The sequence below is a fragment of the Notolepis coatsorum genome (genome assembly GCF_963971535.1).
Source record: "Notolepis coatsorum genome assembly, chromosome: 12".
Classification (NCBI taxonomy): Eukaryota; Metazoa; Chordata; class Actinopteri; order Aulopiformes; family Paralepididae; genus Notolepis; species Notolepis coatsorum.
In genome coordinates this window covers 47599460-47709435 of record NC_140176.1, presented here as the reverse complement: position 1 = coordinate 47709435, position 109976 = coordinate 47599460, and the positions used below count along the sequence as shown (strand labels likewise).

Here is a 109976-nt window from a genome sequence, read left to right as displayed (position 1 = left end):
CGATCGTTCCCGATCCGATCTTTCACATTAGTAATCAATTTTGACGCATTTCTGTCAGAAACTGGTGGAGCAAGACAAGTCCCTCTGTTGGCTATAGTCCCTGGAGGGGCGCGAGCGTGGCGGCTCTTGTTATTACATTCACCCTGAGAAATGTGCTTCATGAGAAATATTAAAAGTTTCAATATATGTTTGCACATTAGTATACATTCAGTGTTCGACTTACGGTCTGAAACGCCGACGATAATCCTTAGTCACAGCAAATAAATGACGTTATCCAGGTGAAAAGTTAGTCTGAAAAGTCCGCCTCCAGGCTCCAGTCTGCTGCATGAGTTGTTCCTCCACACGGAATGTCGTCCTTGCAAACATTGCAATTGCTGGACTGGCTTGACTTTCTATTTTAAAATGCTTAGTTCCAACTTCCAAACCTCTAGCTGCTTTTAGTCACAGCAAATAATTGACGTTATCCAGGTGAAAAGTTAGTCTGAAAAGTCTGCCTCCAGGCTCCAGCCTGCTGAGTTTTTCCTCCACACGGAATGTCGTCCTTGCAAACATTGCAATTGCTGGACTGGCTTCACTTTCTATTTTAAAATGCTTAGTTCCAACTTCCAAACCTCTAGCTGCTCAAGTGAGTGGATAACAGTGTTTCGGGAGCGACGTGTTGTACTGTTGTTGTGATGTGAGCGTGTAGCCAGAACACCGGTCTAAATTAAAGGGATGTGTTTGTTGCAACGGTGTAAATTAAAGGGAATGTGTTTGTTGTGGACAATTATTCTGCTCTGTGTGACAATAAATACATTAATGATATATTATATGTAATTTAAAACCAAAACTAAGGCCTCCGTATGAGTTTAAGACGTGAACATGGTCATGTTTGTTGAATTAAAAAAAAAAAAAAAATCTTTTATTGACTGCCGATTTTTATTTAATTTCTTTTCCCGATCCCGATCCTCTGAAAAGCACGTGATCGGCGCCGATCCCGATCACGTGATCGGATCGGGACATCCCTAATACTAACAGCTCCTTCCCAAGTCTTTCACCACCGAAGGCGAATACCACAGGGTCCTCAGTGAGTCCAGCGCAGAGCGCTCGCTATTACTCATATAACTATGGTTATAGGATAACCGTATGTTATATTACGTCATAGCTTACGCTCTGCACCTACTGGAACACAGGAGCTGAGCAGAGCGGAAGCTCGACAAATGTACCCGCTGAGGCACCCCACAACCATCAGAACCGGGGAGGACCCGAGCCCCCGGACCCCCCTAATGGAGGACGGGAGGGAATCGGATCCGACTGTGCGAAGAGGGTTTAGCAACTCAACGCACAGGGCGAGCAGACCGTGGAACTTACCTTCCCACAGAAGAACCCACGACAACACAAGCACGCAACCCACATGCCACTAGGGAACGAACGGGACGAAACAAAACTCCTGTTACAACCCCTAATATCACGGGGTCAAGGTCAAAAACCCAACCCCGTGGCAAGGCCGTAGCAGCGGAGCGCGAAGGAGGACCCAGCCCCAGGAAGGGACTGGACCCCCCGGAAAAAGGGGGCCTGGTGAGGCCAACGACGGCGTAGCATCGAGACCCCACCAGACGGTCACCAGTGACACCACGGTATAAGAACCACCTCGACAGCCCTCTCCCAGCCCCGCCAAGCAGGAGAAGAGAGGGGCGAAAAAAGAATGGAGAAGGACCAGGCTCCTTTAGCACAGCGCAAGGTACAACACAATAAGGACCAAGCAATAGTGAAGGATAACACGCAGTGACATAACCACGAACACCTCCATAACATCAAACCCTGCAACGCCCGGGCCAACCCGGCATTTTCCCCCCGAAAAAGCACAAGTCCTTCAGGGTACCAGAACAGCAGATCTGCGCCCCGGCGGACAACGGGTTAACTGACCTGGTCCGGTGCGACCAGAACCAGTCCTGTGTCCCAATCACGCCACCATCCCCAGTCCCGAGAGGGCGGTAGGTACGCGTGTCGATCCAAAACATCACAGAGGGCGCCACCAAGACGGACAGAACATAAAGCACCGCGCCCGGTGGCCCACCCCAAAGCGTGAGACCCCTCTGCCAATGCTTTGATCTATTCCGTTATCACCCCCCAGAGATGAACGAGAATTCATAGAGACAAACCTAGTACACTGGCGCTCGGAAGAGACAAACTCCATCCCAGTTGCCCCATTAAAAACGCTGTTTCAATGATGAGCAACCAAGGCGCGCAAGCCCATGCATGGTTCCACACAGAAGCACCCAGGGCCAGCACTATGTACACGTCGAGACCCAAAACATATCAATGGTAATTCTAACAAGAACCCAGATAACGTTCCCTCCAAGCCGCCTGGGAGAGCGGCAGGAAGCTGGCCAAGACACAGATATGGGTCCCATATGACGCGTCCGAGGGAAAACACCCTTGTCAACCCTGCCCTGTATAAAAGAGAGGAGACAGGGAACCCCCAGAGAGAATTCCCACGTGAGTAATAATTGAAAAGATATATGTAACATTGCTACGTGACCAAAAGCTCATGACATATGTAACAGAGCGCAGAGCAGAGAACTTTCGTTAAGTTCACATGCACCGCAAAACTCATCTTGACAACAACAGAGGTCCACCACATGGAGCCTGAAAAGAACTCACGGAAGTCTCACAACTAATAGAAACGCTCCCAGTGACGTAATCTATGGCGGGGGGAATTCCGTGACCCACCTGGCCAAAAAAGGCGTGGAACCAGGGAACTCCCTACCCCCACCCCCCCCCTCTCCCTACCCCGTGCCGCGCTGACCAATCAGTGCAACAGGAAGCCCGAAAGACAGAGGGTCCAACCCCCTGACCAATCAGAAAAGAGGGAAGGAGGGGTTTATCAGTTCACCCCCTCATGACCCCACACCCCGGATACGAAGAAAAACAACCATCAGCGATGATACCCGTGTAGCCAGCATGCTGTATAAAAAAAGCGCATATCCACAAGTATAAGCTAAACCAACGCACGCCAGCCACAGATGATAACACGACTGCGAACAGGGTTTATAAACACGGCCGTAGGCTTATGTGCGAACACGACACCCGTGTTTCATGTTTTAAGAAAAACACAGAAGTTTAAGAGAGGGTCAAGACCTCGGTACAAGCTACACATACGAGCACTTCTGTAGGCTAACACTCCAACAAAGTTGTGGACTCGATGCCATGTTTCCAATGAACAGAATACACACAACCCCCTCAGACAACGGTAAAATGTACCACTATAAAAAGAAACATATCTCTTCAGGATGAGGAAAGAAAAGTCTTTCGACCGAGTGCTAGCCACAGGCCTTGCCAAGCACACATATATATAGCGACCAGAACGATTTACAAGAAACTGTCCTGCTCTCTTAAACAACCCCACAGCTAGGCGAGGGTTCACACATCGTATCCCCAACATATATAGTGAATAAACACACAATTTGTAACAAAAAACAGCCCCTCACCAGGAGGGACCCTTTATTAGTTTTAACAGAAATCATATGGTTGGGGCGGGGAAGGGAACAGGGGAAGTCACTAGCGGCACCTGCCGCGTGCAGCACAGGGCTTGCCCTCACAGGGAGGAGGGACGGTTCTGGGGCGCCTGGTCACGTCGATCCCTACCGTCACCTCCGTGCGTGGGGCGGCTGGCTGCGGCAGACGAGGCACTCCCTCCACTCCTGGCCTTCTTGGACGAAGGCCCAGCAGCGGCGGCGGTGGTGGCGGAGGCAACGGTCGTGGTCCTCCGACGACGTTGTTTCCGTCGGCCATCACCTGTGGCATCGGGTGGGGGGAAATGGGGTTGGAGCACGGCGCGCTCCTCCTCCATCTCTCTGCAGGCAGCCGTCATCTGCTGCATAGCCGACCCGAAGAGCCCAGCATCGGAGAGGGGGGCCGTGAGCAGGGGAATCCTCTTCTGTTCAGGCACCCTCGCTTGCTCCAGCCAAAGGTGGCGCTGGGACAGAGTGGCCAGGGCGCGCCCCTTCCCGGCGGCTATCGCCTGCAGCTGAGTAAGGTGCAGGATGGCTCCAGCCGCCTGGGCGTGAAGGTATTGTTGACGGTCGTCCAACACCAACCCGCCCGCCATCATCCCCGACATGTAGCGTGCCAGCTGCGCGATGTTAGACGTCGCAGCCAGGCTCTGAGTCGCGGCGATGAACCCCTGGGGAACTGGCTTCCGCAACGGCTCCCACACCACTTCGGGACAGAGAATGTATGTCATCGGGCTATCAAGCCGAGGCACCCCATCCCTTAGTCCCTGGACCAAACCCGCCACCCGCGTGACTGGCACGTAGGCGGGGGTAAGGCCAGTGATGCGGGAGATTACCTGTCCCTGTCATACGTAGGCCTCCATTGAAGGGAAGAATGGGCAGACAACGCCCGTCTCCCTCACAGGACGACGTTACCAGGGATGACCTATCATATCATCAGGGACAGGTGCAGGCAGAGGCTGCGGCAGCCGCCATGAGCTCGGGGAACAAGGCATGCAACTCCCCTTGCGCACCTTCCTCCACGTCGCCTGCGTCCCTCACGTGCGGGAGGCTGCCATGTCTGGCGCCACCATCCGACGCGGCTGATAGCCGGGCATCTCGTCTCCGGGTCGGAGGTTCTAACCCAACACCGGAGAATAAGGGACCCCAAGGAGACGCAACACCCCCTGCCACACCCTGAGGGGGAGAGTGATACGACTCCATTGGGGCATCAAACAAGAGCGCTCCCGCTCCCTCCATATAATCCTCAGTTTCCATCGGAAACGGAGACCGAGCAAGAGCACCCTCGTTCGGCTCCAGCACCTCCCCACAGCCAGGCCGTTCGCCCCTGCAGCTCGCCGCCCTACGACGGGATCGAGCAGAGGCGAAGAGCCTGCGTCTCAAATCCTCAGCCACCAGAGGAGCCGTCGGCCTATAGGCCGACCGTCCACTAGCAGGGGAACCAGAGCTTGAACTAGGCCATCTCACGGGAGACGGCCTTGATTCAACAGCCCCTTGGAGAGGCAGACTCCCCACCGGACGCCGCTCGGGCGTGTCTGACTGCCACGACCGTGGAGTCAGAGCAGCCCCATGACGTACGGTGGACGCGGCAATAGAAAAGCGCTGGTGAAGGGTGACATCGTCCGAACCCTCCGATTTAGGTGCAGACATTATGACTTAGCTTTTTCTCGAAAATTCGTGAGAGAGAGAAAAAACAAGAAACAATGTCCATGCAGCTCCTCTCCAACAACTATTTTACACTAAGTGGTGTATACAGACACTCGCCGTGGTGAAAATAGGGAAGGAGCTGTTAGTATGGCCACACCCCTGCTTATGTAGAGGAACGGATGGGGGTGTGGCCAGGCGGATGGGTGTGTACAGGTACATGTGGAGAAATTTATTCAGTATATAGGCTGATATGGGATATGTTCCAGTAGGCGCAGAGCGTAAGCTATGACGTAATATAACCATGTTTCTGATTTGTGAAAACAGAGAAAAGTTTGATTCCGCAGTTTTTTCTCTGTACAGACCTCGTCAGACTAGGTCTATATAAAAAACTGCCATACTTAGACTCATAAAACCTACACTAGATTAACAATAAGAGCCTAAAGACTTTTCTGGGGATTTCCACTACCGTGACATCTTTGAAACTGCTCCTGTTTTGTTTCCACTGCCAACGGACCCTTGCGGAGCAGTGTCTAGTCTACCCGTGCTAATTTTAGTTACTGCTCTGGAGTAGGCACAATTATGTGATCTGTGCTCCAATTCAATACTGCAGACCATTGATTGATCGATGGGAATTGTCACAAAAACGTTATTGTCAATGTCATTTATTTCTTAGGTTTTACACTCTCAACACCTCAACGTACCTCCGGTCAAGCCATGGGTGATCTTCAGCTCCAGTGGCCAAGTGGGGTGTGCACACTGCAAATGCATGGCTGGCATAGTGGAGTCTTGCACACATCTTGGGGCCATCCTGTTTAAAATTGAAGTAGCAGCGTGGATACGGGGGACCAAGACAAGTCTCTGACGTTCCAGTCTACTGGTTGATGCCCGCTAGTGTGGACAAGGTCCAAGCGGAAGTGGCCTACAAGATCGACTTCTCCACCAGTGGAGGTAAGAAGGTGCTCAACAATTGCATCAGTGGAAAGAGAAGAAATGTCAGGGATACAGACCAGTGTTGGCAGAAGCGTGACCCCAAAACCCACTTTCGGATCTGGCACACCTACTTCAGCTTATGCACTGGAGGCCAGGAGCCGTTCCCTTCACTGCACGATATGCCAGGTTGAGGACCTTAAAGCCGATTTGTGGGGCATGTGGAGCCAGTGCAAAAGGTTGGAGATGAGGCGGTGCATCATGAGGCGGTGCATTCTGAATGAGTTGAAGTGGCTTGGTGGTGGTGGTCCGTAGACCAGCAAGCATTGCAGTAGTCAAGGCGAGATATGACTCTTGATTTCACGAGGAGTTGAGTGGCTTCTTTTGTTAGGAAGGGGCGGAACCTTTTGACATTACTCAAGAGGAATCTACAGGTTCTGGTTGTTGCGGCGATGTGAGCGGAGAAGTTCAGGCGGTCATCAAGGACTACAACTAGGTTGTTGGTCGGGGACGAAGCCACGGCTACATTCTCCACTGTGATGGAAAGGTCTGATTTGGCCGGCAGGTGAAGCAGCTCTGTTTTGCTTAGGTTCAGTTTGAGGTGGTTGGTCGTCATCCAGGCAGAGATGTCGGACAGGCAGGCCGAGATCCGCTCAGAAACATTGATATCTGAGGAAAGGAGAGGAAGAGTTGAGTATCATTGGCATAGCAGTGATACAAAAAGGCATGAGACGTGATAATGTTACCCAGAGATTTGGTGTAGATGGTAAAGAGGAGGGGTCCAAGGACCGAGCCCTGGGGGACGCCCGTCTGAAGGGGGCGGAGGGTCGACAGGGTCCCTCTCCATGATACTTGGTAGGAGTGGTCGTCGAGGTAGGATGACAGCCATGCGAGCGCAGAGCCTACATCTCCCATTCCTGCAAGGGATGCGAGGAGGATCTGATGGTTGATTGTGTCGAAGGCTGCCGACAGGTCCAGGAGAATCAGGACAGAGGAGAGGCCTTTCGCTCTTGCCGAGTGAAGAGCCTCTGTGACTGCTATGAGGATAGTCTCTGGAGTGACCAGTCCTGAAGCCTGACTGATTAGGGTCTAGGACAGGGGTCGGCAACCCGCTGTTCTAGAGCCGCATGCGGCGGCTCCATGTAGGTTTGAAAAATTATAATAATAATTAGGGCTCTGCGATATGGCCTCTAAATGATATCGCGATATGTTTTGGCCATATCACGATATATATCGCGATATTTTGACATTTCCTCTAAAGCACAAAATGCTTAATTTAACCCTTTGATGCATACAGTCACGCCAATATGATGACTATAATAAGTCCCTGCAACATATGTTTGCATTATTAAACCATGAAGATGCTTTAAAAAATAATTAAATTAAAATGTACTAAGAGTAGTCTACTGACACACTAATACAAAATTGTATTTACATCTAAGACCATTTATATAAAAGACTTTTGCACAGTACTGTGTTTTCTATCCACTTTAGCCAAACACGCACACACATATATATATATACACACTACTTTGAGAAAATAATAATCACACACAAAGGGATAATGGCTTATAGCAGACTTAATGATTTTAGAATATTTCAGATAATGAAATTAAATGTTTATATCATCAACTATCCAGTTAGTATTTATACTGTAATATTTGAAATCATTGAATGTAGAGAGAGAGCGAGAGAGAGAGAGAGAGAGAGCCCCCCCCCCCTCGGGTTTTGTTCTAGGTTCGCGTTTTGATCGTAGGTGATGTCAAACTCGAATGTAAACAGGAAGAGTTTAATACACGGAGATGGAAACTGGATGATATAAAGAAACGAATAACCAATAAATATGAAGTTATATTTAAACTTCTGTTGTCAAGCGTCAATATAACCCACCCCCTTTCCTCACGAATGGAACTAGTGTTGTGGAGTCCGCTTTGAGCGTTTTCCAGGGTTAGCATCTAACGCTAGTTAGCTTAGCCTAGTCACCATGGATAACTTGGTTAGCAGCTAACGTTAGCCCATTGCTTGCGTCAATTAAATTGCATGTCATTAAAGGTCCGTGCTGGTCTGTCTAATGAAATTACAATTGCATGTCATTTAAGGTCCGTGCTGGTCATGTGTATGTAGCTACTCATCCCGTGAGATAACGGCGCTGCCTGGCTGGTTGTTGGCTAACTAATGTAGCTACTCGTCCCGTGAGATAACGGCGCTGGTTGTTGGCTAACTAATGTAGCTACTCATCCCGTGAGATAACGGCGCTGCCTGGCTGGTTGTTGGCTAACTAATGTAGCTACTCGTCCCGTGAGATAACGGCGCTGCCTGGCTGGTTGTTGGCTGTGTATACTTGATATATCGCCCAGCCCTAATAATAATAATAATAGGGAAATAAATAACGGCTATTTTTATTTATTTTAAAAGATTGGAGACCGAGGTGATACTGTGAACTGAAATTTAAAATATTTCATCAACTAAAATATACGTCACACCCGCGCGTCTCCCTGCCATCTGCAGGTGGCTAATCTTGAGTTTCCGACCCCCCCAATAAGCTAACCATGGATAAATCCCAAAAAAATTTTAATAGAGGGTTTAATTCATGGACAGATTAATTAGCTTTCACTACTAACGATGCAGGCTTAGCTGTACCTGCTTGATATGTGGCGAGAAATTAGCGAACAACAAAAAAAATGACACTCACCACTAAAAAAAAATCAAAAGCATGTATTTAACAAACAAAGAAAATGCTAAGCACGGTTTTATATGAACTGAATAAATAAAAAAAAATACTTATGTCAATGAAAATGTCCAACTAAATAACAGATACGTGCAAAAACTCTGAAAACAACCAACTGTACCAATGAAGCAACAAGAGTATTTTCAATGAGGCTATTATTATTATTATTATTATTATTATTATTATTATTATTATTATTATTATTATTATTATTATTATTATTATTATTATTATTATTATTATTATTATTATTTATTATTTATTATTATTATTATTATTATTATTATTATTATTATTATTATTATTATTATTATTATTATTATTATTATTATTATTATTATTATTATTATTATTATTATTATTATTATTATTATTTTGCAACAAGATAGCCTACATAGAACATAAATAGCCTGGCTCAGCTTACTCACATTCTCCCGGGGTGTCAGACGGTCAGCACATGCAGCCTGGTCGCGTGTTGCTTAATGACAGCGGAAGAGTGCAAGGGCGCTTCCGCATTCTTCTGGTTGGTGGAGCTAGGTAGCCAGCAGGCTAAATGCTCCCGACGACATCAACAAGCTGCTGGAGCCAGCTAACGTTAGCTTGACTGGTTGCTGGCTAACTAATGAAGCTACTCTACGCAGCCTGCTGGCTACATAGCTCCACTTCAACCAGCATCGGGAGATCCAGCAGCTTGTCGATGTGCTAATAGCCTCAGCAACCTAACGTTAGCTGGCTCCAGCAGATCAACAAGCTGCTGGAGCCAGCTAACGTTAGCTTGACTGGTTGCTGGCTAACTAATGAAGCTACTCGTCCCGGGAGATAACGGCGCTGCCTGGCTGGTTGTTGGCTAACTAATGTAGCTACTCGTCCCGTGAGATAACGGCGCTGGTTGTTGGCTAACTAATGTAGCTACTCATCCCGTGAGATAACGGCGCTGCCTGGCTGGTTGTTGGCTAACTAATGTAGCTACTCGTCCCGTGAGATAACGGCGCTGGTTGTTGGCTAACTAATGTAGCTACTCATCCCGTGAGATAACGGCGCTGCCTGGCTGGTTGTTGGCTAACTAATGTAGCTACTCGTCCCGTGAGATAACGGCGCTGGTTGTTGGCTAACTAATGTAGCTACTCATCCCGTGAGATAACGGCGCTGCCTGGCTGGTTGTTGGCTAACTAATGTAGCTACTCGTCCCGTGAGATAACGGCGCTGCCTGGCTGGTTGTTGGCTAACTAATGCCGGTCTGTCTGTCGAATGCATCACAGTTAGACAGTAGCTACTGTTAGCTGCCCTTCCGGATTAGCTTTGAGCTAACTATCTTTCCCGACCCAAAGTATTGTTTATAGTGCATTTCTTGCCACCTTATAGCATTTGTACATTTGTATGACAGTAATGCTCCCGTTAGGTTTTTCCGGACGTTTTGGTAACTTTTCAGCCTCTCTCTCTGGTGGAGCTTAACGGAGTTTCGAGTTTGGGATTCACCGTGTTGAATGGGGCGTCTGAACTAAGCGAGGACCTCATGCGCATGCACGGCGAAGAATGCGGAAGCGCCCTTGCACTCTTCCGCTGTCATTAAGCAACACGCAGCCTGGTCACGATCAGTCCAAAAACACTCGCTCGGATGGTACCGATGTCGCAAACTTTGCGAGGACTGCCAGCCTGGGGAATCTCCCCTGCAAGTGACGGTAACATAGCTTTCGGTCGTCAGGGCAGTCCAGCTACCTGTTGTCAGGGCAACCTTGCGACCTAGCTCTTTCCACAAGTGACAGAGAAGATAATCTCCCGATTCAGATATAATTTAAAGGTCCCATGTTTTGCTATTCCTTTCACTATTTGGGCAATGTTACACAATTCCTGTGAGTCTATGGAACACATCTGTAATTTTTATATATTTTTTTAATTCATTGTTTTGTATTTCTAATCAAGTAAAATCAAATATTGTTAAATGATGGTGTATATTGTATTGTGTGAGATGATGACTGAATAAACTACTACTACATCTGTAATTTTTTTTAATTCATTGTTTTGTATTTCTAATCAAGTACTCTAAAGCAGCATTTTTCCACTTCAATATTTCAAGCTGTTTTGGGCTGGGCTCCACCCATAAGCGCTTTGAGTGACAGTCACCCACACAGCGTGATACATGTATACGAGAGAGAGAACGAGAGAGAGAGGATACATCGCTCCGTGCGTGTGGGCTGTGTGAGCAGCTCGACTGCGATTGTGTGTAAATTGCAGGTGGACCGTGGAGAGAGAGAGGGAGAGTCGGGGACAGGGAGACCGCTTCCGCATTATTCCCACTGCTCCATTGTTGAGCGAATTGTTGATTCTCTCTGTCGGTACCCGCGCACGTCAACCCGTTTGAGGAAGTGTCAGTATTTCCACTCGCTCTGTTGTTGAGCGAATTGTTGATTGTGGGTGGTGACTACAACCAGTGCCTTATTCATGTCAGCAAAACAGTCAAATCAGAATGGCTTAGTTCAGTGAGGGGGGATCTCGTGAACTCGAGACTGAACTGATGAGCCAAAATGAGAATTAGAGACACAGACCCCATTGATACAACCCCACGTTGCTAGAAAATAATGCTAAACACTGGAAAAGGCAATTTATAAGACATGGGACCTTTAACTCATTCTGCACCACGGGTCGGGGCGCCAGAGGGCGCTATTACGCCAGCGCTGCAAGTCAATGGGGCGCTTTGTTCACTTGCGAGTGCTTAAAATATATCTTATATTATATTTATGGGTCTAATACACCCGTCGACTGTCAGTGAGTTGCTTCCAGTCAACATCCACGAAACAGATTGTTTTTTCATTGGTACATTTCCGTTTTATACCGTTTTGAATATGAATATAGTTTGGGTGCTTCAGAGTAATTCCAGGAGAAGACCCGATAATAGCTAACCCGACTATACTCGTGACTGGCGTTGAATGAGTTAATACAAGCGGTTCCAAAGATATTTAATGTTTGTAGGCATATGTCCACATCACCAACAAAGTACTGGGTCCGTTGTCCCTTATTCTGAAGGGATTTGGTGCCAGCTGTAATTTCTGCCCGTCTCCTCTCCGACACTTGAGACCGAAAAATACAATATTATTACTTTCAATGATTTAGTAGGTACATACTAGAAATAAGATTTTGAATAAATTGAGGGCTGGAGAGGGTTGAAAGGGGGGGGGTGATAGACAAAGGATGGTGATTGATTGATCAGGGGAGACAAAGGTATTGAGCTAGGAGGGGGGAGGGTTTTAGGTGAATTAGGGAGGATAAAAGGGGGGGGGGGGGGACATATATTCTACAGAACCACCCCAGAGTTGAGGGAGGAGTTGATGGTTGCAGTTAGGAATGGGATGATGTCTGGTGCTCTGGAGGATTGGGGAGGGTATAGGGAGTTGTAGTGGGTACGTCATTGCTGTTTCCGGTCGGTCCACCATCTTGAAAACGCAATGTATTTCCCCATTGCCCATTTCTAAATCGTCTCGTTTAAAACAAATAAAGCATGGACATTTGCATGGTGTACCTTTCTGTGCATATTCATCCACAATCTATAGCTCAACATGAAAATATTCGCAATTAATCGTAAAAAAAAATCACTGGATTTTATTTCAACCAGAAATGCGTAAACAATAATGTTAGTGATAGAAGGGAACTCATTTTGTGCAAAAATGGAAAGCTTGCCAATGTTCATGAGGCAGAATTGTTACAATAGCCGATAATCCATTTTCCCAATGATAAATCCCTATATGGGTGGACCTCGCGGGCGGTCCAAAGTGACGTCAGACTAACACCTCCCTATTGGGACCAGCTGGCATGTAGTGGGACTGTTCGACGTTTACAGTCAACACTTAGGCGTATGTGATGGGAGAGAAATATGACAGATTAAAAGATGACTGAGGTTCTTGATTCAGCTTTTGGAATGGCTGGGGGTTGGGAGAAGCAGCTGCAGATGTTCTCCAGTTTTTTCTCAAAGAATATTGCAAAGTCTTCAGCAGAGAGAGAGGAGGGGCTGGAGGGGGAGTGAGGAGGGAGGACATGGTGGCATGCAGTTTGTGGAGGTTCTTAGCCGAGGCCTCGATCTTGTGGTGAAAGAAAGAAGCTTTGGTAGTAGTAATGTTTTTGGAGAAGGCTAACAAGAGGTTGTGATAGGTAGGTAGTGATGTCACCAGTGAGGCGTGTCTTACACACGTTAACTTCAGCATTGCACACATCAATATTCTGTTAGACAAATAAAGGGATTCAGAATTGGATACATTTTCCATAATTTATTATTGTGGTATGCAACATATGAATAACGTTAATGCAGTCTACATGACAACAGGGTTTATGTCATAAGTATACAGTTTAACTAGATGGTTTCATAAAAAAACCTGGGGCACGTATTAGTCTAGGCACAGCACACCGACACATATCATGTCCTCCCCTTCATATGGGAGCACCATGCTCACTCGTATGGTGTACGTGGTGCGTACACATCCAGTCACCCTCTCCATGTGGATCTTGAGGTGAGTCTTCTGTGTCCCCTCCACATGTTTTGCAGCCAGCCGGCGGCGTCCTCTTGTGAATGCAGGCCGGGGTTTCCCCTTCTGCACACATTAGTCTGACACCTGATGTCCCTGATGTCAAATCCGCAAACACCACATCTCCAGGCAATAGTTTATGAAGAAGGCCACTGTTTTCAAGTCACATGCATGTCACTGGCACAATGTCCCTACCCTTTGGAAAGGAATGAGATTGCTCCCTGTGGTGTAATAGTGATAGGTCTGCTTTTGTTTGCAGTTGGAATATGTCTGTGCTTTAGCTTGGCTCTGAACGTGAAGGACACAGTCTTTCAGGTTAGGCAGAAGAGGTGTGCAATGTGCCTAATTGGCAAATTAGTTAAGTTAAGAGGAGCATCTGAGAAGGAGAATGTTTACACCCCACCTGTGGTAGTCAGGGAAGAATCTGCTTCAGCACACTCATAAAAAAATAATCTGCACCAGCACACCCATCAAAAAAGCTAAACTTGGAAGCCCATTGTAGTATTTTACCTTCACATCATCATCTTTGGGAGAGCTCTTCCTTCAGTATCCTGATCTCCTCCAACTAGCAGTTAATTTCGGCATGCCTGCGGCTACAAAAACTGCATTCCTGCTGTCCTTTGGTGCAGCTTCATCTACCTGCGACCTCTGTGCTGCTACATCTGGTGGTGCAGCTTTATGATCTCCAGTACAGGGGTGATAGCATGCGGGTTAAGTGATCATTATATGATTTTCTGTACCCGCAAAAAGCTAAAACAGAAGGCCGGCTGTCACAAAACAGTCACATCTAGAGACCTCAAAACTTACTCTAGAGAGGCCTTCAACCTAGAACTGGGGAGCTTGGACTGGTCAGATGAGCTCAGTGGTACACAGGTTGAAGAAATATGGCTTGGATTCAAAACCAAATTCACAGCAATACTCAACAACATGGCACCGATAAGAACCACCAGGGTTAAAAATCGCGCTGAGGCATGGATGCACACTGAAATACTGGCCGCTATGAAAACCAGAGACAAAAAATGCTCTGAACTTCATAAAAGTCAGACAAAGCTTTCCAAAAGCTCAAACAGTGAACTCCAAGCCCACGTGGTTGAACTAAAAATCCAAAGAAACAGACTAAGAAATGACGTAAACACCATGATCAGAACCGCAAAAAAAAATTTCATCAACGACAAAACTGAGGAAAACAAAAACAAACCCCGCGAACTTTGGAAATTACTCAATAATCAACTAGGCTGCAGTAAAAAACTTAAAACCAGATTCTCAAACATAAACATAAAGACGGACAACACGCTCATCACAGACAAGCTGGATGTAGCCAATTACTTAAACATCTTCTTCACAAACATAGCCACAACACTGGTAAACAAACTACCCTCCCACTCAGGGCATTATGGGGTAGAACACATAGTAGCATACTACAAAAACCTAGGGGTCCACAAAGACGACTTCAAACTTGAAATGGTAACAACCGATGAGGTACTCAAAAAATTGAGCGCCCTCCAACCTAACAAGGCCACTGGCCATGACAACATCCCCTCCAAATTCCTCAGAGACGCAGCAGCCGCCATCACCCCAGTCATCACACACATAATAAACCTCTCTATAAGACAGGGGCACGTCCCCAAGGACTTCAAAATTGCGAGAGTGACCCCTCTACACAAAAAGGGCAGCAAATTAGACCCAGGCAACTACCGCCCTGTTTCTATTCTTACCTCCATCTCGAAAGTCATGGAGAAAATAGTCTACGAACAGGTCGAAAAGTACCTGGCGGAAAAAAACCTAATCTACGAATTCCAATCTGGCTTCAGAACGTCCCACTCCACTGACACATGCCTCCTCTATTTGAACGACCACATCAAACAAGAGGTGGACGCTGGCAAATACTGCGGCATGGTCATGCTGGACCTACAAAAGGCCTTCGACACTGTCAATCACTCTATTCTAATGGACAAGCTAAAAGCAATTGGTTTTGATAGCCTATCAGTGAGCTGGATGCAATCCTACCTGGAGGGGAGAGAACAGATGGTAGAGGTAAACGGTACTCTATCCCCCCCCCCTCACAGTGAGCTGTGGTGTTCCACAAGGAAGCATACTAGGACCGCTACTCTTCCTAATATATGCAAATGACATGTCGTCAGCCTGTGACTGCAACTTGTTCCTGTTTGCGGACGACTCAGCCCTGCTGGTCTCTGACAAGAACAAATTGCAGGTTGAAAAAACCCTCAGCACGGAACTAGGCAAAATCTGCATATGGCTCGCTGATAACAAACTATCATTACACATGGGCAAAACAGAGTCCATTCTCTTCGGTTCAAATAACAAACTCAGCAAGACCGACGGATTCTCAGTTACAGTGGGTGACAATATTGTCACAAGGAAAGACGAAATTACCTACCTGGGTTCCATCCTAGAGGCAAATCTTTCCTGTGACAAAATGGCATCCAATGTAATAAAAAAAAGTCAACCAACGAACTAGATTCTTGTACCGGATCTCCTCTCTGGTAAACAAGAATACCCTGAAGACTCTGGCAGGAGCACTCATTCAAGGGTACTATGACTATGCGTGCACCTCATGGTACCAAAGCACCTCAAAGGCGCTTAAAACAAAATTACAAACATCACAAAACAAACTGGTCAGACTACTACTTGACCTGAACCCCAGAACCCACCTCACCCCTGCCCACTTTGCCAACCTAGGATGGCTTAGAGTAGACAACAGAGTACAGCAACTTGCAATGGGCCTGGTCTACAAGATACACTATACGACCGGGGTGCCCATGTACATGTCAAAATACTTCCCAAAGGTCAGTGAATACCACAACCACTACACCAGAGGAAGCTCAACAAATCATGTTAAACCCAGATTCGGCTCAAACAAGGGACTAAACACGTTTCGCAATTATGCCACAACAATGTGGAACGCCCTACCCAAAGCTGTAAAGGAATGTGAATCCCTGCCCACATTCAAAACCGCCCTTAAAGAGCACCTACGGGAGGCTGCAATTCGAAACTGGCCACCGTAAATGCCCAAAACCCCCACCACCTCCTAATAGACAGTCTCCTCCCCACCGCATGTATATATTCCCTCCCCGCCGTATGTATATTTCCCTCCCACCCACCCACCCCCTCCTAATGTACAGTCCCCTCCCCATCATATGTATATACTCTGTCAGGATCTAGGGGTAACAGTACTGTATATTTGAATACCGCCTATGTCACAAATGTATCAGTACTAAATACCTATATGTCCCTATGCCATAAATGTCATGTATGTTGTGTATGTCATAAATGTCTATATGAATTGAAAATGGGGGACCCTGATGGAAACAAGACAAACGTCTTTCTCAGGTCTGCATCCCCTTAACAATTGTATGTATTGAGCCGTACTGTATTGTACCCATTCTGCAATCTGTTAAATAAAGTTTTCATTCATTCATTCATCAACCGCTGATCTCTGGCCAGCTAGATCCAGTGGTGTTGCTTTATCCATCTCTGATCTCTGGCCAGCTAGATCCAGTGGTGTTGCTTTATCCATCTCTGATCTCTGGCCAGCTAGATCCAGTGGTGTTGCTTTATCCATCTCTGATCTCTGGCCAACTAGATCCAGTGGTGTTGCTTTATCCATCTCTGATCTCTGGCCAACTAGATCCAGTGGTGTTTCAAGTTTCAAGTTTCTTTAATAGTTGTCATACAGAAGTACAGAATACTTTTATACAAAATGCGTCTTACTGTTGCGCTCCAGAGACTGTGCAAGACAAGATAAGTATGAAATAAAATAACATAGTAAAATTAGAAGTAAAAAAAATGAGGTCACAGTGTTCAGTTTAGACATATGTACAATGTTCGATGCAGAATAGACGTAGTTACCATACAATATACAATACTGTGCAGTGTACTAATATACAATACTATATAGTGCAAGGCAGAAATGGAGAAATGGGACGAGGTGCAATTTAGGTACAATTCACAGTAGGTGTACGAGTTGTAGTGCAAATCCTTTATCAATAAATATAAAGTGTAAGTGTGTTTGTGTGATCTAAAGTGTGGAGAGTGGGTGCTGCAGTGTGTTGTTTGTTTGAGTGAGTGTGTGCGTGTGGGTGTGTGTGCTGTGTGCATTTGATGGTTGTTGCATAGTGATTATTGTTCGTTTAGCAGCCTGATGGCCTGGGGATAGAAGCTTCTTCTGAGTCTTTCTGTGCTCGCCTTAAGACTCCGGTATCGCTTGCCTGACCGCAGCAGTTCAAAGAGGCAGTTGTTCGGGTGGCTCGAGTCCTTAATAATTCTCTTAGCCTTCCCCTTGCACCGCTTGTTGTAAATGTTCTGGAGGGTGGGAAGCCCCCCTCCAATTGTGCGTTCGGCTGAACGTGTCACTCTTTGTAGTCTGCTACGGTCTTGTGCAGTGCTATTCCCAAACCAGGAGGTGATGTTGCCGGTCAGGATGCTCTCTATTGTACATGAGTAGAAGTTCCTAAGGATCTTCTGACTGACTTGGAACTTCCTTAGGCGCCTGAGGAAGTAGAGGCGTTGTCGTGCCTTCTTCACAACACTGTCAATGTGTGTGGTCCATGTCAAGTCCTCGGATATGTGGGCTCCGAGGTACTTGAAACTGTTCACTCTCTCAACCGGTGCCCCGTCGATGCTGAGGGGGCTGTAGTCCTTGACCCCCGACCTCCTGAAGTCCACAATCATCTCTTTTGTTTTGCTGACGTTCAGGGAGAGGCAGTTCTCCTGACACCACTGTGACAGGTTCTCTACCTCTTCCAGGTAGGCCTTTTCGTCGTTGGCAGAGATCAGGCCCACCACTACTGTGTCATCAGCAAATTTGATGATGGTGTTGTTGTTCCGCTGTGCTACGCAGTCATGTGTGTACAGGGAGTAGAGGAGGGGGCTCAGAACACAGCCCTGGGGGGCCCCTATGTTGAGCGTGATGGATGAGGAGGTGCAGTTGCCGGCTCTTACCACCTGGGGTCTGCCCGTCAGGAAGTCCAAGACCCACTGGCAGAGGTCATAGTTCAAGCCCAGGTCCCTGAGCTTGGCTATGAGTTTGGAGGGGACTATGGTATTGAATGCTGAGCTGTAGTCGATGAACAGCATTCTCACATAGTTCCCCTGCCTCTTGTCCAGGTGTTGCTTTATCCATCTCTGATCTCTGGCCAACTAGATCCAGTGGTGTTGCTTCATCCATCTCTGATCTCTGGACAGCTAGGTCCAGTGGTGTTGCTTTATCCATCTCTGATCTCTGGCCAGCTAGATCCAGTGGTGTCAGCTCGAGGGACTCCAGCAAGCTGAACTAGCTGGTGAAGAAGGCTAGCTCAGTAGTGGGTGGTGAGCTGGCTAATCTAATGGTGGTGGCTGAGAGGAGGATGAGGAAAAAGCTAGAAGCCATCCTGGAGAACCCCTCCCACCCCCTCTATGAGGAGCTAGCCAGAATGAAGTGCATGTTCAGCCAAAGACATATCCCCCCCGACACACCACAAACCGCCTGGGCCGGTCCTTTACACCGGCAGCCATCAGGCTCTTCAACAAAGGGCTCGGACGACTGGCTCTGCTCCCAGGAGAACTAACGTTGTCAGAACTCGGGATGTGAGAACTCGAGACTCATATCCACATGCACTCATTGTACTATCTTGTATTTTTTTACTTTTTATATTGTATCTAATGTATATATCGGACTGTGAAGCTCTGCAGCTTTGCTACCCTACACACCATGCATGTGGAGCTAGTGGTAACCGCTGTCGTGGAATATTTTAAACGAGCCAAGACGATGAACTGTAGAAATTCATATAGTAGTTTATTTTCTGTGGCCACAGAAAGTATCCTCAGTTTACAATCAGAGACAAGTGTAACACAAGCGTCTGACCAGAAAGTGAGCAAGAGCTCTGGTCAGACATACAATAATAAATACACAGTTTGACATGACGACAAAAGATGACAAATTAATAACAGATATGACGGAAAACATAGATGATATTAGGGGTTTTGTCGTATCTGACACAAGATTGATATGAAGACAACAAGAAAAGAACAAGATGTGATTTTCTAGGACATATATAAGTCAAGCTGTCCTGACCGCGTGTATGCTTTCTACAACGCAGTTGGGCGATTTGCGATTCTGATTGGCCACTGACGTTTCTGGTCATGTGACATGTGCGCCCAATAGCGTGACGAGCTATGTCTTTGCCCATTTCCGCGTCGAACAGCCTGCAAAGCACCTGGCGTTCTATCGCCATGCTCTAAGACAAACTCTAACCTTAACCAACTTCGAAAGAACGCCTAAGCTTAACCAGTGTAGACACTTGCGGTCTCAGGATTGGGCGTACATGTCACATGACCAGAAATTACCTGGCCAATCAGAATCACAAATCGCCCAACTGCGTTGTAGAAAGCATACAAGCGTCCTGACCCTTAACTCATTGAGCGCCAAAACGAGATATCTCGTTTTCTTTTTCGTTTTTCGCAGACCTTTGTGAGTCTTCCTGGGACCTCTGAGTAACTTATAATTGAAATGACGATCGAATCCCGATAGGTGGCAGTATCGCCTACCTTTTGAACTGGGCTAGTTTAGTGTGTGTGTGTGGGGGGGGGGGGGGGGGGGGGTTGATCATTCACTGCTGGGCACAATAGTAGCCACTAGCCTGCAAACTGCAATGCAATGGCGAGCGAACTATTGGAGATTATGAAGAAGAAGACAAAACGATCACACTTATGGATGATAACATGCGTTTTCACCAGACTACATTGGACTCAGCACTTCTGGTAAATCATAAAATACTATAGTCAAACCGGCCGAGGAGGTAACCTATTCTGCTCCGTGGTATAGTCGGGCCTGAGCACTCCGAGGCACAATAGTAGCCTGTGAACTGCAATGCAATGGCGAGCGAACTATTGGAGATTATGAAGAAGAAAACAAAACGATCACACTTATGGATGATAAGGTGCGTTTTCACCAGACTGTGTTGGATTCTAGTATTTTCAAATGGGCTGTTTGGATGTAATGTCTACATTTACCTGGCTGTTATCTGGATTTAACGTTACCCTGGCGCTGCTAACGGGCCACCTAACGTTATATTTATTGATCCTGTTCTGATCCAAGACACTTGGAGCAAGAGTGGAGTACCTGCTGACAAAGGTTACATCTATTTTACTGAACCCCATCATAAAACATGCTTTTGTAATGATTGCAGCGTCGCAAAAACGACCCCCCCCCCCCCTGTAGTGGCCGACTGTCACTCCTCGAATGTGCTGACAGGCATCACGATGCACCCATAATTAATTAGTTCTCTACTCAGTAACACAGTTTGTGATGTAAATATAGAAGAATGTCCCAAGTTGCGGCTGGTACGGTTTACAGGATTTTATTGCCCAAAGGTGAATGATAGTGAATGAAATGGTTCAATTAGAGCAGTTGTCAGTTGCTCTATCAGTTCCAAACAGGTAGGAAAAACGAATCCCCATAACAGGTGCATGAATTACGAGAAGCATCCATCTGCAGACAGGCAGAGCACAGCGCTCTCAGGCCCGGGCTCTCAGGCCCCGCGCTCTCAGGCCCCGCGCTCTCCCAATGGCTGATTTGGGTCACGACTCACGAGACCGTCACGATCTTAGCGCCACCCACCCAATGGCTGATTTAGGTCACGAGACCGCCACCATCTTAGCACCACCCACCCAATGGCTGATTTGGGTCACGAGACCGCCGCCATCTTAGCGCCACCCACCCAATGGCTGATTTGGGTCACGCGACGTCATGAGACCGCCGCCATCTTAGGGAAACAATCTGATTGGTATTGCAGCAGCACGAGGCTGTGCACGGATGAGATAAAACTGCACTACATTATTGCACTACTGAGTTATTTGCTGCTATGTTTCAATATTATAAGAAGAATTGTAATAATACTTTTGAGTTTTATATTGTTTAAAACTTCAACAGCAGAAGCTTATATGCTAACCATCAAAACATTAAAGAATATTTGGAGCAATTCCATAAATATCCGAAACTTGGTTTAGCTCTGAGAAAAAAGTTGACATTGAGTTGAAATATGAACTCAATTATATTAACAGGATTGGGAAAAGAGGTGGGGGTGTAGCCCTATATATAAAAATAGCCTCAAATATAAGGTTGTAGAATGCATGTCAACTACCATTGACAACTTGATGGATTGTATCTCAGTAGAGATCTGAGAAACGTTATTGTCAGTTGTGTATACAGAGCTCCAGATTCCAGCATTGAAGCATTCAAAGACTGCATGGAGGTGTTATTTGCCAAGACTCAGAAGCTTACATTCATCTGCGGGGATAAATCACTGTACATTCTATATTGCTCGCTAGTATACCATATCTGAACTACTGTGTGGAGATTTGGGGTAACACTTATAAAAGTAAAACCATTTGCTATATGCTATACACTACAGTCTATGTGATGTGGTGGGTACTTATGATGGTAATTAAGGAATTATTATACATGACTATTATATGCAATTAGGCTATGTCTAAGCTATTTTACAATATTATACATGAACTGCTTGTTTTTTTTTTTATTTGTTTATTACTTGTTTTTTATTATTATTTATTTTCAATTTATGTTCGAAATAAATAAACTCATTCATTCAAGATATTGTGTGAGCAAAAGTATAGTTACTGGCTGTACAATACTGCTGTAGGCCTATAATACTTATGTAAATAAGTAAGGCAATTGAAATATAACAGAACTTGCGGCATCATATTGTTAATTTTGTTGTCAAAATCTGCAGTACAGCTCAATACACACAATTGTTAAGGGGATGCAGACCAGAGAAAGACTTCCGTCTTGTTTACATCAGGGTCCCCCATTTTCAATTCATCATAAATGTACAGTTCCCTCCCCCTTGTATATATTTACTGTTAGGATCTCTGTTTAACAGTACTGTATATTTGCATATCTTGTATGTCACAAATGTAACAGTACTGCATTGAGTATGCCATAAATGTCATTATGAATTGAAAATGGGGGACCCTGATGTAAACAAGACGAAAGTCTTTCTCTGGTCTGCATGTTATGGTTTGTAACCGACCCCAATCGCACAACACAAGACAGGTAAGAGAGTAAGCCAAGAACTGGGCATTTATTGTATACAACAGAAAACGGCACTGTCCCTTTAAGGGGGAACACAAAATACTGGAAAACAAGAAATGGGAAAATAGGCACAGTGCCTTTAAGAGGCGAGCTGGCTAAGGGGAAGGCTAAGGGAACGGGGCCAGGGCAAGGGACAAGGGCATGAACAGGGAGGACTAGGAGGACTGGACAGGGAGGACTAGGAGGACTGGACAAGGAGGACTAGGAGGACTAGAAGGACTGGACAGGGAGGACTAGAAGGACTGGACAGGGAGGACTAGGAGGACTAGAGTGGGGAAACAGGGACAGAGGCCCGCGGAGGCGGGCTGGGGACAGGGAGGACTAGGAGGAACTGGACAGGGACAGAGAGAAACAGAGTCAAGGCCTTGGACAGGGCGAGGGCTGGAGCTGCTTACAGGGAGGAGTAGGAGGGCGCAGGCTCGGAGAGCGCATCAGGCGCGGAGGTCTGAGTGGTGCGCGTCTGCTTGGAGTACGCGCCGGTACGGAGAGCGCATCTGGCGCGGAGGTCTGAGTGGTGCGCGTCTGCTGGGAGTACGCGCCGGTACGGAGAGCGCATCTGGCGCGGAGTCTGGATGCGCGTCTGGATGCGCGTCTAGGGTGAAGAGCGCGTCTCCGTACCGGCGAAAAACACGTTTCAGATTAGGTAAAATAGACATAGAATGTACCTTACCTTAGCCAGAAGGTATAAAAAAAGAATAATTCCAAGTGATCGCATCGCCATCGCGATTACCAGTGTATATGTCTATACACGTTTCGATGGTCAAATACGCTTATGCAACGGAATTCTGAGGCGAGCACTGTACATTTCTGTCCCAGCAGAAGGAGGGGCCACTCCTGAAAGTTAAAACGATGATTTTGTGATGATACATATATACAAGTCATATACCTTTGATATGGGAGTATTCAGGGGATCAGCCAGAACGGTTTGGGCTTATTGCACATAACGTGTTTTATCTCGCGATCTCTGAAAAAAGACTGTATTATCTTGGAAATATGCGATGTTTAGTGTGTAATAAACTACAAACTACAGCCTGTGGAAACAAACTATTATTCCCATGCTGGACTACAAGTAATGTTTGTCAAAATGAGCCACACCGTGTCTTTACAGCTACAATACAGAACACACACACAGCTTCGCAAACATAGTGCAACGACCACGGAAACGACTAGAAGGCTGGCATTCTAAGGGTAACTTTAACCAAACAGCGTGGCAGTCAAAGTGTTAACAAGACGGGTTAGACTGTGCCAGGTAACATATGTTGTCAATATGAAACCGTCCATCCCACCAACAGGACTAAAGGACTAACAGATATTCAAGGTTAAACAAATCTAAAACTGTATTTAACCTAAGCTACTTCACACTGAAAGAAGTTAAACTAAATCTTAAGTAGCGCTACTCTAACTTAATCTTAAAGGGGAACTCCAACATTTTGGGAAATTAGCTTATTTAACATCTTCCCTGGAGTTAGACAAGAAGATACATACCTTTTTTGTCTCTGTGCGTGCATTTTAGCTTTGGGAATAGATGCTCCGTTAGCATAGCTTAGCTTCATCACTGGAAGTGAGGCAGGACAGTAGCCTTACAGTGCCTTACAGTGTATTGCAAGGTCTGACATTGACCAAACTTGATATGCATGACCTTGGTGGGCTCTAGGTCAACTCCTGAAAAGGGGGTCAATGTCAGACTTTGCAATCAAAAGTTAGGGGGCTAATAACCCTTGCCATAATTTCAGTGCGCCCCCTAACTTTTGATTGCAAGGTCTGATATTGACCCCCTTTTCAGGAGTTGACCTAGAGCCCACCAAGGTCATACATATCAAATTTGGTCAATGTCAGACCTTGCAATACACTGTAAGGCACTGTAAGGCTACTGTCCTGCCTCACTTCCAGTGATGAAGCTAAGCTATGCTAACGGAGCATCTATTCCCAAAGCTAAAATGCACGCACAGAGACAAAAAAGGTATGTATCTTCTTGTCTAACTCCAGGGAAGATGTTAAATAAGCTAATTTCCCAAAATGTTGGAGTTCCCCTTTAATGTTTAATCTTAATTTTTTAAAGAAAATAATAATATTTTCTTTAGAAAGCACAGTAATTTGTCAAACTAATACTACTTGTTAGTGTTTTAATGACATCCAAACTACATTGTGGAAAAGTTGTATCACAATCTGAGTGTGAAATGCCATGTACATGGAGCAGAAACTGAACTGACACAGGGTAAAGTGTGGGTGTGTTTGTTTTAGTGGCCAGGGCAGGCCATCCTGACCTAGGCGCGCCAGAGGGTGTGTTTCAAAGGAGAGAACAGGGAGCCGTTGTTGAAATGGAATCCGTAAAGCTATATTTTTGGGAAACATTTATTTTGAAATTAACCACCTTAACTACATGACCACAAGTGGAAAAGCTACTAGGATTTGAATGTAGTTAAACTACCACCCCTTCTACTGCGTATTCACAGTCACATGAAGGTGTCAGAGGTCACTGTACCTTCATGTAAACACAATGCAGGGATCACTTTGTTCACTTGCCATCCATCTCCTGCTACAACTATCACCTTTCAGTAATGACTAATGTCAGTTTTTCTCAAGACCAGGGCCCCGTTCCATGTACGTGGTTCAACTAAGTCGATCAACATGTCCATTATCCAGCTTCAGTTAACCCGATGTTCAAAGCCGGGATTTTCCTGTTTCACAAAGCAGGATTCAGTCTCGTTAACTCAAGCCAGACTTGAGAGTCAGGCTCAAGTCAGGCTAGATGCGCGCTCCCGTTTTAGGTGGAAAGCCAGCACGTATCGATGGCAGAGACCCTGATTCTCAACGGCATTGATTGATTAATTGATTTAAGACTTTATTGACAGATTGCAATAGGCTCAATCGCCTCGCCGACAAGTTAAATGCGTTATCTATAGGCTAATTCTAAGTCCCTCATTACCTCAATCAATCAGATTATATTTCTTTAAACTTGCCTGCTGGATTGAATAATCAAATGAGATCTTGCTAGCGAAAATAACTAGTTAACTGTTATACAGAGACGGCTTTCTTGCCCATTGATTGATGTATAGTCAATGTTTAACTTATCTCCTATGTGGTCCAACGGGTTGTTCTTTTGACTTCCACACGGACGACCGGGGTTCAATACCCGCCTAGTCTTTTCCTTCTTTTTGCAATATAGGAATAATTCAATTTGGTGCACGTTGAGAGCTATATAAAGAATGACATCCTCAATGCATGTAGATTTATAACATTTTAACTTAAAACCAGGCTACTTTGGCGTATAATCATTAATATTATATTCAAAAAAATCATATTGGAAACACGGGGATTTGAACCCGGATCGCTAGGTTGGGAGACATGAGCGCTACCGCTGGGCCACTGTGCCAGATGGGATAGATTCATTGTTTATACATTAATGAACGAGAGACCCGTGTTTAGAATATCCCTTATTTTGAATGAAGTTTTATTTCTTTATCCTCATTAATTCATGTGACGTCAACGGCTCATTCAATTTCTCAAATCCGTCAAACAGCGCATCTCATCAGACATCTTAATCCCAGTTACAATTAAAATAACCACATCATGTGTACGTCGCACGAGCGAGCGCCACCGTCGCCACGGTATATATAACGTGCATTATTTAGGACAAAGTGAATTTAATATCAGCATTTTGGGTCTATTTTACATTTCAAAAGCCCCCTCTGGAAGAATGGAGCACAAAAACGTAATTCAGAATGGTATAATGCAGATCGTAGACTGTGGGAATAGTTTCAGGAAACGGGCTGTCACTTCTTTGCGGGGGCGTGGCGATAGTTCAGGCTAACTTGAACTTGAACTCTGCTTTCGAGCAGGCTCAAACTTTTGGATATGTTGTCATGGTGATTTGGGAAATCCAGGTACATGAAATCGGAAAGTCGGGATAACCGAGTTAGCCGGATAACTTTATCCGGCTAACTCGGTTATCCCGGTACATGGAACGGGGCCCAGGTTCAATTTAAAGTATCCCCTAAAGACAATGTTAAAAAAAGAAAGAAAAAAAAAGAAACACACATCAAGGGACAACATGTTCTTTGTGTTGTTGTCGCACTGTTGTCTCCATCTAGTGGCACTGAGAAGCTATGACAAGATGGAGCCAGGGCCAAAAGCGGGCGGTGGTGGGGGTCACCATTAGGCTCCTATTATAAATTCAGATCTAGCCTGGTGACTGCTGTGAATAAAGCAGCTGACAACTAGGGAAAGTCAGAGTGCCAGCCTGGAGAGACAGCTGACAGGAGGGAATAGAGCCCATCAGGGGGCTGGCATGGGTCAGCACCCCATTACTGCGGTAAACCGTTTTACGGTCAACTAGGGCGCGAGTATCTCGCGTTTTATACACATTACATAACGGCAAATGTATTCCTGGAGGTCTCAGTGGATGTCTGCGGTCCGCAGTCACATATAAACACAGGTTGAAAAAACCATGACAAAATATCTATAATATAAGGGAAATGGCAAAGACTAGTCTACAGTCTGAAATCTTTCCATTTATTTCATTGAATTTAATTTCAAACCTTTATTTCAACTCGTGAGACACTGAGGTTACCCTCGTTTACAGCGACAACAAGCGACAACGAGACAACAGGGCGGTTCATCAGCAAGTTCATACATATAGGCACAATAAACAATAGAAGATCATACTTTTAAATGCAAAGGAGGAAGAACCTTCAGCTTCAGAGTCAGTCGGAGGGCATTCCATTTTATAAATATTTACCCACAAAAAAAAGGAGAACTCGATTTTCCACAATGTTACCATAGCAACTCAAGTAGCAGCCAAAACCCACCTCTCCGCCTTCGTGCCTTTGAAATGTATGAACATTTGCGTTTAAAAATTCTATACAGATCTCTTCTCCGTTTTATTTTCCGAACCACATCGAGGCACATACTTGGCAGAGTAGAGGCCGCTGCCATGGAGTCAACGGAGTATGGCCGTCACGTACTGTGCAGCCAGAGGATCTTTGAGGGAAGATACGCCCCCCCCCCCCCCCCCCCCACCCCCTTATGGGAGTGGTGCCAACCAGTGCACAAGAGGGATCGCCCGCCATTCTCAAAAGGACCCCGACAACACAGTGACTCCGCTGCCCCGTCCTGCTTTCTCTGTATCACATGATTGAAAACGCACTCTCATCTCGCTCAAAAGACTGGCTTGTGCTTAACCCTTTCACTGCCGCACTACCAAACGGTTAACCCTTTTCACTGTGACAATACACAGAATGTTAACCCTTTCACTGCCACACGACAGCCGGTTAACCCTTTCACTGCCACACGACAGAAGGTTAACCCTTTACTATCACACAACCGACGGTCGTTAAGGTCCCTCGAGCATGTTCTGAGCTTCTGGAAGGTCTTCTGTTGACGCTCCTCATGGACTCATGGAACGTCCTTCAGCGCACATTAAAGAACGATACTCTTCCAACCTAATGCACAGTTCAAAGCCATGATCACGAACCAGTCTAAGTGTTTTAGCAGATTTTTCTTAGTTTGTTTGTTTTAACTTTAAATGTTGTCTCATTTATTTTAACGGTTTACTTGTCATCATTGGAAACGAAGGCACCCTCAATGATCTTAAGTATTTTAAATAACGGTTTGATGACGATGATGCACTGTGGCACCTAAACATTCAGCCTGTTCTGACAATAGTTTAAACGACAATGTCTTGTCTTGTCTGACAATACTTTGAGGTAGGTGCTATAAGGGATTTTCTTAAACTGTAAATCTGTTACAAAATCACTATTCAGAGGAATTCAAATGATGTAGGAAATTAAAAATTATTATCCATTAGTAGGCCTACAAACAATATAGTTGAATTTGAAAACATAACGGTTTGTTTGTGATATGTGCTGTACAGGTTGGGCATTGTTCTTATTTTTCAATGTGTACAATAAATCATTGTTTTTATTTTTCATCATGTACAATAAATCATAGTTTTTCATGTATATTTATTTCCTACAGCATATTGTTATTACACACTGGAAAAAGAAAATCTATTCAGCAAGTAGGGATGGATCATTGATTTTATTGTTTGCACTCATCCTGACATTCTGTCAAGCACAGTGAGAAAACATGGCGGGTGGTGATCTCCGTATCCATGGATACAGGCTAGAGATGGCTGAAAGGTTGGCGGGTGAAGGGGGGGTGGGGGGGTCGAGTTGGCAGGGGTCCTCCTTGCCGGTTCTCTCTCTCTTTAATAGAGGTTCTTCTGCACATAGGCAGCGATGTACTTGACGGCCAGCATGGTCTCCTCGCAAGTGGGCTTGATCTGAGACTCGGGCAGCAGGAAGCCATATTTGCCGGTGTCACGCAGCTCGAAGGTGTAGGAATACTTCACTCCCAGGTCGTAGGCCCAGTCATCCGAGCCTCCAGCAGCAGGGTCTGTGGTGAGAGAGAGAGAGAGAGAGAGAGAGAAGAGGAGGAGAGGGAACATCATTAAGACTGGTATGGTAATGACTGAGGGGAGTCAGGTTGGGGTTTAAAAGCAGGCTGGGGCAGGGTGGGCCAAGAATGAGGCTTTGTTCACTGTGTCATTACCGATGTGATTTGATGCAGGCACAGGATGAAGACGTGACTGTGAGGCATTAAAGCCACAATCCAGATCTTCTGTTGGGAACCGTCTGCATTTTGAGTAGGTTCACGTATTATATGCTTGAGGAGTTTGACTTGTGGGTAGAAATGAGGTTTTGTAGGACTTTCATGGGCCTTATACATTCACATTTACATTTTGTCATTTAGCTGACGCTTTTATCCAAAGCGACTTACAAGTTCTGTACAGCAGGACGGGTACATCGCGGGCAGCAGCCATATTTGCTTCATATAGCTCAAATTACAGGTCTGTTTTACCCCAATGGCTACAAGCGTTAGAACAGCCTCAACAGTCATGTAGAACTTGTGTTTAGTGGTCGCATGCTGTCAGTCCTTGTATCAAAGGCCTTTAATGTCTCAACAAATACAGCAGTGGGGAGACTGTTTAATTAAGATGCTGTAAGTGGTATTTTTATGTTAAAATAAGTGGTCTACATGTTAAAATAATAGCTCTACATTTTGACAGTCATCATAGAGTGTCTGGTCAGTAACATTGGATCTCCCAGTCCCTCCGCTCTGCACATTTTCTGGTATCCCGTTCCCACTTTATCCAATCAGGAGAGAGAACCCTAGATATTTTTTACTTATTTCAAGAGATCTTTTTTAAAAGAAGTTTGCTGGCAGATTATTTTATTTGTTTCAAGCACATAATAGTTTTTTTTTTTATTTCTTATAGACTATTTTTGCAGTGTGGAATTCTCTCTTCTGATAAAGTTGGAATGGGATACCAGAATTTTTTTTTCTTCTGTTTAGTGCAGTGCTTTACTGACCAAACACTCTATATAATGATGGCTGTCGTAATGTAGAGCTATTATCTTAACAATAGACAACCTATTTAACAACAAAGAAAATACCACAATAGCACTTTTAAAATATGGTTGGGAAGTCTTGTGTCTAGTGTGAAGCAGAACAATCTCAAGCATCATCAGAAAAAACCTCAAGCCTCCTTTTTCTCCCTTCCAATTTCCATTTTGTATATTTTGTATGTTTTAGCGATTTCTCGACATACAATAGAATATAAGTGATTCTTCAAACAGAGCAACCATCTAACTCAATAGGCTAGTACATTATAATGTGTTATGAACAGAAAAGGTGCCTCTAAAATCTGTCTATCCTCCAGAGAAAGACAAGTGGCTGCAGTGTGTCTTGTTGTCCTTACAGATGGTAGCAGCACCGGGTCCGCTGGTGTAACGGGTTCCATACAGGCTACGCAGAGCGGCGGAAGCTCCCTCAGCCACCTCCATCTAGAACAGAGAGAGGAAACGCAGTCAAATAAGGTACAGCATTGAATAAAAGCAGTTAAATTACTAAACGTAAATGTAAAATGTACAGCGGGGTTAAAAGTGTAAACAATCATTTAGATTAATGAACAATGGACCTATCTCAAACCCTGCCCTCTTTTCTTGAGAATCAACAGTTGTGATTGGAGGATCAAGAAAAGAGGGCGAGGTTTGAGACGGGCCAATTGAACCATTGAGAAGAAGAACCATATGAATCCGTTTTTAAATGTTTTTGTTGTTGGCAGTTGTCAAAATCAAAATCACTTGTGTGTGATTATTAGATTAGATTAAAATTTATTGTCATCATACAGCACAAGTACAGTACAACTAAAACAAGTTTGGCATCCAACCAGAGTGCAAATGTAACAGTAAAGTACAGTAGTATATAATGTACAGGTGATTAACCTGTGTGTAAAATATATAAATTAGTATTACTGAGTAATAGTGCTAATCAGATGTATGTACAGTGATACAGTTGTAAATACACTATGGTAGTAGTCATACTGGCCAGCACCGTAACTAGTAAGAGTAGGTAAGGGATATGTACACTACAGATATAGAATATAGTATCTACAGATATGTAAAACGGATTATATACAGGTATGTACAGACAGATGTGGATAGATATATATATATAGTAAGAATAAATATATGTATACGGTATATACAGCATTATTGTACATGCTATCATACAGTGTTATATGGGTTATGTGCAGGTGTATAGCTAGGTACTATATAGAAGGATTATATCGCTGCTGTCGGACAAAACCTCATAACTCCAAAAACCCAACTTTTCAGCAGATGAAAAAAACGAACACAGATTTGAGGGTGAATAGAGTTAGGAGGTTTAGACAGATGATCGGTTTAATGCTTTCCATTGTTTAAACTTTGTAAAACCCACACACACACATATGGAGGATGATCTACGGAGTTGATTTATAATAAAAAAAAAATTCAAAAAATGGAGTTATGAGGTTTTGTCCCGACAGCAGCGATATGTGGGTATATTCAGACAGATATGGATATATATATATATGCAGTTATATGGGTAGACTATAGTATGAGGTGGGTAGTTATGAATATTATGATTACAGTGAAAGCAGTAGGTAGGTATGAATTGAGTATAGGCAACAAAAGAGTTTCTACAGTATGGATAACATAGCCTAATGGTATAGGCATATATAGTTCAGAGTTATTATGATACCGTACATTACCCTAAAGTGCATCTACCGTCTTGCACTATACATGTACAGTAGGGCTGACCTGATTAGTCGACTAATCGATTGAAAAGAGCTGTAGTCGACTGCCAACCTCTTAGTCTAATGCAATTTTATATATATATATATTATATATATATATATATATATATATATATATATATATATATATATATATATATATATATATTTATTTTTTTATCATTCTTTCCAAAAGCAAAGAGGCAAAGCATGGCCAACGCTAATGGCGCGCATACCAGCGAGGCTAACTGCCTAAGAAAACAGGCACAGAGGCACTGAAAGAGGATTTCACCCATCTAATGAACACACTAGACTAGACAAATATCAAATCACCCAAATGGAATGATAATTTCTTTTTTTAAATATATATATATATTTATTTGCATTCAGGGGGTAGTCGACTATCGTAAAATTTCGGCCAATCAAAGTCAACTATCCAATCCTTAGTCGAGGACAGCCCTAATGTACAGAACAATCTAAAAGTCACAATCTTATCTTTAAACAATCGGGTCTGAAAACATTGTTCATCTGAAAAGCTAACATGGACTTGAATGTTCTGAGGGATTCAATGAAGCCCAGTAGCATCCAGCGTCCAGGACGCCGGTCAACAGAAGCACAGTATACTGTGTCTTTTCATCGATATTAAAACCAGTGCTGAAAAAAGAAAAGGAGTGGTGCCTCGCCGTCTACAGGAAATAAGAAGCCCCTCCGATACGAACAAGCAGGAAATGATATTTCCGGACCAAACAAACGGTTGAATGAAGGATTCCTGGAGCTCTTTTTTGTTCCACAAAGTGTTGTGTGAGTAAAAAAAGAGAATGATAGGAGGAGGTGGAGGGATGTGATGATCCACACAGCGGGTGTGAGACCTGGAGCAGGGGTGTGAGTGTTAACCACAGCGCTCGGACACCCCACTGTGATGTCGGTGCGAGAGGGAGGGAGGAGGGGAAGAGAAAAAAGAGGCCAGCTTCCTATGAGAACGGGGCCACGTAAGCTGCAGCCAGGCGCTGGATGACTGCAGCGGGTAAGTATAGACCAGTGATAAGGCTTGATAACGGGGGCCTGATTTGCCGGCGGCTTGGCGTAAGAGGCAGTTTTGCATGTGATGAAGACAATTGACAGTGTTGTCTTAACACACTTCTCTGGGTTGGCTTCCTCCGTGTGTGGGAATGTGCTCTATAAATAAACGTACCTTGCCTTTTTATCGCAGACCTATCCTGCACTCAGTGGCATAGGCTACATGAAAGATCCATCCAATGGAATACGATAAGCAATTCTAAAGCTCCACTATGGAAGAACAAGAGGAAAGCATTCAACAGTGATGCATGAAACTGTGAAATTGCCCATACAGGCTCTTTTGGGTCAAACAAGGTGCAGTAACATCTCATGGCCACATAGTGTCAATCTTCCATGTTGCAGCTTTAAGAATAAACGCACTTACTACCTTGAACAAAACTATTCAAATTGGTCCTCAAGTGATGGCTAACCTTACTGTAGTCTGACTTGGATGTTGACTCCGTATAATTAGCCTCCCATTGGCTATTCAGTACAAGCCTCCCATTGGTCGACTATTTCAGTTTGAATTCTCCTCCCTTCCACTTTAAAATCTTCGACCACAGGATCAACAAGTCTTGGAGCTAGCGAGCTATGCTCTCATGACGAAAGAAGACTTTGACAAAGAAGCATTTCTCCCCTGACGCTATTTTGCGAGATGCATCTTGGGCATAGCACCGGCCTAGATGATTGTGATTGCTTTGAGAAATACAAACAGCCCAGATGTTTTTTCAGTGATAATGGATTCTGCCAGATGTTCCCTCTGCGCCGGTACGGTGCTAAAACTCAGTGTGTGAGAGAGAGAGATGAGAAGAGAGAGAGAGAGAGACGAGGAGAGAGAGAGAGAGAGAGAGAGCGAGAGAGAGAGAGAGAGAGATGAGAGGAGAGAGAGAGACGAGAGAGAGAGAGAGAGAGATGAGACGAGAGAGAGAGAGAGAGAGAGAGAGAGAGAGAGAGAGAGAGATAGAGAGAGAGAGAGAGAGAGAGAGAGAGAGAGAGAGAGAGAGAGAGAGGAGAGAGAGAGATCTGGCAATACAAGACTAACCTTACTGTCACTCTCCTTTATATTAATGATTGTGTTCAAATCAAGACCCTTCTGGCCTTTTCATTTGAAAGTCATAGACATTTATAAAGTAATTTCATGGGCACTTTAATTGAACTAATTCACGGCAAACCACGACTATAGTCGGGTTATCTCGCCATGCGTTGAGCGCCAGAACCCGAGTATAGTCGGGTTTTCGATCGTTTTTTATTTTATTTTATTCGACAGTCTCATGGACCTCGGTGTATCATTGGGACTCATTCTGAGACGCCGAGATTGCAATGCCGACCGAATCCTGCTAGGTGGCAGTATCGCCCACCCTTTGAAACCTTATTTCACACTGTGTTTGTGAAATGGTACCCGGGCAAGTGAAAGGCTTCAGTCGAGCCCCTTGGAACGCGCCTAGGCCTAGCACACGTCATGCATAGTTTGTCCCATTTCATGTCGGGGACCCGATGGACATCAATACTGGAAATCGCGATCAGACAATTGGAATATTCTTTTTGCAATACCTCCTAGCAAAGGTAAGAACTATATGACATCAATCCTACTTTTATCCTACAATGATTTCACATAGATCGCAACGATCAACGTATGTAGTATTCAAAACGTATGTCGTTGCTGACGATCAGAGCATCACAAAACGACCCCCCCCCCCCTTTGATGCCTTCATGATGAAACATAATACCTATTATATATAGGGATGTCCGATATTATCGGCCGATATCGGCACTAAAATGTGATATCGGAAAATATCTATCGGTTTAAAAAAAATGTAATTCTTTATTTTCTTTTTACATTTCTAGAAACTTTATTTACCCAGGCAAGCAAGTAAGAACAAATTCAGATTTTATTTATTGTCAAAAGTATGCATAATGTTGTGTTAATTCCACAACAAGAGATATGTAAGGGATAATGTATAGCTACGAGGTCATTGTCGCAAAATAATTGACCGACACGTAGTTTAAAATACCGAGCCGCTTCGGCGAGGTGTTTTAAACGTCAGTGAAGGTCAATTATTTTGCGACAATGACCGAGTAAAGCTATACATTATCCCGCTTATTACATGGCTAACTTACTAACAATATACCTAATTCATTTGACAAATCGCAGTTGTTCTGTGGCTCTGTCAGCCCAAATAAAGTGATTATTATTATCGCGGGCAGCCTCTGTTCCGCTGTGTTCTGGCTCCGCTCGTCGCTCCGCCCCCTGTCATCGCCGGCAGCAGAACACCGCACTGAAACAGTGTGTGTCAGTGGGCTTGATTGCGAACAGCTGCGCACAGCGGTCATTATTGAAAAAACAGCGGTCATTATTGAAAAATAATGACCGCTGTCGGGGGGCTATTGACCAATCACAAGCAAGCATTTCGGCGAATGTGAAAACGCCATGTAATAAGTAATGTTAATTACCTGAAATTATTCCGTTTTTTGGGGGGGAAACCCTGCATATATCGGTATCGGTTGATATCGGTTGATATCGGTATCGGAAATTAAGAGTTGGACAATATCGGTATATCGGTATCGGTAAAAAAGCCAATATCGAGCATCCCTAATTATATACCTTTGATTTGGAAATAATATTGTGTCTAGACGAGCAACGCAAACGACTTTAGCAAAATGCACATAGCGCTCCATAACGCAGCTTCCAGGAATTAGCCCGGATCACTCTGAAACTATACAATATTCACCACGGGATAACACGTGAACATATACATGAAAAAATGTACTCTCTTTTACATGTTGGACGAGAGATAGTGACTGTCAAATGAGCCATAGTATTGTCTCCATAGCTATAATATAGAACAGCGGTTCCCAAACTTTTTTGGCCGTGCACCCCCTGTCACCTCCCGACCTAGCTCGCGCACCCCCCAATGGGTTTCTGTTAGAAAAAATTGTTGCTGGTCTCCGTGCACAGATTAAATTTTTAATTTTATCTCTTCCCACGGCGACTATGGATAGGGAATTTCTTTATTTAATTAAAATGTTCACGACAATACTCTGCCAGCATGTTTAATATCCATAATACTAAAGGTTTGACTAAGATTTGTATGACATTTTATTGTATAAAAGAAAGAAAAAAAAATAAAAAAATGTTACCACCATTAGCCTTTTCATGTCACGCACAACCTAGAGGGCGCTCGCGCACCACAAGGGGTGCGCGCACCACAGTTTGGGAACCACTGATATAGAATATAGATATAGCTCTGCAAACATTGTGACGCACAGTGAAAATGCCTATCTTTTAAAGCGTGGCCCATTGACTACAAGGATGGAGATAATGGCTGGCGCTGAATGAGTTAAAATGCACCAGCTTGGCACCGATGCTTCTACGTGTATAATAACTTATTTAGAAGAGATGGGAAGTGAATTACAATTTCTCTAGTGACTGTAATGGAGTAAATCTTAAGTAAACCAGCTCACTCAAGTAGGCTACTTTTAAAAGCTTGTACTTGTACTTGAAATTATTTTCAATAAAAAATAACTAAGAACTTGAGCGTGCAGCACTTTTACTCCGAGTCGAGTAATTCCCTAGACAAAGTACTCTCGCTCCTTAATTTCACTGAAGTAACGGCACTTCCACCTCAGTACTTAGGTCATTAGCTCAGGGTTACTGACCAGCTCGCTGTGGTCCGCGGCCAGGTCGAAGGTGTAGGAGTAAGGGAACAGGAGCAGCTGGGAGTAGGAGTGGACAGTAAGGTAGGCCTTGATGATGGACTTGTTCCTGCGGATGAAGTTGGCCACATTCTTGACCTCGATCTCTGACTCGGGCCTGGAGCCGCAGTAGGTGTCACTGCAGGGGTTGCTGGAGGCTCCGAGGGCTAAGATCACACAGAAAGGGAAAGAGGTTTTTAGGGAAACAATTCAAATAAGTACCGGTGATCACTGCACTGTACTGTGAGGTGGATGAATCTTCCAATGGGATGGGACTATTACATTCACTTGTTTCAGTACAACTGTGAATATTGAAATAAACTGTATTACATTTACATTTACATGTTGTCATGTTTATCCAAAGCGACTTACAAGTTATGTACGACAAGTCAGCAGGAAGGGTACAACTCTTTCAGCTGAGTAACAATGTTCGTCAAACAGTGTTGAAACATGGGTGCTACAGTCTTGAGTCCATAGTAGTAAAGACATATAGCATAGTAGGTAGTAATATAGGCAAGGAAGATTATTTAGTGGCAAAGTGCATGATAGTAAAAGACAGTATGAAGGTTAGTGTTTTTTTTTGTATTGTAAGTGATTATCTTATCCCATTGGTAGATTGTTTTCTTTTTTTCTTTCAAGAAATATACGATTTTAAGAATCAATACAAGATCAAATTAGTTGGTAAGATGGCGATTTCTTGTAGTGTTTTACTGGTTAAGACAAACATTTGATACATGTGAGATCAGCGTCTTACTTAAAAAAATAAGTTAAGGCTTGACTTGAAAGGGACAGTCCACACTATCAAAATGCTTATCTGATTTGTCACAAACTGAAAAAATCCTTTCAACCTACATCCATGACTCATGGGTACATGAGATTCATGGGCTCATCTGACCTGCAGCCGACTTCCACTAGCGCATGATGCTAGCAAATGCTAACATTTTCTGATTCCGATATCGCAAAACACTGTTGCTTTTTGGTTGGACTGAAAGGACGTCTTGATGAATGTGGACTGTCCCCTTAAAACATGAGCAACATTGTCCTTACAGCACCAGCCAGCGTTCCAGTTCCTGTTGGGGTCAGCGCCGATACAGTTGGTTCCAGACTGCCTGGAGCGAGTCTTCCTCCACATCCTGTTCTGAAGGCCCACATACACACAAAACACAACCTCAAAACGCACAGTCAACCGATCAACAAACAGCTAACAAGATTACCAACACAACATGATCCCTCCCACTAAAGTTACATGGTAGAGTTAGAAGGGTAACATACGCTCTTGTGGGTGAAGTCGTAGCCGTCGATGTTCAAGACGGGCAGGACGAAAACGTCCATCTGGTCCAGCAGACTGGTCATCGCGGCGTCGCTGCCGTAGGTGGACAGAGCCTGCGGGGAGCCAGGAAGAGGGTTCAACACTGTGCACAACAGAAAGCTCGCCTGGCGTGCGGAACACGCTTTGTTCATGAAGTGAGCAGCGGTGCGACAAAAGGTTTTTGTAATGTGTGTACCGCAATAATTCAGCGTGATTATCAAAAATGGCCGCCCACTGCCTTTATTTCACCTCTCGAGTCAAAACAAAGGACTTCCTCGTCCGAACGGCTTGTCAAATGATGCTTGCCGGATGTTTCGTCTTCCAACATAAACAGTGTGATTCCATCCAAAATGCAGTGAGTATCCAGTGCGTTAAGTGCTGTCTAATGGGGTGGAAGATAGAAATTAAGAGGTAATTGTTGAGATTCCTACATATGAAGAAATTACCTATGTCAAACCCGCTCTCTTTTCTTGATCCTCCAATCACAACTGTTGCTTTCCTCGAACAACAGTTGTGATTGGAGGATCAAGAAAAGAGGGCAGGTTTGAGATAAGTCAATTCATAGGGGTCTTCATATCCAATGTGTGTGCAATGGATGAACTTCACCGCTCCTTCACACCATTACATTCCAGACACGACACTGGGATCACAATTCAATATTGTCACAATATTTGGATCAAAACTTGAATGAAGAAAATTACTGACAAAAGATTTTATTTTATGCATTTTATATTGAATTGCATACAGTATTAAATATATAGAGAGGGATGTTCTTTCCATTATTCCGTCCCTCTGAGTTACTGTTATCCTGTTGTCATTATCATGTGCATAAGTCATAAGTTGTTGAAAATGTCCATCCAGTCATATTTATATCCTGCAGTCTTATTTATCAAACATCTTGCACTGTCGTGTGAGGTCCTACTGTCCGTATCCGTATACCAGACGTGTCAATATGTGCTGTGAAGTATCATACGTTCAGAAGTGTTATGTTGCTATTCTGTTGCTAGGGGAACAGCGTTGGCCCCTGTCAGGAACTGTATTAACAAACATTGCAACAGGAAATATACAGGGGCATATTTAGAATGATTAAGTTAGAAAATATCCTTAAATAAACCTGCCTCGTCTTTTGTCTCTCAGGGTCATAGGCTAAAAGGATTCCATCCAATTAAATACCATAAGCAATTTTAAAGCTGCAATATGGAACCTTTTCATGAAGAATATTGTTTCTCAGTTTCATGGATATGAAATGGTGTTGGGCCGAGTTAGGGCTGAACAAGAGAAAACCTGACAGCGATGCATGAAACAGTGAAATTGCCCATACAAGCTCTTATGATCAGGGCACGACCAGTGCTGTGAAATCCGTGGCTATGGTCCTATTTCTAGGGCATAACATGTGAACAACACAAAACAGTTTCCAAGATACCTTGCTTGAAGAAACATCTTTCTTGTCACATGTTTAAACAAGGTGCAGTTACCTCTCAGGGTGTCAATCTTCCATATTCCAGCTTTAACCCATTCCGTGCCAATCACGATGATAGTGGGGTTAACTCGCCATCGCTTGCGTGCCAATCACGAGTATAGTCGGGTTTGAATCGTTATTTATTTTATTAGCGATATCCATTCATTTTCATCCATCCAACCTGATGTTATCGTTGGGAATGGGTCTGAGCTCGCAAAATGGCAAATACCGCCGCCTATCGTCTACCGGATGGTATTGCACATCATTGGATTGGATTGGCTGAGTATGTGCATCAGAAAAAAAACTGGTCCGGGTTTCCCTTCTCGGGCATGCAGTATCGTGTTACCACATTGACTGGGGAGGCTGGGAGCAGCGTGGATTATGTGTTTTGGACTATAACGTTGGATCAATGGACGCGATCGATATTTGGAATGGCGATCAGGAATTGGAATAATCTTTTTGCAGAACATCTGATGTGAGGTAAGGACTCTATGTTACCAGTCTTGGGTTAATCAGATGTTCCTTTCACCGCCATTGGAGCGTGTGTGTGTGCCGTTGGCGCGGAGCAAGACACGGATACGCGATTTTTCAGCCCGCTTCTCTAGCCTGCATAAGGACACATATACTATCGATAATCTAGCGTTTATTTGAAAACGATTCATAAATCAGCCGGAAAATGACAACGTGTTTTGTGTATTCCACTAAAGGGCTATTATCGCGTCTTTCTCTGGAATTACTAGAAATCTCCAAAAATATACTCTTATTCAAAACGGTATAAAACGGAAATGTACAGATGAAAAAACAATCCGTTTCGTACATGTTGACCGCAAGCAAGTCATTGATAAGCGACTGGTGTATTAGACCCATAGCCATAATTTAAGATATAGTTTAAGCGTTCGCAAATATCCCCGTCCTCCCATTGATTAAAGCGCTGGCCTACAAGCCCTAATTTGGTCATATCCGGCCGGCTCTGAATGTGTTAAGATAGCCCATCATATGCAACTGTATTGTTGTGTCTCTATGTAGCCCTGCCTGAAGCCTAGTAAGCCTAATGTCTCCCTTAGCCGGGGTTCGGTAGAGGTTTGCTTCCCCATGCAGGAGACCCGGTTTACATCTGCACCACCATCACCAGGACAAAACTCCCGAATTACATGTTATCATCACGATTCTGATTAAAATATCAGTCACACCCACACTTGACATGTCTTCCTTACCTCCTTGACAAACCACTGGCAGAAGGCAGGGGCGATCCACTCTCTGGCGTGGATTCCACAGTCCATGAAGATAGCGGGCTTGGTGGAGCTGGACTTCTTACCGAGCTGAGGTTAAAGGAAGAGAGACATAAAGCCGCCAGCATCGATATCATCTTGATGAATGAATGAATGACCTTTATTTATATAGCACCATTCACAGCACGAATGCACAGGGTGCTTTACACTACAGCATAACATATAAAACAAAAATCGGAAATAAATGACAACAACAACAACAGACAGCAGTTAAAAACAGTGAACCAAATAAAATAATAGAATAAAAAGAATTTAAATAAAATCATCAGTCAATAACTAAAAACTATAGGAACAGTGAGGACAAAGGGTGCATATATATATATGACCAAAAGCCTGTCTGAACATGTGTGTTTTTAGCAGTTTTTTAAAGGAGTTTTCTGAGGGGGCAGTTCGCAGGATGATACATCTGTATATCTAGTTATAACCAGACCCAGCCTTGCTTTCCTTTGACCCCAATGTTAAAATCACATGGGAATTTGATATTTTAGGCTACTGATGTATATGTCCTTAAACAAAACAAAACAAAAACATTTATTGACAAAATTAACAACTTTCACAGTGGCTTCTGTGTTTTGATTAGGAATTGTTTTAGAGACCCCATATTATAGTCTCCTAGTCCCAACCCCCAACATCACTGGGAAGGTCCTACAGTATTATTCTACATTGTAGCCTGTACCCTATATAATTTGACAGATCTATATCCATATTATTTTGAAAATGGATCAATTTCAATCTCGAACCTCTGTCCTATTTTCCTGATCCTGTGATTGGAGGATCAAGACAAGAGGGCGGAGCTTGAGATAGGTCGATTAAGAAGTATTACCTTGAGGAGGTTCATGGGGCGTCCCTCGTAGGTGCTTCCGATCACCTGTCTGCTGATCAGGTCGGGGTTGGAGGAGGAGATGGAGGAGATCCAGGACAGGACCTGAAGTCAAAACAGAACAACAGATCAGAGAGAATGAGGACTAGAAGAGAGAAGGAGAAGAAGACAGGTTGACCTCCAACACCATCACCCTGAGTATCGGGTCCCCCCAGGGCTGTGTTCTGAGCCCCCTGCTGTATTCACTCTACACACATGACTGTGTGGCCAAGTTCAGCTCCAACTCCATAGTGAAGTTTGCGGACGACACAGTCAGGGACGTGCACAGGACTTTAGAGGGGCAGGTGCTCAAAGGCTGAAAAGGGCACTATACCTGTGTGTGTTTTAACCGAGTGTGCGCAGCGCTCAAGCCCAATTTTTAAGCGCCCCCTTTTTATGCTTTTTGGGGGGTTTTGGTGATCAAATATTGAATATTGAACTATAATAATCAGTGCAGGAGCTCACTTATCTTTGAAAGACACTTTTATCACTTTCAAAAGGCCCATACATCTCCATAAATGTTCAGGGGGGAGGGAATAAGTGCTTACCCTACAGACCCCAAGAAGTGCTGTATATTCTGTATTGTTTAATATAAATGCATTTTTTATCCCAATCCTGATTTGTATTTGAGATTCCCAAATCCCATCGGACTTGACTTCTTCGTGTCCCTTAATGAGTGTAATACCAGCATTCAACTGTATGCACCACAGCGGTTTCTATCATCATCATCATCACCACCCACGCTATGCATAAAATATATAGGTCCGCGGAGAGGCACGCTGAGGAGGCCGTGCAAACTGCAATGGAATATGGGGCATCTCTCTCTTTACCTAATATTTTGATTCTATCCTGACATTTTTCAGTTGGAAGAGCAGTCTATATGCATAACGGTAAAAAAAAAATATATATATATATATTTTTTTTAAATGGTACTTTTTTTACACTTTGATCGCCGGGGTTAAATTCATAATTTACCATCCCTCGCCAGCCCTATTTAACATGGAGAAGTTCCCCTTCTTTGCAGGGCTATAACTTTTTAAATTGTATTGCTAAATTGACATTACCATGGCCCATTCAAAGTCCTATATCTATTGTTCAGGGTGTAGCAACGTTATACTTTTTCATTCACATATTCATACTAAAATACGGTCTAAAGTATAAGTATGTTTTTATCGTTTTCTGCAGCTTTCTCCAGAACTTGATTTATAGCCCTAAATGCATTATATTGATGATCAAATACAGTTTGGTAGGAATCTGTGCGAGAAAAAAAATTTCAACTGCACGTACTTCTAGAAGTTACTACGTATGATCTGATGTTGACCGGATGGGCGGGGGGTCGTTTATAATTCCGTGGGCAACGTTATATCATTCATCTAGTGTGGGTGATATGATCATTAGAGCAGTTAGTATAGAAGACATTAAAAAATAACGCTGAAACTCACCGTAGCTTCCTCTCGCCGTTGGGAGATGAGCGTGGAATAGAATATTTTCTATTATGGGATGTAGAAATACCCGATCCATTTCCAGGTTGTATAATAGTATATACGTCCAAATCATGTTGTTTATCGAGTTATTGGCAACGGATTGCTATCCATTGTGTCGAGCTCGAGTCCCGGGACCTATAGCGAGTGATCGGACCAAATTGAAATGAGCACCAGCTTCCACTTCCTGTTTCTTCCCTGGGCGAGCGGCCGATCGGCCACCAGATGGCGCTCTTGAACCGTTAGAGAGTTGACAGGGGCTCACCAGTACATATAATGTCTCCAGGGGAGAAATATGATTTCGATCACAGATTTTTGAAATATTGATATCAAAGACGCTGTCCAGCGTCATCGGCAGAATAAGCATGGTGGGGAATGACGTGTTCCAGCGTCAACGGCGATTAAAGTGTTAAGAGGCTCAAAAGGGCAGGTGCTCAAGCACCCATTGGGCTCTATGTGTGCATGTGCCTGGACACAGTGGTGGTGGGGCTGATCTCTGACAACGACAAGAAGGCCTACCGGGAGGAGGTTGATGCACTGGCACGGTGGTGGATTCATTGAGACCCAAAATTCTTGCTGTAGATATTTCTAGATAAATCACTTCGAGATATGTAAGAATCCAGACCTTCCGGCACATTTTTTCCGGTTGAAACCATTGTGATGCTATCAGACAAAACCAATCTCTTTAGCTGTATAGGTACTGCACACTCAAAAACATCATTCAGCAGTAATATAGAGGGGTGTACAGGTATATTCAGAGTTAAGGGATTTGATAATTGCTGGGTCTTATTCGTATTACTTGTATTATTGCACAATCGCTGCGGGCATGACCTCCCGCATTTCACTGTATGCTTGTATGCCGTGACAAATAAAACTCTTGACTTGACTTGAAAAAATTATGTATGAGATTCTCTTCACAGAGCATTCTCCTGTTTTTAACATGACTATTTTGATGTTTTTCAAGATTCAAGATATGTATTTGTCATATGCAGTTAAACAGACAGTACAATAAAAATCTTACTTTGCTAGTCCCCTCCACATATAATCACAACATATAGACAAACTAGAATTAAAAATATTAAGAAAAGGTTTAATGCTAAAATAAAGAATCTTAAAAAAGATAAATAAAGTAGGGAAATAAGGCATGAGTAACAGTATTGCATATTCAGTTCACAGTAGAAAGGATATAAAGTGCACTATGTTGCAAATATTGCAAATAATGGTAGTGGCGGTGACGGTGAAGTCACAGCAGCAGTTTTTGTACCTCGACATTTTTTAAATGTACGATAATGGAGTAAAATTATAACACTATATTGACATTTTATTTGCATGAAACCAGCATGGTTGTACTTGCCTAAAAATAATATTTTCTACCCATTACCTGAACATAACCATAACCTGTCCCTTGCCTATTCTGACCATAATGCACCTGGTTATATTATAACCAGGAACATGTAAGACCTCCTGACATATTATTCCTCAGTCCCAAAAGAGTAAAAAAATATAAAAACATGTTGCTATTTGTCTCTTACTTTGTCAAAGTTGTTGTACTTGGTGTAGCTGTGAGCCCTGGGGGTCGGTCTGTTGTCCATCTGGGCCTCAATCTGAGCCTGCAGATCCTCAATCAGGATCCTATAATAATCATAATAATATTAATAACAATAATAATATCTGTTTACAATATCCTTGAATCTGCAACCATTACCACACAATTTAACCAGTGATACAATGGTAAAATAACATGTCAATTACAGTATGATACAATACACCAAACAATGGGTCTCATTCCCGAATATTTTCCAAAGAGTTCTCTTGGAAGACTTATCTTGGAACCGACTTAGACAGAATCTATGACAAGTTCACTCTGAGTCCCCAACACGTGGGGAAGATGTCTTAAGTGCTCAAACTATCTGAGCTGAGATGCCGCGATGAGGAATTTCACCGCTCTGAAACATGAACGCGCGTCCCCGTCCGAAGCTCCTTATAAGGCAGCCAATAGGGAAGTGTGCAGATGAAATCGCAAAAAGTCAATAGTTAGACACACCTGTCCAGCTCATTAGAATGCAACTGACGATGCAGCCGTGTGAAAATGGTTGCCGATATGCGGAAGCCCTTTGCAGCCGATCAAAATGAGATTAGATTAATGTATTGTCATCATATAAGCTCGTGGTGCACCTGCCGCAGCGCGCACACACACATGCAAGCGCACGCAGTACTGTATAGCCTACGCGCGTAATGAATGAACGCAGTATAGGCTTATATATTCTAATGACTTGTTTTATTAGGAGAGCAGCAAATATACTGCACTGCCCGCCCCGTAGACCGTAGTACAGTCCACCATGCAGTCCGCTGGTACGCCCTACTCTGGCGGCCTTAATGTGTACTGTTGTACGTAGGGCAGAGCATATATAGTATCTACTAAATCCTAATGAAACAAGTAATTAGAATAATATAAGCCTATATACTGTTCATTCATTAGACACGTAGGCTATACTGGCGCTAGGGCTGACCTTCAAAGCTTTTTTTGGCAATCGAAGCTTCGTGGCCGAGCTTCGGTTTTAATTCGAAGCTTTGAATTTTTTTTTAAATAATAATAAATAAATATTAATTATAATATATTTTTTTTTTATCTTATGTTGTGGGACTTGTACAGCACTTTGGTAAACTTTGTTGTTTTTAAATGTGCTCTATAAATAAAGTGGATTGGATTAATTAATTAAGTAGCCCCTTTCGTGACTGTAACGCAGCCAACATGGTTTCACTCGGCTGCGCTGCCTGGTTGCAGTGGGGCTGCTCTCACAGCCAACGACATGACATTACATAATTATGTTGCAACCTTCGTCTATCAAGCAAACAATTATATTATATTTAATTTATAATTTATAATTATATCAGACAATGCACCTACAAAAGCAGATGATTACAATTAAATTAGCCAACTTGGTAACACATTAGTCATAGCAGCATAGGCATAGCCTTATTAATATTTTGTGTGGCGTCGCCGTCGTGTACAGGTTTAGGTGATTTGACAACGTTGTTTTAGAGTTGTGATATGCCATTTCCTTCTGGCATATCTGGCACTCGGCTTTTTGGGCATTGTCTTTGCATATTTTAAAGTGTAACCACACGTCTGATGACTTCTTCGTCGACATGTCTGCTGCACATGTCCTTGTTGTTTTCAACACAGATAATCTCCACGTGCTTGTTGTAGAGAGGTGGAGTCGAGGCGCCGCTTACTTTCGTTTCATTGGAATGGAGGCGCAAGATTTTGGAGGCAAAAACTATTTAATCATTTTATTTAATTTTTCTTCGGTTTTTAATTTTTTTTTTTCAAAGCTTGTGCCATCGAACGAAGCTTTGAAGTATTTAAGACAGCCCTAACTGGCGCACACAAGATTTATAGAATATTAATGCAGTCTATTTCCACGCGATTAGCTTTAGTTCTTATTTATTTATTCATCCACTGTCATTTCAGTGTTGGTGTATAGGCTATATAGTGTATTTCAATATCAGTTGAATTGATTAATGATATATTCGAAGGAATGCAGGTTTATAGCTATATCAAACAAAGGTCTGTCCCATTGTATACCAATCAATGGGATATATTGCATGTTGACCTGCATTCTTTCAAATGTATAATTAATCATTAAAACAGATATGTAACAAATAAGAAATACAAATTCCACAGAAGGCATTAAATAATGATAATTTCACAATAATTATGTTTGAATATCTGAGTAATTAAAGTAATTATTTGTCCAAAATAGCTGGTTCTCAGATATGGTTAATCCAGCCCTGTGATCAGATGAATCCATATTATTTATTTTTCCGACATCCGCATAATTTCTTATCGTACAAATATTGTCATATTTATTTTAATTGTGATTAAGTAATTAATTCCAAGGAGGCCAGCCATTAAGAACATGGAGAACAGTCTGTCAAGTTAATAAAATTTTAAATCAGTCAATCAATCATAAGTGTGCTCCTCAGCACTCTTAAATTCTGCTCTCAGCCACGGCCAAATCCGATCTCAGGAAAATTTGGGGAATCGCGCTACTAGCGCTAATACTGTCTTAAATTGGCCTGAGAGGAAATTTTTGGTCGTAAATCCGTTCAGGAATGAGACCCATTGGATCACACAAATGCCAATAATCATCATAATACTAGAATTTAAAAATATATATATACTTCATATAATTATAGTTCTTCATCAGAAGGATTCAATTTAGAATATTCTCACTCAAATTCTTCTACATATACAACTATGATAATTTTTATTTGTGAAGAGGGATTATTTAAACAAAATAAAATGTAAAACCAGGTTTCAATCAATGTTCCTGCCTGGGGTCCATAAGCAACATGAACACCATTAGGCTACAGTACAGAATTAATGGATATTTGTGCAATCAAATGACTCATTAATTATCAAATATCTATATTGTCTGTATCTGGTATAATGTATAAATAATAATGAACAGTGTGACCTACTCGTGCTCCATGCCGCTCTGCTGCAGCATGGTGTAAACCATGTCGGTGTGGGCGGCAGGCACGTGGAGGTCCACATCGATGTCGAGCGTCACCTGCTCAGCGTTCTCAGGGCTCCAGAAGTCAACCTGTAGATGGCGCCACAGACAAACACATGAACACTTGACACAATCTGGCATGAAGTCAACAACAGTACACAAGTGCAATGAGCTTCTCCACAGAGTGAGAGGAAGTCGATGGAATTCTTATTGTGAGGTGTCACGTGGCTTAAGATGTCATGGTCCTAGTCAGCTAATTTTGACATTAAAAAGAGAACTTTAGTTGGACCTGTACATCTGAACCATGATCGAGCTAATGATCAGTCCAATTTGGCCTCCATCACCTTTAGCAAACCAATTGAACCCCTGTAGCGGGTGAGGAACAGGGGTGTCTGTGTGGGGGAAGGGCCTTTACCTCCATGCTGTCAGCCAGCTCCATAATGAGGGTCACATGTTCGTCAAGCACAGGCTTCAGGCGGAAGACTTTCTCTCTGGTGAAAAGACAGACGTCAGGAATACAACACCCACCATGTTGGTGTATCATGTTTACCTTTTCTTATTCTCTGCATTGTTTTTATTGTCTATTTTATGCTCGTTTTATGTATATTTTACTGCTGTGAAGCAATTTGGGCTGTAATTCTTGTATGAAAGGTGCTAAACAAATTAAGTTAATTATTATTATTACTATTATTATCATTGTTATTATTATTATCATCTTGGTAGTGACCAAATAAATGATGCTACTTCAATACCATGGCAATCCCTGACTTTACCATTTACCAATACCAGTACCATTACCAGTACCATGGTGACACTGAAAATACCATTCAGTACCATTAAGCAACCATGATACTTGTTTTTTGTAAGGGGAAAGTAGGACAGACTCCCCCCCCTTCTCTTTATACTTGTATCACTGTACATATTAATACTACAACTCAGTACATCTGATTAGCACTATTACTCAGTAGTACTAATTTCTATATATTATACCCAGTTAAATTTCCCGTACATTGTATATTACTATTACACTTTACTGTTACATTTGCACTCTGGTTGGATGCCAAACTTATTTTCGTTGTACTGTACTTGTGCTGTATGATGAATACATTTGAATCTAATAATACTAATAATAATGCACACGTTTTCCACATCAAAGGTTTTCATTGAATGGAATTGACAGTGAATTGATCCCAACCCTGTCTCTCATGTGGATCCCCCCTGCTTCAAAGTGAGGATGGTCTCTCTCCCACCACCAGGCCACGCTGTTGTCCCATCTGCACTGTTCACTGATCCACGTTTCATTTGCTCTAGTTCTAGTTCTGATCATAATCTGTTCATCATAATCTCCTCTCCGAGTTTTTTGTACACCTGAGTCTGTTCCAGTCTTGTTATTCACTTAAAGCCTCAATAACTCTTCTCTGACCACCAAGGGCGGCAGGTTGCCACTATAAACAAACTCCAATCTTCCCAAAATGAAAGCCTCATCATGTATAAACATAAAAATACTTAAATCTTGTTCACAATCTATTGAGAGATCCGCAAAAAAAAAAGAATTGTATGCATCAATTACAAGATTTCAACTACAATACGTTCTCTTGGGCATTTCCTGGTTGTTAAACAAGGTAGGTAAATATACTTCACCTACAAAAATAATACTGTTCTGACAGCACAGTATTGATGTAATTAAGAGATTCGCTGGAAAAAATAACATTTTAAATGCATAGGTTTATAAAAGAAGCAGAGCTAAGGCACAGGCCAGGTTTGGTCAACAAAGAAAATTAATTACGGAATAACAACAGACTGGCTGCTGGTGGCAATGACTCAATGAGATATTCTGATGGCAGATGGTCATAAGAACTTTTGAAGATGTGAGAAATTATCTCAGAAAGTAGTTATTGCAGCTTTAATGTGTCCATTCAGTTACTCTTCCAGGTTGCCAGAATACTGGAGTCAAACCATTTGGAAACACTGTACTGTACTCTCAATCTCTGTATAGTGTGTTCTTTATCTATGCAATGATAACGTATTAGACTTTATGAGCCAATATAGTTTTTTCTATAATTACATTTCTACAAATTACTACAATTGGACCTGGGCCTAAACACACCACTGTAAAAGTATAATGGTGTAATGGTTGGACCGGGAGGTCTAAAGTTCAATCTCTGATACCATTAGCTAAGAGCGATGTGCTCCTGAGCAAAGGCACCTTCACCTAATATTATATAATATGTATCATCCTGCTCCAAAGACAGATGAATATGGATCTTGGCGATCTCTTAATTTGACTCACTGGGCCCCCCTGGCACAGCGCAACAGGCAGCAAATGTGTCGAAATGGCCTCTAATTCTTAAGCAAATCACTTACATCTGGACTTTGCTTTGAGAAAAGGATATAACACTAAACCCAAATGTTGCCATATTCATTCACCTGCTCTGTGAGGGAATATCTACAAAAAGAAAATACTAAACCAATGGGAAATTACTTGAAATAACACTGAGGTTGTATCCATTCCAGGAAAAAAAATACATGACACTTAAAACATACTTATATAATGTAAAAATCATCTATCAACACCAGTCGGATACGACTAGTGTTGCACATGGATGTGTATACATGTAAAGTACTTGAGTAATTGTACTTCGTTACACTACTTAAGTACTGTTTTGGGGGATTTGTACTTTACTCGAGTATTATTAGGTTTGTATACTTGTACTTTTACTCAATTACATTTCAAAGAAAAAAACATACTTTTTACCCCTTACATTTAAAATTCAGACCTACAAAGTACAAATCCCGCAGGTCCAACAATTTTAATTAGTATATTTGTTTCTCTGGCCGAACTAACGTTAACGTTATTAATCCTGCGGCCGCACTTTATAAAAAAAAAAAACAGCCAATCAAATCCCCATCAATGGAAAATGAACCCGCCCATACCCATGCTGATTGGTCCTTGTGCAAGACTAGAAAGCTGGGATCTTTGATTAAACACCTGCTATCAGAAGAATAGACAGTCAAAAAAAGTTTTTACTTTTATTTGTTTGGTACTTAAGTACATTTAAAAGTAGAAACTTTTAAACTTTTACTCAAGTGTGTTTTTAGCCTGATACTCTGACTTTTACTTGAGTATGATTTTGAGACGGTACCCATACTTTCACTTAAGTATAATTTCTGGGTACTTTTTACACCCTACATGTACAAAAGAAAACTGATGAACGAAAAAACATTGATATAAACGAATACACTAGAATGCGCTAGGACTTTACCCCTCGAAGCGAGTGACGTCAGCCAGGGCGAATGCCACCAATCCCAAGAGCAGGAGCACCTTCATGTTTCCAGTGTAGCCGACTTCACCTCCGGGCGGCTCTTATATACCCAAACGCTGCGGCTTTATCATCTCATCGTCCCCCTCCAACAGCCATCCACCTGTTATTTTTAGGCGTTGCATTGAGGGAAATGATTGTTACTCAATGATTAACGGACCCTAGTCATTGTGCATGGTGTTGGGTAAGGCCTTGAATCCAGGCCACGTTACTCTGGACAGTTTCTAATCCCACCACCCGCGGTGCAGATACCCATCACCTGAAGCCCCGACACTCGAAGACAAACAAGGAAAGAGAGGAAAAACAAACACCTGAGGAAAGTGGAGGTCCTGTTTGGTGGCTTTTGTTCGTTTGACCATAACCTCGCTGGTTCAGAAAGGTCCCATTTTAGAAAGCCTTTGCTCTCAGGAGCCGACAACCCCTATATCTATTTTACTCACTGATTTCAAGGTGTATGAACGGTATTGAATTCCCATCTAGTCCTTTGCCTCCTTTGTGAAGTAATTTACGATTCTGTTTCCTTTTAGGGAGTTAATAGGCACTTTATGTGAATGTTGACACATTTATTGTGAGTGATGGGGATGATTCGCAATGAATGGTGCAATTGCAAACGCACAACTGTGGACTGGGGATTTATTTTTCCATTTTTATTCATAGTTTCATATCTTCACAAGCTGTACACTTACAGAATAGAAAAAAATATATATCACAAAGACAACCACCACATATATATCGACAACAATAATCCTATTTGGAGTGTTTGCGTTGCACATTTTTTATTATACTGTACACGACTTCATTTTTCTCCCAGACCTTTGCAACATCTTAAACATGTAGATAATATTATACAGATAGAGTAATTATACATTGCCACGGTCAGCACATAGTTTGACGAGACCTCATAACATACAGACACCAGCTTATTATAGTCATATGAGTTTTTATGCCGACATAATTTTACGCCACACATTTGATAATAAACAAGTCCAGGCAAATACTCTACATTTACAATCACTATGTGCACAAGAGGGTAACATGGGCGTGGGTCTCATTCTCCAACGGACTTACGACAAAAATGGCTTTCTCTTAGGGCCATTTGAGACCTTTTCGGGCAAGACATGAATATAGACAATATATTATAATATAATATTAATTATATGTTTTATTGGGACGGTTGGTGAATTCCAAAATCGGCCCGAAAAGGTCTCAAATGGCCCTAAGAGAAAGCCCTTTTTGTCGCAAGTCCTTGGTGAATGAGACCCACTGATCTTCTTGATTTGAATCTTTGTCATCTTTGTTGAGTTCTCAGTCACTGTCCCAGCAGGTAAATGACAGGATACACAATTCAGATGTTTATGGCTGAACATAAATATTACTGCATTGTATTCATAACGTACAACAGAAATGGCTAAATTCCAGCAGTGCTTACATATTCTATGCATGTAAGGTGATCAGGCGACAGTAAAGCTGCACTATAGACGATTGGCACCCGGTGGCCGTGAGAGGTAACTGCACCTTGTTTAAACATGGCGGATACGAGAAAACAGCAACAAAAATATATATTTCTTCACGCAAGGTAACTTTGGGCACTGTGTTACATATGTGTTGTTCACTTTGTATGCTCTACCAATGAGACTGTTGCCTTTTACGGATTTCGCGGCACTGTTCGTGCCTGACCAGAAGAGCTTGTACAGGTTTTACTGTGTTCCACTCGTAGTCTCGTACAGGTTTCACTGTGTTCCACGCGTCGCCCTCCAGAGAGTCTCCTCTTGTTCAGCCCAACTCCACCCGACTCCATTACTTATCTAGCTAAGGAAGCAAAATTTCTTTATGAAAAAGTTCCATAGTGCAGGTTTAATTTGGCAATGGTCACTGTTTATTTTAGGCTGTGATGTTTTTGCTAACTAATTACTCTGACTGCTGCATCATAGCAAGGTAGTAGCGACCGTCTCCTGGACTAACTCATAGTGCGCGCGGGGGGGGGGGGGGGGGGGGGGGTGAACACAACATTCAACAACGCAGGCGGCATATCAGCATAGTTCAGTGCTTTAGTAATACAGTTGGGGTTTCTAAAAAAGCATGGAACATCTCCATCCCAAACCCCTTTACCACACAACTAAAAGAGCGAGGGAAGAACGAGTCTGTGCCTTCCGCGCTCTGCTCACTTAACGTCAGAGGAGGCCTTGCTCTTGGCCGTGAGGCTGAGCGCCTCGGAGGCGCGGTAGGACAGGGCGCTCATCTTGGAGCTGATGCTGGGGTGGGCCCCCGCGGCCCCGCCTGGCGCACAGTGCAGCAGACGCAGCAGGTTCTTCCGGAAGTTGCGCCCCACGAAGCCGTAGAGGATGGGGTTGACGCAGCTGTTGAAGTAGGCGATGCAGATGGTGAAGGGCATGGCGGTGTCGATGACGTCCAGGATGGCGCAGTTCTCCAGCACCTCTAGCTGGGTCAGCACCTGCATGAAGTGGAAGATCTGGTGGGGCACCCAACAGAGGAAGAAGGCCAGCACGGCCGCCGCCAGCATGCGGAGCACCTCATCGTCCCGGGAGCGGGCGCTCTTCTGGATGTGCCTCGCCACCAGCAGCGCCCGTCCGATCAGGCAGTAGCAGGTGATGATGATGACGAAGGGCACCAGGAAGCCCAGCAGGCTCTTCATCAGGCTGATGGCCAGCAGCAGGTCCCACAGCTTCAGGGTGTTCTCGGCGGCCGGGTGCAGGATGGCGCACACCGTGGTGTTGGACTCTGCGATGGAGTGGATGTCCCGGGTGAGCGCCGTGGGAACGCTGAGCAGGAAGGCGAACAGCCAGATCAGCACGCAGGTGATACGCGCGTAGACCACCGTGCGGAGCCGGCGCGAGCGCACCGGGTGGACGATGGCCAGGTAGCGGTCGATGCTGAGCGCCGTGAGGAAGAAGATGCTGGTGTAGAGGTTGAAGATGACCAGTCCCGCGCTGGCCTTGCAGAGGAACCCGCCGAACGGCCAGTGGTAGCCCGTGGCCGTGAAGGTGGCCCACATGGGCAGGGTGATGAGGAAGGTGAGGTCGGACGCCGCCAGGTTGAGGACGAAGACGTTGGCCACCGTCTTGAGCTTCATGAAGCGGTAGATGACGGCCACCACCATGCTGTTGCCCACGATGCCGATGACAAAGTTACAGCCATAGACGATGGGCACCATGGTGAAGATGAAATCGTGCCTCCCGGACATGCTGCACTTGAGACTTATCCATTCGGTTCCCCCTGCCGTTATGTTCTTCATGTTCCCCTTTTTTAGTGCCAGATCCCGGGACTTTAAAACGAGGGGGCCCCTGTCGGCAGGGAACGTCTGTGGTGACTGATACGGGCCTCGGGCGAGGGCCTCAGCGAGTCCTATAAAAGAAACACAACAAAAATGTCACAGACAGTCTCGGGGAAGAGCCATCATTACCGCGGCCGCGGCCCATAAACGCTAATCCACACGAGTGCCCATGAAAGTGCTCACCCTACACCAGCTCATTAAAGACCTGCACATTAAAACCAATCCTGACGCTTCATGTTATTTCTGTAAAACAAGAGGCCATCAAAAACAGATGTTGTATGTTATTCAATATTCAAAAAATGCCCTTTGAAACATCATTATACAGACAGTCTGGATTCTGCCTTCTCCCTTAAAAACGTCCCCTGGCTAATGAACGGCAACACTAAAAACTGTACAGTCAGTGTTTATCAAATGGTCCGTCCATCTGGATGAACTGTCGGCACCCGGAAGGAGAACATTTATGCTGTGTGTTACGACCTGTGTTAATGAAGACTGCATGCCAAAGTGCCTGCTTGGATAACAACGCCATTAAGCGCTGAGGTACCGGAGGAGCAGGAGAAGAGGGAGAGAGAGAGAGAGAGAGAGAGAGAGAGAGAGAGAGAGAGAGAGAGAGAGAGAGAGAGAGAGAGAGAGAGAGAGAGAGAGAGAGAGAGAGAGAGAGAGAGAGAGAGAGTTGAGGCTCCAGTCACTGTAAAGATATGTCACGTTTCAGGCTCATGGGGCACTGAGGTGCCCAGCATGGGAACTTCTAATCAGCGCACACCTAAACAAACAGGACAGCGGGGATCCAGCGCTGTGGAAACTCAGCCTCTGTGAGAAAACCAAACCTGTGTGCTGCGTAAAAATTAGCCCGAGGCTTCCTTTTTTTTGCTTCGTCTGTTAAGAACGGAATGTGAAATGGGGACGCAGGCGGAATTCTCCCCTTTACTTGAGGGTCATTTTAAATGGTTTGACCCTCGAATGTACATCATTAATAAAGTGCTGATGTAGTAATATACGTACAAGTTTGAGGTGTACTGATACTAGACAAGTCTGAGGTGTACTGATACTACTAGACACGTCTGAGGTGTACTGATACTACTAGACACGTCTGAGGTGTACTGATACTACTAGACAAGTCTGAGGTGTACTGATACTACTAGACACGTCTGAGGTGTACTGATACTTACTAGACAAGTCTGAGGTGTACTGATACTAGACAAGTCTGAGGTGTACTGATACTACTAGACAAGTCTGAGGTGTACTGATACTACTAGACACGTCTGAGGTGTACTAATACTACTAGACAAGTCTGAGGTGTACTGATACTAGACACGTCTGAGGTGTACTGATACTACTAGACAAGTCTGAGGTGTACTGATACTACTAGACAAGTCTGAGGTGTACTGATACTACTAGACACGTCTGAGGTGTACTGATACTACTAGACACGTCTGAGGTGTACTGATACTACTAGACACGTCTGAGGTGTACTGATACTACTAGACACGTCTGAGGTGTACTGATACTACTAGACACGTCTGAGGTGTACTGATACTACTAGACAAGTCTGAGGTGTACTGATACTACTAGACACGTCTGAGGTGTACTGATACTACTAGACACGTCTGAGGTGTACTGATACTACTAGACACGTCTGAGGTGTACTGATACTACTAGACAAGTCTGAGGTGTACTGATACTACTAGACACGTCTGAGGTGTACTGATACTACTAGACACGTCTGAGGTGTACTGATACTACTAGACACGTCTGAGGTGTACTGATACTTACTAGACAAGTCTGAGGTGTACTGATACTACTAGACAAGTCTGAGATGTACTGATACTACTAGACAAGTCTGAGGTGTACTGATACTAGACAAGTCTGAGATGTATTAATACTAGACAAGCCTGGAGAGTGGAGACACCGCAAAGGTCATTATCATCCACCTCCCCTCCCCCCCCCCCCACCTCACTAATTACTTTACACGGCAGCATGACGGTGGTTATAGCCTGTATAACAGGAAGTGAAAAGATGCCAGAACAAATGCGGCTTGAATTGACGGTTTTGAAACCTGAAATCAAGTAAATACGTGGATAGTAAAACACAGATGTTACAGACAGCTTCAGCGGTCTGTCTAACTTACTGTACACAAGGGAATAGAAAGGGAATTTTCCTCAAAACAACAGTTTGACCAAACTACGAGGCAGGTGTATCACCACAAGATGGCATTCTAGCTTCAGATATCACCCCCTACATCATGATTATTGTACAAACCTCAATGAGATGAGTTGGTGGTTAGCGGATGCTGATAGACGCTTACAAGCACCTATGCAGTCACTCATACAATAAAACTGCGAGACTCACTCGTACAATAAAAGGTAATTGCTGGCTTGTGTCTGGTGTGCAACTGCTAACCACTCATTAAATGCACTGTTGAAAAGTTTGACTGTCAACAAACTGGCTGTGCCCTGTCTGGGATTAAGACGATTACCGTCCTGAATCTCTCTGGTAAGAAAACACGGTGTGTGTCTCACTCCTCACTCTGGTATGACCACTTTATCCCCCCAGTTAAACCAGCTCCCCTTTTTGCCAGAATTTCCATGGATACATTCCTCAAAACATGCCTCCTTGCACCAAAAAAGTAAATCATATCAGTTGCAGATGTGGGGATTGTTGAGAGTGGAAGATGTCTGGGGGCCAAGGGCAACAGAATAATGAAATATCTCTTAGAGGGAGTTTCCTCTGTAGACCTAACGCAAGTACGGACGACCGCCAACCCAGATGTCATTACATAGATTGAGATTTGTTTTCTTTCGCTAATGATTATAACAGTAGGTGGCTGTGAATTGAAGCACGGAGGTGGAGAGAGAGCGACGAGCCTCAGATCAATTTTCCACTTTTGAGGATTTAATGAAAATCTCCTGATTCTTATGTCTCTTTGCCAAAAATGGAAATATTTGAGAAAATCTACACCACATGCCCACTACCCATATAGGGTGGCATTTTGACTGTCAGTGTTTTTCCACAAGATAGACAAAATGAGTGAGGATAGGAATGTAGATGTGTGTGTGTATGGAGGGGAGAGGGGGGTATGTCCAAACAGGGCTGATCATATGACTGGGAGTTATTGCTGCCTATATACTAGTTATCCTATGTAAGCGAGCCCCATAATAAAGGTCAGGTAGCGCAGAACGGAGGAAGCTGGAGAAAGCAGGTGATTTAGTGTGGCTGTGGTCAGTGAGCCGAGGCTGCAGGAGAGAGATGGCACATTACTAAAAGATAGCCATAAAGCCCGGGCGACAACAGACAGCATGGTAAACAACTACTTGACAGAGACCGGTGAACAAACCCTCACACACTTGTACCAGTCAAATGAGCTGAGAGCGCAGCGCTGCATGTACAGTAGACACTCGCTTGGGGAGAATACTCCACGATCACAAACAATGATTAAGCCGTGTCCTGTAACTTGTATATTGGGCGTAAAAATGGTCACTGCTGCGGCGGAGCGGGGTTGGGGTGTTGGTCCTGGGGTCCTGGGGTGGGGGGTGGGAATGGGGGAGGAAATGTCTAATGTCTTTTGTGGTGTTTGTGATTATATAATTTGTTTAAATCTTTAGGCTCTCTATTTATTATTTTTGTCGATTCTGCTGTCATTCTGTTATCATTATTGTGCTTGTTATTATTATTGTCTGGTGTTGTTCTGTTTATTATTATTATTATTTTATTCTGTCATGTTTTGTTTTATCTATGTAAAAAATAAAAAATAAAAAATCAACAAAAGATGGTCATTGCTCAAGCAAACATTTTACCAAGTATTAGAGCATTGGCCTTTTTAGTAGCCAAACAGATTATTTTATTGAACTGGAAAGAACGCAAACCGAACTGCTTCAGTTTGGAGAACTGGCGCAAGGACTTCATGGACTTGTTATGAATGGAACAGGCTGCTCCAACTCTGATGGCCTTCAAGGTCCCTGGAACCTTTAGATCAACTATTAGATCATATCTTGAATAGGTTTGTGTACTACTGAACCTTTGTAATATTCTGCAAACCCCCTCATTTTGTTTTGTGTTGGTCTTGTCATGTTTGTATTGTCATGTTAGTTATTGTAAAAAAAATTAAAAATAACTTTAATTGGAAAAAACTAAAACAAACGATGATTTGGCAGGCATGTTGAATATATCTTAACATTGTGACGCCACGGCTGACGACTCTTGACTGGCTTGTGTTTACTGTAGTGCCCTTCTGTCCAGGATATTTAAATTCAGCTATGCTTTTGGGATCATGGGAATTTCCAATAAGCTTAGAAGTTAAATCCACAATATGAGTGGAGAGGAGGGGCGTTAGAATGAGCTAGAAACATGGTTCCCATCAACCGAGCTATCTGAGGCTGGCCTTGGCCTCGGCCTGTCATGAGCACCACCATCTGGCTGCCCACGGACAGAGCCACTAAAATGTCTTTCTGATGCAGTTAATGATTTATATATGAACCCATTATGTAGTCGGCTACGTCTAGCTGGGAGCAAAGCACCTCAGCGGTCCCCCTGCCGACGCTATGAAACAATGATCACGCTCAGGGACATGCACAGGACTTTAGAGGGGCAGGTGCTCAAAAGCTGAAAAGGGCACAATACCGATTTGTAAGGGCCCTTTTCGGGCGGGGGGGGGGGGCCTTTTTATGCTTTTTGGGGGGTTTTGGTGATCAAATATTGAATATTGAACTATAATAATCAGTGCAGGAGCTCACTTATCTTTGAAAGACACTTTTATCACTGACTTAAAAGGCCCATACATCTCCATAAATGTTCAGGGGGGAGGGAATAAGTGCTTACCCTACAGACCCTAAGAAGTGCTGTATATTCTGTATTGTTAATATAAATGCATTTTTTATCCCAATCCTGATTTGTATTTGAGATTCCCAAATCCCATCGGACTTGACTTCTTCGTGTCCCTCAATGAGTGTAATACCAGCATTCAACTGTATGGGCCACAACGGTTTCTATCATCATCATCATCACCACCCACGCTATGCATAAAATATATAGGTCCGCGGAGAGGCACGCTGAGGAGGCCGTGCAAACTGCAATGGAATATGGGGCATCGCTCTCTCTTTACCTAATATTTTGATTCTATCCTGACATTTTTCAGTTGGAAGGGCAGTCTATATGCGTAACAGTAAAAAAAACATATTTTTTATTTTTTTCTTCTTTTTTTTATGCCACTTTTTTATGAGGCTCAAAAGGGCAGGTGCTCAAGCACCCCTTGGGCTCTATGTGTGCACGTGCCTGATCACGCTGTCGTTTGGGACACAAGCCCCACCCCCTCCTCCATGGGCCACAGTGAACGTATCAGGGACGTTGGTTGTTTTTGCTGTGGACTTGTGGAATTATTCTTTCTGGTCAAAATATGAAATTAAGTAAAAGTGGAGGTCGCTAGCTATCTTTTTTTTCTTTCTTTTTCTTTTTAAATTATAATTTCTTAAACATTTTAGAATAATATCAGTTAAAAGGGACTGGAATTGGGCTTTCTATGGTTTTGACAGTCTGGAGTATTATCTAGGCTCTTGGGTGTGGACTAGCCAGGCAGGGAAGGAAATAATTATTTCAAAATGTGGTGTGTAGCTACGCCCACCCAAACCTGCACATCCAATACAAGGGAAGAAAGAGGAGTTGGAATTATTTAAATTTAATTTAGACTAGTTTCTAAAAGTGTTCCACAGATTCAAGGAAGTTGTATAACATTGTTGAAATGTCACCTTTAAAGAAGACACATCTTCCTTGGAGTAAAATAAAATGAAGTTAGTGAACCATCTAAATTACCAGACCGTTGGTATCTGCCTTTAAGTTATTCTGATAAGGCCAGATTTCAGCCTCAGTCTTGTATAGCAATGTCAGCTATCAGTAATGGATTCGTGTGGATTCGTGTGGAACACATGGCCTGCCTGAATGTTCAAGAACCTAAGCTTGTGTACCACTCAAAATATCACCCTTCTACAATGTCCTCCATTTGACCATATCCATGCTCTTATGTCGTGCTCAGGTTGGGATTCCTTCCCACCCTGTTCCCGCTGGTGAATATAGCCTGACAGTGCATGAGCTCATTTCTCACAAGGAGTTGTTTTACAGATAGAATCCCATTGGAAAACTAGCAAAAATGCAACTCCAGTACTGAAGTGAGCCAGTAGCATGAGGTGAAAGTGGGGAAAGGCAAGGATTCCTGACAGGGCCAAGGACGCTCTGTCAGTCCATGGCTTTAACATAGTGCCAAAAAACTGTAAAACCTAATCTGTATTCCGCCTGCATAGAGATGAGCATTTCAACTTTTTTTTAGAGTGTCTCAAAGGGACATTTAAAACTCTGGGAGAGCACTTTCCTTAAGGCAGATATTATTATTGTTATATATTATATGTCTTATACTGATTTATAGTGTATGACCTATTAAAGGCTCTTCAGGCCAATAACATGTTATATTATATACCATCATGTAGATTAGAAACTGCTCAATCATAGATGTAATTATTACGCCTATTGCTGTGTGGTAATAATGACACTTGTGCTACAATGTAATTCATTATGAAACAAGAACACTGGTATTGCGTTTAGATTTGTATAATTATTGTATAATACTTAGAGGTATGGTGTTAAAGCCCCATGATCACCTTGGGGTATATTCACATGCATTCTAAAAGAGTTCTGTAGACAGATCTGTAAATGGAAAACAAGCTATTTGTAACTCTCCCCATTGTTAATTAGAATATAGATCTGGGCCCAGATCCTTGAACATTTGTGGAAATGTGTTTGTGGATGGGGGTAGAATCAAATTGGCCCAATAATCAACCTCAATTGCATTGCATTTTGAAGTATTTTTGAAGTAGGCGGGACAAGTGATCAGCGATTTAGGGTGTAGATCCAGGCAAGGATGGAGACAAATCCATTAAACACTGCCTTTTTGCAGGTTTGAGCTAAAGGAGTTGTTGCCCTGGTAACAGGTTAGGTTAAGATTGGTTCTGTCACATAAAAATCCACTCGAGCTACAAGATCTACTCAACACAGAACTACAAAAAGTGGACACCTGGTTTAAATGCAACAAATTATCACTAAATCTCAGCAAAACAAACTTCATTGTCTTCCACTCCAATTGGATGCGCACACATCACATGTGCATAAAAATAAATGGAAAGGAGCTGTCAAGAGTGGTGTCCACAAAATTCCTGGGGGTCATCATCGATGAGTCACTCAACTTCAAATGCCACATAAAATATCTACAAACAAAACTGTCCAAATATGTTGGCTTATTCTGCAAAATACGTCATTTTCTTCCCTTGCCTGCCCTTTTCACTTTATACAAAACCCTGTATGAACCCCTCATTAATTACTGTAATGTCATATGGTGCAACACATACCCCAGCCATCTCAAGAAACTAGAAAGCTTACAAAAGAGGGTACTACGAGTGCTGTCATGGTCCGGGTTTAGAGCGCCCTCAAAGCCTTTTTTTCCATCGCTTTGGTCTCCTGAGGCTCGCTGAATTTAACATTCATCAAAACGCATCAATTATGTATCAAGTTGTCAACAACATGAATCACAGACTGTCTGAGCTTGTCCCAGTCTGCCAACCACTGCACATCCACAACACAAGAAATAAACATCTTATATTTGGCAAGAGGAGAAGGCTCAATTGTGCTAGCCTAAGCATAGCATGCAGGGGTCCACAGATCTGGAACAAGCTTGACGAAAATCTAAAAATGACTAAAACCTTTAAAACCTTTAAAAAATCACTGAAAGAGGAACTGCTTAAATCATATCTCTAATTAAAATTATAACTTAGGAATACAATTGTCTGTATTATGTATCTCTGTTATATGTCAGTTAGTAGGTAGGTGTGTAAACCTACCCACGCTGTAATTGTTTTGTTTTGTTTCTTGTTTATTGTTTTGTTGTTTATATTCTGTTTGTATCTGTGTTCAGGCTCCCTCCAAAAGCTTTAAATAGCTTCTTGGGACACCTGGCACATGCACACAATTTGCGACATTGTTATCACATGAGGATACTCACATGTAATGTATCGTGTGTGTGTGTGAATAAATTCATTCATTCATTCATATCCAAGGAAACTATAAAATAAGGAAGGGACATTACGTCAGAATACCAGCGTTCTATGCTCTGCTTGGTGTCAGACTTTGGTGCCAGTTCTATTGAAGCCTCCGACCTCAACCAATATATCAAACGTTAGCTAGTTAACAATGCAACAAAGTGCAGATGATTCTGAAATCCGAGGTAATAACCTGTTTACATGACATAAACGTCATAAACAAAGAGATGGTTGATCCCATTCAACTCAATGTCGGCCAAATTGAATGTTTACACACTTGGCATGAACGCGCATCACAATGCACAGTGGACCCTTCCTTCTTTTTTAGTTTCCTTGCTTGCTTCAAGGAACTGATGGCTTATGTCAAACTTTTAACAGTCGTATCCAGCTAACCTCGCAAGTCCACACGTTATTAAAACCTCTTAACACTTTCTCTGCCACGCTTATATCCATCAATGTTTGATCTCTGCCAGCACTGTAAGTCTATGGAGATGTTCACCTTCTTTGCAGGGCTATAACTTTTTAAATTGTATTGCTAAATTGACATTACTATGGCCCATTCAACATCGATTATCTATCGTTCAGGATGTAGGAACGTTTTACTTTTTCATTCACACATTCATACGAAAATACCGTCTAGAGTATAAATATGTTTTTATCGTTTTCTGCAGTAATTCCTAGAATGTGAGATATAGGCATAAATGCATATATTAGATTATCAAATGCCGTCTGATACCGATCGACGCTATATTAAAAATTTCAACTGTACGTCGTTTATAATTCCGTGATCGTCGTTAAATGCTTCATGTAGTATGGGTGATATATAGATCAGAGCAGTTTGTATGGATAATAATAATAATAATAATCAAAAACGTTGAAACTCACGGCAGCTTCCTCTTAGCGATGGGGGATGATACTGGAGCAAACAGATCCCAGTTATGTGATGGGGATCGATGCAATCCATTTCCGGTTTGTATAATAATAATAACAGCCCAAATCATGTGGATTATTGAGTTATGGCAACGATCCATATCCACGGTGTGTGTCTTGAGTCCCGCGACGATAAACGAGTGGCCGGACGGAATTAGGGGACGGACCGAGCTCCAACCAGCATATCCGGTTTGGCAACTCGCCGATCAGCCACCAGGGGGCAGTATTGAAGCGTTGCAGAGTTGTTCCGGCTCAGACAGCATCAGACCAGCCTCCGTGATGGAAATATGAATACCATGGCGAAAATATTAAATATGATCAGAATAACGTCGTACGCCGTGATCTGGCAGAATTCGCATGAACTTGAAACATGTCGTAAGCCGTTTCCGGCGGAGAAAGTGTTAACAGGCGGGGGGTCCACATGTGGGCCCTCTTGAGTATGATTTGCCCACCGGCACTTTGGCAACCTCTAGTGACTCGGATGTGCATATTTATTTAATACATCTTTTCCCCCCTTCTTTTTCCGTTTTTCTCCCCATCCCAATGTTAGTCGTTATGCCAATTCCCAATCCCCTTCCTGGTTGTTGCGCACTCTACCCCCTACCATCGGTCTGGGAGGGCGGAGACTATCACATGCTTCCTCCGACACATGTGTAGCCAGCCCACCGCTTCTTTTCACCTGGCAGCGCGGACTCTCACTGGGAGAGTGTAACGTGTGGAAGGTCACACTACCTCTCCCAGATCCTTCCCTTGCTGTGCAGGCGCCCCGACCGAACTGTAGGAGTCGCTGTTTACAACAACCAGGACGCGTGAATACTTTACCCAAGGCAGTTGTCCTTCCGCGTTCGGTTTGCGCGCCCTGATTGGCAGTTGTCCTTCCGTGTTCGGTTTGCGCGCCCTGATTGGCCTCTCAGCGCCCAATCGCGTTAGCCCTACTATCGCCGCACTACTCGCTCAATATACTACTATGCGCTGTGCTCTCTGTCTGAAGCGGAGCGGGGCTCTGCTGTGCTTACACTTGATGCAATACACAATACTAACTAGAGAGATTAGCGTCACATAGCTGGCCTTTTTCTGAAAACCCAAGCACATATTGTTCCATAGCATATGCCTTCAGTTGATCATGACATCCTCTCTTACCTTGACGATTAAAAAGCCTCCATAATTTAGTAAATAAAGCTGTAGCCAACCAGCTAGCATTGATGCTATTCAAAATGCTATCCACATTAGCTGATGCAATACACGATACTAACTAGAGAGAATAGCGTCACATAGCTGGCCTTTTTCTGAAAACCCAAGCACATATTGTTCCATAGCATATGCCTTCAGTTGATCATGACATCCTCTCTTACCTTGACGATTAAAAAGCCTCCATAATTTAGTAAATAAAGCTGTAGCCAACCAGCTAGCATTGATGCTATTCAAAATGCTATCCACATTAGCTGATGCAATACACGATACTAACTAGAGAGATTAGCGTCACATAGCTGGCCTTTTTCTGAAAACCCAAGCACATAATTTGTTCCATAGCATATGCCTTCAGTTGATCATGACATCCTCTCTTACCTTGACGATTAAAAAGCCTCCATAATTTAGTAAATAAAGCTGTAGCCAGCCAGCTAGCATTGATGCTATTCAAAATGCTATCCACATTAGCTACATAGCTAACCAACTAAATACAATACAGTGGTATCCTGAGGTAACGTTAAATACAACGTTTGCTAGTCGAAATGACTGGACACACACAGGGACAAGTTAAACATCAATCAATTAATTTATTCCAACAGGTAGTTTGAGCTGCTTGTGAGCCGAGGTCTTAAAAAGCACAGAGTAGTTAGGCGAGGCTCGAAAAAGCACAGAGTAGTTAGGCGATAGACGATTGGGCGCTGAGAGGCCAATCAGGGCGCGCAAACCGAATGCGGAAGGACAACTGCCTTGGGTAAAGTATTCACGCGACCAGGACCCACCCACGCCGGCTTCCCACCCGCTAACACTGCCAATTGTGTTAGTATGGACGGTCGGCCAAGCCGGAGGCACCACAGCCGGATTCGATTCCACTGGCTCTGTGGTGGTAGGCAGACGCTTAGTCCGCTGCGCTACCCGGCCGCCCACGGGTGTGCATATCAGGTGACAAAATCCGTTCAGCGGTTCTTGAGTTACATGCCGATATGTGAGGCTTGCGCGAAGTACACGGTATTGTGCAAATACCACTCCCGACTCTTGGGGCTCTAGTTCTGTCAATCATTTGGCGATCTCGAAAATTATTGGAGAGGGTTGTAGACAATGAGTGTGGCTTTCCAATGATATCCCACCTTGGGATGTACGAATCAGGGATCTAGGTGAAAAGCCACAAGCAAAAACAGGAAGAGAAAAACCACAGAATTAATTGAAGTCTATGAGGAAATAGAAACCAGGAATGCTACACAGTTTACCAAAGTCACTCCTAATCACTCATTTCTGAAACGGATTTTTATGAGATTTGGACATGTACTACACAAGACTTCAGGCTATGGACCCAGGGTGTCGTTTCAGCCATGAGAATTTCTGGGGAAATACTACTTCTGGACTACTAACTACTACAGAAAAACGTGAGTAACAATTTTTCTACAACTCAACTCAAATGTTACTCTATTTCATTAGCACTAAAAGTTTGTATCAGAAACTTCAGAATGTCATCTTTCAAAAGAGATCAGGCTCATGCATGTGCTATAAGTATAAAGTATAGTGTTTTGGTTGCAAAAAAAGTATGCAGTCCTCAAAAACTAAAACTAAAATGGCCAATTTTGGGGGCGCCTGTTAGTAATATAATCCACGTACATGTTATTAAATAGTAATATAGTCCACACGTACATGTTATTAAATAGTATAACAGTCTGTTTCCGTGTGGATGGGAGGCTGCAGGGAGCTCTCCATGGTCCTGATTGCAGAGAAAATACTACATAACCATTATGTACCTGTGGCCCGAGGGCCTCAGCTATCCATTTACGAGGAGAGGGGGCCCTGTTCTACTCCAATGTTTACAAACATTACCAATGTAAACAAACCTTTTAGAACCACAGCATTCCCCAAATACTATTAAACACTTAAACACTTTACCCGTCAGTCCTTCTATCAAGAGCTGTCAATCAATTAGAAAATGAAAACATGTCTCCATTACTATTTCTTATTTGTGGTGGTGGGGCGACCCGTTCGTTTACGTTTGAATCACGGATTGGGCCTTTAATAAATGTGGTAATGATTCACAAACTAGACACAGATACTTATTGTATACAATGGTTATGTGACCAAAATGTATTGTGTCCCAATGTTTACATGATATGTTGGGTGGGCCTACTATTTTTTTTTGATCCACTTTTTCTCCCATTTTTTTTATATTTTCTCCCATCCCAATTTCGTATCATCCAATTCAACCCTCCCCTGTCACAAACGCTGTTTCTTGCCTCCCACAAGCCGGCTGCAATGTGGACTAAGTCATACATAGCACAAGTCCCCTCCGGTACTTGAGGTAACAGCAGTCGCATCTTTTCACCTGCGCAGCTCGATCTCTCAGTGGCGAGGAGTAACGCGTGGGAGGCTCACGCTGCCCCCGACACTTCCTGATTCTACTGCGCAGGCGCACCAACCGACCTGTAGGAGTCGCTGTCCACAACGCCCGATCCCCACCCATCAGTTTCCCACCCCCTAATACGGCCAATGTGTATTAGTATGAACGACCAGCTAAACTGAAAGCAATGTGGAGCGCTGGGCTCGAACAGGCAAGCCCAGCGTCTCCGTCATTCGTGGCGAGCGTCTTGCCCACTACGCCACGTAGCCGCCCAGTGGGCCTACTATTTTATGACAAGTTTAACATAAAAAAGTATTATAATAAAGAAAATCAGATCAGTTTAGCTGTTTAGAATTAGCTTATTTTTTTTACTGTCATCTCATGCTATATACTGTATGTCCTACATCTTTTGATAAGAAATATGTATTTGTTACATTAACACATTCATTTAACTTTACCAGTATTCCCCTGATTATTTAATGAACTTTCATTCCCAAATGAGATAGCCACCATTTAGAAAAAGACGTGTCCATATCTTTAAAAAAAAAAACATTGCTGGCATGAACGCAGAACATTATAAAATATTGTTGAGGTTATTAGCTTGCTTAGGGACCATCATATTTTATTTTTCAAGAATTTAGTCATCTGTACTCTTCAATTACTGATGATAGAGAGAGAGAGAGAGCGAGAGAGAGAGAGAGAGAGAGAGAGAGAGAGAGAGAGAGAGAGAGAGAGAGAGAGAGAGAGAGAGAGAGAGGGGGGGGTTAATAAAGAGGGAATTTGAAGAGGAAGATATGAAGGGAGGTATTGCTGTGAGAGAGAGAGAGAGAGAGAGAGAGAGAGAGAGAGAGAGAGAGAGAGAGAGAGAGAGAGAGAGAGAGAGAGAGAGAGAGAGAGAGAGAGAGAGAGAGAGAGAGAGAGATGGACTGTCCCAGAGCTTTAATGTAGACTTGACTTTTGCAGTTGCTGGACAGTATCTAATAGAAATATTGGCTTGAGAAACCACATCTGTGTATTTCTGTTTCATGTGACTTGTCACAATTAAGTAGGAGACATTTTTGGCTGAAACTCTGTTCTGTCATTTCCAGCATTGTGTTATGAAGTAGGCTGTAGGCGCTCTTATTACTGTGACTCTGACATTAATAAACAATTGTATCTTCTACTTAGAGCATGTTCTACCCACGGATGACTTTGGTAAAGCTCTGATCTATAGTGCCCTGCAGAAGCTAACCGCAGTAACTAAAAATCTTTTCAAAATTTTGTTATAAGTGAAATTGAACTTCTCAATATCTGTTCTATCTTGTGACAACGTTTCACAGTTCAATCTTGCTCTGTTTTAGATAAAAAGGGTATAATGAATTGAAGTAACTACAAAATCACTGGATAGTAAAATAACTTTAAAGCCATTTTTCCTCAGTTTCACTGTTTGCGTAGTTACTGTGGTTAGCTTCTGCAGGGCAATATAGACTATAGGCTACATCTGGGTGCCCAAACCTTTTGGACACGGAGGGCCAAGGACCGAAATATAGTACAAATGAAACAAAGAGTGTACACTCAAAAAGGTGCAGGTCATAGGTTTGTAGGAACAGAGTACGAAGAAAATGTGAAGACCACACACTTCTCTCCGGTGGTTAACGTTTTTATTGGAATTTGTTACCACTGTAAACTACTAATGAGTTGGTCGCAGTCAACCAGCACCTGCTAACGGTTCTGACCCTTTAGCTCAGCTGGTTAGTTCGGCCGCTTGTGGATCCTATGGTCCCAGGTTCAAATCCACGAGGTTACATTGGTGACAGCAGTGGGATCTCACTGCCCTGTGAATCTGTATCCAGGTTCACGTAGCAATGGGGTGGGATCTCAGTGCCTTAACCCTGGGGAAGTGGACGAAAGCCTTCACCAGGATGAAATAAATCTATGGGTGGTGGGCCGGGGCCAGATAATCCGACTGTCATAATGTTCAAATTGGTTTAAAAATCCCTCCTCAAATGTAATTAAATGGCGTCAAAATAGATGGTATTTGTTTATTTTCAAAGTTCTTGTTGGTAATCAACCCTCTTACATTACAACAATGATGGATTGGAATTCTGGATTCTATCAAACTCACTCAAGTGATCTGCTTATGCTTAATGTTCCCCTGAGCTTGTTCTAATTTAGGAAAAAATAGCCTTCTCTTTTAGTGCTCCATACTCTTGGGATACACTTCAATGCACTTTAAAGTTTGATATTCTTCCAAACTTTGGACAATTTATAGCTTTTATTAATAACCATTGTATGTCATTTTGTTTTTATCTTATTTTAACTAGATTTTATCGTACTTGTTTTTAATCTTTGTTTTATCTTTGTGTTACTCTATCTCTTTTAGTTGTTTACTCAACATCACTGTAAATGAGGGAAACCTCAGTGTCCTTGAGTTTGAATAATGGTTGACTGAATATCTTATAATTCGCTGGAACCCTGTGTTTAGAAGGATCAAGAATGATGTTGTGCAGGGACAGTTCTGGCCAGTGGGCCCTACTTTGGCAACTCTGACTACTAAACAAATTAAAAAGTCCACAGGGCAGTCCAACCTGTCTCAAATGTCACCTGTCCAAATAAACCTTCAAAACCAAAAAGGTGACAAAGGGACAGATATACCCACAGGCGATCTGAAACGTGTCGGCGTGTGATACGTCACGCTGGCTGGCAGTCCACTCTCTAACAAACAGCCAGAGGGAGGACGCCATGACTCGTCTTAGTCAGCGACATCTGCCTGCACAGCAATACCTCCCTTCATATCTTCCTCTTCAAATTCCCTCTTTATTAACCCCCCCCCCTCTCTCTCTCTCTCTCTCTCTCTCTCTCTCTCTCTCGCTCTCTCTCCTCTCTCTCTCTCTCTCTCTCTCTCTCTCTCTCTCTCTAGTGGAATATCTGTTTTTCTTTATTAATATCCACAAAACTAGTATCAGTTGTGAGGTAAAGTCCAGACTGACTGTGATTTTATTTTATATAAATGACAGACCTCCCTACTCGTATGACCACAAAGTAACTCAAGAAAAAGTAGGAGTGAATACTCCAGTAGAGGCTGGAGTACATGCTCATAAAAACTCTCCAAAAGGTTGCGTTACAAATGTCCAGAGTTCAGTTCCACTTCTGCACTTTACATTTTACATTTACATTTAGCTGACACTTTTATCCAAAGCAACATACAAATTGTGTACGACAAGTCAGCAGGAGGGGTACATCTCTGGCAGCTAAGGGTCAGTGATATTGTTCGTGAGTGAGTGCATAATAGTATAGACATATTAGCATAGTCGGTAGTAGTATATTCAAGGTAGATTACTATTTAATAATAATAATAACCTTATATAATAATAACCTCATCACCGTTCCCTGGTTCGTTCCCCTCATCCTCCTTATCTTACCGTCGTTATCCTCCCTATGCCCTCTCCTCCTCACTACCCCGGCATTCCTGACCAGACCAGTTTCCCTTGCCGTCCCTCCTGTTCCCCGTCCCTTGTGGGAATCCCAAGCTTAATAAGCGAGGATTATAAGAGAAGCGAGGGCTACTGTTTATCAGGAAGTGGGACCCTCGTTCCCTAAGGGACCCTGTGCGGTAGCTAGAGTATGGAGTAGAGCGCATGCCTCTGTCTTGTGGTGTACGCTTCACATACCACAGAGCTGAGCTTCCCATGACGCAAGTCCAGTCAAGTATATTTGTATGTATGGGACGACATCGCTGACCCATGATGATGTCTCAGGGGTTCACATGCCCACATTACAATGGAACAATAGAGCCTGACATCAACCCTAAACTCCCTCAGATCCTTAATAGGAAGGAAACCTCAGAATGACAATTCTACGAGAGACCCCCCCCCCCCAACAAAACATCCTTTCACATGCACACAGCTAGAGTTGTTGTTTTTCATTTAGATTTCTTAGCTACAGTAGATTTTTACAAGACGCTCTCTTTCTCTGCCTCAGGACATTCACACATGAATGACTATAGCAAACGGTGCCAACAACAGGTGGCATAGAACCAGCGCACGGAAGACCTGCCTTTTCTTCCTCAATGCTAGTTATTAGTTATTAATTATTATCTAACATTCTTATTATTAGTAGTAGTAGTGGTAGTAATATTATTAGTAACATATCTCGTTGTTTTCAGGTATAACCCCAGTGAATTCGAAATATCAAGCTATGAGGTTGATTATTGGTAAATAAGGAATATATCATTTAAATCCTCAGTGATAAATAATATGTTTAATGCTAAGTGTTAAAATGTTATACACATTTAGTTTTATATTAAAAACCTCATCATATCATACTAAAAGCACATTTCCCTCTATCTTTCTACATTCAGACAAAAAGTACAATATATAACCGCAATATACAAAGGATATAACACATTTTAAAAAAGGATAAAAAAAAAAAAACATGTACCTGAGAATGGTGACAGCGAGAGTTCTTACCTGTGGTGCTGAATCAGAAGATTGTTGTTGATGCTTTTTCGAGCAGGAAGGAAGGAGGAGAAAGAGAGAGTGAGAGATAGAGATGAAGAGAGAGACCACCTCGCTGTCAGTGCCTGCCTCTGATTCAACTAAACTGGAGGAGCGAGATGAGCAGGATTACTGCCTCACACACACACACACACACACACACACGCACGCACGCACGCACGCACGCACGCACGCACGCACGCACGCACGCACGCACGCACGCACGCACGCACACACACACACACACACACACACACACACACACACACACACACACACACACACACACACACACACACACACACACACACACACACACACACACACACACACACACACACTCTCTCTCCCTCTCTCACACACACACACACACACACACACTCTCTCCCTCTCTCACACACATGCACCCACACACACACACTCTCTCTCCCTCTCTCACACACACGCACACACACACACTGACACATTCTCTCCCTCTCTCACACGCACGCATGCACACACACATCGCTCTCTCTCTCTCACACACACATGCACCCACACACACACACTCTCTCTCTCTCTCTCACACGCATGCATGCACACACACACGCTCTCTCTCCCTCTCTCACACGCACGCATGCACACACACTCGCTCTCTCTCCCTCTCTCACAAGCACACACACACATCACTGCAGTGATGAATGAATGATATTGGAGCCAGTCAACTACGTATTGTCCTGGCCCACTTTAGTCTGGCAGTAAGCCCAACACCACACACACGCACACACACACACATGCACATATACATACACAAATGCACACACACACACACACACACAGTCTTACACAATAACCTCCCCTCGACTACCTCCTCCTCTCTTCTCCCTCTGCTGTCGTCAATCTATCTCTCTCCTCCCTGGCTTTCGCTCAGTTTCTCCTTCATATTAAGTTCGTGAACTCACACTATCTGGTGAATTTGGCCAAACTGAATTGTTGAGAAACCGTGCCTGTTACACAAGCTTGTTTGTGGCTGTTTGTATCACATCTCACATTTGAAACGGTTCACACACACACACACACACACACACACACACACACACACACACACACACACACACACACACACACACACACACATACACACACACACACACACACACACACACACACACACACACACACACACACACACACACACACACTTACACCCCCCCCCCCCCCCCCCCCCCCACACACACACACACACACACACACACACACACACACACACACACACACACACACACACACTTACACACACACACACACACACACACACACACACACACACACACACACACACACACACACACACACACACACACACACACACACACACACACACACACACACACACACACACACACACACACACACAGCTCATCTTTATATCCCTCTTCATTCTTTCTTTCTCTCTCTCCTACCATCCTCCATCCAGTGGTCTCTCTCTCTCTCTCCCAGTTTTCCCATTTCTCCTCTCCTCTTTGCAGTGTCCTCTCTCCTCTTGATTAGACCTGTCCACACACCATAATAATAGCTGCCATCGGCTTGCCCTATCCACACACCATAATAATAGCTGCCACCGGCTTGCCCTTGGCGTGGATCACACGAGGGGGTCCCGAGGAGGGGATGTTGGTGGGTGGAGTCACGGAGTTGGGTTACTACTGTTCCCTCTGCCCTGCCCTGCTGTGCTTCCCAAGGAACATTTGAATTTCCATTGTGTTCCAGCTGTCACTCATTTGTCTTTCCTTTCTAGAAGGAGAATGTATTGTAGTTGTGTGTGTGTGTGTGTGTGTGTGTGTGTGTGCGCGTGCATGTGTGCGTGTGCGTGCGTGCGTAGTTGCTCGTGAGTGTGCGTTCGTCCATGTGTGTGTGTGTGCGTGCGTGCGCGCGTGCGTGCGTGTGCGTAGTTGCGCGTGAGTGTGCGTTCGTCCATGTGTGTGTGTGTGTGTGTGTGTGTGTGTGTGCGTGCACGATGGTGCGAGAACTCCGAGTATGGAGTTGGAGAATGACTGAGATACTCTCTTGTCTGGCAAATCTGTTACATCAAAAATAAATGACTCCACAGGCAACGCACGAGCCAAAGCATACAGCTGAAGAATTTTGAACGTCATGGGAGTTGCCAAAAATGGAAGAATTTTAATACCATCCCCAGATTTTACAAATCCAATTATTCAAGAAAAAAGGCCCCCGTCTATTATTAGCGACAGCAAACAAACTATCTGCCCCAGGTTCGAAGACACTCGTCTCTCAGTAAACCTCTCTTTGTCGAGCCCTTGACAGGTGCCGATAAGCGGGCCGCGTCCTCACTTCGCCGCCGCAGCCCATCACCGGCGCTGTCTGAGTCTCTCTCTCGCGGAGACGGATGGTGATGGATGAGACGGCGCGGCTGTCACCTCCTAATCCCACCACCGCCGGTTTCACCAGCGTCTGCGGTGCAGATACCCATCGCCTGGACACTCGAAGACAAACAAGGAAAGTGAGGAAAAACAAACACCTGGGGGAAGTGGAGGTCCTGTTTGGTGGCTTTTGTTCGTTCGACCATTACCTCGCTGGTTCAGAAAGGTGCCATTTTAGAAAGCCTTTGCTCTCAGGTGCCGACAACCCCCCCCCACCCCCCCCCCCCACCCCCCCCCGAGCATCACATAGGTAGTATAATGGCTTTGGAGTTGCTTTAACCCCTTTCACTACCACACTACAGAAGGTTAACCTGTCACAACCGTCTGTAGTGTGGTAGTGAAAGGGTTAACCTTACTGTATGTAGTGTGGTTGTAAAAGGGTTAACCCTTTGTTGTGTGGCAGTGAAAGGATTAACCTTCTGTATTGGCGCAGTGAAAGGGTTGATTTGGTTTTCACTACCAAGGAATGATTTGTTAGTGAAAGGGTTAAGATGATCCTTTCATCTAATCTACGAAGATCATATTATTAAGATGCTATATCTATATCTGTACATATCCATTACCTACTAGTTACGCTGCTGGCCAGAATGACTACTAGTATGACTACAGTATGACTACTACCATAAGTTGTCTTTATACCTGTATCACTGTACTGTACATATTAATACCACCACTCTTTTCATACATCTGATTAGCACTATACTCAGTAGTACTAATTCATATATTGTATACCCGGTTGAATCACCTGTACATTGTATATTACTATTGCACTCGGGTTGGGTGCCAAACTTATTTTTGTTGTAGGCTACTGTATACTACATTGCTGTATAATGACAATAAACTTGAATCTAATCTATTTTACTCACTGATTTGAAGGTGTATGCACGGTATTGAATTCCCATCTAGTCCTTTGCCTGATGTGTTTAACATGTTGGGGCATTTTCCAGCGTTAAACCCACCAGGGGATGTGTATGTGTGTGTGTATGTGAGGTTACTTATTAAACACAGCAACACTGTCATTTACACCACTAGCGCACGCTTATGAGCGTCCATTATGTTTTTGATTACCGAGAATGATAAGCATCATCCATTAGCGGAACCTTATCGCTTTGTGTTTCCTGTTACAGCGATGAGGACACGTGTCCCATTTAGTAGCCGCCGCAGTCTTGCTCTTTTGTTCTTAGGAACTATACAATGGTGGAAAGTAACTAAGTATTTCTACCAAAGTGCTGGACTTACAGTAGGTACAATTTTAATGGCACTTGTACTTTACTTGAGTATTTTTATTTTAGGGAACTTTTACTCCACTACAGTTATCTGAACCCATTCGTTACTATTTACTTTGAAGATTTATTTTTTTGCATATAAAACATGTACTGCCAAACATGTACTGCCAACTTCAAGAGGACATTATCAGAGCCAGCATCACTGGACCACGTACCACTTTAAAGGGGCACTTCACCTAAAGAACTATGCCGATTTAATTTGCACATAATCTCACACACATCCAAAAACTCTAAACAGTTTTGCACGCGTTCATTTAGTTAGTCAGTTATTGGAAGTAAATGAGTTAGAATATGGCCACCATCTGGGACATTGAATCCTTGTGTTGTGTTAATTACAGCTCAATGAAATGATAAGGTAATCAGTCTCTATAAGACAAAGTGCCCCTATAACATAACCATTAAAGGTCAATGGTTTGAGGGTCAATGGTCCCGAGCAGTGGAATACACAAACTAACACCTTGTAGAATGCATACTTCTGATCCTTAAATACATCCAATATCAAATACAACAACTCGAATGGAGGACATTTACTTTTTTACTATTTCATCCTGGTATTTCTACTTTTACCTAAGTAAAGGAACTGTGTACCACCACTGAAACCATATCAACGATCTGCATCTAACCCAGGAGAGCCCTCGGGAAGCACGATGAGAGAGCAGAGCAATATGTATCGACCCTCCGCATCTCCGAATGTATTTCCTCAAATAGTTTGTGATGGGGACAGGATGTTGCCGCAACACAGAGTGTACGATGTTGATTTATGCTCTCCAGAAACACACAGAAACAGATGGTGATGATTTAAAAGGGATCCAGGGGAAGCTGGAACATAACATATCCGGTGGGACAACCCTTTCTTTTCATTAGTTATTGTAAGAGAATTAATGTGCAGTGTTTATTTCACATTGCTGTCGGTATGGGCTGTAATTTCATCTAGACTTCTGGTCTCTCGACCGTATTCTTTGGAGGCTCGTGAAAGATTTGAGTTGTCTCCAGGAGAGTCGTAATATTTGTGTTTTGCAGCCATTCGGAACACGATTCTGACGCCAACGAAAATAAAAGCTTCCAATATGAAGGTGATTTTTCACTGTCACGGCGATACCTTTACTGAATCAGAGTGATCGCAAACAGGATGAAACTCTGTCATGTTGAAACCACGCTTCCCTGGAGGCTGCGATGCTGGGCAAAGCTCCCGCTAATCAAATCGCTCCAACACGATTAGCTCTGAACCTGCAGTAGAATGAATTGGCCGGTGAGGTATTGACAGGTAGCAATGGAGCACCGCACGGGGGTAAGACTGGTATGTTTGACTGGAACACTGTGGTACTTATAGTAAATGCCAAACCTTAAGCACAGCCACCTGCCCGGGGTAAGACGATACTCTGTTAGGTTCCGTGAGTCGGTAGGGGCGGATCAGGAGGTAGAGCAGTCGTCTGGTAATCGGAAAGGTTCCCGTTTCAATTCCCGCTCCTCCCGAGCAGCTTGTCGAAGTCTTCTTGAGCAACACACTTAACCCTTAATTGCTCCTGATGTGCAGGTTGGCGCCTTGCATGGTTGCATCCACTGTCGGTGTGTGAATGTGTGAGTGAATGTGAGGAACACAAATTTTGGATAAAAGCTGCTATATAAAAGCACCATTCAATTTGTTTTTTTACTGTAAATGTACCCAGCAGCGACAGGGTATGGTGTCGCGGTGTAACCGGATGAACCGGTTAACTGGAATCCATTAATTTTCAATAGAGCCGAGCAACCTGGGGAAACACAAGGTCTATATTATGACAGTTTGTTGCCCATGAAAGTTTGTTGCCCCCTGAAAGTCTGACCTCTGCGGAACTTCTGTCGGTCATCGTCATCGAGATTTCTGCGCAACCTCGTTTTCCTGCAACAGTTCTGCAAATAGACGTTCCATCTGTCGTGACCAAAATAGCTAGAATTAAATGTTTTATCATTCTCACCAAAGTGAAAAAAGTTAACAGCTGTTCAAAGTGCTCCCCCCGGTGCTACACAACAAAATATTTGACAGACTATAGGAATGAGCTTCAAAACTTTGTAGCGCCTCCCAGAGACCACTGCAAAGATACAATCAGAGCCCTTCACTCTCCCCACAATATGTCAGAATAGAAAGACCTGTGAACGAAGTTGCTTGCTGCACTGTCAGTGTCTAAATCAATTTAAGATGGCATTTAATTTTTCATTTCAAACCTTTATTTCAACTTGTAAAGACACTGAGGTTGCCCTCATTTACAGCGACGACGAGCTTACAAAACAAGATATAGTTTATCATTAATTTCATACATATAGGCAGAATAAATAAGAATAAACAATAAAAAGAAATCGCCTAAGTCAAATTACGAGTTGACACACAATGGTCGGCGATCATACTTTTAAATGCAGCAAGAGAAGGAAGAGTCATTTGTAGGGCATTCCAGGTGTTGGAAGCATCAAAGGAAAAAGCTGTTTTTCCCAGTTCAGAGCAAACTGGAGGAACCCTAAGAACCAACCAGTCATTTGGGCATGTAAAATAGGTTCCAAGATTCCATTCCAACAGTGTTGTGATGTAAGAGGGAAGTTTACCAAGTTTATACAAGAGTTTTATTAACAATTTCAGTGATAACAAACTCTGATGTATTGCTGTTTCTGGGATAGACAACGTTTCAAAGTGACAACAATAACAATAAAAAAATACCCACATTTATTTCCTCTTGCAATGTCTGCTAATGCAATCACTGACAATACAATCACTGACAATACAATCACTGACAATGCAACCACTGACAAATTGTGACAATACAATCACTTTGGGTTAAAACTGTTCCCTAGCAACATTATTCCACTGAAACCATTTATAGCATGAAAAATGTGAGGTTTTGTCCGCTGCTCACCAACTTTCTCTGTTTTCTTTAAGCCTACTGTTTAGGAATTCTCTTCTCACTCACTCTCTCTAGCCCCCACCCTCTCGTTCTTTACTCTCGTTTACTCTCAGTGGCCACACCTGGACTACCTGTCATTATGTGTTTGATTGGTCTGGTGCCGAACTCACACTTTTAGTTCGATTATCAATTACCTCTCGCACCTGTGGTGGCAGGCTAATTAGTTCCCCTGTGGGCTTTAAATACCAGGGCTCTTCCCCTCGTTTCGGCGTGGGGTCGTGTTGTAAACATGCCGTATCATATTCTCAAACATCAAGACTCCTTCGGGAGGTCCTCTGTTCTGCCTATGCTGTTTTGATTCTCCGGCGTAGAGATGTTGCTCCAGCCTTCGCCTGCTGTCGCCGTTGCCTGAGGGGGAGACTGGTCTGCGCTCCCTAGACTTCCACGGGAGGCATCCCAGTGATCCACTTCAGACCCCCACGCAGCTATCGACCTGACGCACATCCAGACCAGCGCGCAGACGCGCATCTTCCAGACCTTCGAGCTTGGCACGCTCCTCCGTACCAGCGCACAGACGCGCATCTTCCAGACCTTCGAGCTTGGCACGCTCCTCCGTACCAGCGCACAGACGCGCATCATCCAGACCTTCGAGCTTGGCACGCTCCTCCGTACCAGCGCACAGACGCGCATCTTCCAGACCTTCGAGCTTGGCACGCTCCTCCGTACCAGCGCACAGACGCGCATCTTCCAGACCTTCGAGCTTGGCACGCTCCTCCGTACCAGCGCACAGACGCGCATCTTCCAGACCTTCGAGCTTGGCACGCTCCTCCGTACCAGCGCACAGACGCGCATCATCCAGACCTCCAAGCTTGGCACACTCCTCCACGCAGACGCACCCCAGATGCGTCTCTCGGTTCCGGCGCGCACTCCAAGCAGTGGCGCACCACTCTGACCTCGGCTCGGACAGCCGGCTCCCCGGTGGCGACGCTCTCGCCCCGCTGCCTGTTCCAGCACCACTCTGACCTCGGCTCGGACAGCCGGCTCCCCGGTGGCGACGCCCTCGCCCCGCTGCTGTTCCAGCTCCTTTACGCATTATACGCATTACGTCTGGGTGAGTTTATTTGACTGTCTTGATCATCTCCGTTTTCGTGTGTTTCTTAACACTGAAGATAACCACCTTTTTAATCAGACAGTCATTCACCCAGCGTGTGCCTCTGTTTGTTTTCACTGGGATATTATTTTGGACGTTACATCTCCCACTGTGTGTTTGTTCACACCGAAGATAGTATTCACTTTTGGATTGTTTTTGGAACTTTGCTCTTTGTGTATTTTACACGAAGATAGTTTTTACTTTGATAACTTTTGTATTTGGACTAGTCACCTCTCCTGCATCTGCTCTGTTTTCCCCTTTGTACTTTAACCCTCTCCTCTCTCCCTCTCGGCCGCCGTTACCCACCTCGGAGATCTGCCGAGAGAGTTCTGCAGAGCGGCCCTGATGTTTCCCACCAGTCCTCCCAGTCCTCCCTGTCCCCAGCCCGCCTCCGCGGGCCTCTGTCCCTGTTCTCCCCTTTCTAGTCCTCCTCGTCCCCAGCCCGCCTCCGCGGCCTCTGTCCCTCTGTCACCAGAACCTGGCCCTCTGTTCCCCAGAACCTGTTCCCTATGTCCCCCAGTACCTGTCCCTCTGTCCCTAGTTCTCCCCTCTCTAGTTCCTCCTAGTCCTCCCGTCCGGTCCTCCTAGTTCCTCCCTGTTTCTTCCAACCTTCCCCTAGCGTTCCCTTAGCCTTCCCTTAGTGTTCCCTTAACCTTCCCCTAGCGTTCCCTTAGCCTGTTCCTTCCCCTCTTGCTATTTCCAGTATTTTGTGTTTCTCCCTTAAAGGGACAGTGCCGGTTTCCCTTTGTTTCAATAAATGCCTGTTTCTTGGCTTACCCTCATACCTGTCTTGTGTTGTGCGATTGGGGTCGGTTACAAACCATAACAGTACGACCCCACCAAATCGACGACCCCAGCCAGCACAGACGGTGTATGTTGAGTTTGCCTTTTTTTTCTTGTTCCCTCTAGTTCCCCTCTAGCTCCCCTGTTAGCTCCCCTGTTAGCCCTGTTGGCTTCCCTGTTAGCCCAGTTTAGCTCCCCTGTTAGCCTGTTAGCTCCCCTGTTAGCCCTGTTGGCTTCCCTGTTAGCCCTGTTTGACCCCCCTGCAGCTTGTTAGGCCTCTACTACCAGCATGGCCCCTGTCTGCTAGCCTTGCCCCGGCTGCTAGCACAGCCTCTATGTTTATGCAGCCCTTGCTGCTGGCATAGGCCCTGTAGCTAGCCTTGCCCTGGCAGCTAACCCAGTCCCTCAGCAGAGCCCCAGTCTGCTAGCTTAGCCCCGGCTGCTAGCACAGCCTCTATGTTTTATGCAGCCCTTGCTGCTGGCATGGGCCCTGTAGCTAGCCATGCCAGGCAGCTAACCCAATTCCCTCTGCATGGCCCCGGTCTGCTAGCTTGGCCCCGGCTGTTAGCACAGCCTCTATGTTAATGCAGCCTTGCAGCTGGCATAGGCCCTGTAGCTAGCCAGGCCCAAGCAGCTAACCCGGTCCCTCTGCATGGCCTCCACTTTTTTGTGTAGCATCTCACACTGCTAGGACTGCCCCTTCAGCTAGCAGGGTCAGTTTTCTCCCACTGCTAGGACTGCCCTTTCAGCTAGCAAGGTCAGTATTCCCACTGCTAGGACTGCCCTTTCAGCTAGCAAGGTCAGTATTCCCACTGCTAGGACTGCCCTTTCAGCTAGCAAGGTCAGTTTCCCCACTGCTAGGACTGCCCTTTCAGCTAGCAAGGTCAGTTTATCTCCCACTGCTAGGACTGCCCTTTCAGCTAGCAAGGTCAGTTTTATCCCCACTGCTAGGACTGCCCTTTCAGCTAGCATGGTCAGTTTATCCCCACTGCTAGGACTGCCCTTTCAGCTAGCAAGGTCAGTTTATCTCCCACTGCTAGGACTGCCCTTTCAGCTAGCAAGGTCAGTTTCTCTACCACTGCTAGGACTGCCCCTTCAGCTAGCATGGTCAGTTTGCTCCCACTGCTAGGACTGCCCTTTCAGCTGGCAAGGTCAGTATTCCCACTGCTAGGACTGCCCTTTCAGCTAGCAAGGTCAGTATTCCCACTGCTAGGACTGCCCTTTCAGCTAGCAAGGTCAGTTTCCCCACTGCTAGGACTGCCCTTTCAGCTAGCAAGGTCAGTTTATCTCCCACTGCTAGGACTGCCCTTTCAGCTAGCAAGGTCAGTTTTATCCCCACTGCTAGGACTGCCCTTTCAGCTAGCATGGTCAGTTTATCCCCACTGCTAGGACTGCCCTTTCAGCTAGCAAGGTCAGTTTATCTCCCACTGCTAGGACTGCCCTTTCAGCTAGCAAGGTCAGTTTCTCTACCACTAGGGATGTCCCGATCCGATCACGTGATCGGAATCGGCGTCGATCACGTGCTTTTCAGAGTATCGGGGATCGGGAAAAAATAATAATAAAAATCGGCAGTCAAAAAAAGAAAATTTTTATTCAACAAACATGACCATGTCCACGTCTTAAACTCATACGGAGGCCTTAGTTTTGGTTTTAAATTACATATAATATATCATCATTAATGTATTTATTGTCACACAGAGCAGAATAATTATCCACAACAAACACATTCCCCTTTAATTTTCACCGTTGCAACAAACATTCCCTTTAATTTAGACGCTACACGCTACACGCGACCACAACAACAACACGTCGCTCCCGAAACACGGTTAATATCCACTGACTTGAGCAGCTAGACTTAATGTCAGAGGTTTGGAACTAAGCATTTTAAAATATAAAGTCAAGCCAGTTGCAATGTTTGCAAGGAGGAGATTCCGCGTGGAGGAAAAACTCGTGAAGCAGCAGGCTGGAGGCGAAGTTTTCAGACTAAATTTTCACCTGGAGGATAACGTTACGTGACTGAGGTTTATCGTCGACGTTTCAGACCAGAATGGACCATTACGTAAGTCGAACACTGAATGTATACTAATGTGCAAACATATATTGAAACTTTTAATATTTCTCATATGAAGCAGAAGCACATTTCTCATGGTGAATGTAATAATAAAAGCCTCCGCTCTCGCGCCCCGGACTATTATAGGCAACAGATGGGCTTGTCTCGCTCTAGTTTCTGACAAAAATGCGTCAAAATTGATTACTAATGTGAAAGATCGGATCGGAAACGATCGGATCGATAGATATTTAAAATCACATGCTCGGGATCGGATCGGAAGCAAAAAAAGGCGATCGGGACATCCCTATCTACCACTGCTAGGACTGCCCCTTCAGCTAGCATGGTCAGTTTGCTCCCACTGCTAGGACTGCCTTTTCAGCTAGCAAGGTCAGTTTATCCCACTGCTAGGACTGCCCTTTCAGCTGGCAAGGTCAGTATTCCCACTGCTAGGACTGCCCTTTCAGCTAGCAAGGTCAGTTTATCTCACACAGCTAGGACTGTCCTTCCAGCTAGCTTGTTCTCTCATGCTGGTCCAGCCCTGTCTGCCAGCCTAGCTCCGGCAGCTAGCGCAGCCTCTATGTTAATGTAGCAGTACAGCTGGCATAGGCCCTGTAGCTATCAGTGCCTTGGCAGCTACCCTTTCCCCCTGCTAGCCTAGCTCGGCAGCTAGCGCAGCCTCTATGTTGATGTAACAGTACAGCTAGCATAGGCCCTGTAGCTATCAGTGCCTTGGCAGCTGCCCTTTCCCCCTGCTAGCCTAGCTCGGCAGCTAGCGCAGCCTCTATGTTGATGTAGCAGTACAGCTAGCATAGGCCCTGTAGCTATCAGTGCCCTGGCAGCTACCCTTTCCCTCTGCTAGCCTAGCTCCGGCAGCTTGCGCAGCCTCTATGTTGATGTAGCAGTACAGCTAGCATAGGCCCTGTAGCTATCAGTGCCCTGGCAGCTAACCTTCCCTCTGCTAGTTCTTTTCCCGGTGCTACCATGGTTACCCCTCTGCTCCTCTAGTTACCCCTCGGCTCCTCTGGTTACCCCTCTGCTCCTCTAGTTACCCCTCAGCTCCTCTGGTTACCCCTCAGCTCCTCCAGTTGCCCCTCTGCTACCCTAGTTACCCCTCGGCGACCCTGTTTCTTTTGCTAGCCCCACTCTTGTGGTGGCTTCCCCTGCTGGCTTGGCCAGTACCTTTTTGTTTTTGCCTTGTTTTGCCCCCTGCCACTCTGTCTGTATTTTTTTTGGGTCGCCGGGTGGCTCCCGTTGAGGGGGGGGTACTGTGAGGTTTTGTCCGCTGCTCACCAACTTTCTCTGTTTTCTTTAAGCCTACTGTTTAGGATTTCTCTTCTCACTCACTCTCTCTAGCCCCCACCCTCTCGTTCTTTACTCTCGTTTACTCTCAGTGGCCACACCTGGACTACCTGTCATTATGTGTTTGATTGGTCTGGTGCCGAACTCACACTTTTAGTTCGATTATCAATTACCTCTCGCACCTGTGGTGGCAGGCTAATTAGTTCCCCTGTGGGCTTTAAATACCAGGGCTCTTCCCCTCGTTTCGGCGTGGGGTCGTGTTGTAAACATGCCGTATCATATTCTCAAACATCAAGACTCCTTCGGGAGGTCCTCTGTTCTGCCTATGCTGTTTTGATTCTCCGGCGTAGAGATGTTGCTCCAGCCTTCGCCTGCTGTCGCCGTTGCCTGAGGGGGAGACTGGTCTGCGCTCCCTAGACTTCCACGGGAGGCATCCCAGTGATCCACTTCAGACCCCCACGCAGCTATCGACCTGACGCACATCCAGACCAGCGCGCAGACGCGCATCTTCCAGACCTTCGAGCTTGGCACGCTCCTCCGTACCAGCGCACAGACGCGCATCTTCCAGACCTTCGAGCTTGGCACGCTCCTCCGTACCAGCGCACAGACGCGCATCATCCAGACCTTCGAGCTTGGCACGCTCCTCCGTACCAGCGCACAGACGCGCATCTTCCAGACCTTCGAGCTTGGCACGCTCCTCCGTACCAGCGCACAGACGCGCATCTTCCAGACCTTCGAGCTTGGCACGCTCCTCCGTACCAGCGCACAGACGTGCATCTTCCAGACCTTCGAGCTTGGCACGCTCCTCCGTACCAGCGCACAGACGCGCATCATCCAGACCTCCAAGCTTGGCACACTCCTCCACGCAGACGCACCCCAGATGCGTCTCTCGGTTCCGGCGCGCACTCCAAGCAGTGGCGCACCACTCTGACCTCGGCTCGGACAGCCGGCTCCCCGGTGGCGACGCTCTCGCCCCGCTGCCTGTTCCAGCACCACTCTGACCTCGGCTCGGACAGCCGGCTCCCCGGTGGCGACGCCCTCGCCCCGCTGCTGTTCCAGCTCCTTTACGCATTATACGCATTACGTCTGGGTGAGTTTATTTGACTGTCTTGATCATCTCCGTTTTCGTGTGTTTCTTAACACTGAAGATAACCACCTTTTTAATCAGACAGTCACTCACCCAGCGTGTGCCTCTGTTTGTTTTCACTGGGATATTATTTTGGACGTTACATCTCCCACTGTGTGTTTGTTCACACCGAAGATAGTATTCACTTTTGGATTGTTTTTGGAACTTTGCTCTTTGTGTATTTTACACGAAGATAGTTTTTACTTTGATAACTTTTGTATTTGGACTAGTCACCTCTCCTGCATCTGCTCTGTTTTCCCCTTTGTACTTTAACCCTCTCCTCTCTCCCTCTCGGCCGCCGTTACCCACCTCGGAGATCTGCCGAGAGAGTTCTGCAGAGCGGCCCTGATGTTTCCCACCAGTCCTCCCAGTCCTCCCTGTCCCCAGCCCGCCTCCGCGGGCCTCTGTCCCTGTTCTCCCCTTTCTAGTCCTCCTCGTCCCCAGCCCGCCTCCGCGGCCTCTGTCCCTCTGTCACCAGAACCTGGCCCTCTGTTCCCCAGAACCTGTTCCCTATGTCCCCCAGTACCTGTCCCTCTGTCCCTAGTTCTCCCCTCTCTAGTTCCTCCTAGTCCTCCCGTCTGGTCCTCCTAGTTCCTCCCTGTTTCTTCCAACCTTCCCCTAGCGTTCCCTTAGCCTTCCCTTAGTGTTCCCTTAACCTTCCCCTAGCGTTCCCTTAGCCTGTTCCTTCCCCTCTTGCTATTTCCAGTATTTTGTGTTTCTCCCTTAAAGGGACAGTGCCGGTTTCCCTTTGTTTCAATAAATGCCCGTTTCTTGGCTTACCCTCATACCTGTCTTGTGTTGTGCGATTGGGGTCGGTTACAAACCATAACAAAAAAATAGCAATGAAAAAGTTGTTGCTAGGTTACGAGTTAATTTATATTGCCCTGATGAGATGTTGGAAATGTTCTGAACTTGTTGGAACAAATCTCGACCAACCATACGTCTGAACTAACTGTGGTCTCATTTGAACTTAGACTCCATTCTGCCAGTCTCATTGGTTATTCATATCAAAATCATCAAATGGTCAGTATGCCGAACAGACCAAACGGAAGGTCACATACAATAATGTAAGCAGATAGATCTAAGGACAGCCATGGGCTCATCCCCCTCCAACACACCACAAATCACCAGGTTCCACCATCAGGCTCCACAACAGTGGTCAAGGACGGACTTAGCCAACGGATGGAGAACTAACAACTGGGCGATATGGCCTAAATATGATATCACGATATTTTCGGACCTTTCGGCGATACACAATACACATAATAATAATAATAATAATAATAACTTTATTTGTATAGCACTTTTCATACAGAGGTTGCAGTTCAAAGTGCTTCACAACAGTAAAAAATACAGGCATAAGCGAGCATAAAAAGATAGACAGGTAGAATCACAGTGTTTCACATTAGGATCTAGCATCCCAATAGGCTCTCCGCTTACAGTTTTCAGTAACACAAATAGTAAAAATTGTTTAAAATGATTCAGTTTAAAAATAGTAAAAAAAAAAATATAAAATAGAACGGACATAAAAAATACAGGCATGAGCGAGCATAGCAAGATATGGCAAATCAAATAATAAAAATAGTTTAAAATGATTCAGTTTAAAAATAGTCATCAGTAAGAAGTAAAAAGTGCAATAACCGACGGACATAAAAAATACAGGCATGAGCGAGCATCACAATGTTTTTCCTTTTTTCCCCAAACAATTCATTATGAGGCTTACCAAGACAGTATTTGAGTTTGCAAGCTAACATTAAAGGCAAAAGACTCATGCATTTAGCATTTTTATATTATATATTAGATTTAGATTATTGGATTCTTAGATTATATATTTAGCATTTTAGCCTTTCGTTTTTTTAGATTATATATTAGATTAGATTTAGATTATTAGATTATATATTGTAACTATTTATTTATGTATACATTTATTATTTGAACGGCTTAAGGCTATATCTGTACTTGATGTTTGTTTGTTGTGTTGCATACTTGAAATAAACTTCAATCAAATCAAATCAAACCCCCCCTCTTAAAAACAAAAACCTGTGTTTAACCTAGCCATCTATAAAACATCATGCTAAAACTGAAACAAATTTCCTACTCCCCTAAAGAAAGAAAGGTAGCATTTTATAATAACACCCTGTTATAATACATTTATAAGGTATTTGTAGATAATGAACTAATCATGAACAAACCATTTATATACATTCATAAATGATTATTAAATCATTTATAACTATACTTGTATACCATTTACAAAGTATTTATAACGCATTAGTGGATAATGAACTAATCATGAACAAACCATTTATATACATTCATAAATGATTATTAAATCATTTATAACTATATTTGTATAACATTTACAGATTAGTTCTACATTATTTATAACTCATTATCAACATTGTTTGTACTTGATTTGTTCATCATTAAATAATGTTGTTTAATGTGTAGTAACACATTTGTAGATGCTTTGAAAAATGGATATGAAAAAACGACTATACTGTATCTCCATTTATTTTTCATGTTCAACAAATGATTTGTTAAGACATTCATAAAACATCTATAAATCATTTGCAGATGCTATCGTGGGGGCCAATCTAAAGTGAAGCCTATTCATCATTAACAAGTGTCTAATACAGTTAATTATTTGTTTACTTTTTCATCACATGTTACAAATGTTGTAGGCAGCTTTCGGATACACCCTTCTTTGTGACATCAAACAGTGACAGAATTAGGACTAAAGATAAATGCAATTTTATTAACATATAAAATACATGTGCATGACATATAGTGTAACATGGGGGGGCACTAGGACCCAGGAGTACCCTGGCCAGGTATTGAAGAGTATCTAGAGAGGAAGTCTCACGCGAGCGAGACTTGACGTCACATGTGTTGCCGTCTGTTTGAATGGAAGCACGATACAGAACCAAGTTATCCGTGCTGCTCCTGCCCCACGCTTTTAATAAGGTGTGAGCAGGTTACATTTTTTATTTTTTTTTTATCCACTTTTTCTCCCATTTTCTATATTTTCTCCCATCCCAATTTCGTATCATCCAATTCAACCCTCCCCTGTCACGAACGCTGTTTCTTGCCTCCCACAAGCCGGCTGCAATGTGGACTAAGTCATACATAGCACAAGTCCCCTCCGGTACTTGAGGTAACAGCAGTCGCATCTTTTCACCTGCGCAGCTCGATCTCTCAGTGGCGAGGAGTAACGCGTGGGAGGCTCACGCTGCCCCCGACACCTCCTGATTCTACTGCGCAGGCGCACCAACCGACCTGTAGGAGTCGCTGTCCACAACGCCTGATCCCCACCCATCAGTTTCCCACCCTCTAATACTGCCAATTGTATTAGTACGGACGACCAGCCAAACTGAAAACAATGTGGAGAGCTGGATTCGAACACGCGAACCCAGCGTCTCCACATTGGTGGCGAGTGCCTTGCCCACTACACCACCTAGCCGCCCTTGAACACCTTTTTTTGTTGGTAAATCTATTCCATAATTTCCGACCTACAAACAACACTTATATGTTGTGTAGACGTTCGTGTAGATGTGGTGGCCGCTAATGTTACATTTGTTCCTAATGTGTGCTCAGTGTGCTCAGTGATGATGACACGACACAAATAATTATTACTCTTGTGTGTCGTGCAGTAAAAAACTTAAAACCAGATTCTCAAACATAAACATAAAGACCGACAACACGCTCATCACAGAAAAGCTGGATGTAGCCAATTACTTAAATAGTTTCTTCACAAACATAGCCACAACACTGGTAAACAAACTACCCTCCCACTCAGGGCATTATGGGGTAGAACACATAGTAGCATACTACAAGAACCTAGGGGTCCACAAAGACGACTTCAAACTGGAAATGGTAACAACAGATGAGGTACTCAAAAAACTGAGCGCCCTCCAACCCAACAAGGCCACTGGCCATGACAACATCCCCTCCAAATTCCTCAGAGACTCAGCAGCCGCCATCACCCCAGTCATCACACACATAATAAACCTCTCCATAAAACAGGGACACGTCCCCAAGGACTTCAAAATTGCGAGAGTGACCCCTCTGCACAAAAAAGGCAGTAAATTAGACCCAGGCAACTACCGCCCTGTTTCTATCCTTACCTCCATCTCGAAAGTCATGGAAAAAATTGTATACGAACAGGTCGAAAAATACCTTGCGGAAAAAAATCTAATCTACGAATTCCAATCTGGCTTCAGAACATCCCACTCCACTGACACATGCCTTCTCTATTTAAACGACCACATCAAACAAGAGGTGGATGCGGGCAAATACTGCGGCATGGTCATGCTGGACCTACAAAAGGCCTTCGACACTGTCAATCACACCATTCTGATTGACAAGCTAAAAGCAATTGGTTTTGATAGTCTATCAGTGAGCTGGATGCAATCCTACCTGGAGGGGAGAGAGCAGATGGTGGAGGTAAACGGTACCCTACCCCCCCCCCTAACAGTAAGCTGTGGTGTTCCACAAGGAAGCATACTAGGTCCGCTACTGTTCCTAATTTATGCAAATGACATGTCGTCAGCTTGTGACTGCAACTTGTTCCTGTTTGCGGACGACTCAGCCCTGCTGGTCTCTGACAAGAACAAGTTACAGGTTGAAAAAACCCTCAGCTCAGAACTAGGCAAAATCTGCATATGGCTCGCTGATAACAAACTATCATTACACATGGGCAAAACAGAGTCCATTCTCTTCGGTTCAAATAACAAACTCAGCAAGACCGACGGCTTCTCAGTTACAGTGGGTGACAATATTGTCACAAGGAAAGAAGATATTACCTACCTGGGTTCCATCCTAGAGGCAAATCTTTCCTGTGACAAAATGGCATCCAATGTAATAAAAAAAGTCAACCAACGAACTCGATTCTTGTACCGGATCTCCTCACTGGTAAACAAGAATACCCTGAAGACTCTAGCAGGAGCACTCATTCAAGGGTACTACGACTATGCTTGCACCTCATGGTACCAAAGCACCTCAAAGGCGCTAAAAACAAAATGACAAACATCTCAAAACAAACTGGTCAGACTACTGCTTGACCTTACTCCTAGAACCCACCTCACCCCTGCCCACTTTGACAACCTAGGATGGCTTAGAGTAGACGACAGAGTACAGCAACTTGCAATGGGCCTGGTCTACAAGATACACTACACGACCAAGGTACCCATGTACATGACAAAATACTTCCCAAAGGTCAGTGAATACCACGATCACAACACCAGAGGGAGCTCCACAAATCATGTTAAACCCAGATTCGGCTCAAACAAGGGACTAAACACGTTTCGCAATTATGCCACATCAATGTGGAACGCCCTACCCAAAGCTGTAAAGGAATGTGAATCACTACCCACTTTCAAAAACACTCTCAAAAAACACCTAAGGGAGACTGCAACTCGAAACTGGCCCCTGTAAATGTCCGAACACAACCCCCTCCAATGTACAGTAAATTACCAAGTATGGTCTTGTCAATAATCCAATGTACAGTTTTGTTTGTACAGTTGTACAGTGTCCCCCACCCACCCCTCCTACCCAACCCCCCCCCCACTCATACCCAACCCCCCCCCCCATCCACCCAACCACCTCCAATGTACAGTCCCCCCCCACCCCCACCTACCCAATCCAATGTACAGTTTCTACGTCAAATGTATATACTCTTTTTTTTCTGGACTCTTTTTGTATCACAAACAGTACTGTAATTGCAAATCTGGTATGTCATAAATGTATAGATGTAGCAGTACTGTCTATCTGTATGTCATGTATGTCATATATGTTACGATGAATTGAAAATGGGGACCCTGATGTAAACAAGACGAAAGTCTTTCTCTGGTCTGCATCCCCTTAACAATTGTATGTATTGAGCTGTACTGTACTGTACCCATTCTGCAATCTGTTAATAAAGTTTTCAATCAATCAATCAATTCAATCGTGTCGTCATCACATACATACTGAGCACTGAGCACACATTAGGAACAAATGTAACGTTAGCGGCCACCACATCTACACGAACGTCTACACAACATATAAGTTCAAGTTCAAGTTTCAAGTTTCAAGTTTCTTTAATAGTTGTCATACAGAAGTACAGAATACTTTCATACAAAATGCTTCTTACTGTTACGCTCCAGAGACTGTGCTAGACAAGATAAGTATCAAATAACATAGTATAGCATGTAAATTAGAAGTAGAAAATGAGGTCACAGTGTTCAGTATAGACATATGTACAATGTTCGATGCAGAATATACGTAACTGAGTTACCATATAATATACAATACTATGCAGTGTACTAATATACAATACTATATAGTGCAAAGCAGAAATGGGATGAGGTACAATTTAGGTACAATTTACAGTAAGGTGTACGAGTTGTAGTGCAATCCTTTATCAATAAATATAAAGTGTGGGGAGTGGGTGCTACAGTGTGTTTGTTTAAAGTGAGTGTGTGCTATAAAGTGTGGGGAGTGGGTGCTACAGTGTGTTTGTTTAAAGTGAGTGTGTGCGTGTGGATGTGTGTGCTATGTGCGTTTGATGGTTGTTGTGTAGTGTTCATTGTTCGTTGAGCAGCCTGATGGCCTGGGGATAGAAGCTTCTTCTGAGTCTTTCTGTGCTCGCCTTGAGACTCCGGTATCGCTTGCCTGACCGCAGCAGTTCTTAATGAAGAACTGGAGTCCTTAATGATTCTCTTAGCCTTGCCCCTGCACCGCTTGTTGTAAATGTTCTGGAGGGTGGGGAGCCCCCCTCCAATTGTGCGTTCGGCTGAACGTGTCACTCTTTGTAGTCTGCTTCGGTCTTGTGCAGTGCTATTCCCAAACCAGGAGGTGATGTTGCCAGTCAGGATGCTCTCTGTTGTACATGAGTAGAAGTTCTTACTCAAGTTGTTTGTAGGTCGGAAATGATGGAATAGATTTACCAACAAAGAAAGGTGTTTAACCTGCTCATACCTTATTAAAAGCGTGGGGCAGGAGCAGCACGGATAACTTGGTTCTGTATCGTGCTTCCATTCAAACAGACGGCAACGTCTCGTGTGAGACTTCCTCTCTAGATACTCTTCAATACCTGGCCAGGGTACTCCTGGGTCCTAGTGCCCCCCATGTTACACTATATGTCATGCACATGTATTTTATATGTTAATAAAATTGCATTTATCTTTAGTCCTAATTCTGTCACTGTTTGATGTCACAAAGAAGGGTGTATCCGAAAGCTGCCTACAACATTTGTAACATGTGATGAAAAAGTAAACAAATAATTAACTGTATTAGACACTTGTTAATGATGAATAGGCTTCACTTTAGATTGGCCCCCACGATAGCATCTGCAAATGATTTATAGATGTTTTATGAATGTCTTAACAAATCACTTGTTGAACATGAAAAATAAATGGAGATACAGTATAGTCGTTTTTTCATATCCATTTTTCAAAGCATCTACAAATGTGTTACTACACATTCAAACAACATTATTTAATGATGAACAAATCAAGTACAAACAATGTTGATAATGAGTTATAAATAATGTATAACTAATCTGTAAATGTTATACAAATATAGTTATAAATGATTTAATAATCATTTATGAATGTATATAAATGGTTTGTTCATGATTAGTTCATTATCCACTAATGCGTTATAAATACTTTGTAAATGGTATACAAATATAGTTATAAATGATTTAATAATCATTTATGAATGTATATAAATGGTTTGTTCATGATTAGTTCATTATCTACAAATACCTTATAAATGTATTATAACAGGGTGTTATTATAAAGTGCTACCGAAAGAAATACATAGCAAACATGACTCAGTTATGCAATAGTGCTGCTGCTTTTTATTTTGTTAAAATCTTTTAGTTAATAAGACTAAAAGACTACAATATGACTACAACGGTTTCATGACGGCTTCCTGTCCTCGCCGGAAGTGCGTCGGATACCTAAGTTAACTTAACGTTAAATATTCAACAACAGAACAGATTGCTGCTAATTAAACACTTCATGGAAACAGAGTAACGTTAACGTTATGTCGAGTTCATACGTGTAGTGTAGTATGAACTCGACATAACATTAACATTACTCCGTGTCCACTCTTGCGTCGCAGATGGATGGTACACTATGTTAGCTCCGTAGCTAATCCGCTCATGGACTAATTTACCGATAGCAGTACTGTTAACGTCGGAGCTTATCAATACTCCTGGGTTTCGGGGGGCATCCCTAGCACCGAACCACCGCCTCTCTGTCTCTGGCTAGGTGTGTGCGCTTGCGTGCGTGTATGTGCGTGTAGATGACGTAATTTGGGCAAGTGTGTGTGTGACTGACATTTTTTTCTGCGAGAGGGAGAGGAAAGCATTTAGCACTGCACTTGTAAGTCTCATCTCAGCCGCGGCGGCCTCTAACGCGAGGGCAAAACATCACGATATCCACGATACGTTTAAAAAGTGTATCGTTAATGAACTGTACCCGATATTTATATAATAGCGTCATATCGCCCAGCCATTAACTACTGAACCCTGCACGGACTCTGGCACTTAATCTGTTCACTCTTACACCAGGGGTAGACTAAGACTCAGTATGGATTATTGCACATTGTACAGAGTAGATTTAGTTACCTGTAGCTATATATATTTGTACACAGGGTTGACTTAGGATAGAATCTGTATCTTATATTTTTTATCTCATATATTTTGTATTGTCATTTAGATTACCCTGCCTGTACCTCCCCTCAGCCTCCCCGGCTATGACCCCTGAAGTGGATTAAGTGGATAAAGATACATCTTATCTTATCTAATTTAAAGGCCAAACGTGCCAAATGAGCAATCTAAAAAAAACAAATATCTTCTTGATCAATGGTAATTTCTGCCCCATTATAGAGTCATTACACAGTGGAAAGTTGCAGGAACGCTGGGAGAAAGACTGAGAGACATATGAGTCAGACTCAAACCCATAGCTGTTTTGTTAAGCGTGAGGTCTCCAGTGAGGTTAAGGTTTGTGTTTTCAGTTCATGAACAACTTTTTTAATCTTTTGCAAAAATGATGACGAGTTCCGGCTTTGCAGCTTGGCCAGCGAGGGACGAGGAGGAAAACACCGGCACCCAGTGGCTCTCATGCCCCAGAATACAGTCGAACCTCGAACAAAACATCCATCTGTACCAGGACTCACTTCCTGTCTTAAACATCCACTCCGGTCCATATATCATTCCACGTCGGCCCGTGAGGGACCTCTCTCCCGTGTGACTTTAACAAGGCTTTTATTTTCTCTGTGCACGGCGTAGGTGTCGAGGACACCTCCCTCACTGGCCCTCTGGTGCAGTCAAGGCTCTGGAAATATTTACTGCATCTCTCACACTGAATGAGCCCTGTCTTGTTAGCTTAGCTGTCGCCACCCGAGCCTAACTTTCACTGACTTCAACGTGTGTGTGTGTGTGTGTGTGTGTGTGTGTGTGTGTGTGTGTGTGTGTGTGTGTGTGTGTGTGTGTGTGTGTGTGTGTGCTGCGTGTGTGTGTGTGTGTGTGTGTGTGTGTGTGTGTGTGTGTGTGTGTGTGTGTGTGTGTGTGTGTGTGTGTGTGTGTGTGTGTGTGTGAAAGTGACTGTGTGTGTGTGTGTGTGTGTGTGACTGGGGGGGTTCATGCATGAGAGCATGAGAAGAGTGTATACAGAGAGAGAGACAGAGAGACATAGAGAGAGAAGAGAGAGAGAGAGAGAGAGAGAGAGAGAGAGAGAGAGAGAGAGAGAGAGAGAGAGAGAGAGAGAGAGAGAGAGAGAGAGAGAGAGAGAGAGAGAGAGAGAGAGAGAGAGAGAGTATACAAGGTCTTCATGTAGTCACAGATATGAGTGTAAACCTGTTGGTTTTCGGATGGACCTTTGCCTCCACGTTCGACTTCCCGCTCGACATCATGGAAACCGGTGACCCCCGCAGGTCGACCCTGACATTATAGAAACCATGTAACCAACACACACTCGCACACCCCCTAATCAGAGCGGGCGAACAGGAAGTAGGGTGGGGTGGTGGGGGAGGGATGGTGTGGGAAGCATGCAGCCCAGGCACTTAGAGTCACATTGTTTAGGTCTAGGCTCCCCCAAGGTTGGCCTTTCTACATCCACACACACACATACAAGGAGGACTGGGAAACACAGAGGGGTATTTGGAGGGAGGCTGTACTGCTCCTCCACCACAATAACCTCTCCCATGACTATTTATATTTTCCGTGTTTCATCTGGGGAGGAGGGGGAGGAGACGGGGGGTGTGGGGGGGGGCTTGGAGAAATGTGAACTTCCTGTCCACTGCACACAGATATAGGCCATGTGTTCGAAATTCCACTTAAGTTTTGCATTCATTCATTTATTTTGCATTTATTTTAAATTTGTTGGACCTTATGGTGTTCTTGTTTTGTTCTTGACTTATTGTTATGTTTCTTCTTGACTTGTTTAAAGAAGACGTGTCCGGCCCATGGGGACATTAACGTGTGTTGTCGGGTCTTACAAATACATTTGATTTGATTTGATTTAAGTAAAAGTGAATAAGTATTTGATATTGGATGCAAGTAAAGTAAAAGGATGCATTCAACATGATTTTTTGTTTGTTTGTGTATTCCAGTGCTTGGGAGTGTTCAACCCTCAAATCATTGACCTTTAATGGAGGTGCCCCTTTAAAGCCAGTTATGTCGCCTCTGATTACGTCCTCTTGAAGTTGGCAGGCTTCAAATTAGAAAATAAAATTTTCTATGCAAGAATCTTTTGTTCAAAGTAACTAGTAACTAATGGATTCAGATAAATGTAGTGGAGTAAAAAAGTACAATATTTCCTTTGAAGTGACTTGATCTCTAGCATTAATTCTAAACTCAATAAGACAATGAGGTGGTCTGCAGGCCTGTGTTGTTGGCTCTCTCAAGGTGGCGTGTGCTCCCCGGAACAACACTATAACAGCCAAAATAGGATAATGGAGATAGAGGTCGTCCTAATGTTGCCTTCAAGGCAGGATGTGAGTGTTCTCAAGGTTTTATTGTTAAAGAGGCACTTCACCAAAAAAACAAAACAAGGCTGATTTATTTTGCACACACATCCAAAACACAGTTATCGAGAGCAAATTAGTTTGAATATGGCCATGTGATGTCATCGGGGACATTAATCCTTTGTGTTGTGTTAATTACAGCATTGTGAAGCAAAACTATGTGGAATTTTAGAACATATGAAACCCGTTCTAGTAGCTCATGGAATGAACTCCAACAGTCCTTAATGCTTGATATTCTACCCTCTGTTTGCGGAGTTTAAAACATTGATCTCCAACCTTTGTCAATCAAGTTGTATGTGTTTTAATTTGTGTTATCCTTGCTCTTTGCCTTGTCTTGTTGTCTTATTTATTTTATATTATATTATATAATATTGATTTTATATGCTGTGTGATTTATATCCTTTTATTTAGCTTTTTGCGTTTAGCTTATTCCTGTATGTACACTTGACATGACTGCAAATTACCTCAGTTGCCTTTCAAGTTCAAATAAAGGTTTGAAATGTTGCAGTTATAAGCATGGAACCAATCATGAGTGATGTCACAATGTTGGATGTTGCATTATGGAACCAGGCCAGAGAACATGCTTTTTGTTGTTGTTGGAACCTCTATAGTCTTTGTGATATTTGAAACTGACTATAATATAACTAAATATATCCAACTTAGCTTAATTTAATCAGAGGAATAAAATCAAGAGAAAGAGAGAGAGAGATTAAGAGAAAGAAAGAAATAGAGAGAGAAAGAGAGAGAGAGAGACTATACACACACTAGCGTCTGAGGGGTCTGGAACCTGTTCACCCCCCTAGTCAAACCTTCCTTACGTCAACAGCATGTGAAGAGCATTGAGTTTTCTTTCTCACCCGTGACCATCTCACTTCTCAGCGTAACCAGGCTCTCAGAGAGCAGCGACCCACCGGGGAGATATACCGGGTTGACTTGTTAAGAGTAAAGACAGACTCCAATTAACAATCAAAAGGAAAACACTTAGAGTACAGTACACAATACAGTAGCCCGTGGTTGCGATCACTCGATTAATCATTCTGGGTTTGCATCTGTTTGGGAATCTATCCCAGAGCGTATCTCGTGCAGCTTGAAGCATACCCCCCTCACCCCCCACCTTCCGGCCGGCCCGCGCTCCCTGGCCCTGTCAAGAGATTCTGGCTTCAGCTGAGTCAACAGCCCTGAGGCCCTCCAGACCGCATAAACACACTGGTCCTAGGGAACGAGCGCCTTGCGCCTTGCTGGCGTTGTTTTGTCATATCCTCATCTCACTGGTAACAAACAAATCAATGTGCGCCTAACAGATGTGTTTACCAAGAGATGTTTTACTTTCTTTTAGCTTTTTTTTGGAGGGGTCCCCGTTGGACGACAAATAAAAACACAACAAAACGGTTGTTCTTTCGTTGGGGAACATGATTTATAACTGAAACCAGATAGTATGTGTTTCAAAACATAAACATAGTAAAAAGCAGCGCCCCGCATTGCCGCATTGCTCTCTCTGTTTGTGATTCTTAAACAACGTGAAAGAATGTGAACTTGCCCTACTGTATGTGGATAATTTCTTTATTTTTTGTGTATTATCTTTCCCCCCCCCCCTTTTTCCGTTTTTCTCCCATCCAAATGTTAGTCGTTATGCCAATTCCCAATCCCCTTCCTGGTCGTTGCGCACTCTACCCCCTACCGTCGGTCCGGGAGGGCGGAGACTATCACATGCTTCCTCCAACACATGTGCAGCCAGCCCACCGCTTCTTTTCACCTGGCAGCGTGGACTCTCACTGGGGGAGTGTAACGTGTGGAAGGGTCACACTACCTCCCCCAGATCCTTCCCTCGCTGTGCAGGCGCCCCGACCGAACTGTAGGAGTCGCTGTTTACAACAACCAGGACCCACCCCACCGGCTTTCCCACCCGCTGACACTGCCAGTTGTGTCAGTATGGACGGTCGACCAAGCCGGAGGTACCGCAGCTGGATTCGATCCCACTGTCTCTGCGGTGGTAGACAGATGCTTAGTCCGCTGCGCTACCCGGCCGCACCTATGTGGATAATTTAAGCCACATCTAAGACGTGTGTCAAAAGAGTTGCTACTAGCACATCTGGGAGAAGCTCTTTCCGTTGATTAGGATGGTTATTGCGGCACAGTACAAGTCGTAAGCACAGAGTTGTGTATACACCAGCACCAATACGATAAATAAACTAGAAAGGTATACGCTCAGTAGAGTGCAAATCCCACACATTTCTTCTCTTTCTCTCACAGAGCAAACAAACACACCTACAATATTTAACAAATGCAGATGCCATTTATTACCATGAATTATTATTATTATTATCGGTATCCAAACACACTTGCACATACTTGCAACTGCCACTATTACTCTATTACACTATACAGTATGACACTATTACACACTATCACACTATTACACTATCACACTATTACACACTTAAGCATATAGGGGCATGGTTAACCTAGACCAATGAAAATAATAGTCCTTACTGAGATATGAAAGGGGCGGGGCGTATTTCAATGGACAATGTTAATTCATAAATGTTTTTAATGCATAGGTATAGCAACGACAATAGGTTCACTATGGCATGTGTAACCCAGGTTTCAGATTCATAACTATTTAGTCATAGGAACATAAATAGTTAATGCCATTGAATAAGAACATAAATAGTTAATGTTATTGGGTTATATGCAGGCACGTTGGAACTTTAAATCGGTAGGGGGTGCGGCCTTTGAGCCGCCGCAGGGGGGTCGCCAGATGATAAAAAAAAATCTATATTTTTTTTTTTTTTTTTTTTGCAGTCAGGCCACTGAACATAGAAGCAGGCCAGGCCAGTGTTTCTAGTTGCACCAGCGCAATAGTTAGATAACCTAGGTGGGGAACAACCAGGAGATCACTGCAACTCACACAAGTTGGAGAACTATCTCTCTCTCTCTCTCTCTTGCTCTCACACACACACAAAGGGAGCTGCATGTGATTGGTGGAGGCGGGACACTGCTAATCATTGACACATGCTAGCCTGTAATAATCCCCCCCAGAAAAATCTACTTTGAATTTGATATATTGCAAATATATGCCATCACACACACTGGCATTTAAAGGGTTAGAATTATAAAATGAACATGTGGTGTTATGATCAGGGCTGAAGTTGAATAAAATATTGTATTTATCAATTACAAAAAAAATGAAAATCCATAAAAATCTGTGTTGTTGCTAATCATACATATGCTAGCCTGTTTTTTAACAATAATTTGTGATGCCATAACAAACACTGGCATTTAAAGGGTACAAATAAAAAAGGTCTTGCACCAGAATGCAGGAAATTAAGTCTTTGTAACAAAAAAAATCCTGGTGGGGGACCCCCCCCAGACCCCCTGCTTAAAAAGTAGCCTGACTGGGGCTATATTTTGCACTATATTTCCTGGCCTGAATGATTTCCCCAGTCCGGCCTTGGTTAAAAGCCTCCAATGATTATTAGTGTGTGTGCGTTTGAACGTTTGCATGTTTCAACCATACATTTTCATTTATAAAAAAAAAAATTAAAAAAAAATAATATTATAATTTCTATAATAGTGGGGGTCGCAGCTCTCTGACACCGTTTTTTTTGGGTCGCGGCCTGAAAAGTTTGGGAACCCCTGGTCTAGCCTGTACCCCCCAGACATGTTGCTGGCCCCGTCAAAACAGTATCCTATCAGCCTCTCCTTGGGCAGGTCGAGGCGTAAAAGTCTTTTATACACAAAAACAGCGTCTCGGCTGTTGTGTCTGGGGCATTGTAAAAACCCCAAAAGAAGTTCTGAGCTTCCAAGTTGTCATCGGCGAACTGTATATTACACGAGAATTGTTCTTTTCCAGTGAGTGACATCAGTGGTTCCGTCAGCGCTCAAGCCAAAGAATGGGCTTTTGGATGCTTTGTCTCTAATTTGTCGCTGAATATCATGGGCAAACAGCTGTAAGATTTCGTTTTGGATGTTGTTGGACATCCAGTTGTCTCTCTTTTGGAGCCAATTCTTCAACTCGGGATCAGACTCGGTTTCTTTCTTTTCTTTCTTTCTTTAATAGTTGTCATACAGAAGTACAGAATACTTTTATACAAAATGCTTCTTACTGTTGCGCTCCAGAGACTGTGCAAGACAAGATAAGTATGAAATAAAATAACATAGTAAAATTAGAAGTAAAAAAAATGAGGTCACAGTGTTCAGTTTAGACATATGTACAATGTTCGATGCAGAATAGACGTAGTTACCATACAATATACAATACTGTGCAGTGTACTAATATACAATACTATATAGTGCAAGGCAGAAATGGAGAAATGGGACGAGGTGCAATTTAGGTACAATTCACAGTAGGTGTACGAGTTGTAGTGCAAATCCTTTATCAATAAATATAAAGTGTAAGTGTGTTTGTGTGATCTAAAGTGTGGAGAGTGGGTGCTGCAGTGTGTTGTTTGTTTGAGTGAGTGTGTGCGTGTGGGTGTGTGTGCTGTGTGCATTTGATGGTTGTTGCATAGTGATTATTGTTCGTTTAGCAGCCTGATGGCCTGGGGATAGAAGCTTCTTCTGAGTCTTTCTGTGCTCGCCTTAAGACTCCGGTATCGCTTGCCTGACCGCAGCAGTTCAAAGAGGCAGTTGTTCGGGTGGCTCGAGTCCTTAATAATTCTCTTAGCCTTCCCCTTGCACCGCTTGTTGTAAATGTTCTGGAGGGTGGGAAGCCCCCCTCCAATTGTGCGTTCGGCAGAACGTGTCACTCTTTGTAGTCTGCTACGGTCTTGTGCAGTGCTATTCCCAAACCAGGAGGTGATGTTGCCGGTCAGGATGCTCTCTATTGTACATGAGTAGAAGTTCCTAAGGATCTTCTGACTGACTTGGAACTTCCTTAGGCGCCTGAGGAAGTAGAGGCGTTGTCGTGCCTTCTTCACAACACTGTCAATGTGTGTGGTCCATGTCAAGTCCTCGGATATGTGGGCTCCGAGGTACTTGAAACTGTTCACTCTCTCAACCGGTGCCCCGTCGATGCTGAGGGGGCTGTAGTCCTTGACCCACGACCTCCTGAAGTCCACAATCATCTCTTTTGTTTTGCTGACGTTCAGGGAGAGGCAGTTCTCCTGACACCACTGTGACAGGTTCTCTACCTCTTCCAGGTAGGCCCTTTCGTCGTTGGCAGAGATCAGGCCCACCACTACTGTGTCATCTGTGCGCACTCTTTCCATCATGAGCTGCCATAACACCCCATCCCTATTTGCATCATCCCTCAGTGGAAGCCCCTGGCGCCCGAGGGGGGGTATAGGGGAACAGACTCAGTTAACTCTTCAATACCTGATGCTGAGGCTGAACCTGTCGTCTCTGTCTCTCTCTGACGTTTATCAGATTTAGTGGGACTGTCACTGGGACCGGCGGGACGTTTAGAAAATAAATCTGATATTTTTCTTTTCTGCGAGTGAGACATTCTGTGCTAGCAAAGTCTGACTACTAGCTAAAATCGACTGACTGCGCAAGCACTGTATCACAGTAGCTCAGTGGTTCGTTGCGCGTGGGAAGGGCGGGAGACGGGAGGTGAATACAATTAGTTGTTTCACCTGTCATTCAATCAGTCTGTGACAGTCTGTCATCACTCGAAAATCTACTCTGCTGCAATCTTGTCGGTTTTACACGTATGATTGTGTACGTACAGTAGTGTAATGAATGAATGAAAACTTTATTTAACAGATTGGAGAATGGCTACAATACAGTACGGCTCAGCACACACAATATTAAAATGGTGAAGTGCTTTGAGCAGGATAAACTTATAATATACAGTGTTACAGTTATACAGTTACAGTATATAATATACAAATATATAAATACTGTCATAAAAAAAACATACTTTTTTTTTGCAATAACTGAGGGGGGGGGGGGGGGGGAGCTGCAGCACCCCTCGCACCCCCTCTTCCAACGTGCCTGGTTATATGTATATTCATATGAGGTTAGCAATGTTTTGACCAAATCCTTTGAATTGCCTCATTGCCCCTTTAAGTTACCTCATGACGCGAGTTAGGTGTCACAACAGTTCACGCCTTGCCTTACGGTAGGTGAGCCTTGCCATACGGCAAGATGAGATTAGAAACTGGCGGAGAATGACGCAGCTGCTGAATGCTGCTGGAAACCGAGATGAACTAGCGCCACGAAATAGTTAAGCAGTCATAAAAGATTCCCCCAGTTACAAAACAGAAATGGTTGTTGCAGTTAAAGACCATACCACTTCCAGAAGCGGTTTTGGTGAGTTTCATCAATATTGTGCTGTCTCACTGTCGAATGTGCAAAATCTCTAGCTCAATGCTAATCAGCTAAATCATGCAGTTCACCGAGTCATGCTAGCTCAATGCTAAAGCCCAAATTGGTTAAATGAAAACTAGAGAGAGACCATTTCAGAAGTACTTATGGTTGTATTGATATGCTGAATGATAAGAACATGGTCTATATACATTTTGACTGCTTTTGAGAGTTTAATATGGAATGTGAGGAATATTCGCATATGCTAGTGCACTTTAGCCTAACTTAGCATAAGACAAATGGACATTCCCACGTGCTGTGATAAGGTAGCCTACTTTAGCTTAGCATGGCTAAAAGTAGCCTGATTGATTATTCATTCTAGAAGCAATGAAATATGGTAAATAGCTTTTATTTTCTGAATGCCTGTATAACGCAGGCCAGGTTTTCTAGCACCCCGTTCCACCCCCGGGAAGAGTTCCCAGGAGTCCCGACCGACCACCACTCATCACGTGTGCCCACGCGGGACGAGGCAGTGTGCCGGACCGACACAAGATGGCGAGCCAACCCACTGAACCTCAGATCTAGATCAGGGCTATACCCGGAGCCTGATCTGTTACCCCTGTTGCCTGAACACCATGTTGCCTCAACAGCCTGGTAGGATTGTGAATTACCTTCCTCATTCCCAGTGAGGAAGTGGATCAGGAATTAACAAACTAATTGAACTTGAGTCACAAGAACTTCCAAGGACCATCATATCCTTTTCTGTGATACGAACTGATTGAACGAGAACACAAGGACTTCCAAGGGCTTTTGACCCTGTTTCACCTTTTGTATTTTGATATTGTATTTTTTATTTGATTGATGCACATTGTATATATGGGTACTGATATTTCTCCTGTAAGAAGGGAGAGTTAAAGGGTCAATGCACCCAGTAAGATACTTGAACTACTGATATTTCTCCTGTAAGAAGGGAGAGTTAAAGGGTCAATGCACCCAGTAAGATACTTGAACTACTGATATTTCTCCTGTAAGAAGGGAGAGTTAAAGGGTAAATGCACCCAGTAAGATACTTGAACCACTGATATTTCTCCTGTAAGGAGGGAGAGTTAAAGGGTAAATTCACCCAATAAGATACCCGAACCACTGATGTTCTCCTGTAAAAAGGATGAGTTAAAGGGTCAATGCACCCAGTAAGATACTTGAATCTCACTGATAACATATTGATTATAGTTGAATCGCTGATGGTTCTCCTGTAAAGAAAGATGGTTTAAAGGGTAATTTCACCTGATAAGGTATTTGCATTCCTATAACCTTGAATATTTCTATTGGTACTTTGTTCGTATTACACCTGCAAAGGAAGAGTTTAAAGGGTAATTTCACCTAATAAGGTACTTGCATTCCCTGCACACTTAAAGGTTTAAATTAATATGTTTAAACACTTACCTACTGAAATGATAAACTGATATAGAGTTTACTGAATGATAAACTGTTATAGAGTTTACTGATCTGCAATTGCAGAAGAAAGATAATGAGTTACTCACGAAAAAGGGATACACCTCATGTCCAAACTTAAACCTAGCTTTTAGCTAGTGACAACCTCAGAGACGTCTGAACCGAACCTAATGTGTTGATCCAATCAACCTAGGACTTGATATCGAATTAACCTTCCTGAAAGAGGGAGTCGTTAAGAAAATAACCAAAAAGGGATACTTCACTACTTTGCGTTTGTATGTATTGTAATTGTCTAGCTAGGGCTGTCGAGAATAAAATACCGGTCATTGTTATAACCTTGTCTCTGGCCTGCCATTCCTTTAACTGTGTATATTACTCCTCTCCTCATTCGAATCTAGAACTGGTCCGTGGCGAATAGCTGTTACTGTTAGTGACACGAGTGCTACACATCACCACAGAGGCCAGAGATATATACTTTTTTTTAAAGTTATAATTTGTATTGTTTTCAGACTGCATTGCAACTCTTCATGCAGCTTGTAACCAATTAAGTTGTAAGCAGATGATGTGACAAACTGGACAAGCTATTATTCTGAGTGACACATTTTTGTTACTGACTGTAACCCTGCCCCTAATCCTAATCTTAACCATAACCTTTAAGGACCATACCAGTTCTTTTGACATGTGGGTTCCAAGTCATTCTTGCCTTGATACAAAAATCACTGTGCCGTCCTTTTTTCGTAATCTTTAACTGTTCCTGAAAAATTCTGTGATAATTGGCTTCCAGTGTATCTGAAGTGTATCGTGTATCTGTCTTAAACATCACGTAAACCCACAAAAGGAAAATAAATGCACCTCAGATGAAGGTGTGGTGGTGAATTTCGTGAGTTTATGTGGTGTTTATTTTATTTATAAACCAACAGAAAATTACGTCTGAATTATTATGGTAAAAGAACGGCACAGTATTTTTTGTATCAAGACAAGAACCTGACCTGAAACCTCCATGTCAAAAAGACTGGTATGGTCCTTTAACCCTAACCCTAACCATAACCATAACTTTTACACAACCCTCATCTCAACCCAACCCTAACCGCTCTGTGCTGCTCAAGAAGAAATGTGTGAGCAAAGCGTAAGACACTAGTAGTCACCCAAGTTCAAAGATAACTATGAAAATACCTCCCAACCCATGCAGAGGAAGAATTCTTGCAGTGCAACACGGTTGATACTCTGTAACACAAACACCTAAGAAACAAGCTAACGTCCAAGTTGAAATACCCACACTGAGTCATTCCCAGTTAGCCGACTGGAGAACATCATGATGACACAGCAGGTCTCTGTGACCAGCTCTGTTTCAGAGGTGCCTATTGACCTGGATACGTTAGATAGATTAGAGGGGTGAGTGTAATGTGGTCAATGCCAAACAACACAACTCCTCAGTCACTCCTGACTTGAAATACCATCACTTGGCTAACCGAGATGGCCATCTTTCAGTTTATGGAACTCAACAAGGTTTTCCTGATTCCACAATGAACGGTTTATGTGGATATACGCAGTGGCGGCTGGCCACTAGGGGCGCTCGGGCGCCGCCCCCCCTGGTTAAAAGAGAGAAGAACAAGAAATATTTTTTGTTTTTTTTTGTTTTATAGCCCTATAAATAATATAACATGTTTAAAATGAATAATATTTACTCATTTTAAGTATGTTTGTGTTTCCAATGCACAATATAACGTTAATATATCAAATATAAATACTTGTTTTCCTAAACAGGAAGTGACTCACTGTCTGATAGAGAATACGTTCCGTTACCGTAGCCGCATTTCTCCTCGCCGCATTTCTCTCGGGGCTAGACGCAATAGCGCTCTGAGTGCGCGTGCACGCCGTGCACTGTTTCATCGCTGTATCCGTCGCAGCCAATCAGTGCGTAACGCGCTGTGCGTTGAAATATGATGTATTATGATGGAAGCCGGGCCGACGTCAGTTTTTTTCCGTAGCCGCATTTCGCGGAGACGCTCTCTGATTGGCCGACATAAGTTTCTACACTGGTTAAGCCACTCTTCGTTCGAAGTAGGTTAAGAACAAGGTAACGTTAGAGTTTGTCTTAGAGCGTGACGGCAAGTTCTTTCGACGGTTAAGCTTAGGCACTCTTTCAAAGTTGGTTAAGGTCGCTTTCACGTATAGTTTTGGTGGACTCGGTGCGGTTCTGGTGGTGAAGTTGCAACATTGTTGCATTCTTCATTTGGTTCGCCTGCGTTCACATAGAAATCTGTGAGGCGCACCGAACCTTCTGAACAATGTCACGCGGTCGAAAAGGGCACTTGTCTATTGGACAGTGGAAATGTGTGTGTGGCTGCGAGCCCGTGTGTGCGCGCGCGTGTGTGTGTGTCTGTGTGTGGACTGCGAGCCCTCCAGATCAGCGGAGGCGAGTTTTGACATGGCATTGATCCATTGTTCTATTGAAGCACATTACCACCATCCTCTCGCTAAACAACGTGTACACCACGTTGTTTTTATGAGTGCCCACAAGTAGCTGTTTTATTAATAATATAATAAGCCGCGTTTTTTCTTCCTTCTTCCCAAGATGCACAGATATATAGATATATAGATAGATAGATAGAGAGATAGATGCAGTGTGCTTGTTTTGCAGTGAATGAATGCTGCGAGCAGTGGTAAGGTAATAATAAGCACTTCCTATATTTGGTTCGCGTTTGGTTCGATGAAGCCGAACCGAGACCTACGTTTTCAGGCGGACCAGAGTTCGTGTGTTTGGTCCGCGAACCGAGTTCGACGCGCATTCACACAAACCCGAAAAACCGGACTATCGAATTCTGGTCCGATAATCCGGACCAAACAGCCCCTGTGTGAAAGCGACCTAAGGTTAGAGTTTGTCTTAGAGCATGGCGATAGAACGCCAGGTAGTTTGCAGGCTGTTCGACGCGGAAATGGGCAAAGACAGACTCATTCATTGAATTCATCACAGTACTGTTGTGTTGTGCTAACAAGCTAATCTGGATGCAGTCTGGACAGAGTGGATAACTGGATATACATCAACAGTCTGGGGACAACAGTTGATATTATACACTTTATCAAGCCCTCCTCGACCACGTAAACAGTGAGTTAATTCGGTCTCTCTCTCTCTCTCTCTCTCTCTCTCTCTCTCTCTCTCTCTCTCTCTCTCTCTCTCTCTCTTCTCTCTCTCTCTCTCTCTCTCTCTCTCTCTCTCTCTCTCTCTCTCTCTCTCTCTCTCTCTCTCTCTCTCTCTCTCTCTCTCTCTCTCTCTCTCTCTCTCTCTCTCTCTCTCTCTCTCTCTCTCTCTCTCTCTCTCTCTCTCTCTCTCTCTCTCTCTCTCTCTCTCTCTCTCTCTCTCTCTCTCTCTCTCTCACAGCGTGTTGTTAATTTTCGAGAGAGAGAGAGAGAGAGAGAGAGAGAGAGAGAGAGAGAGAGAGAGAGTTGAGATCGGGGTGTGAGTGTTTGGAAACATAGCTGCATGGACTCTGTGATCATATTGATTGATGGCAATGGTGATAGTTGTACTGTAACTGTACCTACTTAAATATCCGTATGCTTTTGGTTTCACCGACGCTCTCTGACGCACACAGTAGTGTGTGGTTTCGCGATGCGTGCGCACGCGCGTGTTTGTGTGCAGTGTGTGGCATTGTGCTACCTTGGTACATGTACATTTTTGGTATCGATCGACCCCCCTGGAGAAAAATTCACGAGCCGCCACTGGATATACGCTTCCCTTTCGTTTAGCTTTTTGGAGCGTTTATGCTCTGTGTTATTAGGGACAGGCCTGGACTGGCCATCGGGAACACCGGGAGTTTTCACCTTTCCCCCCCCCCGTCCCAGTCAGGCCACTGAACTTAGAAGCAGGCCAGTGTTTCTAGTTGCGGTGGTGCGATAGTTAGATAACCTAGGTGGGGAACAACCAGGAGATCACTGCGACAGAGGGTAACGCAGTCTAAAGGCACACAAGTTGGAGAACTATCTCTCTCTGTCGCTCACACACACACACAAAGGGAGCCGCATGTGATTGGTGGAGGCGGGACCAGGCCATACAACTGATTGACAGCGGAGGCGGCGAATGGAATGGCAGATGGCACTTCTGCAGAATAACAGGGAGACAGAGCGAAAAAAAAAATTCAAGCATAACCTGCGCTTAGGCGGCTGGGTGGCGCAGCGGATTAAGCGCTCGTCACCAACGCGAGAGACACTGGTATCGAATCCGACTGTCAGTGCTGCCTCCGGCTTGGCCAGCCGTCATACTGGCTCAATTGACAGAGTCAGCGGGAGGGAAGCCGGTGGGGTGGTATTCTGGTCATTGTAAACAGCGACTCCTACAGGTCGGTCAGGGCGCCTGCACAGTGGGGAAGGGAGATGGTGAGGGTAGTGTGAGCCTCCCACACGTTACATCTCACCAATGAGAGTCCACGCTGGCAGGTGAAAAGAAGTGGCTGGCTGACTCCATATGTATCGGAGGGGACATGTGATAGTATCTATCAACCCTCCCTAGACCGACCAGTGGGGGACACATGCAAGCAACTACCAGGAAGGGGAGGGGGGGATTGGCATAACAACTAAATTGGGATTGGAGAAAAACACAAGAAAAACAGGAGGAGAAAAAGTGGATTAAAAAAAAAACCATAACCTGCGCTTGAAGATGGACAGTGGAAAAAAGAGGAAGGGTGGAGCAGAGAGGGAGAGAGAGAAAAAAAGAAAGGCCCTTGCAGGAGATGCCGCTAAATGCGGAAACATTTACCAAATGTTTTCTTGCACCACGGGACCACCAGGTGATAAAAATAAACATGCTAGCTAGCTAAGATAGCTAATGTTACCATGCATCATCATCATCCCCTGTCAAAAGCCCAATGTTAAAGCTGCCAAGAAACTGGACAATCAATAATTTAACCCTTGTGTCTGAAAACTATAAATTGTTACACTCTTACCATTAGGGGACTAAATTGTCCTCTTCAAAAACGCCATAAAAATATTATATGTTGAAATACTTTTCCACTTTTCATCTTTTATTCAAGCCCTGATCATAATAATTTTTATTTTTTAGAATTTTTTCTTTTTGTAACGGCGGCTAAGTGGCGCAGTGGGCAAGGCGCTCGCCACTAACGCAGGAGATGCTGGGTTCGAGCCCAGCTCTCGGCGTTGCTTTGCTGACGACACAGTAGTGGAGGGCCTGATCTCTGCAAACGACGAGAGGGCCTACCTGGAAGAAGTCAAGGTCCTAGCGGGATGGTGTCAAGAGAACAGCCTCTCCTGAACGTCAGCAAAACAAAGGAGATGATTGTGGACTTTAGGAGGTTGGGGGTCAGGGACTACAGCCCCCTCAGCATCGACGGGGCAATGGTTGAGAGAGTGAACCGTTTTAAGTACCTCGTAGTCCACATATCCGAGGACTTGACATGGACCACACACATTGACAGTGTTGTGAAGAAGGCACGACAACGCCTCTACTTACTCAGGCGCCTAAGGAAGTTCCAAGTCAGTCAGAAGATCCTTAAGAACTTCTACTCATGTACAATAGAGAGCATCCTGACTGGCAATATCACCTCCTGGTTTGGGAATAGCACTGCACAGTGGGGAAGGGAGATGGTGAGGGTAGTGTGAGCCTCCCACACGTTACATCTCACCAATGAGAGTCCACGCTGGCAGGTGAAAAGAAGTGGCTGGCTGACTCCATATGTATCGGAGGGGACATGTGATAGTATCTATCAACCCTCCCTAGACCGACCAGTGGGGGACACATGCAAGCAACTACCAGGAAGGGGAGGGGGGGATTGGCATAACAACTAAATTGGGATTGGAGAAAAACACAAGAAAAACAGGAGGAGAAAAAGTGGATTAAAAAAAAAACCATAACCTGCGCTTGAAGATGGACAGTGGAAAAAAGAGGAAGGGTGGAGCAGAGAGGGAGAGAGAGAAAAAAAGAAAGGCCCTTGCAGGAGATGCCGCTAAATGCGGAAACATTTACCAAATGTTTTCTTGCACCACGGGACCACCAGGTGATAAAAATAAACATGCTAGCTAGCTAAGATAGCTAATGTTACCATGCATCATCATCATCCCCTGTCAAAAGCCCAATGTTAAAGCTGCCAAGAAACTGGACAATCAATAATTTAACCCTTGTGTCTGAAAACTATAAATTGTTACACTCTTACCATTAGGGGACTAAATTGTCCTCTTCAAAAACGCCATAAAAATATTATATGTTGAAATACTTTTCCACTTTTCATCTTTTATTCAAGCCCTGATCATAATAATTTTTATTTTTTAGAATTTTTTCTTTTTGTAACGGCGGCTAAGTGGCGCAGTGGGCAAGGCGCTCGCCACTAACGCAGGAGATACTGGGTTCGAGCCCAGCTCTCGGCGTTGCTTTGCTGACGACACAGTAGTGGAGGGCCTGATCTCTGCAAACGACGAGAGGGCCTACCTGGAAGAAGTCAAGGTCCTAGCGGGATGGTGTCAAGAGAACAGCCTCTCCTGAACGTCAGCAAAACAAAGGAGATGATTGTGGACTTTAGGAGGTTGGGGGTCAGGGACTACAGCCCCCTCAGCATCGACGGGGCAATGGTTGAGAGAGTGAACCGTTTTAAGTACCTCGTAGTCCACATATCCGAGGACTTGACATGGACCACACACATTGACAGTGTTGTGAAGAAGGCACGACAACGCCTCTACGTACTCAGGCGCCTAAGGAAGTTCCAAGTCAGTCAGAAGATCCTTAAGAACTTCTACTCATGTACAATAGAGAGCATCCTGACTGGCAATATCACCTCCTGGTTTGGGAATAGCACTGCACAAGACTGTAGCAGACTACAGAGAGTGGCCCGTTCAGCCGAACGCACAATTGGAGGGGGGCTTTCCACTCTCCAGAACATTTACAACAAGCGGTGCATGGGTAAGGCTAAAGGCCCTCCCATAGTCGAGCAGACTGTACACAGAGCAGACTCCGCGGAGGTCCGCGCGGACTCTTTGAGCTTTGATCTCAGCGGACAGCAGACCCACAGCAGAGTCCAAGTGTGAAGCTCCTATTTTCTGACGGGCGGACATCCGCACCGCTGACTTGGTGTCACACAAAACGCTGCTCGGCGTTTTGGTTGACATCGAACTGCATTTAATGTGACGCCGATCTGCATTTTACTCTGACCACTCGCTCCGTGCCAAGAGAGATGTTTGAATGGCTTTTCTAAATGAAGTGTGTAAAATTGCCAGTTTTATTTCAAAATATTGGAAACGGAGATAACATTCTTATCTCCGTTTCCAATATTTTGAAATAAAACTGGTGCTTTTATTTCATGCAATGCGTGTTTGTCATTTCAGCACCACGCGCTGTCCACCTCAAGCCTATATACCTGTTATTCAAGTGCGTAAAACTGCCCGTTTTATTATCGAAATATTGGAAACGGAGATAACATACTCTTTATTTTGAC

The 109976-nt window shown here is 43.9% G+C and overlaps 2 protein-coding genes across 2 annotated transcripts; both read right to left on the bottom strand.

Annotated features, from left to right (window-relative positions):
- Positions 1–28558: 28558 nt before the first annotated feature.
- cpb1 (carboxypeptidase B1 (tissue)) lies at positions 28559–50537 on the bottom strand (the record flags this gene model as incomplete). The annotated part of the gene is made up of 11 exons (XM_084325584.1): positions 28559–28815; positions 30182–30266; positions 36254–36456; positions 37337–37427; positions 37562–37672; positions 40272–40376; positions 41170–41271; positions 44219–44318; positions 47175–47299; positions 47625–47700; positions 50473–50537. 11 exons carry the CDS (start codon positions 50535–50537, stop codon positions 28628–28630), a joined length of 1251 nt encoding a protein of 416 aa, XP_084181710.1. The 3' UTR covers positions 28559–28627.
- Positions 50538–52531: 1994 nt separating this feature from the next.
- On the bottom strand, positions 52532–70933 carry agtr1b (angiotensin II receptor, type 1b). Its single transcript, XM_084326102.1, has 2 exons — positions 70816–70933; positions 52532–53892 (listed from the first exon to the last, which is right to left on the bottom strand). The coding sequence occupies exon 2, from the start codon at positions 53780–53782 to the stop codon at positions 52691–52693; it is 1092 nt and encodes a 363-aa protein (XP_084182228.1). The 5' UTR covers positions 53783–53892; positions 70816–70933; the 3' UTR covers positions 52532–52690.
- Between the last annotated feature and the right edge of the window lie 39043 nt (positions 70934–109976).

Coding starts and splice junctions, on each gene's coding strand:
- agtr1b (XM_084326102.1), bottom strand. CDS start 53,782: ATGAAGAACATAACGGCAGGGGGAACCGAATGGATAAGTCTCAAGTGC.